The sequence below is a fragment of the Oreochromis niloticus genome, linkage group LG23, assembly GCF_001858045.2.
Source record: "Oreochromis niloticus isolate F11D_XX linkage group LG23, O_niloticus_UMD_NMBU, whole genome shotgun sequence".
Classification (NCBI taxonomy): domain Eukaryota; kingdom Metazoa; phylum Chordata; class Actinopteri; order Cichliformes; family Cichlidae; genus Oreochromis; species Oreochromis niloticus.
The window spans coordinates 6,204,402-6,311,763 of NC_031986.2; the positions used below are offsets into that span (position 1 = coordinate 6,204,402).

General features: G+C 40.8%; 1 protein-coding gene across 1 annotated transcript; it reads right to left on the reverse strand.

The window, feature by feature from the left end:
* Nucleotides 1-48,922: 48,922 nt before the first annotated feature.
* cckbra (cholecystokinin B receptor a) lies at nucleotides 48,923-106,740 on the reverse strand. The gene is made up of 5 exons (XM_005449961.4): nucleotides 106,152-106,740; nucleotides 85,090-85,338; nucleotides 64,506-64,767; nucleotides 53,530-53,657; nucleotides 48,923-51,452 (listed from the first exon to the last, which is right to left on the reverse strand). The coding sequence occupies exons 1-5, from the start codon at nucleotides 106,270-106,272 to the stop codon at nucleotides 50,875-50,877; spliced, it is 1,338 nt and encodes a 445-aa protein (XP_005450018.1). The 5' UTR covers nucleotides 106,273-106,740; the 3' UTR covers nucleotides 48,923-50,874.
* Between the last annotated feature and the right edge of the window lie 622 nt (nucleotides 106,741-107,362).

Here is a 107,362-nt window from a genome sequence, read left to right on the forward strand (position 1 = left end):
GAGAGAGAAGCTCTGTTGCCTCTGTAGTTGTGGACTAGAGCAGGGTTAGATGGGTTGTGATGGAGAGCAGTTTGTTCAGTTTGACTTCCTGCCTCTGGATGACTCCAACGCCTCCAAATTCTGGCCAATGATGGTTCCAGCCTTGTGAATCAGTTAGTTGATGCTGCAGGCATCTCTGGCACTGATGCTGCCTCTCCCAGTAGACGACAGCAACTTGAATGCACTCGCTACCACAGACTGGTAGAAGATTTCTAACTTCTTGCTGCACGCATTAAAGGATTTGAACTTTCTCAAAAAGCTCATGACTGTTGGTCCTCCAGTCCAGGCTGTCATTCAGGTGAACCTGTAGCTGTCCACTGTTTCCACCTCCTCACCCTCGATTTTAATGGGCCTTATAGTCTATAGGTTTTCTGTTGAATATTTTCATTTCAGTATGTCAAAAATAAATAACACATCTGCTAGATGTGAAGTTCAGAAGAGGGACTGGATGGTGGGTGACAACTTCAGGGAAATCGCACTCCTCATTTTAGCTGGTCAAGTACTGGAGAGGAGATCTGCCCTTTAATCTCAGATTCAAGAGAAACCATGCAAGATGTTTTTCCCCTTGGTAAGGGAACACTGGACCAGCTCATCATCCTCTTGAAGATACCAAAGGTACCCATGCCCTCTGGGTATGGGTGTAACGGCTACATTTAGCCACTTTGATATTGCAACATCACTGATATCAGCACTCGTTGGCTAGGCCAAGTATAAATTGTTGATAACTGGACTCTGCCCATGATGGGTTTTCTGCTTTTCTCTGAAAAGCATCTTCAGAATCAAAGTGTAAAAAAGTGTAACCAGATCATGTCAACTACTTTTACTAAAACTCTTACCCCAAACGAAATAAAAACTTTTTGTCCTACCTAGCATGGTGGTATTATGTCAGCCTTGCTAAGCTTCCATGTTTAGTTACAGCAGCCTCTAGTTGATGGAGTCAGAAACAGAAAGTTTAACTTTATCAATCATAACTAAATGAGTGGAAGTAGCGAACAGGTTAATTGTGGTAGCACCTGGACATGTTGAGCATGTAATATTTGTCACAAACTGGCTCAAAGTAGTTGACAAGTAGGGAGTTTGTGACCAAGGGTTATACAATAAAACTAATTGAGATTCAGTCATTTCCTGTATTATTTTGTGTTGTATAAAAATTTAAAACTGGTGCTTTGTTGATAATATGGTTGCAGGGATAACTGGGACAGTTTCTCAGACTGACCAGTAGAGGGGAGTACAGCTTCACATTTGGGAGTTTCACGCTACAGTGAACGCCATCTTGAACCTACTGTAAATGGCCTGTATTTGTATAGCGCTTTACTAGTCCCTAAGGACCCCAAAGCGCTTTACACATCCAGTCATCCACCCATTCACGCACACATTCACACACTGGTGATGGCAAGCTACATGTAGCCACAGCCGCCCTGGGGCGCACTGACAGAGGCGAGGCTGCCGAACACTGGCGCCACCGGGCCCTCTGGCCACCACCAGTATGCCTCGTCACACCTCGGCCTGAGCATCAGTCACGTTTCACTTCCACTTGTTCTGATGAAATTTGCTATTCATCAGTCTACCTTTGAGTACGGGGGCATTTCCTCTCCCTCAGTGTAACATCAAGTGTAAAATCCCAATTTTTCCACTAGTGTGAGAAACTGGTTTCTCACTTGTGGGCATCATTGAATTTAATGAAGCCATTATTCTCAAAACAGGCAAAAGATTTGAGATAAAGTTAAATTATGTCATGATATGGCAGGCTTTACACCCCCCCCCCCCCCCCTCCAAAAAAACAAACAAAAAACAGCCCACTGACAAAAGAAACAATCAAGAACTTACATGAACTCTCTCCGCTCTCTGTGTTTGGGTCATACGGACTTTTTAAAGAGGGAAAAATCCAATGGAAGAGTACACAGTCTCACTGGTAATTCAATACCAGTCCAAGAGTCACTTTGAGAAAGCACTGGGAGAGTCACATTGCTTTATGTCTGTGAAGGTTCTCAGTCATCCAGGTCATCGTAGACTAAGGAGCTTGGAAAGAAAAGCGTCTGGACTTCTTTGAGTTGCTTGAAAAGGAGCTTGGAAAGAAAAGCTAAGCTTTTCTTTCCAAGCTCCTTAGTCCACATTGCTTTATGCATGTATTACCTTGTATTAGCCACAAGGGGGAACCATAGCACCAGGCTAAATGAGCAGCTGTTAGCAGAGTTTAGCCATTGTCAAGCATTGCAATGTGTGAGATTGGAAAAATACTGTAACAGAATAATGAAATATGTGTTAAATATTATGAAATAGGTGAAAAACTAGAATCCAAAAGAATCCAAGTGATGCATCACAGAATTTGAAGATGTAAGATAAAGCACCCCGCATAAAAAAAAGAAACACAAGGAATAGTGTGTCTACATTATGTATCTACTGTACATACAAACAAACAACATAACAACATGACATAAAAGCTGCTACTTCATCTTTACTGTAGCTCACTTCCTTATCCAAACAGATGATTCCAGCAGCAGGTCTGACTGTTATTGAAGTTTCAGGGCATTTTTGTTCCTTAGCCTTTTCATGTGTTCTCCCACAGCAATGCTCTCTTAACTCCCACTCATTTTTCCCCTCTGAACCACATGTCAACGGACATTTCCCCTTCTCATGGGGTCAGATCCAGGTAGGAAGACATTCATACAGAAGCCGGGGAAAAGAGGATGGACATCTTGAGCTCTGAGCTCCTGTTGAATCCAAACAAGAAATTTGTGTACTTGTTTCTTCAATGTATAAAATGCATAATTGATGCAATTCAAAGTAGGTTGCTAAAGTCATAAATACTACAGCTGCTGTGGACTTAGCCACCATGACATTATCCATTGGCCTGTGATGAGCATTTTCACCATCGCCATCTTTAGTGTTTTGAAACCAGATGAGATAGGTCAAGGAAGGATCTCAGTTCTTCTGATCCGAACGCTCGGTGGCTAATGACTTTTCACAAGTCATTAGCCAACAACCCTGGATAATCCTCGTCTCTGGCAGTTAGAATGACCAAATCTGGTAAATGTGCTCAAAGTAATGCAGTATGACCTGAATCGAGTGACTGACCCCAAACTCGCCAAGCAAGTGTTTCTATTAAAGTCAGGGATTTTGCATAATAAAGTTAAAAATTTATTTAAATCCATCTGTTATATCTCAGCTAACATTGGCTGTACAGTGAAATTCTTCTGGTTTGCCTGCTGTGCAGAGCCTAATCTGCAAACAGCTATGTGCAGACAAAAAAGTGAACTGTTCATGCATGAACTCTGGACAGTATTACAGGTTATAAGAGTGTATGACTCTACAATAATAGAAAGAAAATCCTAACAATCAGATATCCCCCTATAAGAAAGCACTTAATGATGAAAACTCCCTTTTAACACAACGAAGCCTCTGGCCAAAACAGATTCAGGGAGGAAAGCTTAGTGCACCTGGTATTCCCATGCTATTTCCCATCCAAGTACTAACCAGGTCCACTTAGCTTCCAAGATAGGACAAAGTCAGGCATGTTTAGGGTGGTATGGCAGTAGACCTCGGGAAGTCTCTCGAAATCTGTGACCAGCTCCCATCCATCAACCACACTGGTCATTTTAGTTGAATTTAATGCTATTAGAGACATCATAAAAGAGAGAGAGCTGAGTTTAAATCAAAGGGGGGATTCTATGTTTTGTTCTGTTTTGCTTGCCAGATAAGTCTTTTAACTACTGCATAAATAACATGAATGTTCTGATTATATAACATATTTAGTCTCTTAAGCCAGTATGCAGCCAGATTTTTCTAACTATAGTTTATTAGCTATCTCAGGAGCTTATTTACAGATCCTTTAACTAACTGTTGCAGAGCATTGTAAATATTCTTACTATCATTCATTTTAACTGTTGTTGTCTTTAATATATATTTAAACCATCTCCAATTGTTTTTAGCTATTTCAGTTAGGATTAATTAAGCTCCCGAGGAAGGGTGATCTAGGCGACTACAGCAAGTGGCGAGGAATCACCCTGCTTTCACTTCCTGGAGAAAGTATTCTGTCTAGTCCTCCTGAACCGATTACAGTAGGCAGTCGACGAAATGCTACGTGACGAGCAGGGCAGATTTCAAAGCGGTTGATCAGGCGTGGAGCAGATCGTTACTCTGCGCACCATCGTCGAAGAGACGCTGGAACACCAACGGAAGCTCTCGATCAACTTCATTGATTTCGAGAAGGCGTTCGACGGCGTACATCGACAGACAATTTGGGGTAAAACTATTAGAACCTCTTTTTCTGGGTTAACTAGCTAATGCGTTTATTAGGCAACTATGTTTAGATATATTTAAGCTATTTAAGGCAATTTAAACTTTTTCAAACAGTGTCTGATACTATTTAATGGGTTAAAAAAATACTTTTTCTTTTCGTTTTAGCTATCTTTGCTAACTGTTCAGACCATTGCTTTGCTTTGATTTCTCCTGCATTATGCCCCAAATTTATTTGATCAGATGTTATAGTTCAATATCCCATGATCTCTACTTCATCAAATTACTTCTAGGTACAACATGGGATACAAAAACTCTGCACTAATACTGCCAGGCTGCTGTTTCTAAATGAAAATGTAATGACAGTCCCACCTTATAGTGTTAATTACTACAATATTCCTTTTCTTTTTTTGTAGATAAAAATGTGTGTTTAAGAAGTACCATTAACCCAAGTGAGAATTCCACAACCACTAGATATGGTCAGGGTTGTGACATTGCACTCTGTATTGTGATTTACATATTGTTAAATGCTTATTGGTATGCTGAAGTCTGGCACTTTTTACAAATTGTCTCATTTACTCGAAAACTGTATGATAAATATACACCTGTAGAAAAACAATCCCGTGTAAAAGAACCCTTTCTTTGACATAAAATACTGTTTTCATGGATTCTCACTGAAGCAGGACTTTTCATCTACACAAGTACAATATCTCTTTTGTACTAAGTGCATTTCAAAAATACCTTTCATCTTGTCAACACTAAAGTTTACAGACTTGCATGTAGAACACACAAGAACAAATAGAAGCTAACTAGTAAGTCAAATATTGTTCTTTCTCTTTTCTGTGTGAGTAGATAGAGCACGTGTGTTTATCTTGAGCAGCTCATCACTAACGCTAAAAAACCCAGTCTGTGTTCTCACTGTCACATGCTCAAAATGAATCGGAGATGCCAGCCTCCCTCCCACATCTTGTCCTCTCGTTGCCCACTCTTCTCTCCAATCGCAGTTTAATCACTGAGCAAACTGGCATCCAGGCTCATTCTTAGCCGCTTCAGTAACGTGACACCTCAGCTGCCGGTGCCCAATAGACTGCCCAGCGCCCGGGCTCATCTGCATCAAAGGCCTCACTGCGACTGCAAGTTGGCGAGGTTACAAAAAAACTCCTGGATTTGTTACTGCAGGTGCCTGAGGGAGAACAGCTGGTGCTACCACTGCGATGCTCTCCTTTGAGGAGTTAGGCAGTTTGACATCAGAGTGAAAGAGAATAATGTGTTTACATGGTCTTTTTGTCTGAAAGGGAAGCAAAGGAAAAAAGGTGCTACACAAACACAACAATGTTGAAGTCCGGCGATTCTGTAGTCTCGCGTCATGCCCTCGGGACACACGTGTCACTTTCCATCTGTCTTGTGCACTCTTGTCAAACAAGCTCCCGAAGCCATTGTGTTTTCAATCTTGGTTGAAAGAGCAGCTACTCTATCTTGTACAGCACATTAAATTTTAACGCTGTCATATGAGTTTCTTCATGTGTTTTGTTGTGTTTAAAGAATCGCCTTGTGGTGCTCATGTGTCTTCAGCAAAGGCGAATGGGAGTTTATTAAAAAGTTGAGACATGTGATCTAATAGTTTGTGCTTCCAGACGCTAATTTTATTTCTGTTTACAAGAACACGAGTGTTCAGTAGACCAGACTCGTATCTGCTTATCCGTGTTGATGCACAAAGTTTGACAGTTTTCAACATGTGTTGAAGACACATTCTTACTATTGAATTACAGTACATTATTTTTAATGACTGCCACAAAACAATCAATAATTCATGTAGGTTAAATAGTCACTTTTTTTGGTGTTTCACTTTAGTGTTTAGTAATGTTTTTTTGTCTGTGTAGGTTCTCAGTCATCCACGTCATGGAAAGAAAAGCGACTGGACTTCTTAAAGTTTCTTAAACCTCTCATCTGAGAAGCTTCTTCAGTTCTAAGACTAAATGGTGGAGAGTCCCACGTATTTAAGCCCTAGTAGGAGGGACTAAGGGAGGTCAGACACCAACTACTAAGAAACAGGATAAGAAATGGAGCAGCATTGTCATCCCTTAGGTAGCAAGTTATCACATAAACTTAGGAGAGTCTTCTCCAAGCCTGGCATCCCAGTGTACTTTAGATCCAATCATACTCTCAGAATCCCAAGGACTAGACTAAAAACACAAACACAAACTAAACAACATAGTGTATGCTGTGCAGAGCGGAGTACTCAGACCTCTACATTGGAGAGACCAAACAACCACTTCATAAGCGCATGGCAGAAGAGCCACCTTGACGGGACAAGACCCGGCTGTCCATCTTCATCTAAAGGACAAAGGTCACTCGTTCGAGGACACCAATGTCCACATTTTGGACAGAGCTTACAACATCAACTCTCTGTCACCTAAAATCCACCTTTGAGATCTCTTCCCGGTCGCGGCAGATGGCCGCCCCTCCCTGAGCCTGGTTCTGCTGGAGGTTTCTTCCTGTTAAAAGGGAGTTTTTCCTTCCCACTGTCGCCAAAGTGCTTGCTCATAGGGGGTCATATGATTGTTGGGTTTTTCTTTGACTGTATTATTGTTGGGTCTACGTTACAATATAAAGCGCCCTGAGGCAACTGTTGTTGTGATTTGGCGCAGCATAAATAAAATTGAATTGAACTACATTGAATTCCCAGACGCCTTAACGCCCACTCACGTCTTGACAGTCTGTTGATCTCAATAGGTCGCAATAGGTGATAGGGTGAGGCAATGTCTCACAATGGTTTGACCTGAAACCTCTGCTGATAATGACCCAAACCCTTTTCCACACCTTGACTCATGTGATGCAGCACGCAATCAATAGTGGGCGACGACCCTCTTAAGGGATAACTTCCACTAGGGCTTAAATACCTGGGACCATTTGGTCAGAGAAAAGTGTTTCACATTTTCTCTTGGCTGGTTTCCTTGTATGAAAGCACATAAAAGTCTTCTTCTAATCTCTGAATCTTGTCAGCAAGCAGCTACATAAATGTAAAATTTCTAAGAGTAATGTTCGGAAACTTCTTGTTAAAAATGCCACAGATGGTCATTAGTGAACTGCAGGCAGTATCCTGTTGCTCACATGAGTACTCACTCTCTGTAGGAAGGCGCAAACGAACATCCTGGCCATCAACCAAAAGAGTGACATGAATGAAGCTGTTCTCATGCATATGCTTTGGAAAATGTGGGGAGAGTCAGGCTGGATTTTGTTGAACGTTTTCTGTTGTGGTGTGTAGCGCTTACCAGAAACTGTTACATTTCTTTAAAGAAACACTGGTTTTAATTCAACAACAATCCTGAACATGAACTCCGGGAGTCATTCATCTCCACAGAAGTCCTTGCCGTGGTGGTCTGCTGCTAGCTAAATATTTACACTGTTTTTGGCCACACAAACCCTGAAAGTCACTTTATACTCTCACAAGAATCAAACTCTGAACACAGTGTTACTGAATAACATGCTAAACTGAAGATGTTAAGTTAAACAGTCCTGTGAGGCTTTGAATTTGCCATTGCACAAGTATCCTGTTAGTGTGCAGATTATTTATTTTAACCAAGTAGGAAAAGGAGTAGAGGTAAGTCAATATTACCAAAATTGATTCAAAAAAGGGGTTTTGTTTTGTTAATATCTCGTCTATGTAAGCTCAGTGTGGCAGGGTGTGGTTTGTGGCTCAGCTGCAGGCTCTCAGAGACTCACACTCAGGCTACTGTGGTTTCTGTGGGATTTTTTGCACTTATTGACGGTCACACTATTTGACCATGGGGAAAGAAAAAAAATAACAGGGAATCAGGCTGTGATTAATTGTCTTTCATTGGGAAAAGGAAGACACATAAACTGATGTATTTCCTTAACAGAAAACAAATATTTTTTAAGTTGTTGGCAGAAGCTACTGAGGTAAACTGATCAATGCGAAGAATCTCCATTCAATAAACTGACAAACACACACACACACACACACACACACACACGTTTTTCTTTTTTTCCCGTGTCCAAGAATCTGTAAAAAGTCACAAATGCCAGATGGCTTGTGAGACGTTCCCGGCTGAACCAGCATTGAGCAGATATGACTTTTCGTAAATCTCCTCCTCTAGCTTCTTGCCTCTGTGTTATTAGAGCCTCTCGCTGCATGAATCATTCATAAACAGTAAGCCGTATAGCCGAGCTATAGGGGACTGTTATCAGAGGCCTGTTTTCCTTCAGCACATACTAACCACATTGTTTCATGGCCTGATGCACACCCAACATCTCCCTTGCTTCTCATTCCACAGACTTTGGAGCTCAGATTCTGAAATGCGTCTGAGGTCAACGCACCTCACACTGGGAGTGTGGACAGCAGCGAGGGATGCCAACACACTGTGCAAAGTGACACTTGAAAATCCTGGAGTGGACACATAATGAAGGCCTTTGCCATCTTGGTTAATTAAAATCAGATATTATCACCATCATCATCTAACTCCTACTCAGGGAAAGCAAATCTCTGCATTAAGAAGCAGAGCAGTATAATCACAATCAAGATGCTCAGCAAGAAATGCATTGTAAAGGTCACTCAGAAGGAGGCTGAAATGACAAGCTGTACTTAATTTGTTCTAGTGATGATTTTTCAATGTGACATTTAGTTTGGCTTGCAGGAGGCAGGATGTACAAAAACCCACCAAGTTGAGTTACCTTTTTCTTTTTTAAGAGGTCTTTTAGTAAAAATTAATGTTTTGGCCTCTCGGTTAGAGTCAGTCATAACCAGAGACCCCAGTTTAACACAGAAGCTCGACTTCTTCTAAACGATCAAAAAAAGAGCTGCTGGGCAGGAAGCATACACACAACCTTCATCAGGGAATCAGGCAGTTTAAATCTGCTAAAGCTCTGGATTCATTACAGGCAAACTTTGAGGCTTGAAGGCAGAGCAGACCAACTGTGTTGTGATTATTCAGCAAAGTGAACTGAATCCAGCTCGCTAGTCAAGCGTCCTAGCCTTGGCTGACAATTTCATCCTCTTTTCCAAATATGAAACATGTTGTTTCAAGAAACTAGCATGGCAGCATACCAAATGCACATGCATATCATATCAGTCAGTATTTGATAATCAATATATTATTAAGTCTTCTAGGGTGCAGGTTTCTGCCTCTAAATGTACAAATGTTTTTCTTAAAGTGGCAAATGATAGCTAGAGTGGAAATGTCACTAGATTCAAAAATACACTCATAAGACACAAAGCTCTATCTGTGAGCACAGAAGTCCGACCCACATCCCCTTTAAACCATAATATAAAACATGTGCTCTCACTCACCCTGATTCTTCTGGAGGTTTCTTCCTGTTAAGAGGGAGTTTTTCCTTCCCGCTGTCACCAAAGCTCTTGCTCAGAGGGGGTTGTTGGGTTTTTCTCTGTTTTCTCTGTATTACTGCAGAGTCTTTACCTTATAATAATAATATATGGCACCTTGAGGCAACTGTTGTTGTGATTTGGCACTATGTAAATAAAATTGATTTAAACTGAATTGAGCACGGTGCACAGTGCTTAGCACTGTGGCAGCACAGCAAGAATTCCACCATCAGGCCGGGGTCTTTCTGTGTGGAGTTTGCATGTTCTCCCTGTGTTTGCGTGGGTTGGGGTACTCTGGCTTCCTCCCACAGTCCAAAGACATGCAGTTAGTGGGGATAGGTTAATTGATCAATCCAAATTGCCCATAGGTGTGAATGCGGGAGTGAATGTGAGTGCGAATGATTGCCTGTCTCTGTGTGTTGGCCCTGCAACAGACTGGCGACCTGTCCAGGGTGTACCCCGCCTCTCGCCCTATGACAGCTTGGATAGGCTCCAGCGCCCCCCACGACCCTGAAAAAGGATAAGTGGAAGCGAATGGATGGATGGATGAATCTGAATTGAAAACTATTTGAATATACTGAGTTTATTATATATTTACTTAAGTATATTTTAACTAACTAAGCAGATCATTCTCTTTTTTTCACAATACTTTAGAGGTTTAACAGATGTAAAAGTGAAATCAGAGGTCAAATGTAATAAGAAAAGGAAACTAAAGGTTGTGTATGTAAGGTTGTGTAAAAGTATGTAAACTGGCTGTTACTCACAGGTAATTACTGTCACTTTATACTCCTTGGACTAAACTAGAAGAAATCTAAAGAAAAAAACAAGAACTCAACTGCTATTAAGCAAAAAAGCAGAGGAATAGGTTTGAAAAGTTCAGAGACATGCTTGAAATATGTGAATTTTTTTGCTGTTTTGTGTCACATAATGACAGCAACACACCTTTTTCAAAATCAGTGTGTTCCTCCCACACAGCCAGTGTGACGGCATAAAGGATGGCGAGAAGTGGGAAGCCCAAGGCGAGCCGAGGCTGTCAGCTACCCAGTTACCTGCAAGGGATGGAGAAATGAGGGGGCGCAAACACTTAAAAACCCACAGCACCCACACGCATTGATTGTAATCAGTGAGCTGAAACACGGCGAGCAGATGGAAGTGTTTGTTGTGGAGAGACAAGAACAAAATCCCAGACTGCATGAAAAAAACAAAGCTTCACTGCATATCTATGACTCAAGTAGCTCTTATGAATCATAACCTCATTGCTGGGGTTTTTTGGTAGAAAATGAAGGCAGTGTATCTATTGTGTATTTTAATAGAAGTGTGTCTGTGCATTTACTGAAATTCTTCATTCCTTACAATTGTAAGATTTCTCCTCAAGAACACTGGTTGTACATTATTAATCTTGAAGTAATTTGAATTTCCTTCCGGTGCTAAAATTAATTTGACCTCAGATCAATCATGAACTACTTTGGCCTTCAGGCACATAAAGGAGATTGGCTCCAAAATACATAATAATTGCTGCACCCTATTGTGGCCCTGTCAGAGAGCTCATATTTTCACTTTAATAACAGTAACACAATGGAGAATAACTACAAAGGGTATTTTACCGTGTTAGGTAAAGTAATTAAGTCAGCGCTGAAGTTTGGATGGAGTCTGATGGAGTGATGATAATGAGCTGTGATGCCAGCTATCCAACTTGAGGTACAGTGGTCCCTCGTTTATTGTGAGAGTTACGTTCTAAAAATAACCCGCAATAAGTGAAATCCGCGAAGTTGCCAACTTTTAATCAATTATTATAGATGTTTTAAGGCTGTAAAACCCCTCACTACATACTTTATATACTTTTCTCAAACAGGCATGAATATTTTCACACTTTTCTCTCTTGTTTAAACTCTCAAAGTTCAAACCATGTAGAAAAACAAGTCCAGTATTATAGAATGAAACCAAAGGCACCCGCAGATGATGACATACAGTACAGCACTTCAGAGTCACACTGCTAGCAATCGAAGATTTATGTAAATTTGACAAGCTGAACGCATTCTGTACTGTACAGGAGACACGGCACGATATTGACTGACAATGGTCTACAGCCAATTAGGACCCAGAACACAATGTGCTGTAAAAACAAACAAACAAAAAAAACCATGCAAAATTGCACACAAAAAAATCTGTGAAACAGTGAGGCCGCGAAAGGTGAACCGCAATATAGCGAGGGACCATTGTACCTCAAATCTTTTGTTTTGATTTCATAAGAGTACAGTCAGCAGTTTACCCAAAACACTCACTATTCACCTTTTCTGCTTTAACTGGGACATAGGTGTAATATCTAGCTTGGCAAATAACAGCTAACAGCTACTTAACAAACACACCAGAGATGGCAAGTAAATTTTGCATTCCTGTTTGAAGCACTGTGAAACCAATCCACAGATATAATATCTAACACTGAATCACTATTTTTTTTATATACATATATATATATATATATATACACACACACAACACAGTCATACAGCAACATCAGCGGGGGTTACTATTAATTAGGATTCATGCTATTAGCTTAGGATTCCATAGTAAGCTAATCCTAAGCTAAGATTGAGATGTTATGCTAGGCCTTTTTTGCAGCCAACTTCAGTTGTTGTTTGTTTGTGGATCTTTCTCCCGCAGGTTGACATAAAGTGACTGATCTGGACATTAATCAGTATTTCTTTTCTTTGCCTTGAGAAACTCCAAAGACTAGTTACCTGCTTCCACTGGCAGCCATGTCAGCCCATGCTATAATATTGCCAGAACTGTTTGACAAATAACGATAATGATGGGACGAAAGCTCTTCCCATCTTTCTGTAACTTCTTTCTCTTTTTTTCTGCAGACTCTTTTAGATGTTCTCTGTCTTTTTAAAATCTGGCCTCCTTTGTTGTAAACTGGAATTTCATTACATTCATAAAAGCTTTTCAAGATTGTACTGTACTGAATAGGTGTTATGAAGTGATTTTTCTTAGCAATGGAAAGAAGTCTTCATGCAGTTCAGTTGTCTTCTGTGGTATTTCAGACCTTGCTGAGTTACCCAGTGCATTCCTTTATTTCAAAGAATCCACCAAATTGCTGAATTTTTGCTATTTCTGACTGATTTAGTTTGTTTCTTCAGTGTAATGATGGCCTCTGTCCGTTGCATCAACAACTGAGAGTACCAGGTAAAGGTAAAGTTACCAAATGCAAGTTCAACACCTGGAATAAACTGCAGACCTTTTTTTAATCATGTCGCTTCGTCATGAGTGAAAAGAAGCAGCCCTCACCTGACCACAAAAACCGCTTTCCTGTAAATTGTTTAATTAATTTTGAGCCACTGAAAAAAAGGGATGTGTATAATAATGGCTGTAATTCCTAAGCAGTAATCATTAATTAGGATTCTGCTTAAATTACGGCTGAAATGTGGCACTTCACTCACATCTTCTTTGGTCTGTGTTGGTGTACACAGGCAAAATCCAAAAACTGTGTCCTTGTAGAAATACTTCCAAAGTCGAGCGCCTAGTTCCTCAAATTCTCCCAAATTGCCTCATGAAGACTAATGTACAACCAGTGGTGTGCACCCAAGGACTGTGTACAAATGCTTTAGACAAAATATATTGATGGAGGAGAGAAGTGGGAACAGTGCATAATCATATACACTATCCCAAACCATTTATTAATTTATAGATAATTTTACTATACACTATAGTAGTTCTCTATATAGTAGGGCATGGAAAATAACCCATGAGCGGGTGGGGGTGCTAGCATGGCACCACTGTTGGTGGGTCTATTGTAGTAGAGGACTATTTTTCACAGGAGGGAGAAGATGGAGATCAGAACATAACTGACTGAAATAAATATCTACCAAATCTCACAATCATTTATCTTTTAACATACATAAGATCAGCTTATTGCTTTGTGCAGGCTACTTTTAACCACATGACTAAACAATTATCATTTTACTTAGGGCATTTTTAAAGAGTTCAAAATATATTTTTTCTGATTACATTTCTGTTTTTCCCTTTCATTTCCCAAGCAGTAGCTAGCTACTTGCATTCACCGAATGCTAACAACAAGCCAACAGCTTGTTGTAGCAGCCCTAGAGGACTGTTAACCTATTGGAGAGAACAGATTGGACCAGGACTGCAGTAGTAACTAGACTATGAAGGGGAACAGATGGATAGTTCTGCACTGACGGCACAGCCTTGGACCTTTTTGTCTGGCAAAGAATTCAGAACTCACATCATTTCTTTAATAATTTTAGCTAATTTTAGCTAATTTTAGCTAAAAAAAAAAAAATAATAATAATAATAATAATAATTTTAGCTAATACAAGAATAGGCACGTGACAAAACCTCAGACAGATTAAATAATACACATTACATCCACTTACACAGTGTAGAATATGAACACTATAGTTCATATTCTTCATCAGGTGAACAGTGCGGAAACAAGTACATACCCACATTTAAACTGGATTAACTGATTTTACAGTATGTTAAAATGACTTTTTTCCCCCCAGCGCAGGGATCGGTAGTAAGCTACTGGCAGTGGTGCAGGCATGCAGGCTCAGAAAACAGCAGTGTTTGGTGTCATCTGAAGTATGTTCTCTCCAAAGAAGCTCTCATAAATAAATCAGTGTCTAAAAACACCAAAAGAGTGGGATTAAGTCAGCAGTTCCACATGTGGAACTGGATGTTCTTCTGAAGCCCTCTGTGAATAATGCAACTCTACTTCCAGGGACACAGAGAATGATGTGAAAACAGGCAAACCTGATAGATGAGAACCTAGAAGTTCAATTTACAGGATTAATAAACTGTTTATGTTCTCTTTGTGTGAGCTACAACAAACAGCGTTGAATTTTACAAGGACAATCATGAATACTGCTGTTTGTGTGGAGAGAAACACACAACCTGGTGGCAGACAGACAGACAGTTAAACAGACAGAGAGAGGGGGAGGATTGATGGAGTCATAATGCTTAAGAAACTTTCAGCTGAAAGTATTTTCTTTGAGTGGAGTCTAATTCATTCACGCTCAACTCTCAGACCACAATTTTTCATGGTTAGGTGGAGTGATGGAGCGAAAACCCGTCTCTGCCTCATTTCCATAAATGGGCTGTTCTACGCCATTTGAATACATTTAAGAAAAAAGCATTCTTTGTCAGGCTTTGCTGATTGGACTTTTAAGTGTGTTTGCAACACTTATTTCCAAAAGCTAAAGATGTTTTGCTAGTGGGGTCAAAACCATAAGAGGTCTGAGCAGAGGTTGCCTGAAATGGCGCCTCACAAAACTGCCATTATGATGATATGAAGACGATTAGCATTGTAAGAAAGTGAGTCTCTCTATAGATGGAAGGTGGCACCTCACTGGCAGTGAAGCCAAAGTATCTCAAACAGGCTGTGAAATGGTTGCAATATAGGTCTGAAACCCTGCTTGCTTCAGCCTGCAGGAGTCATGGAGGTGCCTGCAGACAACAGTTCAGAAGTTGTACATAGGAACGTTTGGTTTATTGCCTGTTTCAAACTATGAGGTGAGTTGTCCTGTTGAGGGATCACTGGATTTTAACACTTTTTTATTTGGCAAATTAATGCTAATCTGACCTTTAAGAGCTAAAGATGCTTTTACACAGGATGCAACACATACTGCAGGCAAAGTTCAAATTAAACAGCCCTTATGCCCAATTGAAATGAGCCATCTAGCCAGCACCAGGGAGTTTATATTGAGAGTTGTCCACCTATGGTCCTAGTGCTACAGATCTATCAAAGCTCTTACGGTAATGAGAAAAAGAGCTACAGAAGACAGACTTCCTACTCTTCCCTCTGCAGCGCCCCCGAACCTTGAACTAGCTAGGCTGCTAGTACTTAAAATTTTTGAGTTGAAAAATTATATTAAGTGCAGGCAACACACATGAGTCCAAGACCATTAAAACAGTTTGGAAATGGTTTCACTAGGGCACTATACCAGCTGGTTTTCAAAACTGATCATTTTCAAACTACAATTAGCAACTAGCTAGTTACAGTAGCGGGGTAGACTTAATGGCTAAATAGCCAGACCAAAAACAATGCTAACAGGCCTCTGCATTGGCGATGTATGAATACCACAGACTGTTTTTACAAGATGGATGTAGTTGTCATAATGTCAACCATTGATTCTAAGGCCCAGTGTGAAGCCTCATAGTTTCACCATCACCGTTTTCGAGTTTTGAAAGCGGCTCTGGCTGACAATCTGCACACTCATTTGCTAACACATTTTCTAAAGCACGTCCACTTTAGATTTCACTTTTCAGACTCAAAACTTCCAGCCATCTTTTAATTGGGCACTATAAAAATAAAATTGAATTCAATTAAATTGAATCTAGTCTGTGGTAAACACAGATGACTATTTGCTAACCAGTGGCTTTTACAACAAGTTCATATTTTGGCCAAGTGTTTCGCACAATAGGTAACAAATTAGCTATTGTTGGTTTAATTTGCACCTTTGCAGCCAAAAATTAATTCTATGTACAAAGTCAAACTCAGTGCCCGCCCCCTCTCTCACACGCACACTCACATAAACAGTCATATACTTTTATATAAATAACAATTGCATATTCATTAAACATATGTGACAGCTACAAATTATTTTAATAATGCTTGCAGCCATAGTCACACATGGAGAACAGATGGCAACGGCACTTACTGTGATTTCACCTCACATCTTTGTCACAAAATCTCTCTGTGTTTTACAGTCAGATGGTAAGAGGTAGGTGTTAAACTGTGTGTAGCGAACATAAACAAAAGAGGAAGTCCACACATGCAGTGTGCAAAATTTTACATATTGGAAGAAAAAAAACGAGAGTCTGTACCCGTATACTAAAGAGGAACAAACATGTAAAAGGTTGATATCCTGCAGTTTTGAATTGTTGTGTAAGTCAGAGGTTAGCAGAGGCTAAGGTGGTTTGATAAGATGCAATGGATATGAGTTTGTACATTAATATCAGCATTATTTTAGAAGGTTACAACTTTTTTAATATTGCAGTGTGAACTGGATTGTCTGGTCATTTTTCAACATGAAGCTTGATTTTCAGTCTGAATTTGTTTATATTCTGGAAAATTGTGACCATTATTTTTTTTGCATCAATTTAAACCTGCATTCTTTTGAAATAACCAGCAGGGGGAGACTCCTCTGGTACAAAAAAACAAATAAACAAACAAAGAATAACTTACCAGGCTTCAAAAGGCTTTAAATGATCAGTGAGGCTTGAAAAGCAGGGTATAAATGCAAGCGCAAATACATTATGTCATAGTGGCAATGATGTCCGTGTTTCATGTACAGATGAATGCGGCAAAAGTTAAAGATAAAGTTAAATGTATGTAAACGTAATCTTTGTGAGCCCTGGGGTTTTCATCTTCTCCTACAAGCTGCCAGAACAACTACAATATACAGGCAGCTTATCACAGTGCTGGTGTGCTGCCCCTCAGTAGGCTTCAGAAAGCTGGCCATTCAGAAGAAAGTGGGCTTAAAGAGACAGTAACTTACACTGCTTCCCAGTAGAACATATGCAACTATGCAGATATGTACTAATGAATAAATAGCCCCTACCGATCCAGATATCAGCATTTTTAGCTCCCCATAAAAACATGATGGTACTACAGTTTCTTTCTCATTCATCAGTAATTAAGACAGTCATAATTACCAGATAAGGTCTGTATTAGAATATTAGTGATTAACTACTGCATCTTTTTCCACAGAGCTCTTCTTACTTAACTATTAAAAAAAACCCTTAAGAAAACTTGCCTGATTACGTTTTTGTCAGTTAAACAGTGCAGTAATATGTAGCCTACCTGTTTTGTCAGAAAACGTCGAGTTTTGACTCAAAATTTAGAACAACTTTTTTCAGAGGTCTTGGATTCGCAGAGTAACCGAATGACAGTAAAACAAAGCTTCTCGCTCGACTGGTTTGTGCTTTCTTTCAGCAGACTGAGCGAATACAATACAGCATGTTTTTAATCAAAGTGAAATGCCATGCGCCGGGAGAAAAGAGAGACGGAGGGAAAGCACGAGAATGCAGGAGCTCTAAATCGTCTAGTGGCTACTTAATCCAACAGCACTGAAAGAGTTTGAGGATGCTCATTTATGAGGCTGTGAAAAGCCCATCCCCGTCTGTTTGTGTCTGTCTTCTCTTTCTCCAAGAAAACCGTGAAAACATTTCGAGCCAGTCTCTTCTCTTTGAGACTTTGGGAAATTATCATGTGTTTGAAAGGAGTGGTTTTCTTCCCACAGAGCTGTACGTGGTCTGAGTTTGACAGAGAACATGTTCCTGTGCACATGGTGCTTCCAGCTGGAGGGTTGAACAGTGATGCACTTACAGTATGCAGATCTGGACCTGATGTACATGATCACGTGGACTATGGCTAATTTCTTATAATGGCAAGGTGATACATGTATATACACTAAATGATGCTGAATAGGTTATATAACAATTCTTGCACAGCCTGCATACATACTTTAGTTATTTCTACATTTTTAATACCTAGATTTGCTTTTTTCTTCAACACTGTATTCTATCAGCCCAATTTCCCCACAGAGATTGTACATTTCTTTTTCCTGGCTCTACATATTGAGCAGTTTTTGAGCATAATGTTGCATAGGAGAGATGTGGAGATGAAGACAGTGTTGCATTAAAGCAATACCACCATAATTTTATGCTTTTTACATTTTTTTTTAAATTCCCCGATTGTTCTTTCTCTCTAGGAGGACTGCCTTCCTTTGTGAAGTTGTCAGACCGCAGTTCCTCCAGATCTACTAAAAAGCTCATTATGAAGCCTGGGCTCATTTTAACGCTGACCTTCGCGCCATTGGGGGCCTGTGGCACAACCCAACCATTTTCAGAAATAAAAGTGTAAGTTATTGCTCATGGAGTTAACAGACATGGTGGAGCTTATTTGGGCTATGCAAATTGGACAGAAATGAAAAAGCACAGTTCAAGGGTCAATATTTGCATAAGAGGCAAGTACATAAGACTTTAAATTAAGCAGATCTCGGAAGTTTCCAAGGCTCCCAAAAAACATGAAAAATGCTTTTAGGCAAAGACTAAAAATGTAAATACATTAACACCTTTATCTCTGCCTGTATGTAAGGAAGGGAGGTGAGCTCAAGAAGACAGTGCAGACAATAAAAACCTAAGAAACCTATACTTTATATAAAAGATCATCAAAGTGCTAGCATCTCGCATACTTCTATTGTGGGTTACTTTTTTTTTTTCTTCTTTTTGGCGGGAAAAATGTGCATTGCTAAATCATCCACTGATGCTAGCAACGTTAGCATGCAATTGAATAAAACTGCACAGAAAATGTCCAAAAAAGACTATACTGGAAGTCATACTGCTTGTCAGATTATTCCATTACAAATTCTTCAAAAGTCACCAACATGGCAGAGAGGTCAAAGTACTGGAAAGAGTGGAGCTGAAAGCCCTAAAGGTTGTTGCTTGATTGAATATGAACAATACCCTGTGGGAGAACTAATCTTTTAAGCAAACTAGAACTGTTGACTTACATACTGTATGACTTGTTGAATAATAATCTAAATCAAATATTTATAGATTCCCACATTACCGTTACTGTGATACTCCTCAGGAGGAAATGACTAAAGCATTTATACAGTGAAATAAGCGCATGTGACAGCTGAAAACACCTGAAATCAGCACACTGAGAGAAAAGAGCTCTTTTTAAAGCAATGCTTAAATATTAATATTATGAAATATGATTATCTGCTTTCAATTGAATAGAATTTATGTTATTTTGGGGCACTATTAAAACTTGATGATGATTGTGTGATGGTGTTATAGGGCAGGGATTTTTCTGGAGTGACTACACCTGGAAACACTGGAAACACAGTCCATTTGGAGTGATTTTATTCAACTGTGCGCATAGAAGTACTTATGAAGACCATTATGATAATTGGCATACTTTTGTTTCCATCTCCAAAAATTTCTCCTAAATTGCCCCTTCTCTCATTTTAGTGTGACTGACAGAGATCAGGAGATTTTTACTGCTTCAATTATTACTCTGTCATAGTTCTGTGATAGAACATTTTCATTACTGTAACCATGGTTTTTATTTGCCTAATAGAGTATTCAAATTAGAAATTAACTGTCTTTTGTGACAATTTTCAATTTTCAGGCGACATTTTTCAGTGCAATTTGAGCAAAAACTGTCCTAAAATGTTGAATTGCTCTGCTGGAGAGAGCGCTCCTCTTTGTCTCATGAAAGCTTCAGGTGTTATGAACTCAGTCTTTTGTCCATGTGATTTTCTTCTCATTTTCAGTCACTTTGGCCTTGCACCTGTCAGGATGATTGAAAGCATCCAGTCTGGCAGCTCAAGTCAAAACCTTTCTGCTGGATCAGTCACAGAGTGAGGTTTTGCCCAGAGGAGTTAAAATTACATTTCATATTTCATGTGGCGCTCTTATAGGAGTGTCAAGATCTTTTAGTCTGGGTACAGTGCCATATTTGTGACATTTTACTTAAGCAGTGAGCAGTAAAGGTGGGTATAAATCCTGAGATGATGGAAGGGATGTTTTATCTCCCTCCCACACACACACACACACACACACACACACAGATAACAAAGGAATCACAACTACAGCAGGTTTAACTTAAAAACAAAGCACATTTAGCCTGTTATTTCACAGCAAACACCAGGCTGGCTCCCAAAAAAGAATTCAGCTCTGTCAAAAATTCCATCAACATTTCCCTCCACAGTGTGCAGTAACTGCCTTTAAATCAATCCTAGAGGTTTTTATTGATTTTAATTGTTCCAATCAGGATATCATGGCTACAAACAGCCAATAATTGAATACTGTCTTCATACGTTCGCCTAACATGAGAAAGATTCCCAAATCTAGACTGGGAGGAGGGTTGTGTCAGGAAGGGTATCTGGTCTGTGCCAAATCAAATATGCAGATCCATCTGCTGTGGCAACCCCATGTGAATAATGATGCAGCCAAAAGAACCTTTTAATGAATATTGAGCATTCTTCTGTGAGGTACAATCATTGACCCTTTTCGTGTTTTTTAATATTTATATTGAAATACTCATGCTGAAAGGAGTTTTTTTTAGTTTATGATTGAAAATAGGAAAACTATAATAGTGCATGGGATCATGACATCACTGACACAAGACATTATTTTAGCATATTGTAGAATATTATAGATTATATTCTGTTTTAGTTATTATTTTTTGAGTTATTGTAAAATGGCAAAAACTTTTGGCTTTTTCCAGATTGGAAGCATCGACTTGTGGGAAGGAAAAATATGACATTAAACAATATTTCTGTAAGTATTAATTTATAATTACAGTAAAAAAATTAATTAGTTAAAATGCGATACCCTGCTAATATTTGTGTTAGCTATTCCCAAAGTTATATTTATATGCTATGTTTGCTATACGTTAGCATGTCAGACTCAGCAAGAATGTCTGACCTGTTATAACTAACAAAGACTACATACCAGGCTTTAATTTCTAAGAAGTTCATTTTGTTTCATTACCTTTTTTTCCTAAACGACGCTACAGGTCGGTCAGGACAAAGACAAACAGACTCCATAAAAGTTTCTACCCACAGGCTGTCAAACATGCCCCAACTCCACCCTGATTGAAGGTTAACTGTTAACATTTATGGACATTTTATAAATCATTTTATGTATTTTTAAACCGTATTTATTATAATGCAAACAGCATTCCTACCTCTAGTCCTACCTCTTACTCAATGTGCACTACCACCGATTACATGGCTCCTTGTATTGCACCTGCTCCTTTATGCGGCATCTATAACTTGTGCATATCTGTGTAGATTATTAAGTCTATTTTTTTGGTTTCTCCTTTGTTTCTCTTGTTCTGAAGGAATTGTGATGTAAAAATCTACATGCTGCTAAAGGAGAGATGGCAAACTGTGTTTCATTGTTCTTGTAACAGTGACAATAACGATCTATTCTATTCTAAAAAGGTTGGATCTGATTGTAAAACCAAGTACACTAAGGAAAGACCACTCTTTGGCTAACAATTTGTGGCTGACAACTCATTTAAACCCTTTTTCTCAACAAAAATACTAAAACAGATCAGAACAATAACAATTTGAACCTCATGTTGTATCTAATATGACATGAAATTAGCCAATGAACCAATTAAGTCATCAGTAAAGTTGTTACTAAGGTGACAGATGAACGCAGCTGAGGACATTTTTTGAGGCTTTGGCCTCATCAAGTTAAAAGACCCTGTAGGATCCCCAGAACCACTTATTAAAAGTCTGTGGCAAATTCACCTAGGGGAAAAAGTACGCAATCCACATCCAAGTGCCCACATCACAGTGATGTGAGTAATCCTTTGGAAGCCAAGAAACATATGTGGTATTTTCAGCCTCTCTGCCTACAGTAAGAGCGTCTGTGTGTATTGTGCTTAGAAGCCAAAACTAGCGTCATTTCAGCCTGATTTAGAATTTAAATGTTCATGTATGTTCACGTTTTCATTCTCTTCTGCCAGTCATCCTGTCACAACACAGTCATGAAGAGGCCAAGGAAGCACCCTCTGACTGCCCTGCTGGCTTACAGGATGTCTCAGAGAACAGAGCCAGCAGGCGACCTTGTGCCACAGTGCCATGTGGCGTGGCCTCCTGAGATCACCATTTTCATAATTAGGTGTCAACGAGGACAACGGATGATGTCTCTTCTCCTCCTCAGTTTGGATTCCAAGGTGCAGAGACTTGATAAACAGCACCAGGAGGAAATCAGAATGCAGAGGAAATGTGGGAGATGTGGGCAGCGTGACTGCATGTTTTTCCATCTCTCTCATTAATAGAGACATCAGCTGTGACGCAAGCGCCGACAAGTGCCACAGTCCCAGATATTACTGCCAGGACTAGTGTGATCTGCTGATTTCTTTGGGCTTAATAATTAGATTTCCTCTGAAGCATGGGTGTTGATCAACACTCTGAAATGCTATTATGGCTATTTTGTGCTGTGAGCCAGTAAAATTGCATTTATTGACACTTTAAGTGTCAGCTGTAAATCAGGTTACTCCTCTCTGCTCTCCCTCACTGCCTGTCTTTGTTTCACTCCATGATCTCTAAATGTCACCCTATTCTGCATGTTTTCACTATAGCTGCACATTGCATATAAAGATCTCTGTAAAGACAGAAAGTGAAGTTTTCACTTTTCCGGTAACGCAGATAAATCGCCGTGTCTAAAGAGAGGGTCTTTTCGTGACTCCCCGCCTGTTGCCTAGGTCCATTACTTGCTGCAAAGGTGAACAACACAAAGGACGTGTGAGACACTTCTGTTTTTTCCATCACTCCAAGGTGGAAAACTCATTTATGGTTGGGACCAGAATGCATTTTGTTAACAGGGTTGCATCTTTTGCTTCAGTGTGTCTGCCATATCGCCATCTTATCAGAAAACAGAACAAAAGTCAGCCAACATCCAAAAAAGGATGTCAGGTTGCGTTGAATAAACATAGTCATACCAAATATTAACATGGAAGTTAATGCAAAAGAATTCTATCCGGTCTTTAAGTGATGACGTATGAATCCTGCTTCCGGGTCCAAACTACTCTGTGTTTATTAAGGCTGTTGTGTTTTTAACATGTTTTAATGCTTTGTATCTTGTTCTATTTAATCCGTACAAGCCCCTAAAAAAACGACAGTGATCACTGTCGGCCTGTCTCAGTTTTTATTACCACTATTCAGCATTTTAAAGCAAAGTTTTTAAAACCTTACATTGTAACTACAACCCAGCACAAGCAGCAGTATATTAATGACTAACCTGGTATTGTGGATGGATTATCTCAGTTGTTCTCCTGACTGCAGTTTGGTCCGTTTACAGCATCCTGCAGTGCAATTGCGTTTGTCATCGGGAACCCTCACTTTAACTTTTATTGAGTGGAAAAAAGTTAGCGTTCAGCTATGGTTAGCATATGTTATGCTAACCATATTAGCATTTTATTAAAGATGGACCCAGAAATGGCTAAAGACCAGATTCTTCTACTCTATTCTATATTAACGTTTCTCAGACAAACCTTAGTTTCTTGTACAAACCTTTTTGACTACTGCACTGTTTGTTACCATGTATGTTGATACGTTTCGTTAAATGGCTGAGCCTGTTTTCTTAGCAAAGTATAAAGAAATGAGGGGTACTTGAGACCTTAGCACAGTACTGTAGTTCCTGAGAAATCATTTTTATCTGAGGTAAAGATTAAAATTTCAATCAGTGAAATGGTAAAGTAGAAAATACACAATGTGGAATCGATTTGATTTTTTTAAATGATTTTTTTAATAAAAGAAAGATGTTTTCTAAGTTTGATGGGAAAAGATATAAAGATAGAGCACCATTCTCCCTCAAAATTCAATTCACTGTTATTCACTATTTGTAATCACATTACAATAAGCACCTTGAGGTGACTGTTGTTGTGATTTGGTGCTATATAAATAAAATTGAATTGAACTGAATAGTGCAGAAAGAAAATAATGGTGACCAAAATCTGCTTATGCCTCTGAAAATCTGTGACGGTCGAATGCTGATATCAGCGCTTTCCACGTTTTTGCGATGCTTAGTAGTTGAGGGCACATGTGATCACAAATTATCATAGCACATGTGGGTCATCACATCATTATAAGAAACATGATTTAGAAATGTAAGTGGCTGTGTTAACATGGTCGACTAAATAGAAAGTTTGAATCCAGCTGTGCTCCAGATACTAATTATGATTTTGGTTGTATTAATGATACTCAGAACGAGTCAAGACGTTATTAAATTACCAACCAATTATTGCTGTATACGGAAACCTGAGGTGTTCACAGTATGAAATGTGAAGGATCTGGTTGCTTGATGTCAGCTCAGTCTCCCTGGCAGACTTAGAGCTGCACTAGAAACGGTTATGCCGCTGCATTCAGTAATTATTTCATCCAGCCAAGCATTCCTAATTAGAAGATCGACTTGATGCCAGAATAAAGATGAAATTATATTTGGATTAATAAATAGCACTGAAAAACTTAACATTTTAAGTTGTAGGCCACATATGTAGCAGTACTGTAACTTACAAATGGAGGTTCCTATGAACAAATTAAGCCAGAGATGATTATACAAACCAGGCCCCCAGTGTGCTCCTTGGTGCCACTGTAATAATTAGCAGTGCTGTAATGATCAAGTTAATGAAGGTCCTGATGATGACACTCATTACCAGTGATTGAGAAGATATTCCCTTTATGTGGTGCAGCTACTTGGGATATTTGCAGCAGCCCATCACCAGTATTGATTTATTCGGTGCTGCTCATTAATTTTTCTTCAGGGTTGCTAATGTTAAGCCAACAGGTTTCTTAATGTTACTTCATCTGTACTGACTGAGCATTACTGTGCCCAGTGTCTGTTACATTAAAAATGCATTGGATCTGACCAATCAGATGAATCTGTTATGACTCCATATCAGGTGGGTTTGTGATACAGTACTGTAGACTGCAGCGCACATAGATATTATACACCAGGCACAAATGAGGGTTTGTATCTGTAAATGCTTTTCAAGTTTATATAAATACTAGTACTATATGTTCATGTTTTCCTCCTAATATAGCATGTCTTCAAGGATTGCTATTTGGTAAACTAACAAAACTAACATTTGCTGTAATCATGTCATAGTTTTTGGTAGCGCACTAATGTCATGCATTAAATGCATTGAATTCAGAAATTATATTAAATTACAACAATGTATTGATTGCATTACAAAGGTTCTTTAATTATCTGCAGGATAAAAACTAAATAGCAAATGCTTTTTTTCTTCCTGCACACTTACACTTACCTGCTTCATTCACTTTAATTTTAAAACTGTGTAATTTTAAAACTGTGTATATACTGTATATTCTGTGTATTTATTGTCTCACTCTTATTGCCTGTTTATGCCCTGTCCTTAACTTCAACGTCATGCTGCTCTGTTGTATCTTAATTGCCCCTTGGGGATAAATAAAGTCTTTTTGATTCTGATTCTGAAAATGATTGAAAATGGTGAATTAGTCTCTTTTACTCTGAATAGTAGAAATATAGGCATTTATATACTGCAAAACAACAAGACACAGACACAAAGGTAGCGATAAAGTCAAGTACATACTTGCCCCAGACCAGCCTGATCTTCTACAGGTAAACTAAGACAGTGATGAGCACTCAGGCTTCTGGCTTTGATACAATTGTATCAAATGTAAATGTAAATACTGTGGTGATTGGTTTAAAGTTTTTTTGGACTTGTTTTCAACATGTGTATCTTTATTAGGACTTCAGGTTGTTGGGACCATAATCTAAGCTTTGATGAAAAGTAACATGTAATACTTTTTTTTGCTAGCTAGTTAGCCAGATCTCGCACAAACAAGATGGTGATATGAGCACATGGTCTCAATAGCTTTATGTTTTAGGTTTCATTGTTATGACTGTGCATCATGTCGGTCAACAAAAAACTGAAATGTAAAAAGTATTCTTAACTGGTAGTTAATAGGCTTACTCCTCTATATTATTTGCTGACATTTGTGAGCATGTAGCATTACTAAATTGCTAAATTAAGTTTTCTACGCTAATTTAAATTACATTTATAGGCCATTCTATTTTTGTCTCACAAATGTATAAAAACTACGTTTGTGAAATAATTTATATTTGCAACAGAGAAACCTTTAATAAAAACGCTTGGCGTTTTATAACGCTAACATGATAGCCTAAACTCCTGTCCAAAAGTGGTTCACTCGCCATTTATTTCAAGGTTAAAATGAGCTTAGCTCAGCAGCTGAGCTAAAGTTGTGGAATTTCATTCACATTCCTTCCACATATGTTGGTGCGTTTCAGTGTTCTTGTGGGTTCAATCTTTAATTTTCTTCACGGTCAGTGCTCACAAATTTAAAGCAGTCAGCTTTGGCACATTGAGTTTTATTTAAAGTGAACGACAACGCTGGTGTGATTAGACAAATATAATTTATCTTCTGACATGTTACAATGCTTTGCTGGTAATGTTCTAAGGCTATCCATTTTAATGCTGAATATTCTTCCTATAGTTACTACAGTTTGAGCCCATGATAATGAACTAAATATTCTCAAACTAGACCAAGTTTTGCCAGATTACCCCTGCAGAATGTTTTAATTGCTCATAAAATTATAAAACTGCTATAATCATGCAAGAAACGTTTGACTTAGTTATAGGGTGCCGTTTTAATTAGATAGAAAATTAATGAGATTTCTAACTCAAAGAGTGACTTCGCAGTAGAGTCTTACCTTAAGAACATTAAGTACTTTTTATTTTTTCATGTTCTTCTGTTCCACAGTACAGCACTTGAATCTATTTTCCTTAAGAGGAAAACTTCAAAGTCCTTCTGAGGCAGCTTATGCTACATGTGTGAATCCTTTTTTTATATGAAGCAGCAAAATGTTCATGTGAGAAAACACTCATGCTTAAGAAAACTGACAGTGGGTGGGCTGAGCTTGTTTACAATTTTTTAGGGTTCGCTGGATTTAAGATGCAAGCTGGAAACATCAATCACAGACGTACATTTCTCTGGAGGACAACCCCCATCTGCTGGGCAGCATCTCATGGCAATTTTAGTTAAAGTGCAATTCTCTCTTGAACCAACGTCTTGAACCAACCAGAAAAGAGACGAACTGTGCCATGCCAAAGATGAGAGCGTAATACTGACACTTCCCTCTGGTGTAGGAAATAAATGCACAAGGCTTGCCAAGTGCAGCAAGCTGTTGGTCCTGGCTTGGACATAGCCAGGACAGACAACACACATGCCAAATGGGGAAGGTGAAGTCCAATCTTATTACACCCATAGGACAGCCCAAGCGATTACTTTATGCAGTTAAACTCCAATGCAGTGCCAATCCCATCAGCAAGAAGAAAGCTGAGGGAGAGGGGATTCTCAGAGGCTGGCATGTGAGAAGATTGTGTCTTGTTTTGAGGTAATGACATGGGAAATTATACTACGTATGTGTACAGACATGTATGAATTTACATGCACGTTTCTTTCTCAAAACATAGGCTTCACATTTTACCTCTAAATGTAAAGACCTGTGATGGTTCTTTATATCATTTCATTTCATTTCATTTCATTTTATTTATTTATTTCACACCTGGTACAATAGTTCAAACAAACCAACCACACTTTCTATCAATAAAACACTACAACCATGTGTGAAAAGGAGCAGGAAGAAGAAAAATATTCTTATTAAACCCTGCCCCCTATCTACAATCCAACTTATATTACAAGTGGGCACCAAAAATCAGAGAACAAACTAACATTAACATTTATCTCCGGTCCTACCACAAACCAAACAACAAATTTACCATCAAAATATACAAATTTACAATCAGAATATACCACTCCACATGGTAACAAGGAGAAAAATAAAATTAAAATAAATAAAACAAAAAATTATAATGGATCCTTCATCAATGAACTCCAATTTCATTCACATTCTTCATATTGAGTTATCGTTTTAAGCATATAACACTTTTTAAAACAATATAAATTTATACAATTCTTTAAATTATAATGAAGAGAGTTCCACAGTCGTATACCCCTAACCGTTGGACTCATTAACCTTTGTGTAGTCCTAGCTAACTGATGCTTAAAATAAAATTTCCTTCGGCTGTCTTCTCTCCCCGAACACAATAAAAATACTCTTTGTAACTTAAAGGGCAAAATATTATTTTTAGCCTTAAACATAATTAATAGTGTCCGTAATTTCACTAAATCTCCTAATTTTAATAATTTCGATTTTATAAATAATTTATTTGTATGTTCTCTATATTTCACATTATGAATCATCCGTATCACTTTCTTCTGTAATAAGTTTAGAGGTTTTATAGTATTCTCATATGTATTTCCCCAGACTTCAATACAATAACTAAAATATGAGAAAAACAATGAAAAATATAAAATGCGCATTGTTTTATAGTCTAATAAATCTCTTACATTTCCCAAAATATAAATATTTTTAACCATCTTCTTTCTAATATACTCAATATGTGATTTCCACGTCAAATTTTCATCTACTATTACACCCAAAAAACGAAATTCAGTAACTCTTTCAATCAATTCTCCATCAATGGACATAATGACTTCATCCTCCTTTACACGATTGCCAAATATCATAAATTTCGTTTTTGTCAGATTCAAAGATAATTTATTTACATCAAACCATATTTTCAATCTTAACATCTCAGAAGTCATAATTTCAACCAAATCTTTCAAATTCTCTCCAGAGCAATAAAAATTTGTGTCATCTGCAAATAAAATAGAATTTAACCTTTTTGATACGTCACAAATATCATTAATATATAAATTAAAAAGTTTAGGTCCCAAAATAGAACCTTGAGGAACGCCACATACAATCTTCAATCTTTCAGAAGTGTTACCGAGATAATGCACATATTGCGACCTATTTTCTAAATAACTCCTTAACCAATTCAATGCCACTCCTCTCACACCATAATTATACAATTTAGAAATCAAAATAGAATGTTGTAACGTATCAAAAGCTTTTTTTAAATCAACAAATACCCCAACTGTATATTTATTATTATTGGTTGCAGATGAAATATCGTCAATAAAAGTCAACAATGCTAATGCCGTTGATCTATTTTTACGAAATCCAAATTGATTTTCATTTATTAGTTGATATTTTTCAATAAAACTATCAAGTCTTTGCGCAAAAAGTTTTTCAAGCACTTTTGAAAACTGTGATAAAAGAGACACTGGCCTATAATTATTAAAACTATGCTTATCTCCAGATTTATATAAGGGTATCACTTTTGCCACTTTCATTCGATCAGGAAATACTCCTGATTGTAACGAAAGATTAAAAATATAGCAAAGAGGAATACTTATACAGTCTAAAGTCTTTTTAATTATGACCATGTCTATACCATCACAGTCAGTAGATTTTTTATTTTTACAATTTTCTACAATTGCTACTATTTCTTTTATGGTAGTATCAGCCAAGAATATAGAATTAACCACTCTATTTTCTCCTTTCCAGGCTTCCTCATATTCTGGATCGTCATTTTTTCTAATTAAATTTGCTAAAGTGGGTCCAACATTTACAAAAAAGGAATTGAATTCGTTTACTACTTCAGTCTTATCTTCGACAACTTGATTATTCTTAATAAAATAATTAGGCCGATCTAAGGGTGTGTTCTTGTTACCCAGTACCTCCTTAAAAATATTCCAAATGCCCTTAATATTATTCTTATTTTCCTGAAAAAGTTTATTATAGTAGTCTTTCTTGGCTTTCCTCAATATTACTACCAACTTGTTTTTATAAACTTTATATTTCATTTCTGCATTCTTAGTTCTCTGTGTTATATAATCCCTATATAAATTATTTTTCTTTTTACACGCATTTGCAAGACCCTTAGTTATCCAAGGTTTCATATTCTTATTCTTTTTCTTATACTTAAATGATACCAATGGACAATGTTTATCATACAAGGCCAAGTAAGTATTTAAAAAAGCTCCATATGCAACGTTGACCTCATTAACATAAACTTCCTTCCAGTCCACTTCCATGAGATCTTGTCTAAACTTGTTAATTGCCTCGTTATTTCTTAACCTTCTATGACTCACGAACCCAACTTCTTCCTTTCTTTTCATATTTAAATCAAAAGTAAAAAAGACTGGTAGATGATCGCTTATATCATTTATGATGAGGCCACTGATAATATTACTCTCCAAGCTATTAATGAAAATATGATCAATTAGTGTTTCCGATTTATCCGTTATTCTACTCGGCTTTATAATTAAGGGATAAAATCCTTTACCAAATAATAATTCAAAAAAATCTGACGCAGCCTTATCATTTGCCTCTTTACAAAGATCAATATTGTAATCACCACACAAACATAAAGTCTTATTTCCCTTAGCCTTACTCAATAAGTCTTCTACTGCCTCTGTAAATAACTCAATCTCTGACCCCGGTTTCCTATATATACACGTTACAATTATATCCTCAAGCAAACCAGCCAATCTGTGTGTTTTTATGAGGAATATGTTCAAGTTTTTGATGTACAGACTGCTCTTTTCACTTCAGTTACTTAGCAACTAAATAACACGTCACAAAAATAAAAACATAAGGCCTGAGCAGGGAGAAAAACTTTGGAGAACAGAAGGACGTCACAGCGATTGTTCGCAATAAATCTGTCTCCTCGAGGCCGACATATATTCAAGGTGGGAGTGTCGACCTCGAGGCTTTCCTCCCACGTCAGGCCATTAGCGCATCCTTCCTTGGCAATACGAGTCATTAAAGCCACCCGAGCTCTGGGTTAAAGGACAAGAATGACAACTGGGTTGTTAGAAATTAATTTGGGCATCTTCCAATGTCATTTATAAGCCTGCATGTCGCATCACCATCATTACCGTCTGACATTGGCTGGCTGGAAAAGTTCATTCGATTAGCTTAAGTGAAGGAAAAGTTGTCTGACAAGTGTTTGCTCGTTAGCTTTATTTCTTTCACGCTGCACCATAAGGGTACTTGAGAGAAAGCCTTTTCTGGTCGATGTTTAGGTCTTTTCATTGGAGGCTTCGTTTCAAGGGTGACCTTTCACTATGCCACTTCCTCTCTTCCATCTATATCAGAGTGAGGGTAAGCTAAAGGGCTCATTATATCTGAATTGCTCTCTGGACACAGTGCATGTTATAGCACCTTTTGTGTGCACTATGGATGACGTGTGAATTGAACAGAATAGACCTAATAATTGGTGATTTGAAGGCTTACATAGTTCACGTGGGTTTTCTTTACAACAGGGGCCCATTTGTTGCGATTCTGTACCTACGCAGGCTCCAGAAATACTCAAAAGCTGCACTGAGTCAGCAGTGTAACAATATTACAGCAATACATTTTTGTAGACTATGAAATGAAGTATGGAAGTGACCCTTTTAAGACATTTCTGTAACTATATGCTCTTTAGGTCCTAAATGCATGGATCTTGTAATTTATTGAAATAGCATCGGTTTAGCCTGCTGGTCAAAGCTTTTTCATTTCCTTTTCTTGGAGCTGGTGTTGCATGCCAACACAGGCGTGGATAGGTCATCAGTAATACCTAGTAGAGCGTTGAAGGGAAGACAAATGAACTGTCTGTTTTTACAGTGGGAGGGGGTGGTTACAGGCTGGGTGCAACACAGAAGCAGCGTACATTTACTAGAAGTCGAGCTGCTGTCTTCCATCACTAAACCCTGTGGCGGAACAGCAGCCATGACAAATAACGCAGGAATTGGCATGCCAATAGCATACAAGACACAAGCTTACTCACCTGGAGCTTGCGGGACTGGGAAAACATGCTGTTGGCTGGAATTACAAATGAGTTAACAGCAGTGTGCTCGGCAACCTTATAGGTAACTGCTGAGTTGGAGATATCTACAAGATTGTGTTTTAGCTGTTGTAGTTTCAGAGGACAAAGGAATGAGCAATGCAGGAGCTAGTTCTATCTGTTGCTGAGGCTTGTGGGGCAAGCAAGCTTTCTTACAAAAGATTGAAAATACAGCATCAGGCTTCAGAGCAGACCAAATTTCAAGTCCTAAAGGGCGTCTTACATTGTCTTTCCTTCCTGAAATTCAGTTTAAACTCATCTCAGGAGGAAACCCATTTGGAAGACGGTGTAATTGTGACTGGAATGCATTTTCTGTTAATGTGATGGGGACATGTTGCAACTGGCAAGTTAAAATTAATTTGCAAATACCACATTTTCTGATCTGGAAATTTTAATTTCAATGAAATTGAGATCTTCCTCTGATTGCTTTTGCTCCCTAAACTAAGCCTGGATGCTGGATGCCAGCTCTAGTGTCTATGGAAGCATAAGTCACAGCAGACTTCACCCAAGAGATGGGATTCTTGCTCTTGTGGCAATGTTAATTACCCCAGTAAATATTAAGCTTGCAAGAGTTTAATTGGGTGTTCAGTTCTGAGACTGCTTTCTGCACAGATCAGACAATATGTGTCACACCAGCCCCAAGACCTCATCCCAACTGCAACACATGGTGGAGGGAGCATCATAGCTTGGGCTGCTTTGCTGCCTTTGAGCTTGGATGGCTTGTACTTACAGTGGAGTCAATTTTTTACTTATTTATTTATTTTTTCACAGGAGAATAGTGAAGTACTCTTTAGAGGAAATGTGCGATCCAATGAGATGCAAAGCAGAGTCTGCATTTTCTGTAACTGTGCTGTATACCACAGCTGAAATAGTAAAAGGTCCTGCCTTAAATTGTATAGTCTTGTTCATGCTATGACTCATGGGATTATGGAAATGGGTCATCATACTGTATCCTGTGATGTGTTGCACCAAGGTATTGGTATATAACCCATACATATTTATATGGGTTATATCTATCTATCTATCTATCTTCATATATATATATATATATACATACATGTACAGGTATTACCCGGTGAATGTCAGGAACCAAGGTTTCCTTGCAATTACTTATAATGTAGCGATCAGTGTTCCTTAGTTTACCTGTCAGGTTTTTATTTTTATTTTGTAGTTGATCAGTGCACATGACGATTAGAAGGTAAGGAGAAAAATTAAGATAACCACCTTTTAATGTTAAATGTTTGTTTATATGGTGCCACGTTAGCTCAAGGTGCTTAACCTCCTAGGACCTGGCATTCACATATGGGGACTTCACATTTTGGGTTGTCTAGACCACAATACTAAATTTTGCTCTTCCAAATGGCTTTCAAATGAGCCATATTTCTCAAAGTGGCACAATTGTTGTTTCTCTTTTTTTTGTACTCAGGAAAATGCTGCTGTGTTCAGACACCAAATTAAGAGTTTTGCACATCATTACTCAATTGTGACTTTATAGTGTTCTGTCAAACTGCACCCAGTTGAGGGTGAGGGGAATGAAACAGTACAAAGACACGCTGTGGAAGAAAGACATTTTATAAGCAGAAACCCTGATAATTCCACAAAAGTTTTCCTTGCAGCGGCATCTGCTGCACTGCTGAAAGTTTGTAACTCCTGAATGTACTTTATTTTCAGTGCTGAGCGGCTAACTTTGTCAGTCTGATGGCTGATGCTCAGCTGGCAGTATACAATTAGTTTATGTACATTTTATCACTTCGGTTGGAAACCTGTAAAGACGAATGCTTTTTACTCTCCAGGTGGTTTTGGGTGGCTCTTTCACTGCCTGAGTCAGCTCTGCTCACTCTGGGCTCCCATACCTGCACGCCAGTATTCATCAGGTGGCTATTTACCCAAAGACCAGCTGGGGCTGTGGTTCTCCATCAGATTGTACTAGGTACCATGGTGGGCCCGACTTATACCTTCTGAGTTCCTTGGCTCGTTGTATTCTAACTCCTATTTCTCGTCTTTCATACAGAAGGTGAGACCCACACTCCGCCTGACATCTCTCCACCTTGCCAGCTTTTTCTGTTCTGGAACCGAGCCCACCCAATGATGCATTACCTCGCCTCCTACTTGCCCTGGATCACAAGTAAGACAAGCCTATTCATTCACTGTGGCCCTTTAACTCTCCATCAATTCAAACTAACATTGTGTTTCCCTGTTCGTAGACTCTCCCAGTTCTCTGGCGTTGTATGAGTCTGCAGCCTTCTGTGTTCATCTACAGTTTGCAAATAAACACATTAATCTCACACGGTGTTGTCTGAGTCTGCTTTTTGATCCCGAAAAGGTGTAAACATGCCAAAATCCAAAAGAGCATTAGAGTAACTAAAAGCAGGGAGGCAGAGCTACACTAAACCGAATGGGGAACAAAGCAAGAGAAAGATTAAATACACACCAGGTACAGAGGAGTGAAAAGGAAAAGGCAAACTCCAACATAAACAAAGGCAGGAAAAAGAATAAAGGAGGCTTTTTCAAAAAATAAATAAATAAATAAAAAGGAGAAATAAAACAAAAACAAAAACCATGAAATAAGCAGTGAGATAAAGAGGGCGAGAACACAGGGAAATGGGAAAACTCTTCAAAAACTCAAAGGAAGAGAAAAACTAAGGATTTAAAACCACAGAACTTCACAAAGATACGACATTTTAGTTTTCAGAATATTTCGCTTTAGAGTATCGAAACTCCAGGAAAGTGAACACCCCGAAAGGAATATTTCCAAAGTCTCGTGTACATGCTTTATAACAGATATTCATTACCACAGCAAACAGCACAAACACTACGCTACGTACTGAACAGAATCCACTTTGGGGGATTTCCTTACCTGGATGATTGAGCTTGCATCTAAACAGCAAGCAGCACAGATTTCATTGACATTCAGGAAACACAGCATATTTTGCTGTTCGCTCGGACTGTGTAAAATATTTAAAAAGCCTGCGTGGACTTGTGCACCGCCTGAGAAAAAAACAAATGTGTTTCTGTTTTGACGCAGGGCAAGATTCACATCTCTGAAGGATAACTTGGAAAAAATAAAGTGTACTTTCTGCTCCAAGACGACAGAATAAAGTTGTGGCCGGGCGAGTTGCTATGGTGATGACTCCAGAGCATTCAGGCTCTTCTTCATCTTCGTGAAATGTGAGTTTGAACTTCCTGGGGGCTTCTTGTTCCCCGTGGACTTTGATTCATACCAGCCTGCGTTCGCTTGGGAAGCTGACTCGCGATTGTTTGTTGCTATTTTATTATTCACCGCTCTTTTTCATGTTTTGAGTGCCGAATACTTATTCGTAGTTCAGCTCTCCGGTGCTTGAGATGACATAGTGATTCAAAACTTTAATGCAGAACGATTAATGCTTAGGATTTGTGTATTTTAATCCAGGAAACAGAATACAGTAATCATCTCTTTTGTGTTTATTTTTGTTGGATAATTAACACCGAGCACCCTAAACCAAATGTGTCTCTATAATTACACTCTCCTGAAGATGCAGTGAAAGTAAGACATCAGCAATCACATATATACCTCTTATACAGTTTTTTGTGTCCCCTGCAGGACTCAAACGTGGCAGCGTTTTAGTCTGCAGATGGTTTCTGCAAACATTCGTCACATGTAGATGCACAAAGACATCAGCCGAGGTTCACCAATGCTAATAAGAGCTTCATTTATGATTTCATCACCTCTTCTCTGTGCTTTCTCTCTGCCTCAACACTTCAGTCTGGTGGAATCCTTTTATTCCCCTGCAGACATTACACTGGCTTCACATGCTCCCTCAGAAGACGTTAAGAAGCATTTTAAAAAGAAATCTGGTCTCATTTTCCTGTAAGTCAACCTTTGAGGAGGAAGTGCAGCCTTACAAAACACGTAAAAAAAACCAAACACTGCAAACGTGAAATGGAACAGATGCAGATTTTTTCATAAGTCACATTTAGACTCAAGTGCAGAAGTTGTAGGTGAAAAAATCATATTTCATCTGGCGCTCTGAGGTGAAACTGTAGAAAAATCGCTCTTTGCAATTATGAATTATTCTGCTAAAGGAACAAAATGAAAAAACTCCAGCAGAGGCATGTTTTACTCGCAGCCATCTTCCAGAAAGGCATTATAAATAATTGAGAAAGTAATTTACTTATGGTTGCTTCACCAGCATTTGCTGCTGGCTGAAAACAGTGTAACTTTTCAAGAATGGAGAAAGGCAGCTTTGTTTGCAGCAAGTAAGGTCAAGGTGTGCAGAGTTCCCTCCGAGCAAGTAAATCCTTCAATTAAAGGAAAAATTTTAAAATCACTCTAATGAGAGGTTAACTAAGAGCAAATGATAATGAGCTGCTTAAAAGACAAATAATCTGTCAGGCTTAATTACTTGTTGCTTGAAGAAACTATTAAATGAGCAGCTGTGATTTGAAAACTTGCAAAGCAAAAAAGATTTGTCACAAACGTGAGGTTACGCTTCCATCGCCAGGGAAGAGGCATCTGTGGACACCACAGCCTCCAGTTTAGAGAACAACTCAGGGTCGCTGTGGCTCAGTGTATCGAGCAAGACATTTACTAAGCAGGTGGTTGGGGCTTCAATCTCTTGCTGTTCCAGTCTGCATGCTAAAGTGCAAGATACTGAACTACAGGTTGCTCTGTGATGCGTTCAGGTAAGCTGTGTAAAGCACTTTGCATGCTTGAGTAGAAAAGCACTGCATAAGAACTTCTCTGTTGTCTTGAGATGATCAAAATTAGTTCAATGGCTTGTCTGCAGAACTAAATACACAAATGAGGAGCTGGTTTATTTAAAAATAATTAGTCCTACTGTGCAGCCCAAGACACCTGATGGGATTTTTGTTGACAGAGATAAGAAAGAAACTGTCACATTTCACTTTTGGTTTGCATCAGGTGTTATTCTGTGGATGTGGTCAGAGCTGCACTTTTCATCCACGGAGGGGCATTTTTGCCTTGGAGTCTTTATTGTGTTTTGGTAGCCTTGTCATGGTTTGGGGTTTGCCTGGAGTTCCTCTGTGGCCTTTCAGTTTTTTCCCCCTGCAGCTGACTATGGGTGGCTCTTGCTCCGAGCTTCTCACAGTGTTGGAGCCTTCCCTGTTCACGCTTCTTGCTCATCATGCTTGTGGACCATCTGGTGATCAGTGACCGTCAGATTTGCATCAATCAGCATAGTAATCAGGCTACACTAGCTCTCAGAGTGTTTTGATTGCTATTCCTGCACTAAATATTGTTTCTTTGTCTTCTTACCCTAGAATTACTTGTTAAGCAACTCATCTAGAAGAAAAACTTTTCCCAGGATTGACAAGATGGTCTGCATTTAATGAAAAGGGAACTAAGGGAAGTTACCTGCCGGTTGCACCTGCCTGTCCTTCCTCCATTGCTCCAGGTTCTCTGAGGAACCCAGTGCAGTCTCTCTAGAAAACAGCAAGAAGCATGATTAAGATGTTCTAATTACACCTCCGAATATTGTGTAAATAAACTTGTCGACAGCAGTCTGTCTGGTTGTTGGGTTGTGAATTTAGGGCCCAAAACTTTAGAGCCAACTTAGGCTCATGACAAGCCTAATGTTTGTTTCATTGAGCATTAATACTTGCAGAGCAAAAGCTCGTAGCTGTTGCTTTAAATGCACTGGAAATTCTAGGAAATACACTTAGCTCTCTCTCCAAGAAAAGAGTAAATAAGCGTTGTTATAAATAACAATTTGTCCTCAGTGACTTGGCTGGTTAAAGAAAATAGATGAGGTGACTGAATTTAACCCTAGCAGAGGCTACTTTGTGAAAATCTCCAAATCACAACGCTCATGGCAGGGATTTAATGTCTCCTCAACAAGAGCCGACTCAGTGAATATCGCTGTATTAACTAATTAACAAATGTATAAGCCATGTGAGAGGACAATAAGCCACAAAATCCATAAAATCATGGACCTCACTGTGCTGTGCAAGGGCACTTTTCAAGTACTGCTCAAGTACATTTGTGCATGACAGAGAGAGACACCAAGTGTGACAGAGAGAGCAGTAGCAACCTGGTGTGAGGATACTGTTACAGGCCCACAAAGTCCACATTAGGAAGTCAGTGGCAGGTTTGTCAGTGTGACGATCCAGTTGTGCCTCTAGCTGTATTTGTAAAGCAAACATTTATTTAAACAAATATTAGAACATTTGTATTCTGGGATGATGAACTTGAACAGCAAAGTTTACAGTGAAAAGGAGAAGTCTGAAAACAAAATTAAAGATCCCGAAAACTCCTGCAAGAAGCTCAAACAGTGGCTGCATTCAACAGGCCTCAAGCCTAGAGACGGGTCTTTGATTATCTGGAAACCACCAATCAGTGGGAAAGAGCCTACATTCCCCAACTCACTGGTGAGTGGTCACTGGGGGTGAATCACAGTCACTCTGAAATGAATTGCTAAAGCCCAGTCATGCAGAACTAGAGACCGATCAGTGACCTCCTTGGAGCCACAGGTCACCAGCAACAAAACTATATCCCCCAACCCGTTGGTGCAATTTTTACTGTGAAAGGGAGAACAAAATGCTGCTTCATCTCCAACTGAATGGTGGGGAATATTTAATTTCTTATGGGTTTGTTAGCCCTTTAGAGTCATTGAACTCACATGTGAGTCACTGACCCACCCAGCCGTCATGTGATTCTTACTGTCGTTGAGTTGTTGACCTACTCGGTCATTGTGTTAGTCATTAGGATTGCATGAGTCAAGGTGTTGATGGATGGTAAGCTGTCTGGTGAAGGATGCTTAGTGACAGTTGTTCCGGCTTGAGGTAGATGTCTTCTATCACTCCTCCTTCGAATCCTTTTATTAAATAAAGGACTAATAAAATCGCCACTTTTCTCTGGCCAGTTTGTGTCCATTATTGTACTCAAATGAATGTCCTTTGTCCCTGAGATGTAAGTGGACTGACCCGAAAAGTCAGTCCACTTAAATAATACAGAGTAAGCAGAGGTTTTACACATTTCTCTACTGAAAAACCATGGCCATTCAAGTAGCTGAAGAATCAATATATTCTGATGTTAAGTCATCTGTTAGAAACGGATGATCTTGGTGGTGAAAAAATCTCAGGTAAATCCATTATCCAAGAAGGGCTGTTTTATTACAAAAAGTCAATCATGTAAAATTAATTGTCTTTGAACTGCATTTTTCTTGATTTACTGCCACAGCACCACATGCATAAATAAAAGTGCATACACCCAATCCTAAATCACATTCACTGACATCCAAATATATTAATTTTTACTGTTATTCAAGTTGCTTCAGATCTGTCACATTAATTTCTGTATTTCTGTAACAAAAAGCTTGATCTGACACTAAAGGGGGAAAAGGAACAAAAACATATTCAAAATACCTAAGAGCTCTGTGTACACACTGCTGTGCAAAGACAAATAGGATTTTGAGTTCGCTTTGTTATGGTCTGAAGTCAGGTCTGTGGAAATGTGACCAAAACACAAAGAAGCACCTGACCACCCTAATAAGTAATTTTACTGCATGTAATAGTTCTTTAAGTTGTGTACTTATAACTTATCTCAAATCAGCATCTATCACATATATTTAAGTCGTTAGCCTCAGTGAATCACATTTAGTATGTTTTGTATGCATACTGCTTTCAAAATTTGCAGTAAGGTCACCTTTTAGCCATAAATGTAGCAAAATACCAAATACCAAAAGTGCATTTTGTATTTATTGTTTTTTTGAGTTGGTCTTCCAAGGAGGGATGCCACTCTGTTCTACCTCATCTTTTACCTGTGAATAAGAATAATGCACAATGATTGCTTGTTCTCCCTCCCCACTATCCTTGTAGGCACTCAACTCATTCTTCATTATCTTGCAAGAATAAAATGCTGAAGTTTGTCTATTTAACATTACCTCTGTCATGTTTTTCAAACGGACTCAGGTGCAAACCAGGAATCCTTTGCAGGGAAACAGTGATTTTATTTACAGTGAAAACACCAAATGCAGATATATAAAATGTGCAGGGAGGGCTTCAGGACACGCCTCTCTTCTCAGAATTCCACTCCACTCTCCTCTGCAGCCACTCACACTTCCACACACTTCACCACTCTTCGCTCACGGGACTCTCGGGTTTATGGGGACAGGTCCAGGGAAGATCTATATACACAGAGAGCTCAGTTAGCAACAGGTTCAGAAACAAACATATGGATTCAGATTACAAGTGACGAATAGACTGGCGCAGATTACTCAACAATCCAGCGACGAGTAGCACAGAACCGCCATCTTAAATAGGGTTCAGGATTACAGGAGATCAGCAGCAGGTGCGATGATTGGAAGCAGGTGCGTGGGCCAGAGGCGAGAGCTCATGATGAGCACCGCCCAGGCAGAGGAGAGAGAGAGAGAGCACATACAAAACAGAACAAAACATATTGCCTAGCACAGGGCCAGCCGGTGAAACACGGGGACCATGACAACCTCAGCATCACTAAAGGTCTGATGACTCCACAAAGGCTAAGTACCTCCATGCTAGTCAGCTAGAACTGAAAAAGACTTTTTTGATTTGGAAAAAATGAAACATGTTAGCCATAATCTTTAGCACAGGAAACAAGCTTAGTGGAAGGGCCAAAAATAGTAGTCCATAGTCTCCACTGATGACCATGTTGAGGCCTACAGTAACATAATTAAGGGTGTCATTATTACAGTCATATCTATGACATTTGGATAATCAAGCTAGCCATGCAGTGTTACAATAAGCTAATAGCTTTCTGCTCGACCCGATTTTCTATATATGGTCAGGTCCACAATGCCAAATTCAAGGTTTCAAACTTCAATCAATTAACCACACTGTCAGCATCTCTCCTTTATATGGATTTGTTGCTAATGCTGTTGTTTTTGTTCCAGCATTTAGATATTTAGATAATCTTCTCTAGCTTTTGCTAATCGTAAAAATGGCAACGAATAGTTCAGCAACCATAAAAGAGAGCCTTGAGATGTACCTCTGTCATCTTTTGGTTCCTTCCCACTTCTGTAGCTGATTTAGACATTATACTGTATGATATACTAGCTTATGTCTATAAACTCCTGAAGTTTAAAATCCCGTCCAAGAGCTCCTTGGTGTCCTTTTTGCCTTTCAAGTGTGTACAGAGAAGTATGAGTTACATATATGCTAAGATCTTTAAAGCTCTGTAAGGCGTTAGGAAAAAGATCAATCATTCGATCGATAAATGGCACAGATAGATAATTTGTCAGGAACTGATGTCTTCAGCCCTAATGCAGACTCTCTGATACAAAAAAGCCTCTAGAAAACACAGGACTTGCAGACAACCCTTACAACTATTGCTGTCAGAATCCAATTTCCGATGTCCTGCATGGGGGGTATATCACGAAAAAGCCTGCTGTACAAAAAGAACCACGGAGCAAAAAATACAGTTTGCCCTTGAAGGCAAATACCACACTCAGGACAAATGGATCAGTAGAAATATATGGCCGCTTTTTGGGTGAAGAACTGTGAAGCACAGAGGTGAAAATGAAACTGTTTGGGGTGGCTTTGCTACCTGAGGGACTGGCCAGCTAGCAGCCACTGAGTCTGTAATGAATGTAATGTAATGATGTAATGAATTCTGGATCATGTCAAAGAGTGCTTGAAAATAATGAGAAGCTATCTGTCTGAAAATTGAAGTTGAACTGGAAATGGATCTTTCAACAGGATAACGATGCTAATCATGGTAGCAAATCCTCCAAGGAACAGCTCAGAAACAAAAAGAAATCTGAATTATTGTATTGTATTATTGTGGGGGAATCAAATGAGTGCTACATGCATATAATACCCGTCTTTAAGCTAATATATATATATATATACATACATATATATATATGTGTGTGTGTATATATATATATATATACATATATATATATATATATATATATATATATGTGTGTGTGTATATATATATATATATACATATATATATATATATACATACATATATATATATGTGTGTGTGTGTATATATGTACATATATATATATATATATATATATATTTATTACACAAAAACCTTTAAATTTTCAGAAAATATTTCAGTTTCTTTAGGTTGAACTTTTATTAATACAGGTTAGCCAAAGTGATATATGTCATATGTCCAAAAAGTGAAATGTATTTCACAAGGTAAATCTTAAAACCTTAGAATACAATTAAAATTAAAAATGCTTTCTTTCATTATTCATATATATTCATTTAAAATACGCATCTCTTTCCATTTCAATAAATCTAAATCTCACAATCTCATCCACATAAATGCAAATGTACTGCAAGAGGAAAGAGTGCTTGGGCACTGAAATAAATCCACGAGGTTCTCCAATGCACCAAGTACTGGCAAATATATGGAAATCACTCATTGTCTCCTGCCTTAATTACAAAAGCACACACAAAGTGGATGCCGCCAAACCAAGTGTTTACACATAAAGCTCTCTCAGGGATTTTTGTGTGCCAATTGTTTGCCTGCTGAACTCGCAACCACCTCTGCCACATCCTGTAAACTGCTCGTGGACAGTGCTTGTGTCTGCAAATCTCAGCTGTCACCCATACGCTATTGTCATTCATGTATTCATATGCCTCTGCACCGAAAGGGATAAAAAGCTGGGTGGTGAGTGGGTGGCTGGGGGAATGCAGGGACAGGGATTGCAAAGCAATGGGACGACATGAAAAAAGGGCCACACTTGAAAGTGACAGGGTATGACAGCACTAAGCTGTCAACATGCACCATATATAGGACAAAGGTACTACATCATGCTGCTTAATACAAATACAGTTTCTATGCTGTGAGGCCAAGTGATACAATTAGGACTGAGCACAGTGTTAAGTTATTCACAGCAACACATAATTTAGTGTAACTGATTGAATTCATGAATATATTTTGTGGAAATGTGGTTTGTTAATGAACAGCAACTGCAACTGGACAACTGGAGAAGTTCAGCTTATTTATACATTTTTAGTCAAACAAATGTGCAGATTACGCATTATGTGCAGGATTCAATGGGTAATTAATGTCCATGTCTGGGATGAGCTGCTTCTCTGGGTAGAGGAGTTTAAGTATCTCAGGGTCTTGTTCAGTGAGACGGATCGGGGATGCAGACGCTGTACTGCTCTGTTGTGATGCAGAGAGAGCTGAGCATGAAGGCAAAACTTTTCAATTTACCGGTTGATCTACATTCCTGCCCTGTTGGTGATGAGCATTTGGTATTAACTGAAAGAATGAGATCGCATTCCTTCCTTCCTTCGAAGGCTGTCTGGGCTCCCTCTTCGATATCGGGTGAGCAGTTTGGTTATTTTGGAAGGGCTCACAGTTTTTGTGGAATCATTATGGTTTCTTTTTGATATTTTATGCTTGAGATTTAGATTTAGTTTTCCCTTGTGCTTTGTAATGTTCACCACTATGTTGTGTGTTTCACTTTATGGTGCATGGTAGTGTATTTCCATGCCGAATTCCAGTGTTTCTTAGTTTGTATTTGCATTATAAGTCTTTCTCGTTAGTGTTAGCGGGACTAAAGCTGCTTTTTGAGTTTTACATTCATGTATTGTGAGTCCTGCATTTCAATTCAATTCAGTGTAATTCAGTTTTATTTATATAGCGCCAAATCACAACAACAGTCGTCTCAAGGCGCTGTATCCCACATAGCAGACAGGTCTGACCCGGATCTGGTGTCAAGCCGGCACTGCTGGCTGACTTCGGGCATGGTAAGTGGTATGTCATCCAGATATGGGCCAAGCCTGGTGTAGATGGCACTGTTTATGTGATGGCATGCCACATCTGACCCGATTATGGTTTGGTGTATGTGGCCCAGGCTCATAGAAAACAGGTCTGCCCCGGATCGAGCATCAAGCCTACAATAATACATACAGAGCAAAACACAGCAATCATATGACCCCCTATGAGCAAGCACTTTGGCGACAGCGGGAAGGAAAAACTCCCTTTTAACAGGAAGAAACCTCCGACAGAACCAGGCTCAGGGAGGGGCGGGGCCATCTGCTGCGACCAGTTGGGGTGAGAGAAGGAAAACAGGATAGAAGACATGCTGTGGAAGAGAGACAGAGATTAATAACAAGTATGATTCAGTGCAGGAGGTCTATTAACACATAGTGAGTGAGAAAGGTGACTGAAGAAGAAACACTCAATGCGTAATTCATTTGGGTCCTACCCTGCCTGCCACAGTGGAACCTGACACTAAACCCATATAAGTTGTCTGCCTTAATTAGAAGTCTTCCATGTGAGGAAATGCAATACCTGGAGTTTCATATGATTACCTACACGATCCTCATGAGCGTCCTCAATTTGGAAAGTTGCTGCTGTAACTGTAAATTCATACATTTTTCATAACTATTAATTGTTGCTGACACAACCAACAGTAAATCACAAACTATGCTTTTATATCACAGCTGTCAGGACATTTTATTGTGGACTGCTCTGTCTAACCATATCACTTTAATCAGTCTATCTTTTTCCCAGGTAGCTAGGTAATGGTAAAAACACATTTATGGTACCAGAATTTACTGTTGTCAGATAAATTATTACACAGAGAAAATCACTAAATCATCAATAGATATGCAAAATATGCACATAGCTAGACTGATTCAGTTGTTGATTTCTTAATGCGTTTCAGCACTGGTTTTCTTCACTCACCTGCAGAGACCTGTGGAGACCAGCGCATAGGCTGCAGGCCTGGATGTACTGTCTACATGGGCTGTCTCTCACCCTTTGTTGCTTGTCATGTGTTTCTTTGGTGCATTATGTGTTTTTTCATGTGCTATGTGCAGAGGTGTTTTTTTCTGTTCTCAAACTGATCTCCCTGTTGGAGCTCAGTCTGGGGGGAGTTATTTTTTCTCCTTATATTTCCTCATGTGGTGCATTTTCCATGTTATACCTCTCTGACCTGTCTTCCCCATGTGATGTTTTTGTGTATTGTATGTATGGTCGAAGGTTACGATGGCGCTGCCATTGCGTGCAATAGGTCGGCAGCCTTAACATGAAATTTCCCCTTGTGGGACTAATAAAGGTATATCAAATATCACTCACTATGGGTTTATAAACCATTCTGCATTTAATCATTAGTTATTATTGATCTCTGGCTCTCTTCCATATTATGTCTTTGTCCTGTCCTCCTAACCTCACCCCCAACCGGTCATGGCCGATGGGCACGTCTCCATGAACCTGGTTCTGCTGGAGGTTTCTTTGTGTTAAAAGGGAGTTTTTCCTTCCCACTGTCGCCAAAGTGCTTGCTCATAGGGGGTCATATGATTGTTGGGGTTTTCACCATTTTCTCTGTATTATTTTATCTTACAATATAAAGCACCTTGAGGTAACTGTTGTTGTGATTTGGCACCACATAAATAAAACTGAACTGAATAATAATGTAAAACTGCTTTTTTGCCCTGGGCAACACTTCTTTGCACATAAATCTCTTAAGAGGTCAAGCAGGGTTATTTTCCTTAAGAACGTCAGGAACCGAGGTGTATTAATTGAACGAAACTAATAATAAAACTTTAAAATGCATTCTGGTCTCCCACTGCAGACCAGGTTATAAAGACTTACATGTAAGAACAATTGGGCGGCACAGTGGTGTGATGATTAACACTTTGACCTCACACCAAGAGAGTCCTTGCTTTGAAATTGCCAGCTGGCTGGGGCCTTTTTCTGTCATGTTTGGCCACTCCCTGTTCTCTCCATGTACTCCAGCTTCTACTCATGGTCCAAAGACATCCATGTCAGGTTAACTGGTGATTCTAAACTGGCCATATGAGTGAATGGTTGTCTGTATCGCCCTTTGAGAGCTAGGATAGGCTCCAGCCCCACTGCAGCTGTGAAATGGAAAAAGAGAGTTTCAAGATAAATCTGAACAAGCAGCTAAAGAATGCATTCTCACATTAGAATGTTTTTTTTTTTGTTTTTTTGCTACCATTACATTAGATCTTAATCACATTATATATTTCTCTTCATTCTTATTGCTCCAGTCTGTGCTCCTTTGTGTAGGCTTCATAAATCAAACTTGTTATCAAAGGCCTGAATGGTGTACATTTGTCATGCTTTTGGAGGCATTTCTCATCAGTTTTCAAAGGCAAAACTATGAAATGTACACTGCAGGAGAAGATCCCTGAGAAACACCTTGTTAGTCTCATCCTGAAAACAAGAGCTTTGCACTTAGGTAATACTTACTGTAATTGGCAACACTGCAGCAGAAGGTACGTAAAAGATACCACAGAGATAATGGAACTCTTTTCAATGTTGCTTGTAGCAAGGACAGGTTGGAGGAACAAGCAGGTGAAATCTGCACTTCTCCTGCTAATTCACATCCTAATGTTAATGTTTGCACCAGTATCCAAAATACATTGTCAAGAATGACTACTGATTTAAGTTCCGTTACTAATCTTGGTTGATAGCAGTTTTCTCTGCTGCATGGTAGATCAACACAAGAATAAAGCCAGATTTTATACACCAGGCTTATTTTATACATATCAGCAAATGTTTAACACGGAGTCGTCAGATGTGCCTATCTCATCTGCCTTAATCACAGGGTGATGGTGCAAAACTGTCCAGAGATCTTGAGTTTTGTTGGTGTTTTGTTGGTGTTGGGAAAGGTAAAAACCTGCATAAATGGATAAAATCTGCATAAATATAGAAATATACCCGAGTCACTTATGTAACAGATTGAGTTTTGAAGTGACTTGATTTGCAACTTGGAGCTCTACGTATTTTATATTATATATCGACTCTTTGGCCACTTTGTTTGGTAGTTGTTGCACCAAGTCACTGCATTTAGACATTGAATTGGAAAGAAAATATAACTGAGTGTCTTTCAACATGACATGGCTATTGGTGCCACACAGGCTGGTCGTTAACTGGGATTTTCTCATACAACAACCTAATGACCAAAAAAGAAAAATATATGAGTGAGCTGCATTTCTTTGGGGGGATTTTTTTTGTGTTGATGCCAGAGGTCAGAGGAGAATGGTCACAGATGAAATGATGAGTGTTGATTTGTACTGCAGTATTTGGATTGTATGCTGAGAATTTGGTTTTAGTCATTTGGTTCAGTTATTCTTACATTTTTATTTGTATGAACTTTGTGTTTCTTCTTTCACTTGTGTTTATTTAAATGATCTGTGTTTTCAAAGATTCCAAAGTGGGTGAATAGTCAATATGCTTCATTTCATTTTCTGCCCACTGTTGAGTGCTTTCATTACATAAGATATTTCAGCTGACATCAGAAATGTACCACTGAAAACTTGAAGTGTTTAATATCCAGCATTTTGCTCATGTGTTCTCCAGTATGTGGGCTTTTACAACATGTTTGGGTAGGCAGGCTATAATCTGAAAACAAAAAACTCTTCTTTTAATGATGTATAGAATTGCTTTGGAAGTTCAAAGTTAAGTAGAATATGTGTAAAAATGACATATTTATCTGAATGTCATGAATGTCTGACTAGTGGTTTATCATTGAAAAACTGTCATTATTGGCAGCTTCTTGAGACACTCAAGAAGACAGAATGTATTGTATTTAGTTTCATATGTAAAGCTTAGTTGAGTATGTTCCACAGTAAGAATTGTGTGGGAGGTGTGAAGGTTTAAAAATAAGCTGTGTTTTCTAACTAAACGGCTAAATTGAAACTGTTAGAATCTCTATAAAAATGAGTCGTTCATTTGCTAATGTAAAGTTAAACTGGAAGATTGAATTCTATTTTCCAAAATTGTATTTGATGTTTTTTTTTTTGGTTTTCTTTAATTAAACAGGTACTGGTATGCCATCTGGACCACCTGCCTTTCCAGTCTTCATTTCCTTCATAGCCACCTTTATTTCCCTCCTTACTAATTAGCTGCACTTCATTATTCACAAGTTTCCTTCCATTCATGCTCCTCTCTCATTGTCTTCATTCACCAGCTGCTCAAACTACTCCTTTTATCTTCTCAGCACATTAACTCGTTAGGAGATGTTTGTCTCTGTCCCTAATCATTCTAACCTGCTGCACATTCTTTCCATTTTGGTCTCTCTCCCTGGCCAACAAGTTGTTTTCTCCTTCTTTAGTGTCCAGCCTCACATACAACTCAATATGAGCCTTTTCCTTTGCTACTTCCCTCTTTGCTCTATGCCTCCCAGTATTCCTGTAGACTTTCTTCATCTCCTTGACCATCCCACTTTTTTATATATTATCATATTCCTATCCATTATTCCTATTCCACCAAACAACTTCTTGGCAGTTTCCCTCACTTGAGCTGTTTTCACCAACCACCCAGAGTTTTACACTTTATTCTTAACACCATACCTATCAAACACCTCCTTGTCACCTACATGTCTACTGAAATTCACTCCAGTCACCAGTCTCTCTTCCTGGGGACAATCTCTACCACTTCACCCAACTTCCATCAGAATTCCTCCTTTTCTTCTGACATCCAGCCTTTACTATCTCCCTTCAACAATCAGCATCAAACCTTGGGTTACCAGCTGCAAACTCATTATCCTGTGTAACCTTCACCTCAACGACACAATTAACATACTCTTTCTTTAAGGTTACTCCTACTGCATTTTGCTTCTTGTGCTTCCTACCATTGTAGAACAATTTGAATCCAATTCCAGTGCTCCTGGCTTGGCTTGCCTTCCACCTGGTCAACTACACACACGATATACCTCTACCTTTCTTCTCTCCATCATATTAGCCAGCTCTCTTGCTTTACCAGGCATAGTGACTACATTTAAATTCCCCACTCTCACAGCTACACTCCCCCGAATAGCCCGCTCCTCTTTGACTGCTAATGATGGAATTACAATGATATTGGTACAGATTGTCAATTTCTTATATTGTAACATTATCAACTGAATGATAACAAAGTTTGTTTTGTTTTTGGTTAATTAAGATTTACTGCAAAAAAAAAAAAAGAAGACATTTTAAAGGAGAAAAATGCTCCACTCTTTGAAATTGTGAGGCATTTATTTTTTCATTTAGTTTTTATTTAATTTTCAGTTCTGGACACGACAGCATGACCGCATGTACAATACAACACTGAACAAAGAGTTTTCTAGAGCAATTTCAACACATAAACACACTTTTCACACTTTCCAAGCTATTAACATTTCCCATTCTGCACATCCCTCCTCTCCTGCTTCCCGTTGAACATGTTTCTGCTAAGGGGACCTATTACTCTAATTACCAATCTTTTTTTGTTATCCTCATGCACAGATATAGCTTTGCATTATCCAAGCTAGATTGTGGGGCATTTTATCTCATGTTTTTTTATGCCTTATGCTTTCCCAGTTTCCTCTGATTGGCCAGCTTTCAAGGGCAGCATCCAGTGCTTTGTAAACATCCTTCTTGTTCCATTTGGTGGTCAGCTGCCAATTTTTTTAATATAAATTATTCATTTTCTCTTCAGTTTGCAGCTTGAGCATTCTGCTTTCAGCGATTAATTTTATGTATGTTTACCTCAATTTTTAATCCTTTGCTACACATGAACAACAACCATTAATACATTACACATATGACATAAAGTAAGGCAAAGAATAACAGATCCCCTTTCATTCTTAGCAGGTAGCTGAACTTCTGCATTGATCAACTATCTCCGACCATCTCATACCGTTGTTTCCCTGAAGGATCAGCTTTACATTATAGCATTCTTGCTAGCTATTAGCAAGGTTTTCACCAAACATTTGTGTTTTCTCTATGTATCACCTTCTAAACAGCTGGTTATATATTATACATGTAAAGCTTTAGTTTAGTTAAACATGAGAATGGTTGACCTCTAAGGTGCCGCAAAGCCTCTAAAACTGCTGCTGAGTCGCTACAGTAGCTGCTTTTGATTTGGTGAGTTAGAAAGAGAAACTAGCTAGATATTCCCAACCCAACTGTTGCAGTTTGTGCTGCAGAGATTTCAGGCAGATTCACATTTTCTGATATGCACTCACCACCAGTCCTCAAACAAGCAGAATAAGTGAATAAACAGTCCTCACCTCTTTCATTAAAGCTCTCACATTAGGAAGTGTATAAAGAGATATGGATTTTTGGGGCCATTTATTGTACACTTTGAGGTTTTTAATTACATAGAAAGATTAAAAACTTGTACTCCTTTCTCCTTTCTGTAGTATAAGAAAGTGTAGTGGGGAAAACATTTACCCGGTTTATCCGAAACAACACAATAATTAATTAATGATCAATTATGTCATCCTAAGGGGAAAAAACAATATTTTACTTCATTTCCATTAAAACTTTTACTTGTGGCCAAATATGGTAGTTCTCATTCAAAAGCCATAATATGAAGTGGAAGAAAATCATAAATAAATAGGTTAGTGATAAAATAGCATTAATATTAATGATAAGATCAATGATTAATTAATACAACAATAAAATGATAATAATACTGGCACCAGAGAAAGAGATGCCCTGAATGACTGAAGATGAACAACAATGGAACCAAAATCCTTCCATTCGCTGTAGGTTAGCAGGTCTTCATTATTTAGCAGTCTGTCTCCATCAAAACGTTCACCTTAAGTAAACTCTGAACATAAAGACAGTATAATATGTACACAGAATTTATATTTCAACAGTTTTCCCACTAAAATGTCCGTCCCAGCTAGCGAACAAACAAAGCCACACAAAGAGCACAGGCACTTGATGTTCTTTTCAGGATGCAACAAAGCAGATGCTGCCAGTTAAACCGGAGTAAAAGAATGTCACCAAAAAAGAAACTTCACATTCTGCAACCATGCACGAAGAATTTAAAGAAGACCTTTGAAAAAGGCCTCTAAACAAGGGCATGAATATTACTCAGCACATGACTCACACCATAATAAGAGTGACAAACAGAAGATTAAACAGGGAAAAAATAAAACAGATGGCACATACACTGTAACCACAGCCACTGATGCGACCACCCGGCCCTCCTCGAGGCTTAGCAGGTGCCGGTGGTGCTTACAGTGGTGTAGCTGAACTTGGACATTGAGGTCGCCATCGATGCGCCCATGGAGGTGGCGTTAATGCCGTCTTCCCCACCTTCCCTCCCGCTGCACCAACAGCACTTGCGGCAGAGACGGTTGCGACCGCAGCAGGCAAAAGTGGACAGCAGAGCCTTGCGAAAACGTGTGTTCATGAAGCAGTAAATGATGGGGTTGACACAGGCCGATGTGTAGGACAGGAGGTGGATGAAAGAGATGGGTGCTCCCGAGAGGGCTTTGGTGACAGACTTCATGTCAAAGGCTTTCCAGGTATTGACTGTGAACAAGGGCATCCAGCAGATGAAGAAGAGTGCTACGATCACCATCAGCATGCGGATGACGCGCCTCTTAGCCTGCAGCTTAGCCTCGGAGGTGTTGCTGCGGGCGCGCTCAGTCTTGACCTGCACGGTGCTAGATGAGGCAGAGAGGGTGGGAAGCTCGACAGAAGAGGAGGGCTTTTTGGATACCTGGATGTAGCAGCCATCATCATCGTCATTCGGCCCTGTCAAAGGTCTTTCTACACCATTTTTCTGGGCTGTAGAAGTACAGGGGGAAAGCGTAAGTTTGAGTCGTCTTAAATCAAGTGTCATTAACAGAAACAGGTAACACATGATTACAATACATCTTGGCTTCCTCCAGCTGACACGGCTGCAGACAGTTAGAAACACCCCTCCTTCCCTCACTAACAACTGAAGTGGTTAAATTTCATAACACTGAACAAACCCTTTAGGAGGAATTTCAGGGGTCAATAAAGCTCCTGTTTCAACAACACTGAAGTATTAAACAGTTATCATAAATGCTATCCTGGCCAGCACACGTTAACATTACCTGTTTAGCTATTAGCAATTACCCGGTAGCCACATTAGTTACCTGTTATCATAAACATAGTGGCTAGCAGACTGTAATTAGATAGGAGATGAATAATTAATGCAGGCTGTATGTGTCACAGATGAGTTATTGAGCCCTGACAAAATGGATTACGAACCCATGGAAAACCAGAGCATTCTCATTCCCAATGTAACACACGATCCAGCCGTGTATTCCAGCCCTAATCCAAACCTTAACCCTAACCTTAACCGTATCAGATAATGTTTTCCAAAGTGATTCATGATGAATCTACACATGTGTTCATTCCAAACGGTTCTCATGTTTTCGAAAAGCGTAACATACCGACGTTTTGCCAGAGTTTGGAGAATTAATTTCACTATTTGTTTATTCGTAGGTTCTAAAATATATTCTACCTCATGATCTTTAATGAAATAATCTAAGTAATTTGTAAAATGAATAAAATTGTGGCTAGGATAGGCTCCACCCCTCCCTGCAACCCTGAATTGAATAAGTGGAAGAGAATGGATGGATGGATGAAATAAAATTTCTAAACTTAATCTTAAATACTTATTTTGTTAAATCTTACCCTCAAACACTCTCCGTATATATAACCCATGTGAACAAGAACTAGTCAACGGCGGGGATGACGAACTCCCTTTTAACAGGAAGAAACGTCAGACACAAACCAGCCTTTCCTCTGCTCTTAATCATGGATTAGCAGGTGTGTTTGGGTTTACTTCACATGCAGTGTTGGGTGTAACGTTTCCAAAGTTAAGCATTAATGACATTAGATTTCTCAGTAATGTAACAATGTAACAAATTGCTTGGAGCACTTTAGCCTTCATTTCTGCTTGTTCACACTTCTACAGTGGAAACAATGTGGCGATGGCTTTGAAAGGTTCATTTGCATTCTTACACTCTTTCACCTTTTAAGAACACGTGAATGAAACAGATTTAAACAAAAAGACTGTGATGCCAACCAAAATGTAAAACCTGATTTGCAGCGCACCATCTGCTAGTGTCTGAAAATTGCATATTTATCCTGTAGCTTAAAATAACCCTAACCCAACTCTACACGATTAAACACCATGTGGAATTCCATGCAAGGATGGACGTTTATTTTGCTACGATCTATTTTCTAATTTTACTTTAGTAATAAATTACCACCACTACTGAATTCTGTTTCACATGTTCTCCACCTTGATGAATCACACTCAAGACTGGACTCCATGGAAACTGGTGCTGCTGATACACACAGTTATAGCAGCAGTTATAATTGACCTAAAGTGACTGTATTTCAGCTATAACAGATATATATTTTTCTGTTTCTGTTTAAATGGAAAATATCAGCCGCAAGACAACAACTTGAGTGGTTCCAAGGACAGTGGAGTATATTTTTGGATGGAACAGGTGCAGAACCTCCAGGTAGCAACAAAATATGTCATTCTCTGCTTGAGGCAGATTACACAAATGTCCCTTTGTATGTGTGTAGAAATATTTATTTGCTGCTGTTGCCTGGAAATGACAGTGTGGTATCTAAGTGCATAACAATAAAACTCAAATAGGCACATGTTTATTTTCACAATAGCATATGTCTTATATTTACTAGCCATTTATAGTCGGGGAACATTTACTGACCCTTCTGATCATTTCCTGCCTTCCACATGAAATTTACGGCAGCCCCATTTGGGTCTGGAGAAAGTGATTTTTCATCTTCACTACAAGTTAAATCAATGCAAACAACAATCCTTTCACAATTGGATTAAATGTATAATGGATCTCACCGGTGGCCTCCTTGCTCTGGCCCAGCTCAAACTGAATGCCCCGGTAGAGCTCTCTGGAGATCAGACCGTAGGCTATGCTCATCACCACTCCCGGGATAAAGAACAGAATGAGCAGCAGCAGCACGTACCTGAAAACAGCCAGAATGGAATAAGAAGGGTGTAAAAATCACAGATTTGCAACTAAATCAGTCCTCAAAGCTGCAGAAAACAAGCTGAAAAATTTGCTTTTGAGCGTAACAGTTTTTCTCTTTGCCTCTGTATTGCCATGCACATCCAGGAGATGGGCTAAAGGCCCTACAGATGCTTGACTCCTCTGAACAGTTATCTTTACCCCCTTTGCTTCTTAGCAAAGTGTACTGCAGCATCTCAGGTCAGTTCTGCAGCTCCTCTCTGCAGACCATCACCCCCCTCAGCACCCCGCAGTGTAACCCACCTTTACACTCTGGTTTTTTGAGCTGTTTACCTCTGGGGATCCTCTTGATGCTGCAGCATTTGCATATATCACCAGTACTTTTTTTATAATGCCGCAGCCTTATTGGAAGATCAGAACAACAGTATGAAGTTTTAACTTACTTACTGTAAATGAAGACCAACTTGCATAATAATTACTACAAATTCTTTCCTTAAACACCTTTTTAAGATCGGCTCAAATGCATGACACGGCAGGGCTTTGCACCATGCTTTTTTGGTGCCAAAAAAATTCAGTGTCAATATCCCAACATATGTAGATTAGAAGATCATAGTGTAGAGAGTACTGTTTTTGTTTTGTCATCAATTAGTACAAGTTTGAGGATCTTAAGACATGTCTGAAAAACACTGTAAAAATACAATCCTTAGTTTGATAAGTTGGCGTTGAAGAGTCCTGTCCATACAGGACTATGTCATCTGCATAAAAATGCATTTTATATGTTTAGTTTTGCTTTACTTACAAAAAGACTATGATCACATCTCACCCAGCAAAAACTTGTTCAAAAGACAATTTTCTCAGTTTCTAAACATTTTCTACAGGTAAAAGCCAAAATATCAAATATTATAAAAGTTATAAAACTATCCATCCATTCTTAAGGCCATGGGTGATGTCCACAACATTGTCAACCACTATATACTGCCAGGTATAAAATATAGCACATTTGGGTTAAATCTTTTTTGTAGCTCCAGCACTGTGAAAAGATATTTGCCTGCTTCTTTATTTCTTAGATTTTTGCACATTTGCCACACTAAAATATAAATCATTTCCAAAGCATCTCAATCTGATTTGACTCTGACTTTGACTAGGCCACTTCAAAACCTTCATTTTGTTTTTCAAACCATTCACACCATTGCTGGTGTATTTCAGATCATTGTCCCACTGCATAACACAAGTGTACTTGAGCTTCAGGGCATGAACTGATGGCTCAGTATTCTCCTTCAGGAGAATCATTTACATGATTGTCTGATAGAGAGCACAAATCATGGTTCCATCAATTATAACTAATTTGTACCAAGTCCTGAAGTACAGTAAGAAAGCAGCCCCTGCCCACTACCACACTGCCACCACCATGTCTGACTGTTGGTGTGAGTTTTATGCCAAATGATGCAAATGTCCCAAAAAGCTCATTTTTGGTACTGTTCAATTTTTGTCTCGCCAGTCCACAGAGTATTTTCCAAGATGTTTTTTCCCCTCAAAGATGTGTTTGGGTTCTTTTCAGTCAGCAGTGTTTTTCTCCTTAGAACCCTCCCATGGATGCCATTTTTGCTCAGATTCTTTCTTATCGTTGAATCATGACCCTAACTGAGGCAAGTAGTTCTTTGGATGTTGTTCTGAGTTCTTTTGTGACCTCCTGGATAAGTCATCAACGTGGAGTTGGAGTACTTTTGGTACACGACTCCTGGGAAGGTCGCCACTGTTTGAATTGTTTTCCATTTTTGGATCAAAGCTCTCACTGTGGTTCACTGGACTTAGAAATGCCTCACCAAAGCCTCAGAGATGTCTTTCCCTTTCCTCACTGATAGATATCAGTGGCATGCTTTTCAGTTGTTTCTTTAGGTTATGACACGTGTTGCAGTTGCAAAACTGAATTTTGTATTTAGTCAGGCTATGTTTGTATTTAAATGTGACAAAAGGCTGCAACTACTTTTTAACACTGTTTCAACTGCTATATTTAAACAACATATACATAATTCGGGGTTAAATTGAGCACAGTGCCACAGTGGTTTGCCTCACAGCAACAAGAGTTCAATTCCACTATCAGGCCAGGGCTTCCTCCACAGTCCAAAGACATGCAGTTAGTGGGGATAAGTTTATTGGAAACTCCAAATTGCCCATAGGTGTGAATGTGAGTGCGAATGGTTGTCTGTGTGTTAGCCCTGGATAAGCGGCAGAGAATGGATGAGCCTGTTTTGAGAGGTACTGTAGCTGTAAAGATGAGATCCAACCCGTAGATACTATAAGGATAAAAGGCTGAATTTGGTGAGTAAATCTAATCAGCATCAAACTGCCTAGTACAGTATTTTCACAAAATGTGATTAGGCCTACTTCAATTTGTTCTGCAAGACATTTCACAAAAAACATAATTCAGCAGCACAGCACGTATAGATTCAATATCTGACTTAAAAACTTTAAAACGAATTAGGACAATGGATATGGTGAGCAGTCCTAACTTTTGAAAATAACCTAATCTTCCTCTCCTGTGCGCGACACTAAGAGTGGGAAACTCAACATTTGCTAGCAGGCACGCTGTGCAACAAACTGCACCGACAGTTTGTATGTTTGGTCATGTTTGTCAAGCTGTTTGAAAAGTTCCAGTGGAAAGAACTTGGCACCTAAAAAAAATTAAACACTTACGCTCGCTTCTCTTCAGTAGCTCTTATCTGGATGCTGAGTATCATAGCGTGACTAAAACGTTTTTTTACATTTGCATCATGAATGCGTCGCTGGGAAGAGAAGGCCAAATGAATGCACTGTAAGCAGCCTGTGGGCTAACAATGTTTTCTTATTACTGTGCAAGTGTTTCCATACCACCGCTGGAAGCAACAAGAGTCTGCAGCACAAGTAAGAATGGATTTATTCGACAGTCATTCACATTATTAACCTGTCTACAAGATTCTATTGCTCACTAATCGAAGGGGCCGTGTAACACACCCAAAAAAAGATTCTAGGTCTGACCAACCGTCTCAGCCGTGGGCAAAAAGATGACACTCAATAAAATTCTAAAAGATAATTTATTGACAACTAATCAAAAGATAAGAGTCCAGTGCCCCATTTATGAATCAAGTAAAAACACACAGTCCGAAGGCCAGAGCCAGCTATGCCACACTATCAGTTGCACTCCACGTGTTGACTTCAACAGGGTTAGCAGTTGTCCTCTAAGACCCACCACCCTGCAAGTAGATAGCCAGTGGTCACTCCAGCCTCTGCAACTCTGCTGCCTTTAGGCTGTGGCATATAATAGGCCCTGACCTGCACAGAGAGACAAAATGACACATTCGCTATAGATTTCATAGCGCAAAACCCATCCATCCCAAACATATCCGATTTCATCACATAACATACCTGCACAGAGAGACAAAATGACACACCAGTGTTTGTAGTGTGGCCTATAAGTAGACCAGTGTATCAGTGCAATCAAGTACACCTGCCTCTAATTAGTCCAACCCCATTCCAGCCATTGGCTCACCAAAAATGTGACAGACACACACACACACACACACAACCACTCCCAACACAGTGCAACTTCACACAATAATATGGAGCTGAATTAACACAGGCACATTAGTCTACCATGTTACAGCCAGAATGCCATTCTGGATCATTTCAGCCCAGTTTAACACTTGCTTATAATTGCAATGGGATTAAAAAGTCCCAAACACACTTATGTCTCAAGCATGTCTAATACTCAGTACCCCAGTACTGCTAAACAAAAACTAGCTGGAAAGCTGTCTTAAGTGAAGGGTAAAGTGACCTTAAACAGCTTGTTTCAGACCGTCGACGAGTCGAATGACCATTAGATAAATAAGCTACTAGTGCTGTCCGAGTAAAAGCGTGTAGTTGTAAATGAGCATTTAGCACACATCAGCTGTTTGCTGCAGTTAGATAACTTGGTCATTTGAGATTCATAGCAAGAATCTCCACTCAAACCACTGAATAACGCCAATGATTTGAATTGTGTTCTACTTTAAATCAGTGTGTGAGAGTTAAATATTAGAACTTTCTGTGTGGCTCTTATGCTGCTGATGAAAAGGCTGTAAACTATTAAACCCAGAGTGTCCGGTTTGTACGTAAATGTGCACATAACATATACAAATACAGTTAAAAGATTATCTAATTATTGGGGATGTTTTCAACCGATTTAGTCTGGGTATACGAATGTCTTCTAATCACAGACAAACAATACCAATCCCAGCTTTCTGCAGTGCTTAGATTGGTGGCACATCAAAGAAAAAGTTATGAACTGAGTGTAGAGCAAAAAAAAAGAAAAAAGCAGAGCAAAATGTTGACAGAGGAATTTCTGAGTAGTGCAAAAAGATTCAAAGGGCTTAGAGCCTCTGTCAGCTCTGTCACAGTATCTGACTGCGGAAACCCCTCCGCACATATTCTGTGTAAGTCCTTCGACGCTCTGGAGCTTTGTTTGAAAGCTGCTGAGTCTTCACACCTGGGACTGGAAAACCAGAGACTGTATTAGTGAATCGAATGAACGAATGTGTGTATTAGAGAGAAAGGAGAAGGTGGCGTGTACAAGTAAAGCAAAAACAGAGCACGCACAAGCAAGGTAATAAAACTGGACAGATGTTGCGTAGATGCAGCCAGATCTCCCGTTTGATTGGTAGTAATGAGAGAATGCTCTTTTTAACCGCCGGTGTCTGCGGTGCACATCAGTCAGCACATAAAAGCAACAGCACACAGGAAGAGGCCATGTTTCATTCATTGTCTGATATTCTAATGTCTGCTTGGGCAACTCTGTGAACTCAGCACGTCTCATTAAAAAAAATAAAAGAAAGGCATCTATCAGCTGGCAGTTTGATACTGTGGAAAATCTGTTAGACAAAAGCTGTGTGGAAGTGATCACGCGGGAGTGTGGAAACAGCATTTAAAAACAGCAGTAGTGGATCTGCGCTTGTTTTGCCTCAAAGGGAAAACCCAGATGGGGAGAGCTGAAGCAGAGGGAAAAAACATGTTGAATATTCATAGCTACCTCTTTTCCCACATCACCTGAAAGCAACATGATTATCAAGCAGGAAAGATGCGTTTGGCTCGCATTAATCATCAAAGAAAATGATGATGCATATGTCATACATTTCCTTTGCACTTTTAATTTCCAGTCCTGTTCAGTCAGAGCTGGAAAGCACTAACTCAGCTAATAGTGCACCTGCTGGAGGGTCGCCAGAAAGCAGGAGGGTCTCTTTTAATGTTAAAGGCTTTATTATTCAGACCATAAAGTAAATGAGCAAAGCATAGCAGTTACTGTTCAGAAAATAAAACACTGATTGGATAAAGTCAGACTAGGTGTTCACAGCACCGAAAACTTGAAAGTGATCAGAAACCAACACATGTAACAGCAGCATGTAGTCAAGTCAAAAGTTCTCCAACCAAACTAAACGACCGACTCTATAAAGGAAGATTCCAACCTACATGTTTCAGGGTTCAGCTCGCTTGCTTTTCATTTGCTCTGCGTGGCATTTTTCTTTTCTTTTGAAACCAAAAACTCTGATGTTATAATGACAATAACCGAGGCAATTCAATATTAAAAGAAACCATTTTTCTAAAATGTAACTGCAGGTCACTCTGGTGACCCGTGTGCCCCATCTCTTGCCTAATGACAGCTGGGAAAGGTTTCAAGCAGTTGAGGAATTGGTTGGATGGTTTGATGGATGGAGGTCATAATAACAGCTTGCATTAATGACTCATTCAGTTGGATTCCAGAGAAGGCAATTAGAGGCAATTTTTTAAAAAACAAAACAGATAAATTGTAGAGCTATTTGAGCCAATCCGAGACCCTGGCAGTATATCCTAAAACAGATTTACAATGAAACAAAGAGCCCTTTTGAAATGTTTAAAAGTTGCATTTACAATGCAGCACACAGTCATAAATGATCAATGATTTTCAAGCTAATTTAATATTTGTGAATGATGGAAAATATAGTTTAAAAGCAAACATTTTCCCTCAAACACATTCTCGCCAGGTGATGACATGCAGGTCAACGTGATCAGAGCTGACGCTTTAGACTGTGGTGTAAGGTCACGTCTATACTGACCTTACACCAAAATGCTGAAGCCCCGAATAGATTTTTACTCATAACATGGTGTATGGATTTTCTCTGCCATCAGTTACAGTGAAATATGCTGTGTTAGGCAAAAGACACCTGCTGCAGACAGATCATCTACAGGCACAGCACCGATGATGAGGCTGATGATGATTACTGTTTTAAATGCATGAATCCTTTCAAGTAAGCACACAATATTTAGTCATATAGCACTTCACAGACAAGAGTCAAAGAGTGCTTTACAGTTTGCAGTGTTTTAAAGGTTGGAGTCACTAAAAATGTCTGGCATCATTACCATCTTGAGGGTTGTTTTTGGCAGTTTTCCCTTTGGGAATAGCCTTCAAAAATCCTTAGCATATCTCACGGCTCTTTATTTTTGCCCATTTGTATACTATAATCGATCCCACAGAGGCTGATGCTCCAGAATAACAACAATAACAAGCCAAATTTATTGCTTTTTAATTAGCACAGCAGTTTTCAGTTGTGCAATCATGATCAATTAGGCCTTTCACATAATCAAATAGCATTAGGGAACCCAATGTGTCACTGAAAAAAGGAGTGATGGGTGTTTCTAGGCCTACACAGATTAAACCATTCAGTCATTAAACCATTAATGATTTTATGATGATTGATTACATCTGTCTGTTTTCTTAGCCACTTACTCAATCCAGGGTTGTTGGGGTTGGATGGAGCTTGTCCCAGCTGTCCCTAGGCAAGACCCAGGGTACGTCCTGGTCAGGTTGCTAGTCCATCAGAGGGCCAACACAGACACAAAGAAACCATTCACGCTCACATTTACACCTACAGCTGATGTAGAATAAGCAGTTACATGGATGTCTTTGGATTGTGGGAGGAAGCACGCGGCGCAAACCCATGCAAGCGCAGGGTGAGCATGGATGCTCCACACAGAAAGGCCCGGCCAGCTGGCAGATTCAAACCCTTGCTGTGAGGCAACAGCGCGAACAACTGTTCCACTGTGTCATAATCATTATTTTCCATTCACAACAATTTTGGTCAATTTAATTTTATATTAGAGAAAAAAATATGCTTTTCTTTCAAAAATGAGGACATCTGAAAATGATCCCAAGCTTTCCAGCAGTAGTTTATGTTAACACAGATCAAAATGTGACTCTTCAAAACGGCTACAAAGGATATTTGTTCAGCTTTATTTATATCTCAGATTTTAGTGGGAGGATAAGGTCGAGAATTTAATACATCTTCAAATTGTCTCTAAGGTTGTGGATTTAAGCTGTATGGTTATGCATCTGAAAATTACTAGAAAAAAACAGAATTAACAAATTAAATTGCAAGAGTCATCTTTACATAAAATTGTAAAATCCAGCATTTTTATTAAGTCTGAGATAGAAGCAGAGGTTGTACATAAAAAAAAATCCACCATAATTTCACTGATGGAAGTGAAGTCCTGTGGTGAAGCAGCAGAATTCATGGTACCACATTAGTCTATGTAGTTTTTGGCTCCCAGAGTGATGCCTGTGTGCAGAGCCTAACCTGGCATTGATAATGCTTTGCGTTGGTAGAATGCTAACTGGTTGAAGAAGTGCTTGAACAGGAAATGGAGTGACAGCGCACACCTTAATGAGGAAGAAGTGCAAAATGATAATAAACATCAACATATTACACTGGCTATAGTGAAGAGCTGTCATTATTATTAACAGTTTCACGATAGAGAAGATCTGTTCCTTCGTGACTTTTATTCTGGCTGTGGCAAGAGCTAAATCAAAAGGCCAACAACAGAACAACAACAGTTTTTTTGCAGTTGCATTGAATGTTAGATAGAAAGCACTTAGGCATAGAAAAGAGTGCCTTTATGAATAACATGCTTTGAGTGCTTTAGTAGAGTAGAAATGTAATGTAATGTGAGAACCAGTCCATTTACCAATCACCTACAGTCACCTACAGATAGCTATTAAAAGGAATGTAGATGTGCAACACTAACATAGGCTTCTGTTTTAGATGGAAAGTCCGACACTGATAATGAAAAATCGATAGAGTCAAAGACGTTCCATTCATAATGTTAGAACCATACATTTTCCATTTTAATGCAAAATGTTATCTGCTCAGATCAAAACATGGAGTGAATAATGAATAAGATCAGTCATCGTTTCAGAGTACTTTTTGCGACTTTGCCAGTGAACATGATGTGTAAGTGCAAATATATACTTTGCTTGTCTTTGACTTTTAACCACTTCATGGCTGCTTTTGCTTTGCTGCCGTTCGCTAATGATTTCTGATCTCAGCCTAAAAATGGCTGCTTCTGTGATTAGGTGTCAATTTCATCTAGTGAAAGCTAGATGGTGTTATCTCTTAGCAAGCATTGACCCCTGACAATGAATTAAAACTTGAAATGCGCTTGTACTCTGTGACACGGGAACTTTTGACATCTGAGTTTTGATTGTCTTCTCCTTCCTCCTCCTCCTCCTCACTGAGCAGACTAATTAACTGCTCTCCCACTGCCTCGTCTTTCTCAGTGAAGCTTAAGAGCTTGATAGACAGTCAGAGAAAAGAGAATTCTTCAGTGTTCCACCACAAAAGGTTGTCAAAAAGAGAGATGTACAAGTTTTGGCCATGTTCATCTTCTTCTTCACTTTAATTGCGCCATCCTACAGAATCCAAAGTTTTCACAGACAGATCTATAAAAATCCCTGAGTAGTATATCCCAAGAGGATTTAACGTGTCTTATCTGAGGTGGTATCCATCTATTTGGTAAAGCTTTTCAACAAGAAAGCTGCTTTTACTGGCCTTTAGAGAGCTATAGATGAATTTCCTAATGTGGAGCAATCCAGACTGTAACGGCAATAATCGTTTCTCTCTCGACCTTCTCATAAGATTTGCTCTTCCCTCTTTCTCAGCAAAGAGTAGGGAAAGAAGAAATTATCACATTAATTTAAAAGGACAGTGAAATGATCACACTGAGGGTAGACACATTATCTACAGAATATCTGTGTAATAATGCAGTCGTTTCCTTTTTTTCCTAGTGCCTCCAGTTATTGGTATAACCCCTGCTAAGCTACAAAAGTGATCCATCTCATGTTGGCTCTCAACGGGAACTGCCTGCTCACTAATTTTGTCTTATAAAACTTTCACCTACTGATTTCACCTACTGACACTTGTAGCTTGGAAGAAGAAATGTTTAAAGACAGTTAGACCTGACCTTTTTTTATTTTCATTTTTATCTTTAAACAATAATGCTACTGTCAGATTTGCAAATAAGCAACAAAAAAAAACCCAATCCAGTTAGCAAGCTAGAGGGACTTTTCAATTGTAAAGAAGTTAAAAAAAAATGTAACACTGTACTTCATTGGCACCATCAAAATTTACTATGCACAACATTGACTTTGCTCATAGGAGAAGAATTGTTTGAAGATAGAAAACAGGAGTTTATAATAGAAATGTGTCTCAAGTGTTAAAAAGAATTGTTATAATAGCAAACAAGCTAACAAAGCAGCTTGTTCTATTCACACTATATAAAAGGTGAATATAGCTTCCTGGTCTGAAAAGCGAAGCCAGTACAGTAATACAAAACTTCAGTCTCAAAGCTTCAGAACAGAACTTCACAAACCAGTGGGTGATGACATGTTAGCTGTTAGCTGCCTTGCTAATAGACAGTTAACAAGCTAGCTTGAAAGCGTGGCCATGATTTCTTTGTTTCTTTTTTTTGTAATTTCATTCTATTGTTATGAATTCCACAGTAGTTATAACTTTAGATGTAAGTAACACACATATGGTAAAAGCTATTTATATGAAAATATAAAAACATATTACAAAGTTATGTGATTACAAACAAAATGCAAGCAAGGAATACGAGAGATGTAAAATTTTATGGAAGTCGTTCAGAAGTAATAAATGAGAGTGAGGTCCAGTGCAATCTCTGCTAAGCACAACTAGCATATCACAAATCTAATACGGCTCTGCCCAAATAGCAAAATCACATTAAATTAATGTTGTTTTCTCATCCAAATCATCATTATGGTCAAGATCGAAATCGCAACACTAAATAAATATCAAATCAAAGTTAAAATACTGATGAAACCTGACAGTGTAATAGTAATGCCATTGGAATAATATTGATTCAAAGTTGTCCTGTTATAATTGATTGATGATCTATTTATAGTTGACCAGGTGACAGCAATGACACTGAAAAGTTGTGGATTTATAGTTGACCAGGAAAATTGTATTAAAATGTCATCAATTTATAGTTGAAAAGTTGTTTATTTATATGTTGATGTAAGGAAATCCCAAAAAGTTGATTCTGTTTATCTGGATGCACCGTTTTCAGTGGAAGAAACATTTCATCACTGCTTCTTGGTCTCAAATGACATAATTCCACTTAATGTAAGTCAGAATCCAAGAATTTCCACACTTTTGGAAGCAAAGCCATGCAAACTGTATTCCATTTCCGTTGCACTCATATTTTACTCACTTATCCCTGTCAAGGTTGTGAAGACATCACACCAAATAATTGTAATGCATGTGAAGTCTTGCTTTTCACAGATGCTGGCAAGAGTTTATCTATTGAGAATGGTAGATATTATTGCTTTAAAATAGCTGGCAGTCATCATTTCCAAACTAGTCATCCAGCCCACACAGATATTTCTTTCTTTACATAAAGATATGTCTCATAAACTGATTACAGACCATGATTTTTTTTCACCCATCTTTTATATTTCTTTCTCTGGCAGCAAGTAGTTTAACATAACAAGTTAATAAGCACTTACCAGGCCTGCTCAGATTGTGGATTGGGCCAGTCCAAGCGGCACATGCGGCCCACAGTACCATTATGCCTTGGGAAAGACTTGAGGGTACTAAACACTGGATAGGGCACCATGATTAACAATGACACCACCCAGGTAGCAGCGATGACACGATAGGCGTGAGATCGGGTCTGCCATGCACGGGATTTCAGTGGGTTACAGATGGCACTGTATCTTTCGATAGCAATGGCCACCAGGCTGAAGGTGGAGATGCTGACGGAGACTCCTGGAAGAGAAAATAAATGAGACTAAGAAAACATTTGCAAAGCCAGTCGACTCACTTCTTGTACACAAAGAGAGACATTGTTGCAAAATTTACATTCTACATTCGTACTCCTCAATAGATAAATCCTTTGGTTATCCTTCAGTTTGGACTCTCCACAAGGTTCTCCGGGTGCCACCCTGAGATACTGAAAAATATCTGAACTGAAGTAAAAACATATAAAGTGAAAAAGTGAAAAAGAAGGCAGACATATTTGTTCATTCATTTGACTGAAAACATGCTTTGCTCCTGATTTTAAGTGGCACACCTGGCAAAATCACCTTACATCATGTTAAAACTGCACTTTAAATTGCATTTTGTATTGTTATGCTTAATTGGATCCCCTGTGTCCACAAGAGGAAAACATGAGAAAGAGAATATTACCTGGATTATTTTTATGACACAACCCATCCCCTTGGATTATTTCACAAACTGTGCCATCACTATTACCAAGTATAACAAATATCAATCTGTTGACAAGAAACATGTCCATGTACAGATGGCACACTTTGGAAATAGAGCAGTACTAAGCATATACATTTAAGTCTAATATTTGCTCATCTTTTAGTGAACACTAACAAACAAATTGATTATAGCTCATCAAACTGTTTAAACATGTCAAAAGTAGCCGTGACTATTTACATAGGAGAAAAGTATGTGAAAGAACACACCCTTGCAATACAAGAGCCTCCCAGTTCAAAGTCAAATAAATGTCAGGCTGCTCCATCAACAGTAGCAATGAATGTGGCCCAGTTTTCTACAGCAGCAGTTCAGCCACAGATCCAGTTCACCAACAGGATACTTTTCAATGCTGTAACTAAGTGCCAAACATCGCCCAGATTAGGTTTAAATGTCTGTGCTATCTGGATATCAGACTAGAAAGCCAATTCAATTTGTGGGCTTTAAGCACACTTTTAGAAATGTGCATGCACTATGCACTTTAGACGTGAAGCATACAGAGCATAATTTATGTGATATCAGTGTTAACAGTGACGCCATCTTCACTGCCTAGAGAGTGACATCGCTACCCAGACTGCATTCGAGCAAAAATTGTAGCTTAGGAATGAAAGGACCTTTACAAGTCTAACAGGTTTTTGGTATGAGTTTTAAATAGCTGGTGTTAAAATCCAGGTTATGGTCAGATGGCAAACAGGCAAATTTTCAAAGGCTAAAGGATGTTACATTTCAAATGAAGTCTTGTAACGAGTGAGAATCAGCTAAACTCAAATTTTAGCACGAAGCCTAACCCAGGTCACCAGAGACCTGGTAGATGTTAAGAGATTACAATTCAATTCAACTTTATTTACACAATGCCAAATCACAACAACAGTCGCCTCAAGGTGCCTTATATTGTAAGGTAGACCCTATGACACAAAGGAGAAAACCCCAACAATCATATGACCCCCTAATGAGCAAGCGCTTTGGCGACAGTGGGAAGGAAAAACTCCCTTTTAACAGGAAGAAACCTCCAGCAGAACCAGGCTCAGGGAGGGGCGACCATCTGCTGCGACCAGGTGAAGGGAGGAAGACATAATAAGCTGCATGTTTCTTGATGGTCAGTGTTCCTTTTTAGACACTGTGGCGGGTGTGGTGAGCTCGATTAGCTCATCACGCCGCGACCTGAAGAATTCTTGTTGTTGCTGTTGTTGTGTATGTGTGTCTGGCAGCTGAACAGCTGCAACCGGAAAAAAAAAGTGTGTCAAAAGTGTGAACTATGTGGTTGGGTCCGTCCTTCCTGCCACGTTGGTGCCAAATCCCAGGAGGCAGTATAGCGGAACCACGACCGGGCCAGTCAGGAGAGGCGCTGGTGGCCGAGCTGGCAGCCACACGGAGTGAGCAGGCAGCAGTGTCTCGCCGACAGGCGGAACAGCTGCAGGACCGGTTCGAGCACCGGATGCAGCTGATAGCGAGTCTGGCAGTTCGGGTCGGTTCCTGGCTGACATTGCCGCTGGCTCCACCGGCGTCCCTTGACTGCATGGGGGAGGGAGGCGACCCCCACGCCTGGACCTGCTGTGCCCCGAGCCAGAGGTCACCGTGCCTGTGTGACCGACGCCTACCTAGCCGCCTGTGAGCCTCGGCACAAGTCCACGCCTGCTGCGCCTCCGCCACTTGCCACGTAGGCGGCCTCCAGTCCAGCTCAGTTGAAACTGCTGGTCACAAGGTCGGCCCCCTGATCCCACTACTCCCTGCCACTGGTCCATGGGCTGGGGACACCAATGGTCATGGCCCATTTCCTCTTCTGCTTGTGGGGGTGGGGAGGAGGACACACCTGAGCTCGATCAGCTCATCAGGCCTCCCATATTCAACGTGCTGGGACCTGATGAGTTTCTTGTTGTTGTTGTTGTGTGTATGTGTGGCTGGCAGCTAAAAAGCTGCAACCGGGAAAAAAACATGTGTCAAAAGTGTGAACTATGTGGTCGGGTCCGTCCTTACTGCCACAGACACAAACCAAGGCCAAGTTGAATTTGCATGTATTTATATCCATAATCAGCTGAGGGGGAATGAAGTAACTTGTTGTGTGTCTGTGCTCTAAGTGTGAGTGCAGATGAGACAAACAGCACACGCACATACCTGTGTGTCACAAGCAGGAATAAATTCCCTGCGCTGATCCTCTGTCGCTACGAGAGGCAGCAACCTCAATCCTCCATTTCTCTGTCACGCAGCGTATTAATCCCCATTCATTGTTCCTCCAGGACGGAAGAACATATCCTGCCTAAACCAGGGCTTTACGTTATCACTCATGGGAGGAAGTCATTCTGCATTTTCCTGAGCACGGTGCAACTCAATTTACAGGAACAATACTAAGCTTTTGAGTGGTGGTCAAAAACTGTTTCCCTTCATCCTTTGGTGCAGGCTTTTCCTGCAAACCTGTGATACAAAAAAAACGTGTTCCTTTCTATTGTGGTAAGCTTTTCTATCTCATCAGTGGTAAAAGATTAAGGATTTAAGTATATATTGAGTGAAAAAATGCAAGTATTGAAACCCCCAGAGAAAAAAAAGGGGGAACAGCAAGGATAGTTGGATTTGATGTGGATCTGATAGGAGCAGGGAGGAGCTGTATCTTATTCCTGCGCTACCAGAACAAAGGAGCTGACTGGCAAAGATATTCGACAACAAAGAGAACATCAGCTGCACAAAAAAGACGTCTGAATGCCTTTTCTGTTCCACGAGCTGTAGAAAAAAAGTATTTCAGCTCTTTGCAAGACGGGTAACTTTTTGATTGCTGCTACACTTGCATGAAACCTGAAGGAATAACAAAGCTGCCCCTTGATTATCAGGCAATCATTAGTCCAACCAAATCAGTAAACCCAGTGCTGTAAAAGAGTATTTTCCCCTTCCTGTTTTCCTAGTTTTTTGGTATATGTGTCAGAACATCAAGCAAATTTTAACTCTAGACAAAGATATTCCGAGTACATAAAAAATGCATTTTTTAAATATTATTGTTGGGTCTTTACCTAAGAGTATAAAGCACCTTGAGTTGACTGTTGCTGTATGAAAAAAAGTACTTGCCTCCTAAACCTAATAACTGGTTTTGCCACCCTTTGCCGCAAGAACTGCAACCAGGCGTTTCCAATATCAGTCCTTCACATCACTGTGGAGGAATTTTGGCCCACTCTTCTTTGCAGAAGTCGAGCATTGAAGGCCCGTTGAAGGTCGTGGAGAAGCATAAGTCCGGTCTTTGACTTGGACTTGGACAGAAACCTTCCAAACCATCCAACTTTTGTTTAATCAATCCACAGAACGATTTCCCGAAAGTTGTAGGGATCATTAAGGTTTTGTCTTTTTTCTTGTGTTCTTTTAAGTCAGCAGTGGTTTTCTCCTTAGAACCCTCCCATGGATGCCCAGTCTGCCCAGTTTCCTTCTTATTGTTGAATCATGAACACTGAGCTTAATCACAATCAGAATATTTTATTAATCCGTGAGGAATCAATTATTAAGAAATCAGGATGGGGTAAATACCTTTAACAGAATTGGATATACTGACTTGGTTGGAGCGAGGTGCCAGAAGGAGCACCTCACCGCAGGACAGAAGAGCTGAACTACTTCAGGGCTGCAGGTATAAGATAAAGAGGATATTTTGAATCAGCATATTGATCATGCAAAGCTCCTCTAGCAAAATGTAATCTTCCTTTTAATACCTGAACTTGATTTTTTTATGGCCCTCGAAAACTATATGAATAGTGAAATTATTATCATAAATATGCAATGATAATTTGAATACTTTGGCTTAGCACGAGTGGGGGCATTCAGACTATAAGGTACTCCTCTCCCGTGGGGTGTACAAAAATGCTGCAGTGTAAGAAATGTGCATTGCTTTGTAGAAACTGCAGTACTGCTTGCTGATTTGGCCCATCGCTAATACTGTCAGACTCACATTATAACTGTAAAACATCTCCCTGCATCCTTAATTTTGTGTAAGTCATTGTTTTTGTAACAAACTACACTTTTAGTTAGAAGTCCTCTGTTTTTCTCATTTTGTTTCTTTGATGGTTTTTCCCCTACTCTTTCATCTGTTTTCATCTGTGTCTTTACTTGGTTCACCCTTTTAGTCTTGTTAGTTCTTGTGGGTTTTTTTGCTTTTGCCTTCCTCTTTTGTTCTTTTTCCACCCTCATCAGTGTTTGACTGAGTTCACCTGTTCTCTTTCAAACATTCGTTTCGGTGTCTCACTATGGGGAACGCTCTCTCAGCATTGTCCTCAGAAGCCTCTATATCATTACTCCAGCCAGCATTGGCTGGCAGTCGTGACGCCAGCGTCAGGGAGGGGCCACCCTCCTCCCTATAAAAGGGTGTGACGCAGCGTCACCCGTCATTCAATTTCCTCTTCTCGCTTCTTAGAAACCTCATCTCTCCTGACTGTGAACGTGAGTGCTAGCTTAACTGTCCACGCGAGCAAGCTAACACCTTGGTCACCGGGCGCTAGCACGGTTCGCGTTTCGAGTCGCCTGCTCTTCACCACAGAGCCAGGTCGGAGAGTGTGTTAGCTGCCACCACGCACCTAGCACAACAGCTAGCTGACCAAGCTAACTGTCTTTGCTACACACGGTCACCAAGCCAAGTAGCACAAGCGCTAGCCACCACACTAGCTAGGTCATACTAGCTCACCATAGCTACCCGACCGAGAGAAGAAAAAAGATCAGCGTTAGCCGTCCAGCCATTCCAAGCTAGCTACACCAAGCTTCCTTAATATGGCAGACTGCAAACCGCTGCCCAGAATTTGCCCCTGCGGTTGCAAAATCTCAGGTTCAGATACACATGACGCGTGTGTGATGTGCCTTGGGCTGCAACACGCCCAAGCGGCTATTTCCACACCGGGTTCATGCGAAGACTGCGCTCGCTTCACCCTAAAAAGCCTTCGCCGAAGGCTAGCCCGTCAGGCTAGCCTGTCGAAGAAGGACCCAATGCTGTCTCCAATCGTCCCACCGATGGAGCACATTGAGTCAGCCACACCAGGCACCAGCTGGGGCGACGAGATGGATATCGTCCTCCCGCTGGTGGATGATGCCGAGGTCAGCTGCGAAGCTATGTTGTCTGATTCCCTCGAGGCTAATGACGAGCTACTCAGCGAATCCTCCGAGGGAGCGTCGGAACATCTCGTCTCGGACGAGGATGACGACGTTTTCTTTGCCCCCTCTGGTCGGAATTCTGCGACACAAGGGGCCGATTGTGATAACCCCGGCACACAGTCCCGCGGCATGGAGCTATTTGACGTTGCAAAACGGGCAGCTGAAAAGCTGGCAATCCCATGGCCCGCGGTGACAACGGAGACCTCCACCTCACGATACGAGGGTAAAAGGCTCCCCAAAGCAAAGCGCACTACTAAGCAGGTACTGCCGCTTTTCCCCGAATGCGTGGACGAGGTCACACGCTGCTGGGCAAAGCCATTTTCGTCACCCAACCCCGTGCAGGGAGCGGCGGCGTTTGACTGCGCTGGAATGAAGGAGAAGGGCATCTATCAAATTCCCACAGTGGAGAATCTGGTGGCCTCTCATCTCCACCCAAACCAGAAACTTTCCATGTCATCTGGTCCGTCCCTGCCCTCCAAGGCCGAACGCCTGCAGTCCTCCCTGGCTGACAAGGCGTATAAATCAGTGGCCACCACCGTGAGGGCATTAAACGCCTCATCGCTCCTGCTAGCCTACTCGGCGGAGCTCCAGGACCAGACTGCTGCGAACCCGAATGCTAGCGAGCTGTGGGAAGAGCTGGGCGTCGTTACGGACCAGTGTCTCCACCTCACTAGAGCAGCAGTACAAGCGGCGGGCAGAGCTCTCAGCATCATCGTCCTACAGGAGAGGGCAAGATGGCTGAACTTGTCGGGGCTTTCGGACAGAGAAAGACGTGACATTCTGGATGAAAGCATCGACCCCGCTGGCCTTTTCGGGACCGCCGTTGCCACCATGCAAAGACGGTGCGAGGAGAAAAAGAAAGAGGGAGAGGCCCTGCAGCTGTGTCTCCCTAGGAAGACCCAGGATGCGCCCCCGCCTCCACCCAGTCGCCGCACGTTCGCTCAGGTCACCAGCCGTCCAGCCGGCGTGCCGACATTTAAAATCCCTCGCCGCCCAGCCCCGCAGGTCGCGGCCCAGGGTCCCCTAGGTTCGCAGAACCCTAAGACCCACTGGCCCAGGAAACATGCCCCACCTGCTGCCGTTCAGGGTGCCCCACCACCAGCCAAGCAGTCGGACCGCAAGAAGAAGCGGGCTGCCTAACATCACCCACGGGGAGATCGGAGCCGGATCAGCCCGGGCTCCAAGTTCACTCCAGGGCTCAGTTCCGGAGCCCGTTCGGAGAAGTGTGTTCTGTCTCCACCTTTCAGCGCCTGGGACTCGAGTTGGATCCCACAGAGCGCATTTCAACAAAGAGACGACGAGACACTGTTCAGCTGAATCAAGCATGTCACAGTCTCACAAAAGCACACTGTTTATTAAAAACTCACCCGCTGCATCCAGGCATGTTGCCAAGGGCACGGGAAAAATGTGTGGAAAACACAGAAAGTATGTTGAAAAACATAATGCCCCCACGGACCCAGACACCACCGGGGTTGGTTCCCTCAGTGGTGTCCGGCCCCATGAGCACTGGTCAAGCGCGCGCCACCCGCGCATGCGCAGTCGGGTCTGGCCTGCAGGACCAGTTTCCGCCACAAGAGGGAGCCAAAGCTCCGTCTACTGTGGAGTGCCTGTCTTTGGGGCCGCTGTCAGCAAGAATAGAGAGATGGCGAGCTCTCGCTGCGCCAGAATGGGTTGTGAGGACATTAGAGCGAGGCTATCGTTTGCAATTCGCAACCACCCCTCCCAGGTTTCACAGAGTGATTTTCTCTCTTGCAAAAGGCGAATCAGCCAGGATCCTGCAAGAAGAAATAACTACCATGCTATCACATGCCGGCATTTTTCAGGTGGGAAGATATCTCCCATTCAGAAAATGCCTGCAGATGCTGGGATTAATGGCGTCTTCACTGGCAGTCATTCCACTAGGCAGACTGCATATGAGGGAATTTCAGCGATGGGTTGCATCACTGAGACTGAATCGAGAGCGCCATACCCACCGCCATATCAGAGTGACAGCAGACTGCGCTGCAGCACTCCACTGTTGGAGAAATCCCACATTTCTCACTCAGGGGGTGTCACTGGGGGCTGTCACAGCCAGAAAGGTGGTAACCACGGATGCGAGTCTCACGGGCTGGGGTGCCACTCACGAGGGCAGAGCAGTGAGCGGCAGCTGGGACTCACGACAGAGGGGTGCTCACATAAACTGGCTAGAATTGCTAGCAGCATTTCTAGCACTGAGACACTTCCTTCCCCTGTTGAGAAACCACCATGTTCTGATCAGAACAGACAACACCACTGTCGTGGCGTACATCAACAGACAGGGCGGGTTACGGTCCCGTCCTTTGCACATGCTGGCTCGCAGACTGATCACGTGGAGCAGCATCAATCTGTTGTCACTGAGAGCTACTCACATTCCAGGAGCTCTGAACTTGGGAGCAGACTTAATGTCCAGGGGAAACCCGCAGTACGGGGACTGGACCCTGCACCCACATGTGGTGACCCAAATCTGGACCCGCTTTGGCCACCCACAGGTCGATCTGTTTGCCTCGAGGGAGAACGCTCAGTGTCCACTGTATTTCTCCCTGAAGGACCAGGAGGCTCCGCTAGGGGTAGATGCATTAGCTCACAACTGGCCACATGCTCTGCTTTATGCGTTCCCTCCACTGGCCTTAATTTCTCCCACTCTAACCAGAGTGAGAGAGAGAGGGCTGACAGTGATATTGATCGCCCCAAGGTGGACGAGGTCCCATTGGTTAGCGGAGATTATGCCCCTCTTGTGGAGCGAACCTTGGCCTCTCCCTCTCCGTCGAGACCTAGTCTCCCAAGCCAGGGGGGAGATTTTTCACCCTCACCCTGAGCGCCTCGCCCTGTGGGCTTGGCCCGTGAGAGGTTGAATCTGAGTACGGCAGGACTCCCCCAGGGTGTTATAGCCACTATTCAGAGTGCTAGAGCCCCCTCCACAAGATCATTGTATGAGAACAAGTGGAGGGTATTTGAGGAATGGTGTGGAAAGTCTCACACTCTCTCCTTTCAGTGCTCTGTGAAAACAATTCTCTCCTTTCTCCAAGAACTGTTAGATAAAGGAAAGGCCTTTTCCACGATTAAAGTATATCTAGCAGCCATTTCAGCCTGCCATGTGGGCTTCGTGGATGGCCCAGTGAGCCATCACCCGCTAGTCTGCCGTTTCATGAAAGGGGCACGACGGCTCCACCCGGTGTCTAAACCTCTCGTTCCCACGTGGGATTTATCCCTGGTGCTGGGGGCAGTTTCACAGCCACCATTTGAGCCACTAGACCAGGTGGAAATAAAAATCCTGTCTTTGAAGACTGCATTGCTCCTGGCTCTCGCATCTGCAAAGCGTGTCAGTGATATTCATGCGCTGTCAATACACAAAGAGTGCACCCGATTCACACGGGATAACTCTAGAGTCACACTCAGGCCAAATCCGGCCTTTGTGCCCAAAAATCCTTATCTCCAATGCACCCCATTGGAGCTGGAAGCTTTTTGCCCTCCTCCTTTCTCCGCCCCTGAACAGGAGCGCCTACATGCTCTCTGTCCAGTTAGGGCTTTACGTACCTATATAGAGAGAACGAAGGCTTTCAGGAGGTCGGATCAGCTGTTTGTTTCCTGGGCTAAACCACATCTTGGCAAGCCCGTTAGCAAACAACGCATTTCCCACTGGATTGTTGAGGCGATCCAATTGGCTTATTCAAGCACGGGTCTGTCCCCCCCGGGGGGACTTCGTGCTCATTCTACTAGAGGGATGGCAACCTCTTGGGCCCTTTTTAGGGGTGTCTCTATAGAAGAGATATGTGCAGCGGCGAGCTGGGCTTCACCTTTGACCTTTGCAAGGTTTTACAGGTTGGATGTCACTGCACCATCTCTAGCCCACACTGTGTTAAGTGTGGGTCCCCACGAGACCTCCTAAGTTGGCAGTCAGTCGTTCAAATGGGCTTATCTGGCAATACGGGAGTCTGCATATCCCCATAGTGAGACACCGAAACGAATGTTTGAAAGAGAACTTGAGGTTACTCTATTCCGTAACCCCCGTTCTCTGATAACATGAGTGAGGTGTCTCACCAGATCACCCTCCTTGCACGAAGCGAGGAAGAGGTGAGCTTATCTTGAATGACGGGTGACGCTGCGTCACACCCTTTTATAGGGAGGAGGGTGGCCCCTCCCTGACGCTGGCGTCACGACTGCCAGCCAATGCTGGCTGGACCAATGATATAGAGGTTTCTGAGGACAACGCTGAGAGAGCGTTCCCCATAGTGAGACACCTCACTCATGTTATCAGAGAACGGGGGTTACGGAATAGAGTAACCTCAAGTTTTTATTGTGTCTCTTTGTCTATGGTGTGTATTTAGTGTGTCTCAGTTTCCTCAGTCTTTGTCTGTTTCCCATTCCTTTTGTCTCCACTTTGTTTAATTCTGGCTTCCACCTTTTGGTTGCTCTACTTCTCTTTTAGATTTCTTTAAGTTTGCTGTTTTTCCAAGCACATCTGTATAAGACCTTCTGTTTAAATACACAATCTTTGAAATTACTGTCAGTCTGTGTCTGCTTTTGGGTCAGTCAGCGAGTTCACTCAATAGGGACAGGAGCATTACAAAAAGAGTTGCTAACATGCAATTTTATCACAATTGTAATGGTGCCAGTTTACCAAAATATGTAGAAACTGCATATGTTGCACAATGTGCAAACATAATGTATGTTTACAGGGTACCCTGTATTGTGTCCACGGATTTTTTTTATTAATTAAGAAGAGCAGTAAGACCTGTTACCAGAGCGCTAAATATGCTGTTTCACTTTTTGTCAAAGAGACTCTGACTCTGCCAGCCTGTTTCCATGAAACAATCCTGACTTCCATCACTGTTGTCCACTGTCCACTGCATGTCTACGCAGAAGGAGGTGGGTGGCACAGTCAGCACATGCGAATCTTAACACAGAGCACAGACACTGAAAGTCGTCTCACACTGTAAGTCTCTCACGCCCACATGTCTCTTTCAAGTGCTAAGCACAGACACGGAGAGAGACCAAATCACACACAGGGGTTTTCTTTTGTTATTGCTTGAAGTCGGCGATGCTCAGCCGCAGCACCGGCTTACACTGATTGCAGAGAAAGGGAACACGGAAAGGGAGGAATGTTGTTATATTTCATTCTTTCACTGCAAGGCAAAGAAGAGGTATAATCAAATAAACAATGCAATGAGTAGATGGAGAAAAGCAAGTGATATTTATACAGCACATTCAAATGTGCATTAGAAAGCAAACAAACAGCAGGATTAAAAGAAAGGGCGTCAAGATGGCAGTAAAAATCTAATACAGTAAAAGTTTGTATTATATTGTCTGTGTGTGGACCAAGCCAACAAACATGGAGGATGCAGGTTTTAGGAATGAATGAATGAATGAATGAATGCAGCAGTGAAACATTCATATATAGCCTATAAACTGCATGAGGACTTGTGCTTTGTGAGGACATATTAATAAAGATAAGTAGCTTTATAGTCATTATTGAGGCCTGTATAGTCACAAGTTCACATGAGTGATGTTTTTAAACCCTACACTTATAGTAACTGATGGCCGTGAGGCTCTGTAGATCCATACTGACAGGAAATGCACTTTCAGGTGATGTACAGCACCGATCCTTCAGTGATTTAAACTGATGACTCTGTTACACAGACAGCACAAGGAAATTCAGACCAGACTAATGTGCTCTTAGTCGAAAAGTTTGGCCCTAATTCTTCAACCTTTTCAACATTTCAGAGAAAAAAAACATCAGACCATCTGTTTTATTACAGCCACTAGAAGTCATCACTGAGATGAGATCAGCACCATCGATGGACCGATTTATGAAACCTCTAAAGAAAATTAAACTTAAAATTAAACTCAAAACAATACTGAAGTGGTTCTCCCACACAGGCTGCCCAGGTATAATAATGGCCTCTGTAGTGTATTTTTGATTTAGAATTTTTCAGGTTTTTGACAGGACAAAGCCACCTACAATGAGTTTACCAGTGAACAGTCCTCTCATTCTTATTTTAAAGTTCAGTCAATCCTAACTAGGTAGCACTGCTTATTTTGGTTTCGTAATAGCTGGCTTGTTGGCCAGATTTTAGCTGTGCTCGGTATCATTCAGCCAGAGACCCAACTCCAGAGAAGATCTGTGCTGTGAGTTGTAGAACCTGCAGCAAATAGCAAAATGGGTATGCCAAGCTCACCAAGGCTGACAAGTAAAACAAGGACTACCAGCTGCAGCCCAAAATAATAGAGTTGAAGCTCCTCACTGTGTCCATGTCGTCCCCTCACCCATCCCAAAAGAGAATTGGAAAAACTGTGTGAAACTCTCTTTTCTGGCTTAGTGTGCTTGCTTATTTTAGCCAATGACAGTACGGTTCACAGCCAGCCATAACATAAAAACAAATTGACAGCTTGGATTTAGAAAACTTGGATCTTGACATTCATATCAACAGTATTTTATCACCTAAAACTCAACCAGACATTGTTCCAAATTAAGCTCACCCCCTCACAGCTTTCCACAGCAGGACATATATTGAACTACCAGAAGGCAACATTGCAGACATAGAGGACAGTTACAAGTACCTGGGGATCCCACAGGCAAATGGGAACCATGAAGAGGCCGCTAGGAAAGCTGCAACCACCAAGTACCTGCAGAGGGTCAGGTAAGTCCTGAGGAGTCAGCTGAACGGTAAGAACAAGATCCGGGCCATCAACACCTACGCCCTGCCCGTGATCAGGTACCCTGCTGGGGTAATAGGCTGGCCAAAGGAGAAGATAGAAGCTACTGACATAAAGACAAGAAAGCTCCTGACCATGCATGGAGGGTTTCACCCCTTGGTCAGAGGGCCCGGTGGCGCCAGTGTCCGGCAGCCTCGCCTCTCTCAGTGCGCCCCAGGGTGGCTGTGGCTACAACGTAGCTTGCCATCACCAGTGTGTGAATGTGTGCGTGAATGGGTGGATGACTGGATGTGTAAAGCGCTTTGGGGTCCTTGGGGACTAGTAAAGCGCTATACAAATACAGGCCATTTACCCCAAGTCCAGCACCCTGAGGCTGTACGCTAAGCGGAAGGAAGGGGGCCGGGGACTGGTGAGTGTCAGCACCACAGTCCAGGATGAGACAAGAAACATCCAAGAATACGTTGGGAAGATGGCCCCAACTGACAGCGTGCTCAGTGAATACCTCAGGCAGCAGAAACCCAAGAAAGAGGAGGAAGGCGAGGAACCATCATGGAAGGACAGACCCCTGCACGGTATGTACCACCGGCAGATAGAGGAGGTGGCTGATATCCAGAAATCCTACCAGTGGCTGGACAAAGCTAGACTGAAAGACAGCACGGAGGCACTAATCATGGCAGCACAAGAACAAGCTCTGAGTACAAGATCCATAGAGGCTGGGGTCTATCACACCAGGCAAGGCCCCAGGTACAGGCTGTGTAAAGATGCCCCAGAGACAATCCAGCACATAACAGCAGGGTGCAAGATGCTAGCAGGCAAGGCATACATGGAACGCCATAACCAAGTGGCCGGCATAGTGTACAGGAACATCTGTGCCGAGTATAACCTGGAAGTCCCGAGGTCAAAATGGGAGACGCCCCCAAGGGTGGTGGAGAATGACCGAGCTAAGATCCTGTGGGACTTCCAGATACAGACGGACAAAATGGTGGTGGCTAACCAACCGGACATAGTGGTGGTAGACAAACAGAAGAAGACGGCCGCAGTGATCGATGTAGCGGTTCCGAATGACAGCAACATCAGGAAGAAGGAACACGAGAAGCTGGAGAAATACCAAGGGCTCAGAGAAGAGCTCGAGAGGATGTGGAGGGTGAAGGTGACGGTGGTCCCCGTGGTAATCGGAGCACTAGGTGCGGTGACTCCCAAGCTAGGCGAGTGGCTCCAGCAGATCCCGGGAACAACATCGGAGATCTCTGTCCAGAAGAGCGCAGTCCTGGGAACAGCTAAGATACTGCGCAGGACCCTCAAGCTCCCAGGCCTCTGGTAGAGGACCCGAGCTTGAAGGATAAACCGCCCGCAGGGGCGTGCTGGGTGGTTTTTTTTAAATATATATATATATATACATACATATATATATATATACATACACATATATATATATATATGTGTGTGTGTGTGTGTGTGTGTATATATATATATGTATATGTATATGTAAGGGGGAGAGAGAGAGAGAGAACTGATAGTGTGTGTGTGATAGTGACTGATGCCCAAATTGTCTTTGCGTATATCAAACAGACTGGACACTTTTCCATTAAATGCATATCTCATATGTCTTAGTTATTGCTTCTTTTGATAGTTTTCAGATGCTCTAATCAAAGCTTCACTCTCTGCAACTTGGCAGAATTGTGAGGATTTTGTTTGACGAGAGGATTTTCTGCTGCAATTCTGGATGAGGTGCTGACAAATTAATTACCAGACAACTAACCGAACCAAATGCTCACATTTTCCCCCTGCACTGTCTCTGCTCTGCTCCAAATGAATATGCTCTAATCCTTTTTTTTTTTTTTCACTAAACCTGACTCGAGTCAACACTCGCAGCCTGATAACTGGCTTTTGAAGCTCTGAAGTTTGGTGTCGCAGATCTCTCGGCACACCTCAGCCTGGGAGAAAAGACTTGCATTCCTCAGGTGAAACCATACCTGTTTATTCTAGTAACACCTAATTTTCTGAGGATGGCCTAAAAAAGCACAAAGGTCTTAAAACTGTACCAGTGGAATTCGTGTGTTACAGGTGCCAGATATCCTTACAGCTGTTTCTGTTCAGAAGTTTACTGTAAGCCACGAACGTCCCGGACTGTAATGCATTATGCAAAGTGCACCTCAGAGGAATTGCATCACACAGCCAGCAGCAAAAACACAAACATGGATGCCTAAATATGATTGAAGATTGTGCTCGTACATGAAAGCATGCTCTCGAATATTACAACATCAATCTCATAACTGCCATGGAAACAGCACAGGGGCTATTATTCATATGATTACCGAGCTGGGGCAGATCGGTGGATACTTAGATGGATGGGCAAGTAGAAGGATGAATGGTGTATTATATGTCTAGTGGGTGTGTGTTAACAGATGACATTGCAAAGCTTAGATGAGTTCCTTGAATTGGTTTGTCACAATATCGATAGCTGAGGATAGGCACAGTGATGCTGTTTATTGATTGGTTTTGGCTAGATCAGGGGTCGGCAACCTTTCTGATGATGGGTGCCATCTAAAATTTCCTCAGAAGTCAATGTGCCATATGATGCATTAGCAATACATTTATTAACAGTTACACATTATATAGAACCACTTTATAGAATTATATTTGTTCGCAGATGTTGGCAGCTATCAGCGAATAGTTATCAGCTATTTTGAAACAAAAAAAGACTTTTTATCCATAACAAGAACTCCATAACAGCAAATGAACTGTACAAGAGAAAATGCAAATGCTATTTATGGTCTCCTCACAACAATGATAAGAAAAATAAACTGGGCCAATATGGTATGTTTGTTAATACAGAGACACACATGTTAATGTGATCTTATTTTCGTTATTTTCAGCCAATTACAAGTTGAAACTGCTAGTTGGGGTTGTTAGCTAAAATGCCGTCATTAAGAAGCGGCACAACTAATGTGTCCATGCGAGCTTGGACACATAGTTTCTGATCTCACTGCCTGATGAGACCAGGGCTATGACTGCTGGGATTTCAATTGTACTGCATAAAATAAGGAATGGCCTGACAGAAGTTTGGTTTCTTGTCAGTCCAGTCATGTGTCTGTGGCAATAATCCGATCAGACCACGATTTAAATGGAGAGATTAGGTGCTGAGTTGGGGTGTCGTAAAAGTTCCCTGAAAAATGAAAAATCATCCCTTCATATACAATGTTCTGATGAATTAATGTTATCTTTTATTAAATTCATATTATCCAATAAAAGACTTCTGATTGGTTTATATTTTATTATTGTCATTTGTATTAAGAAATATTTAACCACATATTATTAGAGGTGTATAATCGATTGTGTAGTGATAGGATGTGTGATCTTTAGTAGTCTGCAGAGAGACGTTGTGTGCATTCCAGAGTGTTCTGGCTTTCACACCCACACTCTGGGAGCATGGGAGAGGTCGTACCTTGTCTTATTGTTTTATGGTAGGATAAACGTATCTATATCTGTTTTAGGCTAAGTGCCTTTTGTTTAGATGAACTGCTGGACTTCCAGGCCAGCAGGTTTAGGGAAGTCATATATGGGGTCATGCTTTGACCCCACACATACACACACACACACACACACACACACACACACACACACACACACACACAGGGTATTCTTTGTTCACATGTATACCTATGTAAGATGTTATATGTTAATGACCCTATGCATATTCATGTAACCACAATAAAAGGAGTGCTGTGGGGAACCTGACTGAGAGTCTGACGGAGGTCAAGTGGGTGGAACGACACTTGGCTCCAGGCAGGTCTCCCTCATGCATGAGTAACACAAAGAACTCTGCCTACTTGTATCTTGTTTTTGCTGTGTAGCAAATTGTCCTGAACGTTCCAGCGAATAAACCTATCAACTTCCTTGAGTTTCCAACCATAAAATGAGAGGCAGAGCTTTCAGCTATCACACTCTTCTCCTGTGGAACCAGCTCTCAGTTCTAATTTTAACATCAGTCTTTTGATAAAGATTAATTAGTTTAGATAGTTGGACTTGAAGCCGGTGGCCTTAAACTACTCTGTAGTTATGCTGCTACACTATGTTGCCAAGAATATTAAATCACCCATCCAAATCATTGAATCAGGTGTTCCCATCACTTCCATGGCCACAGGTGTATAAAATAAAGTATCTAGGCATGCAAGCTGCTCCTACAAACAGTTGTGAAAGAATGGATTACTCTCAGGAGCTCAGTGAATACTATCATGAAACTGTCATGAGTCATAAAATTTCCTTGCCGTTAGCTATTTCACAGTCCACTGTTAGTGGAATTATAACAAACTGGAAGAAATTGGGAAAGACTGCAACTCAGCCACAAAGTGCTAGGCCATGTAAATTCACAGAGCGGGGTCAGCAGAGGTCACCAACTTTCTACAGAGTCAATCACTATAGACCTTCAAACTTCATGTAGCCTTCAGATTAGCTCAAGAACAGTGGGTAGAGCGCTTCATGGAACGAGTTTCCATGGCTGGCCAACTGGTACAAAGCATGCTGCCACTGGACTCTAGAGTAGTGGAGATGTGTTCACTTTGGTGTGGAAGAACTTGACTGGCCTGCACAGAGTCCTGACCTTAAGCTGATGGAACACCTTTGGGAAGAATTAGAGCACAGACTGTGAGCCATGCCTTGTCCAACGTAAGTGTCTAACCTCATAAATTTGCTTCTAGAAGAATGGCCAGAAATTCCCATAAACATACTCCCAAACCTTGTGGAAAGCCTTCCCAAAAGAGCTGAAGCTGTTATAGCTGCAAAGGGTGATGTGGCATCATGTTAAACCCAATGGATTAAGAATGGGATGTAACTTGATTTTGCGTGAGTTTGAAGGCAGAAAATACTTTTAGTGATATAGTGTATAAATAAGAGATGGTCTCCTGGTGTGCCAGCAGTTACTTTACTGCTGGAGGTCTCTTCCTGTTAAAAGAGAGTTTGTTTTTCCCACTGTCTCTAGTTTTGGATTGCTGTGGTTATGCTCTTATATTTTATGGTCTTCACCTTTCAATAAAAAAAAAGCTTGTGCTGTACTGACCAGCAGCAGAAAACTGAATTTGTATCAGGATGATCACTGTTTTTCACTTCACCTGGTTCTAATGTTGTGGCTGATCGGTGCATTAGAACGAGCAGTGTTATGAAGGATGGGTGTACAAATGTGTACACAATACAAATTTTTTGACTAGGTGGCATGTTAGCAACCATGTCCAGTCCAGAGAATAGAAAGACTAGTGGTAACTCTGTAGATCATTTGAGGTTATCTCACCAAGAGTGATTCCTTCATATTTTGCAAACACGGGCAGACAAAATGTATTACCCTGCTAAAAGAGTTCCCTCATTATCTTTTAAGACATCTTAATCATTTCATAGGGAGAAAATGAAATGCTTTGACAGTTTTTTTTTTTGCATAGATGCAGCAAAGAATGATCAACATCTGCAGAAGAAGACACCATACTAATTCCTGTGGTCCAGTGCTTCATCATTTCACTCATTCATTATGAAACTACTTTGTAGCTTAATTAAAACAAGCATAAAATTGTAAAAAAGTGATCAAAAAACCAAAAAGTTGGTATTTTAAGTCCAAAGCAGCTGCTCTTCCTGCTCCCTTCCTCCTTATCACAGCTGAGAGAGCCCAGTAATTGAAAAGGAGATTGGGCAAGCCTGTCCTCAGAGATGGCGCGTTGCATTTCTGAAACAATAATAGGATTGCGATCCTGACCGTTCGATATAGTTTTTCGACCATTCAAAAGCTCAAAGTGGAGCAAAGAGACAAAGTACTGCAGTCAATCTCAGTTTCCTGGCACTCTCTGTTGCTTTCAGTCTGACTCAGGCCTCACGTGGCACCTCAACTCTGGCCTGATGAGAGCCAGCTCATCGCTAAGTCACACTCCTGAAGACGTGTGACTGTTCGAGCACTTTCAATGTGATGGTTACTTTCTGACAGGCAAAAAGAGGCCCAGAGAAAAGCCTCTTTGCAAGACAGACCCTTGTTAAATATCAAGCAGTTTTAGGCAGGAGGATCACAGTGTCTGATCAGCTGTGAGTCACAAAAGAAGGCCAGATTTCTCTTTTAGAAGAATAAAACACATAAAGCCCAATCGCCAAATGACCAGCTGGATCTCATATACTTAATGTTTTTTAAAAAGAACATGATAATAATCACATTAATGTAAACTCTCCCTTTTTCTTGTTGTGCTAGTTGTGTAAGACTTCTGAAATAATGAGCCCAATCCGAATGTAACCGAGCCATAAATTACATATTGTTATAATTACACAAAATGTGTTCTAGACCCCAAACCGTTCCTTTTATACCTGACTTTTAAGACCTCCAAGCCTGTAGTTATGTTCATTATCAGTTAGAGCCCCTCCTCATTCTTCTTCTTCTTCTTCTTCTTTGGTGCAGCCCTATATAAATACAGGGTACCCCTTTGGCCTCTCCCCTTTTCTACAATTCCCCTGTGACCTTTCATTGTCAGACACAGCGCAGGAACACACCCGTTACACGTACTAAAGTGGCCTTTTTACTTTTCTTATTCCATATGCACAAATAAATAAATCAATAACTTTTCATTTGCATAAAGTAATTGAATTCATGAATTGTTTATACCACAGCTTTTCACACTGTGTTATTAACCTAACCTTCTGTCACCATTTGAAACTTGATCAAAATTCTGTTGTGTGAATCAACGGCCTGAAATTCTCCTCTAAAAGAAGAAACTGACATAGAAATATGTATACAGTATCTCCTCCTGTCCTCTCTTTCATACATCTTTCTTTCCTGGAAAATAAAGCAACCCTGCTTGAGCTACTTGATCACAATTTTATTGGTGTCTGTATGAATTAACGCATGGCAGGGATGAGAAGGAGAAAAAAGGATGTGTAGGAGACTGTGGGGTAACATTACTTTCTGATTCTTTGGACGAGTAAGTGCATGAGATTGGCCGGAAGGAATACCGATATTATACAATAAACTGGCTGATTTAATAACTCTTAATAAAGGTGTCAGATGCCGTTCAGGATCATCCCGGCCCACTTCATCCCTTGATTACCAGCTGTCACATTAACATCAGGCTCCTTTTCTGTAGTGCCACCTGAATTGTAAATGAACTGGTGCTTATATAGTGCCTTACAACTGTAACTAAGCACTCAAACACTTTTTAGACTACAAACCACATTCACCCATTCATAAAGTCTGGGGTTTATTATTTTGCCCAAGTACACTTCAACATGTAGCCTGTAGCCTTCCAAGTGGCACACAACAGCTAAAGCATCAAAAGAATTGGCAGCAACTCTGGAGCACGAGCAATGAGTGTAGACTCAAGACGTACCTGTATTCATATTTGCATAAAACAGTTTCTTTGGTTCTTTTCCTCTGATTACACTCTGCTAGCATATGGCTTGTTCCATCTTGTAAAACTCTTTTTCAAGTCACTCTGAGGGTTTGTTTGGTTTCCAAGCTCCGCTCAGATGATCATCACAGGCAAAAAAAAGTGACATCTCCCATTCAACTAAATCCATTAAACAGGTAGCATTTATTGTAGTGACTACAGTGGGTTTTGTTTTTACTCATTTCTTTAGAGTGTGAGCCTTCTGCACTTAGCTGCTGTTGTTTGCTGTACACAACACAGTGATCCATTTTCCCTTCCTACAGCAATCTTCCTCACTGTCAATCATGGCTTTTGATGTGTTGTGCTCTTATAATGAGGCAGCTTTGCAGTTCAGTTATGTAGCACCAGTTAATAAAAACAGTTGCCCAAAGCACGTTATACTGTAAGATAAAGACCCTAAAATGATCCCTGCAAACGCACAGGAGTGCTTTTTGACAAAGGTTTTTTAAAGACTTGAACAAATCCAGAACAAAGATATTCTTTAGCATGACTTCATCTGATGACGCCTAAGAAAAGTTACTTATAAGCTGATCAGATGATCCCTTCTTTGAAAAACAGCACAGGAAGTGGATCTCTTTAAATGCCTCATATACTAAAAGTGTACAATTCAGCTCAGGTTTGGTATCAAAAGACTCATGCTCACCCATTAAGTAGGTGACAATCTTGCACATGGTGGCTCCAAAGATGAAGTCCTCTAGCATGTTGGGGATGAGTGTAAAGGGCATACAGAAAATGGCCATCATCAGGTCGCTGACCGCCAGCGACAGCAGGAAGGAGTTGGTGACCGTCCGCATGCGCTTGTTTAGCATCAGGACCACGATGATCAGGAGGTTGCCGAAGACGCTGAGCAGGAAGATGAGCGAGTAGAGCAAAATACGCAAGGAGTCCATCTCTGATAGACACAAAGAGACACAGGGCATTTTCAGTTATAGGAAGGAATATTGTAAGCTTCTCTTAACAAAATCTCAGTTTCCAGGAGCAGGTATTTTGTGTTACTTCAGTCCTGGGAGAGAAGAAATTTTACTTGTAACAGTAATAAACAAAGAATAAGAAGTGGAAAAGCAAATAAAAGCAGCATAAGATTAACACAAGTGCATTAATTGAACTGGCTGGCTAACAAAAGTCTTTCACCAGGATCTATACACCCAAATTAATCCAAAAGCAGTTTTATTAATTTGCATGCAAATGCAAGTAATACTTTTTAGAATTATTCACGCAACCCTTGTATTAAATTAGATATGAATAAATAAAAAGAAAACATCAAGATAAGAAAATTTAAAAGGAGATAATTGCATCAATACATGAAGACAACAGCCTGGATCAGGTTGTTCCCCTGGGAAATAAGACTCTGAGCGCATAAACAACACCAAAATCTATTACAAGACAGAATAACTTGGCTTAATCAACATCTTAAATCGTGCTAATGTCAATATTCCTCTCCTCACCCTGTGAATGAAAGCATTAGTAGTAATTTTCAAGAAAAACATGAAGATAAACAATATCACAAGCACCGAGCCGACTGTGTCAGGTGGCTCACTTGGGAATACAACCCAAACTGGAAAAACAAGATCAAAATTAAACAGTTCTCTTTTCATCAACAACAATATCCTTTCTGTTTGTGGGGGCAGGGGGAGGAGCAAGATTTGAGCAACAGCCAGATGTAATTCCAGGCCACAGTCATGAAAACGATTACAGTGAGATGCAAAAGCGACTAAAATGAGATACAAATGACAAAAAAATCATAAAAAGACATAAATGACTGCAAACTGATGCATAATGACTGAAAATAGATACAAAGTCACTGAGTAGAAGGTAAATGACAACTGAACAACGCCAACAAAGTTACGAAACAAAAACAAAAATTAGTTGAGATCGTCATGACTACAAAAACAAAGATAATGACTACATCCGTATGAAAACAACGACACAAAGACGCAAAATGCATAGTGACTACAAAGGCTCTGAAAACAGATACAGGGTTAAGCAAAAACATAGGCTGGTTTAATTAGACAAATTGATCATACAGACATGTGGTGGCATGCACTGAGATCTTTAAAAAAAAAGAATATAATGAAACAGTCGTCTACAGTGCGTTTCATAAGATTTCCTTCTTACAGCGCTGCCATACAGCTAAGCATCAGTGGGTGCTGGATGGCCCAGCCAGAGGGTTTTTGGGATGCTCCCTTTACTAACACCGGCCTGTCACAGCGAGTCTGTTTGAGAATGAGAGTATCTGACAGGACAAGGTCGGGGCTGGCCATGTGCTGACTGAGTCCTCTGATTAAACACAGAGACATGCGAGAAGTCCGGAGGTTTACAGCAGAGCCTGTGCACAGAATGTAGCACATCACCTTTAAGGCAAGCATTGCTCATCAGGAGTAGAAGCAGGACACAAACAGCGCGTGTTTGTGGGGCTTAAAACGCATCTTTGTGCCACAGTGGACTTCCTGACCAACCGCCCCCAACATGTCCGGCTGGATAACCGCTGCTCAGCAACAATCACAATGAACACCGGTGTACCACAAAGCTGTGTAATGAGCCCTTTCCTCTACTCCCTCTTCACCCATGACTGCAGACCTGCTGATGGTTCCAACACCATCATTAAGTTTGCAGATGACACCACGGTGATTGGCCTCATCAGTGACAACGATGAGACCGCCTACAGGGAGGAGGTGGATCATCTGGCTGAGTGGTGCAACAGAAACAACCTGCTGCTTAACACTGAGAAGACCAAGGAGCTCATCGTGGACTACAGGAGGAATACTGACCCACATCCACCCATCTACATTAAGGGGACGGCTGTGGAGCTTGTGAACAGCTTCAAGTTCCTGGGTGTCCACATCTCCGAGGATCTCATCTGGACGACCAACTGCTCCAAGCTGGTCAAGAAGGCTCACCAGCGCCTGTTCTTCTTGAGGACTCTAAGGAAGAACCACCTGTCCTCGGACATCCTGGTGAACTTCTACCGCTGCACCATCGAGAGCATCCTGACCAACTGTATAACAGTCTGGTACGGGAACTGCTCTGCCTCGGACCGGAAGGCGTTGCAGAGGGTTGTGAAAACTGCCCAGCGCATCGCCGGAGCACCACTTCCTGCCATAAAGGACATCTACAGGAAGCGGTGTCTGAAAAGGGCTGGGAAAATCATCAGAGACCCCAGTCACCCATCACATGGACTCTTCACCCTCCTGCCCTCTGGGAGGCGCTACAGGAGCCTCCGGACTAAGACCACCAGGTACCGGAACAGCTTCTTTCCTACAGCTGTCAGACTCCTGAACTCTGCCTCCTGACATCTGACCCACGTTAAACTCATGGACTGAACATACACACACCCACAACCACCCACACACACACAGTGGACAACTGTACCCTCACACACAATAATAACATGGACTGAACCACCACTCACAACCACTAGCACTTTATACAGCCTCTGTAGAAATTATCCACATATCTCACTTATCTTAACTGCACTACTGTATAGTTCTGTGTAAATAATCATTCTGTACATACAATAATTTTTAATCCTACAACTGTTTATAACTTACATAGTTCACATTTCTGTATAACTGTATATCTCATATTTCTGTATAGTTTTTTTTCATATTTATATCCTGTTCATAGCCTGTACATAGCTTGTACTCACTACAGCCTGTACATACTTATAGTTATAGAATATTCATAACATAACATTGTCATTATAACATACCATAATAGACCCATTTCTGTAATATACTTACATATCTATATTATTGCTAATATATATTGTAATATATCTATATCATGGCTAAAGCACTTCTGGATGGATGCAAACTGCATTTCGTTGCCCTGTACCTGTGACATGTGCAATGACAATAAAGTTGAATTCTATTCTATTCAGTGAACACTGAGACAGCCCTTACCGAATCCTGTTAAAAAGGGAGTTTTTCCTTCCCACTGTCGCCATCTGATTGTGGGGGTTTCTTTCTAATATTTTAGGGTCTTTATCTTGCAATTTAAAACACTTTGAAGTGACTATTGTTGTCCTGCCACACAGATGCATATTTTGAATTTCAATATTTGCAAAACTTCTGAAAAGACCCAGATAAATGACCCAGTTTTTAGAATTTGACTCAATGCTTTTGATAATAAGGCGTGTTTGATAGTATTTAATTTAACTACACACTTGAAAAACTATTGCCCAAGCTGTTGAACCGCAGCTGCTGCTGTTATGTGACTTCAGTGTGCACATTAAAATTATGTATTTTTGATCTTTTGTCATTATTGTTTTGCTCTCTTATTACCAACTTGCCCCATGTCCTCTGCTGTTTGCCTAATAGCTGTGCTTTGGCTTGTCTCTATGTGGGTGTATTTACAAGTATTTTATGAAACACTGTGGGATAAATTGTGTCTTATGAGCGTGTACAGCATGACATTACTTTTCAACGTGAGGGGGAAAAAAACCTCTTTGTATCGCTGCTTTTATCCTGTTTCTGTGACTTAACTCTAAACTTAATTGGCTGGAGACGATTTGCCAACGTAGTGAAGGTAAAAGTTGATTCAGACTGACACACTCATAGTAATGTCCTCCCTATAAATAGACAAATTAAATAACATTTTTAAAGCAAACTATGAAAAAAGTTTGTCTGCAATAACAAGTACAGAGTGATTAGACGGTCCGGTTTTGAACCCAAGACATTGCAGGTTAATGGTAATCACCTCTGCCACGTGAGACATTCTGTTCCCCTTGACTGCAAGTATAAATTATTCCTTTGATGAAGAAGACTCCTCTGCTTTTTGAAGCTGTTTCATTAGCCAAAGATTGCCCATTTCAGAGATGTGACAGCATTCTGCCATGCTCACCTGGGCTACTTTCACATTAATGTTCCACATAATAACAGCTTTTTGACTACAGGAGGGTAACCACACCTTTAAACATTCCATTCCATCCAAACCTGGTTCGCCCAGATGTTTCTTCCAGTTCAAAAGGGACTTTTTTCCTGCTGCCAACAAGTCCTTGCTCATAGGTCTCATCTGATTGTTAAGGTTTCTCTCTAAGATTTTAGGGGTTTTGCCTTACACTATAAAGCACCTTGGGGCAACTGTTGTTGTGATTTGCTGCTATATAAATAAAACTGAGTAGAGTTGAGTTGAGTTAAATTCCATTCTTTTCATCATTTGAGCAATGTGTCGATGTCGGATGCTGCAGATGTTGCTATGCCCCTCTCACACAGGGTCAAAGAGAAGAAGCCCTCTTCTGTATCACAAAGGATTTTTTTAATCTTATTGCATTTTTTTTACTTGATTTGACAGCTGAGACATGGATAGTTGTGATTGCTGTCATGACCTTTAAAGCAGGGGTGTCCAACTCCAGGCCTCAAGGGCTGGTGTCCTGCAGGTTTTAGATGTGTTTTTAGATGTGTCCTTGATCCAACACAGCTGATTTAAATGTACATACAAATGTACAACATATACTCAGGGAAAAAAATTATTTGAACCCCTGCTGATTTGGTAAGTTTACCTACTAACAAAGAAATGATCAGTCTATAATTTCAATGGTAGGTTTATTTGAACAGTGAGAAAATCCAGAAAAATGCATTTCAAAAAAATTTGAAATTATTAATTTTCATTTTCATGAAGGAAATAAGTATTTGACCCCTTTGCAAAACGTGCTTTAGCACTTGGTGACAAAACCTTTGTTGGCAATCACAGAGGTCAGATGTGTCTTGTAGTTGGCCATAAGTTTTGCACACATCTCAGGGGAGATTTTGTCCCACTCCTCTTTGGAGATCCTCTCCAAGTCATTAATGTTTCATGGCTGATGTTTGGCAACTGGAACCTTCAGCTTCCTCCACAGATTTTTTATGGGATTAACGTCTAGAGGCCACTCCGAAACCTTATTGTGGAGATATCATCTGAATTTCAGGAGCGGGACCACTCCTCCTTCACGCCCCCTCTGGCCTCAGGCTATAAAAACCCCCCTTCTCCAATACCCGCTGTTCTCATTTTCATGCGAACACCCCTCGTAGTCAGATGCCTCACAAATTCTAAGAGCTTGATTCCTACTCACCCTTCAGCTCATCACCACGGTTTCCCCGTCGCCCAGCCACCTACAGCCGCAGCTCGCCACCACTCTGCATGCTCCCTCCTCAGCTGCTCCTCCCACTCAGCGTGACACTCGTCTAGGGTTGCCAGTTCTGCGTGCCCCAGTCCCCCCTTCGCAGCTCGCCCCAACAAACCCTCTCGGCACCGAGTTGCCAGGCCCTCAGCCACATATTCCTCCATTGCTAAACTCTGCCACCAACCTCGGCACCGGGATGCCAGGTTTTCAGCCACTCATTCCTCCTCTGTTAAACACCACAGCTAACACCTACACAGCGTTGCCAGGTCCTCTCACCTCCGCTCCTTCCCACCGTATTTCAGCTAACATTCCTACAACCAGCCGTCCGACTGTTCCTCCCTCCTACCCAGCAGCCTTTCCTCCTCCCATTGGTGAAGTTCAGAGCTGCACCTGGCCTAGCCTTTTCGCCCAGGCTCCATTTCTCCAACCTAACACCGCACAGTTTTCGCTGGCCACGGCAATTCCTCCTCCCAACCCACCGGCCCCAGAGCCTTCTCCTGTATCTGCTAACCTTCGCCAACTAATCATCGCCGGTAAATATGTAGATTTAGCTGAGCTCATTCTTCCTCCTCTCACGCAACCTGCTCTTCCTAGGGTGATCGATGGCCACGATGGTTCCATTATTATACGTGGTGGTAAAAAGAGCTCACCCCGGTCGAGTTTGCTCTAGCCTTCTCGTTATACAGAGACGTCCTCTGCACCGCTTTTCCCTCCCAAAGACAAGAGTTCGACTCCTATCTGACCATTATTCTCAACCTCGCGTTACAATTTGGCGGCACCGGATTCTATCAGTACCACATCCAGTTTGCTTCTCAGGCAGCTGGTCGCCTTCAGCAGTTTAACCAAGACACCTTCTGGGGCAGTCTCGATCAGGAAATCTACTGCCGCGTCTTTGCCGCCTGTTCTTCTCTCTTCTGCAAGTCGTGCGGCGCCCCGTCACATCCCACTTCCGCCTGCATAGTCGCAGCCCAAAACGATCCACAGCCCTCGCACTGTCCTTCTGTTCTCTCCCACTTGACCCCAGCTCCCGTACCAGAACCTTCTAAACCACCCCCAGCATGCCTTTGCCTCACGGTTCAGACAGGCGGGGCAGTCCCATCATGCACCTCGGAGGCCGTACCATTTGCAATAACTTCAACGACTCTGGCTGTTCCTAGTCTCAATGCCGCTATCTTCACTGCTGCTCCTTTTGCGGCGGCGGCCATTCCCGCCCCGCATGCCCCCACAACCCCACCAAGCCATGGCTAGCTCCGTCAGCCTCCACACCCATCCACATTTCGGCACTAAAAGTCGCCTTACAAAATCACCCTAACCCAGACTTCGTCAACTTCTTAGTAAAAGGTTTCTCGGAAGGCTTCCACCCAGGGATCGTCGCCCAGCCTTCGGTTTCTTGCACTTGCAAAAACCTGCAGTCAGCACTCAAAGACCCAGAAACCGTCGACAGCCTGCTCGCCAAGGAAGTCAGGGAGGGTTTCATGATCAGACCCTTCCCCGAACCTCCCTTCCCTCTCTTTCGCATCAACCCTCTGGGCATCGCCACCAGGAAATATTCAGGAAAAAAGCGCATCATCATCGATCTTTCCACTCCCCACGGCAGTCAGATTCCAAGCATAAATAGCCTCATTCCCAGCAACGACTACTCTCTCAAATACTCAACAGTGAACAATGCCATTTCTCTCATTAAACTCGCTGGCAGAGGCGCGTGGCTCTCTAAAGCTGACTTCACAAGTGCCTTTAAGGTCTTGCCAATTCACTCCGACTTCTGGCACCTGTTCGGAGTCAAGTTGAGGGATGCCTATTATTTCGCCGTCAGACTGACCTTCGGTTGCAAAAGCAGCCCCAAGCTCTTTGATTCACTCTCCGAAGCTCTATGTTGGATCCTCTCTAACAACCATAAGCTGCCTTTTTTGGTTCCTTGGCCTTGGCGCCCCACACAGAGGCAGCTCCGACCCCAGTTCCTCCATTTTCAGCCACGACGTTCGAGATCTAAACCCCAGCATCGCAGAACTCATCAGCATCTCCCAAGAAGCGATTTTAAATAGCCTTGTAGCAAGCACATTGTCCTCCTATTGGACCGCTTGGAACACGTACCGTTCATTGCATCATAACTTCAACCTGCCCTTCCCGTCATTCGACATCGCAACAGTTTCCAGCTTCATATCTCATGCATTCTGGTTCCTGAGCATCAAAATTCCCTCCATAAAGACATACCTCAGTGGCATCAATTTCTTTGCCAAACTGCTCACAGCTTCACCATGCCCAACCATTACATCATCCCAGATATCACTACTCATCAAAGGTCTCCAGCGTCAGTCACCTGCCACGACCCTACACCACTTACCCCTAACTTCAGATCTTCTACCCTCCGGCTGAAGTATAGCGATTACTTCCTGGCAATCAATCGGGCAGCTCCACGCCTATATACTACTTCAAAATAAACTCACCTTTAAGACCCTTCGAATCACTAACCCATTGATTGATTGATTGATTGATTGATGTACCTTTATTAGTCTCACAAGGGGAAATTTACCTCGACCTCAGAAAATCTCAGCACACCTTACTTTCAGATCCTCCGTTCATCACCGAATCTGGCCACGGCCCAACCAGGACATGGTTCCCCTCACACTTTCGCCAAGTGCTCTCGCCTTCCGGGATTTCTCCAAATCTCTTCTCTGGCCATCCCTTCCTCACCGGCGCCGCGACTTCTGCCTCCCACAAAGGAATCCCCGACCACTTAATCAAGCTCCTGGGTCGACGGTCATCACAAGCCTACCTGTTATACATTCACAACAATCTCCAAAACCTCCGTAATGCCCAGTCTTCACTCCTGTAGGGGATGCCATCGTTGGGGGATCTGCCTGGACCGAGAGCCGTCGCCAGTCCCCTTCAAGGCCTTCCCCAAACCACAGCACTATTCACACTTCCTCATCCCTCATTGCCCATCGTTACCAAGGAAGTGGTCCCTGCTAGTGAAGTGGAGATATCATCTGAATTTCAGGGGCGGCCCCATCCATCCTCCCTTTGATGCGGTGCAGTTGTCCTGTCCCTTTAGCAGAAAAACACCCCAAAGCATACTGTTTCCACCTCCATGTTTGACGGTGGGGACAGGGTTCTTGGAGTCATAGGCAGCATTCGTCCTCCTCCAAAGTTTAGTTGATGCCAAATAGCTTGATTTTGGTCTCATCTGACCACAACACTTTCACCCAGTCCTCCTCTGAATCATTGAGATGTTCAGTGGCAAACTCCAAACGGGCCTGTGCTTTCTTGAGCAGGGGGACCTTGCAGGCACTACAGGATTTCAGTCCTTCACGGTGTAGTGTGTTACCAAATGTTTTCTTGGTGAATATGGTACCAGCTGCCTTGAGATCATTGACAAGTTCCTCCTGAATAGTTCTGGGCTGGTTCCACACTGCTCTTATTATCTCATTATCATGAGATCTTACATGGAGCTCAAGACCGAGGGAGATTAGCAGTTATTTTATGGTTCTTCCACTGGCGAATAATGGCACCAAGTGTTGTCACCTTCTCACTCAGTTGATTGGCGATGGTCTTGTAGCCCATTCCAGCCTTGTGTAGGTCCACAGTCTCATCCCTGACATCCTTGGAAAGCGCTTTGGTCTTGGACGTGGTGCAGAGTTTAGAATCTGGATACCTGTGTAAAATACACCTGGCAGCCAGAAATCTTGCTGATTGATAGAGGATCAAATACTTATTTTCTTTATGAAAATGCTAATAAATTTATTACCTCTTTGAAATGCATTTTTCTGGATTTTTTGTCATTGTTCTGTGTCTCACTGTTTAGATAAACCTACCATTGAAATTATAGACTGATCATTTCGTTGTTAGTTAGGGCAGACTTAACAAATCAGCAGGGTTTAAAATAAATCTGGCGGGGGGCTAAAGACATCCACTTTCAGTAACTAATAAGATGTAACTGCAACATGCGTTTGATTTTCACATTCAGAATCAGCACTACATTGTGAGGCTTTCATCATTAATTCCAAGCAGTAAGCTGTCACTGGCTCAGCAGCCTCTATCGTGTTTTACGTGATCCAACCAAATGAAAATAGAATTATGTCTTCATTGAGCACCAGCGGTAAACTGGCGCCCTTGAGCCTTATATCTGCAGGACAATTCACTTTGCTTCCTTTGACTCCCTCAAGCGTGACAGCTGTGCACAAATCAAAAGGCATCTAAAAACATGTGAATGAAAGGAAAGGGTTCACCTCTCAAATGCTCAAGCCTTGACCCAATGCTGAGTGATCAACATGACTGCTTACACCAGGGCTGGGTCTGTTTCTTTAGCCTCTATATTGCTCTATTTGCATCCTATTGGCTGCTGCAATGCAAACTGTAATTATGTTTTCCCACAGGGTTCATTAAAGTTTCATCACATCACTTCACGTTGTCTTATCTTTACGAGAGGATTAGCACAACTTCATAGGCACAGCAAGCCATTTAAAAGCGTTGTCATTTATTGGCTGTGGATTGTGCAGTGAGAGGAGTATTTTTTTTTCTCCTTTCACTTGAGTGATGGGGCCGGGTCTCATCACGATACATGAATAAATCGTCACAAAGTTCATGAATAATAGATGCTAATAATCTGCAGAGGCAATGCTGCAGCGGTTTTGAACTATCCTTTTAATCACAACCTCACCGTAAGGTTGCAATTCATGTAGAAAGCCCCAGTGAGATGATGAAATGGTCCAAATTGTTAGAAATGGCTGTCATCTCTATCGAAATATGATGTTTCTCCTAATTACAAAGGGGTAGAAAGCCCTTTGGAAGTGAACCTGAGAACTACAGACATGAATATGAAACTTGCAACAATCTGCAACACTCAAAAAAAGCAACAGATTTTGTTATTTCAGTTCATTACTTGACGAACATTAATTTGATGAGTGGATTTTCACAAATCAATAAAAAAATAATAATTTTCCACCAACCAAGAGGACATCTTCAAACGACTTGTGTTACACACTAGTCCAATTCCTCACCCAGTCACTTTGCATTAAGGCTAAACAGCAAACATCCAGTAAATGGACCCTGAGTTAAGATTTTTTTTTCTTTTCCAAAGCCTATTTCATGGTCACGAATGAGCTTTTAGTAATGGTTTGCCAGATCTGCTTGATGAATGACTTACCGCATTCACTGAGCATTAAATTGGTTAATTAACGTCTACTGCTGATCAATTACTGGACTAATCTTTCCTGCACTAACATAAGCTCCTCTACTTACTGGGTGCAACCCGTAGTTCCTAGTTCCCATTTTTCTGTTTAGCCGTATACGTATATGAAATACCAGCAGCCCTCATGTAAAGGTCTTCAATAAGTGGGTCTCTGTTATGTTTGTATCATTCACTAAAGTAGCACAATGCACATGCTGCCATGTTCACGTAGCTTTATTGAGGAATGCTTGCACTGCATGCAAACAACACTCCATCTCTGCTTGTGATTGCAATGCTATGAAAACCTGAAGGCATCATTGGAAGCACACCAGCAACATCAGTTTTGATACACTAGAAACAAATCAATATGGAGCACTCAGCTACACATATAATAGAATATCTATAGGGATTACCTCAGTAACATTCATCTCGTGTCCTGTTTTCTGACAAATACCCTCAAAATGCAAAAGAGACTCTGTGACCACACCTGTAGAATTACACATTACACAATTAGTTTTTATATTTTAGCTTCATTTCTGTGTTATAAACATGTAATATCACAGTTACCTTCAATACCTATCATAGCTAGAACAACAGAATGACAGACAGAACGTGCTTCTACCAGTTTTCTCAACTTTTCAGAGCATTTCAGTGAAACTCTTTGTGGAAGAACTACCTTATTGAACTCCAGTGCATATTCCATGGGAACAGTCACTGACTGCACTAATTAATTAAGTCATTAAGTAATGTGTCATTAGCTTTTATTTTTCTCTACAACCTAACAAGCAAACCCAAGGGTTCAAAATTAGTTTTGGTGAGCAGACACTAATAAAAACCCAATAATACTTCTTTAACATTCCTACGAAGGATCTGATCACAGTGTATCTGGTATCTGACTGAGGACATACATGCACAGGTTGGCAGTTTTTCTTTCTGTAGCTTTTGCAGTTTTGTTTATTAATTATGAGTTGAGTTCGGAGATACTGCCAGTCCTGTTTTCAGTTTTGGTTCTATTAGTTTAGCTCACCAATATTAATTTAGGAAAAAGCCAGAATCCGATGGCCTTTTGTGTGGTTTGTTAATTGTGTTATTCCTCTTTTCTTTGTTGTAGTGACGGCTCTCATCTCATTATTTCGGTTTGTTCTTTGTAAGTAACAGTATTTTCATTATACAAAGTTTGTTGAATTACAGCAGCATGGTGGCGTCTCATATGTTGGGCTCCCTTTGAGCCAACATTATGAAATCATAAGGGTGCACTCTGTGCTCACTGTAACATTAGAGAAACCGAAGAGGATTCTTGGCCCTGTCATTTTGCATTTGGTTCCTTTACATTCATGTGGTACAAAGAAAATCTCCTCAACCCATGTGATTTGATCATTTTGGCAGGAAGTCAGATACAACCAAATCAATCCATGTAACCTTAGCCTCGAATGATGAGCCTTTCTGCATTCTTTGCTGTAATTTCCCATTTATGGTGTTCCACACTAAAGACTGCATGAAAAACAAACTGACTGAATTCATGTAAGAAAAGGCTGTTTTGAAATTGATCCATGTTGCTCTGATAGGCCTTCCAGGCACAAGGCCCTATTGGTTATCAGATATAAACTTCCTTTTCCTTATAACCAAAAATGGCCATGTTTTGGCATCATTTCACTGTTAACTAGTAAACACTCCACACTGTGAATAAACTACTACAAGCACACTTGGCGTTTACGTTTTAGAGTGCTTGCTTCTAATGCCTCGTTTATTGTGTCCACGCAGCAAGTAGGTCAGCATCTTACATCACTGACTTCCTGTCTCTTTAATCTGCCACCTTGAAATTGCAAAGATTGCTTCAAAGAGTTGACAGCCGGTCTTGTATCCAAAAAGATTCACTAAAGAGAGGGATCAGGACAGGGTGCTTGTGACACTCCATGCTTCCCTTTACCGACAGAAGAAAATCACTGAATCCCCAGGACTGATTTCACCCAACGACAAGTATGTAATTCTCTTTTCGACTTGTCTGAAATGATAAAAATGGATCCCTGCATTTTGGTGCACATTATCTGGTGGATGGGTTTTAGCTTTACACAAGCCTGACTGATTTCATATTTAACCTCTGCACTGCACATTACCACACTGCGACGCTTAGCTTTAAAAAAGTGGTAGCAGATGAATCCTTTGACAGTAATTTAGCTCAATGTGCAGAAATCAGTCGCCGTATTGCATTTTACCACTGTAATGAGGTGAGTTACTGTAACTGTCAGCACAATTCAACTCAATTAGTCTTTCCTCTATAGCTCCCCATGAGAGAGGAATATTGATCCTACATTACTTAGATTTTTTTTCAGAAGTTGGAAGGAGCTTGTTTGTAATGCAAGAACAAACTCAGCATGTATTCAATTACCCACAAGGCTCTCTGTCTCTGATATTTTCATTAGCTTCTGATGCCATTAACTCCTTTTTTCATCACTAACATGTTTTATGGCCATTAATTGAATGTTTTTGCTTAGAATCATACAAACAAACCAACCCACAGATGAAATATTCATTACAGCGGAATATGTAAAGTGTGAGAAAAACTTAATGGCAACATAGCACATCTATAGTAAGAGTATGTGTCTATTTAAAGAAAAGCCACTAACGGGCAGACAAATGTTGAGTACTACACAGCAGCCAATGATGAATGAACTCTTTCATAAATTACTCTGTTTTTTTTTTTTAATGAGACTTTGGAAGTTTGACATTTTCAGCTAATGTTCAGTGGCTAGCTAGCTTTTTAGAAAGTTGCTTGTTCTGGCTAGTGAAAAACAGCCAAACTCCTTGTTAGCTTGCTCATCTAACTGCTCAAAAAATGAGAATAAGTTTATTTCCTCATACTATACATTTGAGACCTACTTGCTTTATAAAGCTTTCTTTGATTGATCAACATTTCTTGAGTTAAAACCTAAGTTCTAAGTGTTTCCATATATGCTAGTTTTGATTTTTTCTTTTTGTCTGTTCTTGTAAATAGACTCTTAAAAACTGATTTGTGTGGTGCTATATGAATACGTGTTTCTTTGTGCTCTGTGTGAATCTAAAGCCCTGTCCACAAAACTGCTCATCAGGCATCACTATATAGTATATGGTTGGTCGCTAGGCAACAATCCAGGATCCTGTTGGCTAGTCAACAGTCTAATGTATTTACCAACCCACCCTATGTCAATGAATGGTATGTTTCATTCTCTTCAGTGACTTGTACGCAGGTTTTAAGGCACAGGAAATCATTTTTTGAGGTTATTTAATAGAAGAAATTTGTTGTACTCAAATATACATTGATTACTGTGTAACTACAAATTAATGTATTCTTTTTTTATGCATGTGGCTGGAGACCGACCACATATGTAGTACGTCTTATGAGTTACTTTTAGTTAAAATTGAAAGATTATAAATAGCTTTTAAAACTATATATGACTATTTATATTGTACAAGTTACTTATAAACTTGGATTTATTCCATTACAAATACATATGAGCAGGCTGTTCATGGAAGCCACCGTGTTGCCCCGTTGGACCGTGGCCAAGTTGGGCATTGCCTTCTGCCTAATCACATTTTATGTATGTTGTTAGAGTCGGCCAAATATGTAGTACACCTTAGGAGATTATTTTAATTCAAAGATTTGAATTTCACAAGTAGCTCTTTCAAGCTATATATGACCCTTTAACATTCCAGCATTTATTTCCATTGTCTCTTTGTGGTTATGTCTTTCCCTTCCTATTGCGATTGCTTATTGTCAACAGATTAGACATGCAACCCTCCCGTTGTTAAGTGTTAAGCTGAGTGCCCTGAAAATCACACATTCCCTCTGATAAACAGCTTGATAACATTCTTACATTGTAGGAGAATTTAAGTGTCTGAGTAAAAAAATATTATATCCACTTCGAATAAAGTGTTATTAACGCCAGCTAACAACGCTCAACAGCAGGTAACAGCGCTAAAAAAAACAGCAGCAACGCCAGTATCATTGTCATCAGTCAGAAGTGAGCACATTGGATCATGTCGGACTCCTTTCACAAAAATGGTATCTATAGTAAATAGATGTGACACTTGGGATATTGACGGGAGTCATATATACAGCTGAACAGTGGCCAGAGATGTTTGTCCTTCAGCAGCCACCATAGCTGGGATTATGAACTTGAATTGGGAGGGGTACAAAACCAGAATTAAATTAACTGCAATCTGCAATCTACTGACATCTAATAGTGAGATTACCTAACGTTTAAGTCTGGGCTTGCTTCAGGATCATCCCTAATAGATATGTTGCCTGTCATCACTAAAAGTGACTGAAATTTACTGGCATTCCAAGGTCTGTGTTTGCTACAGGACTGCTAGTCTCTTTCTGTTTGAAGACCCATTAAGAAAACTTGCTGATCACTATGGAGTAAAATTCCTGTCAATTAAGTGTTAGCCAGTAGGGGTAAAAGTAGGGGAATTCCCTGTTTGACCCCCAATTTACTGAAACTAATTCAATGGTGTTCTCATTCGCTTCTGTGTTCTCTAATTGGAGCCAGCAACTCATAGCTATTACAAGAGCTTCCCCTTTAGCGATTTCTGTGTTGAATTAAACATTCGGTCAAGGTGTTTGCCACTGGAATTCTATAAATCACACTGTAAACTGAGCCAGCAGCAGGGCACCAGGAGACACGATGCACTCCAACTACTAATTGGAACCTAAAATTCACCAAGTAAGAATCAATCAAATATTAAAGCTCATATTTTAGATTCAATAAACTTCTTTTTTCATGTACCACAGTTGTAAATGTTCTTTCTTTTGTCTCTAAGACCACTCTGGTGAATCGCATGACAAAGGATTAACTGAGAATGACATTAACCACCCATTATATGCACTGAGCCTAACCGATATTGGGGAACCTCATATGACCGTGGCTCGGGCTTCATTCCATTCTTCCGCTGTCGTGAGTTAATAAAGCCAGAGTGCAGACAGAGAGCATTACAGATCAATACGGCTATTCCATGGATTTGAAACCGTGCTCCTGTTTGATGTGATCTTCATTAGTGCACTCATACTCTCCTGGTGTCACTATACACCCTCTAGATCTGTGATATACACATGAGGACAAAATTATTAGCCCCCCTTAAAAATTTAATTTTTTTTTAAGCATTTCCCAAATTCTTTTAAATAGAGCAGGGAATTTTTCCAAACATCCTAGTTTTATTTTGGATCCTTACATTATTATATTTTGTGCAAAAAAACAAAATTGTTTCACAAAAACCAAAAAACTCATTATTAGCCCCCTTGATGCTAACAGTGTATCCTTTACTGGATAACAGTCTGCAGACACTTGCTGCTGTTCTCACACATCTCCTGAATAATCCCAGTCCAGTCTTCTAGGCCGAGTCTCTTAGACTCCTCCACCATCAAGTCTCCTCCACAGACTTGATGGTCTTCTTGCATGGACCTTAGTCTTCAGTTTATCCCAAAGATTTTCACTAGAATTAAAGCCAGAGCATTTTGCAGGCCAGTCAATAACATTCACTTTGGTATTTTGGAGGTAGTTCTCCAGAAGCAACGTATGTTTTGGGTCGTTGTCATGTTGGAGGACAAAGCGATGACTCAGAATCAGTTTTGCTACAGACTACTGGAGGTTTTCTTTAAAGAAAATTCACTTATCCTTCTTTTCTCATGATTCCTTCCACCTTGACAAGATTCCTAGTTCCAGAAACACTGAAGCATCCTCACAGCATAATACTCACACCGCCGTGTTTCACTGCGGGGACGGTGTTCTTCACGTTGCATGCCTCTCCCTTCTTTCTCCAAATATAAGCAGCATTTCTATGGCCAAAGAGCTCTAGTTTCATCTAGTGTGACCAAAGGACACACTTTCAGTACACATAATTTTACTCCAGGTTGTTCTTAGTGGCTTGCTTGAAGGTGTCTCTTCTGCAGAAGTGGAGATTGTCTTGGTCTGTAGCCTTGCAATCCAATCCTGTGCAGGGTTCTAGTAATTGTCTTCTTTGGCTAAGTCGCTCACTAGTGTCTTGGCAGTTTTTCTGGGGTCTTTATACCCATCTCTCACTAGTTTCTTTCTGCCAGGCTTGTTCTAAACTTTGTGACCCTCTTTGAATTTCTTCATACTTCTCACTCCAGGTCTTGACACTCAGAAATGCTCTGATAACTTTGTATATCTGTCTCCAGCTTTCTTCTCAAGTCTAAACTGATTTCTTTTGTTTTTGGAATTATGCTTTCTCAAGAGGCAACTCAAATCCTTGCTGAGTTTTTTATACTATGTGTAAACTGGAAGAAAAACCTCTGTTTTAACTTGATTTTACAAGCTTTGAGCGTTACAAAGTTAAAGCACATCATTGCACAGCGCTGGTTTTTCTTATGGCTCAATAAAAGGGGGCTAATGATTTTTGCTTTTTCTAAAATAATGCTGTTCTTGTGTGCAAACAGAAAATTCTATGTTTAAAAATGCTATATTAAAAATCCCTCACTCTGCTAAAAAACGCACTTGAGAAATTTTTGACAGAAGCTTTAATTCATAAGGGGCCTGATAACTTTGTTCTCATCTGTATGTGCTGTTTTAATGGAGTAACGTGATGAGAGGAGAAAGGTAGGAACTCTTTACTAAGAGACGAGGATTTTATCAGCACACAGCTTCTCATTATCAGGATGCTTCAAATCTTTGTACTCACCGTGCATGCATGCCATTTGTTTCACCTCAACAGGTTGCTTCAAAATGTTCCAATTATTAGCTCTGATTACTGTGATCGTGTTATGACAGACAACATCACTATGTAAACACCCCAAGGGAACAAGATTCTAATTTCTTCCACAAGATACAACATTGTAGAAATGGGTACAACGTTAGAAACTCCCAACTCTTTTACTGCGTATACTGTGCACAGCTTACTCTGCAGCAGCACGTCTCTTGTCTCGCTCTCCGATTTTTCCACTTTTGCTCAGTGCCCAAGGCGACTTGTTGGATTCCCTCTAAAAACAAGTGTTCATTTAATGCTCATGAGATCCACTTCAAGATAACTCATCGCAAGACAGGGTGAGCTCAGCAGAGTGCCACTTTGAATCATCTGGAGAGCGGAGAGCGTCTAAGCATAGCCAAGGTGCAGCTAGAGATATTCCACATAAGCAGCACCGTGTCTGACCTGAACTGCTCTCAGGAGTCCAGAAGGATTATTTTGATATGATGCATGTCAGCTGTTGTTTTAGTTCTGTGCAGTCGGTGTTTTACAGCTGCTCTATCTGTTAAACAACTCTTCAGACAAGAGGTAAAAACACGTCAGTCATCTGCAGAATGTAAGTTTAAAAGAAAACCATACAAAGAAATCAAAATCAGAAAAAAAGGTGCAAGTGAATGAAAGCAATGTATTCTTCTCACTGACCCCAGTGTGGACATCCTGAATTTCTTGATACAATAGTCATAATTGAGATAGCAGACTAAAAACTTAGGCAGACACATCTATGAAACATGTGAAAATATCCAAGATTAAGACTTTCATACTAGGATGCTGTATGCCAAGCCAAAATCAGCCACATAGTTGGGTCTATGCAGCCAATTTAAAACATGGAGATTAAAATTATGCTACTCTACCTCATTTAGAGCCTGCATTTGTATATATATTGGTTTAGCAATTAGCAAGATCAGAACCATAAGCTTAGAGACTTAGTAATTGGCAGCTTTGCTTTGCAATGTAACCACAGATGTACAAACAACTACATTTGGATTATGTTGATACTAAAGCTTAAAAATCAGGTATAGCATAAGTCCTTCACATCCTGCCAGTTACTTAAATAGGGTAGGCTGTTTAAGCTCTATTAACCTACCCACAGTTTCTGTGAAACAGCCGCTTCGCAACCCATCTCGACCTGAGGGCCTCCTTCTTTGCTGCCTTTAACACAATCACTGTCACATCTCTTGTCATTAATGCCTGCTCTGTTCTGTGCTGCAGCTTTTCTGTTGCACTCGCTGACTTATGCACATCCACATGTCTAATCCAGAACAGAGACACATAAATGACTGCATATAACAACAGAAGTCTTCTTTTGAGCTGCCCTGACTGAAATCTGTTGGTTCTTCTGTAGTTAAAAACGAGCAAAACATTAGATACACCTTCTAAGTGCGTTTCAAGATGTTTAGTTTAATAATGAGATCCCTGCAAAGCTTACGCCATGTAATTTCTAAAAACACTTTCATCGTATAGTCATGTTCAGACCTGCCTGAGTGAGTGTGAAATCTACTGTACGGCAGTTTTTTAGAACAGCAGCATGCTCCCATTCCTTTCAAGTTGTACAATAGTTTGTGTCACGTCTCTCTTTTTGCACATGCTTTAAACTCCCATTCCACCCCAGAGATGTAAACCTCACAACTTGAAGACTTCTATAGTAACTAAGAGAAAAGGAAATGCTCAACAACGCAGGCTGCAGTTGTGATATAAAGCTGAATACAGCACCCTGTAATTGTTAGAAATACAGCTATAAACCACCCGCCCATCACTTCTGACTGTTCATTAGACAAAAGAATTTATTTAAAGATCCCATTCTGGGCTACAGAAAGCTGTTACTGGGATCTGTCACTATACAATGATATCTTATAGGAGAAATAAGTGGGAGAGGAAATGATCTGCTGATTATTCTGTAGTGAAAACATAGATTTCAGGAGTTCAGGAGGGATGCAAGGGACAAATAGCATAACTGTCAACACAGTGACTGCAGATTTTTGTGTTTTCTTTTACATAAATAAAATTAATAACAAATTAAACAAAAGATAAATGAAGCATTCAAGTGAGTCAAAGTTCTACAGAAGGTTTCCAGGGTGAGCATCTCTCTGGTCCTCGCTTAATGCCCAACCTCCAAATGTGCAAACAAAACCTCCACCCACGGCTGAAGACGGTTACTAATTAATATGAATCTACATCTACACTGTAAAAGCTAATGTGGCTTTATTTGAAATTTTCTCTCATTTTTAGGTTGATGAAACTGATTGTTGCTAAATAACTGAAGCTACTTTGTAGATTAAATGAAACCCACTTCAGTGTGTGACTTCAGAGAATATATTTGCACCGTGTTCATCTACTGCAGTAACTTTTTTAATTAATTTCACCTAAACTACTTTTGATGTGGAATTTAACATTAAATTTAACACTTTATGTTTATTGGAAGCTATCATCAAGGTCCATTTATAATATTAAATTAATTTCTTTGTTTCTCCCCAACATCAAAACAAACCATTTCTGTTCCTTTTGCATCAGGAATTCATTCGTTTCGGAAGCCAAAGACGCAATTTCCAATTCAGCGAATCAGTCGGTGGTTATTCCACAAGTGGCGGGGTGGGGCTTTAATTTACTGCCCCAGCTGTGGATATCTGAGCGTAACAATACACATTCATAACCATCGCTGTCTTATGGCCTGAAGAGACCCTGAAGGATGAAGATAAATAAAAAGAAGTTAATGTGTCGGCCAGGCATGTGAGATGGACCTAGCAATGTGACCACAATTCTCACAGTGCTAGATTGCTCTCTGGGTAGATCACCCCACTGATGTTGATGCCTGCCTCACATATAATGTCAATAAAAGTAATGCAGCACACAAGTAGGAATGGCTGTGAATTATTTAGAGAGGAAAGAGTTGAAATTTTCTTGATACTGCAGCAGAGGCGGGGGGGTGGGAAAAAAATTAAAAAGAACCTCTCGCCCTCATTTTCCAAATCAGCCTGTGTGCTCAACTGGTGTCCTGATAGACTTATTGTGTGAGCCTTATCTTCTCTGGTGTTGGGCTTAATCTCCTGCCCACTTTGAGACTTATAAACGAGAAGAACAAACAGTCAGAATTACAGCTGCTTTTCACTCTGCACAAGGCTGCCGCCGCTGCTGCTGCTCATTCTGATTGGGGCGTTATTGATGCAGAGAGAAGCAGCAGTAAATTGGGAAGCTGGGTGATTGATTACATACAATGAGGATGAGGAGAGCTGGGGGTTTTTTAAAGAAGAAGAAGAAAGAAAACAACTCCTGATTGCAAATGGCTTTCTTTTAAAAATACAGATCTGACACAGTGTGGGGAAAATGATCTGTAGGTAGAACGTTATTTGGTGTTCTACATATCTGAGCAAGGAGAGGAAATTACATTACATGAGGTCTATTGATTGCATTTTTGTAACCAAGGAATTAGTCATTAATCTGTTTGTAACTTGCAGGGAATCAACACTGTTAACAAGAAATGAAAGCTGCTTTTTTAAAATAATCACATTTAGTTTGTATGAAAAGAGGAATATTGAGGAAGGACAAGGTTGTCAATTTAAGCCAAATCAGACTAATAATAATACTATTAAACAAAATAGGGTGTAACACCTTATCTGTTTATACCGGGTCTGGGGCCAGGTGTTGGTGCCATCTGTCGCAGCACCTCAGCCGGGATGATTCAGATGTGAAAACTGTGTGCTCTTACCTCTGGCTCTGGCGGGTCTGCTGAGGACGGAGCGGTTCGTGCAGCTCACGTTGTAGTCGCTAACTTCCACGCTGAGGTTCCCCCACTCCGTCACAGTCCCGTTCCCCGGCCGCAGAGCCATCCTCTCTTCGCTTCTGGTTTCACACCTGCGCTGAGTGACTGAGCCGATCAGCCCGCCGCCTTTTCCTTCATAACAGCCGGAGAAGGGGCGTTTAGGAAACTTGGAGGCGGCCCAGAGTTCTGTTTGCTTTTCTTCTTCTTCTTCTTCTTCTTCTCTTTTTAAAATCTCGAGCGGTGTGAAATAAATGGAGACCAGGCAGAGTGTGACAGGGTTAACTGATGGGGAGCCGTGAGGGAAGCCCCGTGAAGCGCGCAGTACAGCGGACTGAAGCCCGACTGTGGAGGAATGAGGCTGCGCTGCTAAGGCAACTGAGGAGCTCTCACACTCTCTTCCTCTCTCTCTCTCTGTTCACATCACCGTCACTGCAACAGTTTAGAGAAATCGCTACACAAACTGGCTGCTGCTCATCCGTAGGTGGACTGACTTCAAGCTCGATCAACTCCAGAGCTTCCTTTTCTAAGTGACACCGCAGCAGTGGTGGAGACACAGTTTATATGGGGGTGTCCATGCAGGGCTACGTGCTCGGGGTGACTGTGGATCTCCATCCATTTTAACAAGATTTATAAAGAATTGGTGATAAATCCACTTGACCGAACCAATCATTTTCTTTCTCACTCACTAGTGCTGTGCCATACTTATTCACTTGGTATTGATCTGATGCCAAGTAAATATGAGCATCTATTGCCAATACAGATATCGATATTTTCAGCTATATAGGCAGCTTATATAGGAGAGAGTAGTATGTCATGATTTGTGAAATGAATCATCAATAATTTGAAAAGGTTCAGACATTTTTTACAGTGTGTGTTTGAGGGTTTTTTTTTTCCTTTTCCAGGAAAATAATTTGTTGAACACAGATCAGTGGGCTACATGCTGAACTTAGAGGACAGAAACAAAGTAATCAGATACCAATACTGATTATTGGTATTTGGATCGATCCCCCCATGTCTGTCTCTCACATTTGTCATTTGCTTTGGCCAAAAAGCAAAAGGACTCATGTAGACGAGTCCTTTTGCTACGCTTGCGTCCAGTGCTATATTTTCATTTCTGGACTCTATGCATGATTCACAGCCCATTTTTCTTAGACGTG

Excerpts from the sequence above, each read along its gene's own strand:
- cckbra (XM_005449961.4), bottom strand. The coding sequence starts at position 106,272 with ATGGCTCTGCGGCCGGGGAACGGGACTGTGACGGAGTGGGGGAACCTC. Across the intron at positions 85,339-106,151 it reads CAGACCCGCCAGAGCCAGAG|AGATGGACTCCTTGCGTATT; the intron begins GTAAGAGCACAC and ends TGTGTCTATCAG. Across the intron at positions 51,453-53,529 it reads CCAGAGCAAGGAGGCCACCG|CCCAGAAAAATGGTGTAGAA; the intron begins GTGAGATCCATT and ends GTACTTCTACAG.